This window comes from Typha angustifolia, chromosome 7 (genome assembly GCF_048772165.1).
Source record: "Typha angustifolia cultivar Huaian chromosome 7, ASM4877216v1, whole genome shotgun sequence".
In the NCBI taxonomy this organism is placed as follows: domain Eukaryota; kingdom Viridiplantae; phylum Streptophyta; class Magnoliopsida; order Poales; family Typhaceae; genus Typha; species Typha angustifolia.
In genome coordinates, this window is record NC_133245.1 from 3,864,699 (window position 1) to 4,007,187 (window position 142,489).

General features: G+C 37.2%; 13 protein-coding genes, 2 long non-coding RNA genes and 1 pseudogene across 19 annotated transcripts; 7 read left to right on the forward strand and 9 right to left on the reverse strand.

Annotated features, from left to right (window-relative positions):
* Window positions 1-2,270: 2,270 nt before the first annotated feature.
* On the reverse strand, window positions 2,271-8,318 carry LOC140762695 (ubiquitin carboxyl-terminal hydrolase 25). 3 transcript variants are annotated; one of them, XM_073100596.1, is made up of 10 exons: window positions 7,865-8,318; window positions 7,270-7,768; window positions 7,111-7,186; window positions 6,917-7,009; window positions 5,538-5,624; window positions 4,584-5,422; window positions 4,180-4,308; window positions 2,885-3,132; window positions 2,652-2,763; window positions 2,271-2,545 (listed from the first exon to the last, which is right to left on the reverse strand). In XM_073100596.1, the coding sequence occupies exons 1-8, from the start codon at window positions 8,025-8,027 to the stop codon at window positions 3,012-3,014; spliced, it is 2,007 nt and encodes a 668-aa protein (XP_072956697.1). In that variant the 5' UTR covers window positions 8,028-8,318; the 3' UTR covers window positions 2,271-2,545; window positions 2,652-2,763; window positions 2,885-3,011. The 3 variants fall into 3 exon arrangements, with proteins under 3 accessions (XP_072956697.1, XP_072956698.1, XP_072956696.1); XM_073100597.1 differs by having other exon boundaries at window positions 2,272-2,509; XM_073100595.1 differs by having other exon boundaries at window positions 2,522-2,763.
* Window positions 8,319-9,392: 1,074 nt separating this feature from the next.
* On the forward strand, window positions 9,393-14,659 carry LOC140762899 (glycolate oxidase 1). The gene is made up of 12 exons (XM_073100878.1): window positions 9,393-9,552; window positions 9,889-10,064; window positions 10,858-10,982; window positions 11,166-11,212; window positions 11,347-11,424; window positions 11,517-11,641; window positions 12,158-12,224; window positions 12,294-12,356; window positions 13,434-13,503; window positions 13,589-13,689; window positions 13,998-14,102; window positions 14,259-14,659. The coding sequence occupies exons 2-12, from the start codon at window positions 9,928-9,930 to the stop codon at window positions 14,442-14,444; spliced, it is 1,104 nt and encodes a 367-aa protein (XP_072956979.1). The 5' UTR covers window positions 9,393-9,552; window positions 9,889-9,927; the 3' UTR covers window positions 14,445-14,659.
* A 3,411-nt stretch (window positions 14,660-18,070) lies between these two features.
* On the reverse strand, window positions 18,071-19,581 carry LOC140763275 (uncharacterized). The gene is made up of 2 exons (XR_012104811.1): window positions 19,292-19,581; window positions 18,071-18,410 (listed from the first exon to the last, which is right to left on the reverse strand). It is a non-coding gene; the product is annotated as an uncharacterized lncRNA (long non-coding RNA).
* A 2,021-nt stretch (window positions 19,582-21,602) lies between these two features.
* Window positions 21,603-24,577, forward strand: LOC140763272 (pyruvate dehydrogenase E1 component subunit beta-like; annotated as a pseudogene).
* Window positions 24,578-25,244: 667 nt separating this feature from the next.
* LOC140763884 (F-box/kelch-repeat protein At1g30090) lies at window positions 25,245-27,413 on the reverse strand. The gene has a single exon (XM_073102259.1). It carries the CDS (start codon window positions 26,857-26,859, stop codon window positions 25,633-25,635), a length of 1,227 nt encoding a protein of 408 aa, XP_072958360.1. The 5' UTR covers window positions 26,860-27,413; the 3' UTR covers window positions 25,245-25,632.
* Window positions 27,414-35,097: 7,684 nt separating this feature from the next.
* LOC140762140 (uncharacterized) lies at window positions 35,098-35,649 on the reverse strand. Its single transcript, XM_073099760.1, has one exon. It carries the CDS (start codon window positions 35,647-35,649, stop codon window positions 35,098-35,100), a length of 552 nt encoding a protein of 183 aa, XP_072955861.1.
* An 11,916-nt stretch (window positions 35,650-47,565) lies between these two features.
* LOC140762649 (uncharacterized) lies at window positions 47,566-54,619 on the reverse strand. Of its 2 annotated transcripts, none has more exons than XM_073100523.1 (7): window positions 54,163-54,619; window positions 52,578-52,706; window positions 51,644-52,014; window positions 50,140-50,884; window positions 49,940-50,036; window positions 49,782-49,836; window positions 47,566-47,793 (listed from the first exon to the last, which is right to left on the reverse strand). In XM_073100523.1, the coding sequence occupies exons 1-7, from the start codon at window positions 54,557-54,559 to the stop codon at window positions 47,731-47,733; spliced, it is 1,857 nt and encodes a 618-aa protein (XP_072956624.1). In that variant the 5' UTR covers window positions 54,560-54,619; the 3' UTR covers window positions 47,566-47,730. The 2 variants fall into 2 exon arrangements, with proteins under 2 accessions (XP_072956624.1, XP_072956625.1); XM_073100524.1 differs by lacking the exon at window positions 54,163-54,619 and adding an exon at window positions 53,873-54,027.
* On the reverse strand, window positions 54,455-63,084 carry LOC140762650 (uncharacterized). The gene is made up of 3 exons (XM_073100526.1): window positions 62,523-63,084; window positions 62,192-62,392; window positions 54,455-55,485 (listed from the first exon to the last, which is right to left on the reverse strand). Exons 1-3 carry the CDS (start codon window positions 63,024-63,026, stop codon window positions 55,114-55,116), a joined length of 1,077 nt encoding a protein of 358 aa, XP_072956627.1. The 5' UTR covers window positions 63,027-63,084; the 3' UTR covers window positions 54,455-55,113.
* Window positions 63,085-74,157: 11,073 nt separating this feature from the next.
* LOC140763513 (9-cis-epoxycarotenoid dioxygenase, chloroplastic) lies at window positions 74,158-76,617 on the forward strand. Its single transcript, XM_073101734.1, has one exon. It carries the CDS (start codon window positions 74,286-74,288, stop codon window positions 76,089-76,091), a length of 1,806 nt encoding a protein of 601 aa, XP_072957835.1. The 5' UTR covers window positions 74,158-74,285; the 3' UTR covers window positions 76,092-76,617.
* Window positions 76,618-86,221: 9,604 nt separating this feature from the next.
* On the reverse strand, window positions 86,222-90,092 carry LOC140763956 (uncharacterized). The gene is made up of 2 exons (XR_012104931.1): window positions 89,874-90,092; window positions 86,222-86,606 (listed from the first exon to the last, which is right to left on the reverse strand). It is a non-coding gene; the product is annotated as an uncharacterized lncRNA (long non-coding RNA).
* A 1,604-nt stretch (window positions 90,093-91,696) lies between these two features.
* Window positions 91,697-97,930, forward strand: LOC140763662 (tRNA (guanine(26)-N(2))-dimethyltransferase 1-like). Its single transcript, XM_073101946.1, has 12 exons — window positions 91,697-91,919; window positions 93,368-93,661; window positions 93,842-93,929; window positions 94,019-94,140; window positions 94,969-95,108; window positions 95,196-95,268; window positions 95,338-95,426; window positions 95,585-95,690; window positions 95,806-96,018; window positions 96,126-96,320; window positions 96,499-96,576; window positions 97,136-97,930. Exons 1-12 carry the CDS (start codon window positions 91,815-91,817, stop codon window positions 97,442-97,444), a joined length of 1,812 nt encoding a protein of 603 aa, XP_072958047.1. The 5' UTR covers window positions 91,697-91,814; the 3' UTR covers window positions 97,445-97,930.
* A 3,253-nt stretch (window positions 97,931-101,183) lies between these two features.
* LOC140763895 (protein ETHYLENE-INSENSITIVE 2) lies at window positions 101,184-117,069 on the forward strand. 2 transcript variants are annotated; one of them, XM_073102271.1, is made up of 8 exons: window positions 101,184-101,598; window positions 101,695-102,411; window positions 103,255-103,341; window positions 103,509-103,616; window positions 103,702-103,920; window positions 105,067-105,246; window positions 112,962-115,601; window positions 116,494-117,069. In XM_073102271.1, the coding sequence occupies exons 2-8, from the start codon at window positions 102,178-102,180 to the stop codon at window positions 116,869-116,871; spliced, it is 3,846 nt and encodes a 1,281-aa protein (XP_072958372.1). In that variant the 5' UTR covers window positions 101,184-101,598; window positions 101,695-102,177; the 3' UTR covers window positions 116,872-117,069. The 2 variants fall into 2 exon arrangements, with proteins under 2 accessions (XP_072958372.1, XP_072958373.1); XM_073102272.1 differs by having other exon boundaries at window positions 101,184-102,411; window positions 105,070-105,246.
* A 2,594-nt stretch (window positions 117,070-119,663) lies between these two features.
* Window positions 119,664-122,024, forward strand: LOC140764000 (syntaxin-121-like). The gene is made up of 2 exons (XM_073102405.1): window positions 119,664-120,361; window positions 121,321-122,024. Exons 1-2 carry the CDS (start codon window positions 119,892-119,894, stop codon window positions 121,736-121,738), a joined length of 888 nt encoding a protein of 295 aa, XP_072958506.1. The 5' UTR covers window positions 119,664-119,891; the 3' UTR covers window positions 121,739-122,024.
* A 5,528-nt stretch (window positions 122,025-127,552) lies between these two features.
* Window positions 127,553-131,920, reverse strand: LOC140763412 (GTPase LSG1-1). The gene is made up of 7 exons (XM_073101594.1): window positions 131,586-131,920; window positions 131,395-131,496; window positions 131,227-131,313; window positions 130,962-131,055; window positions 129,756-129,812; window positions 129,007-129,086; window positions 127,553-128,923 (listed from the first exon to the last, which is right to left on the reverse strand). Exons 1-7 carry the CDS (start codon window positions 131,816-131,818, stop codon window positions 127,747-127,749), a joined length of 1,830 nt encoding a protein of 609 aa, XP_072957695.1. The 5' UTR covers window positions 131,819-131,920; the 3' UTR covers window positions 127,553-127,746.
* A 1,272-nt stretch (window positions 131,921-133,192) lies between these two features.
* On the reverse strand, window positions 133,193-138,018 carry LOC140763955 (glycosyltransferase BC10-like). Its single transcript, XM_073102347.1, has 3 exons — window positions 137,850-138,018; window positions 137,172-137,757; window positions 133,193-134,307 (listed from the first exon to the last, which is right to left on the reverse strand). Exons 2-3 carry the CDS (start codon window positions 137,679-137,681, stop codon window positions 133,645-133,647), a joined length of 1,173 nt encoding a protein of 390 aa, XP_072958448.1. The 5' UTR covers window positions 137,682-137,757; window positions 137,850-138,018; the 3' UTR covers window positions 133,193-133,644.
* Window positions 138,019-141,187: 3,169 nt separating this feature from the next.
* On the forward strand, window positions 141,188-141,574 carry LOC140762144 (uncharacterized). Its single transcript, XM_073099769.1, has one exon. It carries the CDS (start codon window positions 141,188-141,190, stop codon window positions 141,572-141,574), a length of 387 nt encoding a protein of 128 aa, XP_072955870.1.
* Window positions 141,575-142,489: the final 915 nt, after the last annotated feature.

Consider the following 142,489-nt stretch of genomic DNA (forward strand, 5'->3'; position numbering starts at 1 on the left):
AAGCTCAACTTGAGCTCTAAATGAGCTGAGCCAAGTTAACCTTTTAAGCTCGAAAACATAATCGAGCCGAGCTGAGCTAGCATTGGCTCGATACGATATATCAAGACAGATGCATTATAATATATCCACATGAGTAATTATAATTTTTATGTTAATTATTTACTATTTGTATTACTCTATGTGCTAATTTTATATTTTAGGATATATATTTTTAAAATTGTTTAGCTTTCAAAACTTGTTTTATTATGTATATTAGGCTCAGCCCGGTAAACTTATTAAGCCCATTGAGCTGAGCTCGAGCCTCATCGAATTAGAGATGAGCCGAGCCGAGCTTTTCCAGCTCAAATTGAGCTCGAACTGGAAAAATTCAGCTCTCAAACCGTGCCAAGTTGAGCCCAGCGCGCTCAAGCTCAACTCGTTTACACCCCCTACTCCACGGACTCATGCACTGGAAGTGCCCATTTATTGTTAACAATAAGAAGCTACTGAAAAAAAAGAAAGCAAGAAGTCTAAAAAGAGCCAGTCATATTGAGTGCACTATCATGGTGACATCATTGTTAAAAAAAAGTTCATTGTGGACTAAGTTTATGCAAGATGTTCAAATATCGACATATAAACAACTGGATGAAAACCTCCAGTCTCAAATGCCTACTTCAGATAAATCAGAACGACTGTATCCCTTTTCCAGTTTTTCTAAATGAATCAATTCATCCCAAGTAAGATCAGCATGATATGATATGTCAAACTTGGGACAACCAGATCTATCACCACAGAAGCCTTACTATATTAAGTTTTAGACCATGTAGAATTCTACTCCAAGAGGCAAAAGTCCATAAATTGCCCAGATTTGTAAAATATTTTGAGTCATTTTCAAACTTCTGTCGACAAATACCTCAGATAGTTACATAGATGAACATCAAATCATGCAAGTCAAGAATTATGCAATTTAATTTAGTGTACCTTTATTTATTTATTTTTAATTCAGGATATCATAGAAAACTGAAAGTAGAAAGAAAAGTCAACAATGTGTAATGTGTACTAGGTTGTTTTGGCCATGTCTTTTATTTGTTCTCTATCACATGTTAATTTAAATGTCAGGACTATAAAAATCCTACAATTCCATGTGATTGAATCCTCTTGAACATATGGAATTTAAAGGTTTACACTGGACTAGGATTACTGAAATGAAGGAATAGAATTTCACCAAAAGAATGATGGAATAGAAGACTTGGTGGCTGGATGATAAAATAATAATTGAGTTTTATCCAAAATCTAACAATGTATCCAGAACAAGTTCTACTTTCACATGAAATTGTGATGTTAAAACTTAAACATAGCATGTGTCACTGGAACGAGCCTACATAAGCAGGCACATGCTGACAAACATAGTGGTTTCTTATTGTAGCATGACAGCATGATGCTAAGCAGTAATACAGTGAGTGCAACTACCATCGGTCCACACAATAGGTGTCTTTATGCAGGTTGGGCACAGGGGGGTATGAGGTTAAAAGCATGGAATGCTTAGGTCATAGGATCTGTTTTGCTGACTACAGAAGAGATAAAATTTAAGAAGTTTTACTTTAAAAGGCAGCATAATAATTTGATCTTTCTTGTTAGCATCAGGTGACCAATTATGAATGGTATCCAAATTAAATTAATACTCTAGAACATAACCAGGTAAGATCTGTTCAATCAGCAGAGGAGAGTGATTCAAGAAACAGAGGAAAAAAACCAAAACCAAGCCACCTGCTGCAATCATAAAAAAGTTATGCATAGGTTGTGCTAGAAAAAAAGAGAAAAGAAATGCAGTACAATGACAAAAGACAGAAGAAAAGAAAAGGGCAAAAGATCAAACATGCGTGCACTCTTTTTAAGGGGCTTCATACCCACTTGCCTCCCAAGCTTCACATGGAGAAGATAAGAGAAGAGTCCTAATAAGTTAAAACCATCCCTCACAAAGAGATGGCCAACCCTGATTTCCCATCTAATGGCCACAAGCAAATTAACCAAAACTATGATCTGGTGTATAAAAACATGATACTAAGTCACCCCTCATACCAATGTAAGATTCCTATAGGGAAGGAATATGCAATCTTACCCTCATTTCTAAGGAGACTGTTTTCAAGCCTTAAACTCGTGACCTCAGTTGCAAAGGACAAGCTTACACTTACACCAAGTCATATTCCAAACTACTTCCATGAAGTACTATAGAGGATGGTTTACACATTGCATTCATTAGATAAACAGCTAGAAGAGAGATGATGGTCAGAAGAACCAACAAGATGAATTATCTTAATTGTGAAATACATGAATAATAAAATAGACATGGACCATATAGAATCAACAAGAATATGCAATACAAATATTGCATTCATACCTCAATTATCAGAAATGTTGAAAAAAAAAGAAGCAAAATTGCTGTTAGAACAGGAACCTTTATAACTCACAATTCCTGTCAACTCAAAGTCATCAGAATTCCCTACCGGCAACAAGCAACGAGGATTCTAAGCTGGGGCAAGAAAAACTCATCAAATATGTACTCAATCTGTTAATAAGTTCAAGATATAATATTCCATCATCTTTTCGTTCAATAAACAGGAAATGAAACTGCTACGAACTGACAGACAGTATCATCAAAAAGGATATCTTACAAAGGAATGTTTCTTCGTACTCAACCTCTGCTAGCAAAGAAATTTCAGCCTCAAAAATGTAACAGCCACTGAAAGAGATTGTTGGTCAATCAACAAAGATTCTTGCGGGCACCTAAAAAAGGAGAAAAGAAATATGTACATCAACGAATAAATTTTAAGGGCAAATCCTGACAATGGAAGTCTTTAGCATTTTTGAAATGTAATATGTAGGATATTGCTGAATGAACACATACCAGGAGCTTTGCCTTGCAAAATTCATAAGAATCATCAATTTCCAGATACAGCTATGAGTTATATTTTACACCAATTCCAGCAGCGACAACAAAGTAAGTAGTGCAAGGATTACTCCTGAATTACTACTTAAGCATCCAAAAAAGGTTTCCCTTGGCTAAATGATCTAAGGCGGTCAACAAGGTGTTCCTTTAATGACTCAGGAATTTGTGAGAGAAAGGTCCTTCTAGCATCATCTTTCAACTGCTTCCTGCATGGCAGTGAAAAGCATAGTACGCTAGACACATTCAGAACTACATCATTTTGCTTGCTAGAAAAAATACTAAGAAATCATACTTCACATGCATCACAAGAATTCAGCATATAGTATAATGTATAAGTTCTAACATCAATGCAGTTCAAATTGTTTAACTTCTTAGCTCAGTAGGAAGAAGTCTACATTTTCAGTTGATCATGAAACTTATCTACTGCAATTTTTCACCTTACATGATAAAAAAAATTATGCATGTGACCAACCATGAAGAAGAGAGGATAATCAAGTAACTTGATTTAGCCAAATTTTAATGGGGAGATTTTCTTGACAGAAGAAACCATATGTATAATCAGTATGCCGACCATGAGCAGCAAACTACCTCCCATTGTACCTTGGTAGTGGTCCTGGCTGATAGGAGGGTCCTTCAGGCAGAAATAATGGTCTGCCTCACAGTGACAGGCAGACATATGATGATGAAGGCGCTTGAATCGTATGATATGCTTACGTATTTGGTTGAGATAAGTTGTGGTCTGCAGGCATGGCCGTGATGTTGGAGTTCACTAGGTATGCATCCCTAAATGGTTCCTTTTCAACTATGAGTCCTATATTTGATCTATTCATAACAAAGCTACAGTAAAAGCTTATGTCAGCGCGTCAGTGGCATGCAGTTCAAAAGAGTGAAACTAAATTGGCTTTGGAAGAGAGAGAGAGAGAGAGAGAGAGAGAGAGAGAGAGAGAGAGAGAGAGATGTAAAATGTATTGATGATAAGGTATATTTTCTTCAAGGGAATCAGGCGAAAATGTCATGTTTATTTCTAAGTTCAAATGTAACAAATACCTTGGCCACTTGCGTCAATATACTCCTTCTAGTTCATTAGATGATATAAATTAGCCATCAAATTGTATTGTTGATATACCAAATGAATCAGATGAGTTGATACTGTCTAGTTACAGACTTACAGTATGAAAAAGTGTCTAGAAAAGATCTTTCCATAAAAAATATAAAACGAAAAGAAAGAAAGTTAAGCTGAATATGAAGTTTACCTTAATAAACTACTATCTGGGCAACTGCCAGCGGCCTGTACACATAGTCTCTTTCTAGTGCGCATGAAACTATGCACATTATCCACCCAACCACATGCCAGCAACTTCGAAGAGGCCTCTCCAGCAAGCCTAATAAAATAGAGTCATGATGTAAGAAATTGGTGAAATTGTAGCAGGAGGTAGAGCTGGAAGAATAAGATAAAAATTAAACAAAAAACTTAATTATACTTTAAAGAAGTATAGACTATGTATACTAATGATGATTTAAACAGACAATTAGAGGTGAATGGACAGTAATATCAAGAAAGAAAATGAAACAGAAATAAAGATGAACTGCATAAGCAGCAGCAGCTAGTTTTCCAAAAAGGAAAGAATATATTAAAGCAGAAAACAAAGAGACTTACACTTCTTTCAAATTTTCAAGTTCCTTTATATTGTGGTTTCGATATGTTATCTGAGTCTTGCATGAAATATCTTCGGTAGACAAACTTTTTGCCTCTTCAGAGCATAGTATTGAAGCTTCAGTGCTTCCACAGCCTTGTGTTTTTCTCTTAATTGATGGGAGATCAGAGTGATCATCTCTAGTAGTGCTGCTAGATGAATGTTCAGGATCTCTCTCTAGACGAGCAAGAATTTTAGTTTCAATACTCTTGTGTACTTTTACTTGCAGTAGATTAGCGCATCCGGTTCCATTTGGCATTGCCATTTTATTCCCTGTATTCAGCTCAACCAACTCAGAAGAAATATTCCCGTTAACAGTCATTCCATTAGGAGCTGCTAATGCCTCGCCCTCATACACAGTCTCAGATTTTCCTGAAGTGCTCAGTCCAGACAATTTATTATCTTTTCCTATTGAAACATTATTATTAACCTCAAGGTTACTTTTACCATTTGAGATCACTTTTTTCATTTCAAAGTTCTTCAGGCTAATCTGCTTGATCTGCGGGTTTGGTGTTATTCTACCATTCTTCAACATGGTTGAAGCACCGGTTTTAGAAGAAACTCCATTTGATTTTACTAGCGGTGTTTTCAAAAGCTCACTGGACTTTAGCTTTGGCAATACAGCACTTCCATTGGAATCTGAAGATTTTGTTGTATTGCATGGATGACCAGTTTTACCAGATCTGGGAGTCTGGTTACTGAGTAAATAGAAGAGGATATAGACCTTCTCAGACAAAACCTCCTGACTGCTTGAAAGTGAAACATGGGCATCATTACAGCAATACCAACGACCAGAAGCATCCTACAGAAAATAATGGGAGAAATATTAGTCAGCAATCATGCAGATGCAGCCTAGGAAAAGCAAGTCACTCTCAACAAGTATCAACACTTAAAGATGAAGTGAGAGCTGGTGAAACCTTAATGTATGCATAATAGTGGCCGGACTCGGGGGAAAAACCTGAATGAACAACACTGCCAAAGAGATTATACTCCGGCTGTGAATCCTGCATTGCCATCAAATATATCAATTAAATCGTGAATTACCTCCAAAACAAGCATGATATATCCCTCAAGCAAGGTACTAACATATTAAATAAATAAAGCCGAAAACATCTCTGTTTAGTAGAGTGGATTTAAGAAAACCGCATATGCTGGTCTTTGTACTTTTTTTAGTCATATTTTTATGCAACCTGCCTGTGTATTCAAAATGTTGGCACCCTAACCAGTGAACTTCAGTACATCTCACCTGCTCAACCAAATATTATGCTAAATATCTAGGCTATCAACATAATATAAGAATTCTTAATCTTTATTCTATTTCATATTTGTATAATCCTCCTATTGACAAATCATTTCTGTAAGGTTTTTGTCCTCAAGGGGTAGTGAAAATAATTATAGAAATCCTATATCTTAAGGTCTCGTTTGGTTTGAAGCTAAGCTCCGAACTCAATTAGTTAATCTCATTTCTTATTTTTAATTTTTTTAAGAGTAAACTTAATTATATATGAAAGGATAAAAAAATATTTAATTACTAACCAGTTTAGGAGTTCCTGAATCAGTTCAATTCAAAGAGGGTCCTTAAACTCAAGGCAAACAAGCCCTAAATAAATAGAAGCGCCAATAGTAAGGCTTCTTCAATGGCAGCCAATAACTTACTTTCACAATTCCAACTCTCCAAGATAAAAATGAATTTATCTATCAAAAGGAGGGTGGAATTTGAGTTCTCCCTAGTATTACAAGAAGGGGCATGATTTGGAAATGGCTACTAGTTCCAATATAATGTTGGCCTAAATACTATAATCACCGGACAAATTGTAGACTTCATTTGTAACCCATGAAATTTGAGATATGAAATGTTTCTGACCAACAAACAGAGAACTGAACATTAGGAAAACATCAAGTTTCCCATAAACCATCCAATATGATGCCAAGATGCAAACACGTAAGCTGAAGATGCTGGTGCCGCAACAATTTGGATACAAGGATAATACTTTACACAAATATAATGACTGTATGCTATTGCTGTCCCAATCACCCTTCCAAACTTTTCTTTTGTATAAGTGGCATTTAGTAAACTCAAATCTCAGTTTCTATCATACCATATTGTTCAGGTAAATGCAAAAGAATAAACAAGTTATATCTATCAAATCAAATATGATAAAATCCTATAACATCACAACACTACCACAGTTTGATAAACTGAAGTGCTCCACTGGCAGCTTATGTCTCTCATTTTCTACTGATATCGTTGTCTATAACTACATCAACTTGTTTATATGAGAAATGAAAAACAAACCTGACTTGTGTTATGCATGAACCTTGAAAGCACTAGAACCTCCTCAAATTCAATATTCCGATTTATCTTCCCTCCATGTATGCCCTCAAATCTCTAAAAGTACAAAAGTTAACCAGACAGTAAGTTCTTGAGTATCCAAAATAACAAAGCAACACACCCACACAAAGAAGGAAGAAAAAGCCTCCCAATAACACCTTGAGCTGTATGACAAGAACATTCGGCGCTCTAAGTATGAACATCTGCTTTCTGGCAACAGAAAGCTTCTCACACCTGGCAAACGAAAAGGATACCAATAATCAGACATAAAAGTGAGCAAGAAATTGATACAAATGTTAACTTGCTTATTTTCTTACTTTCCGCAGCTGTACTTATTGTTGCCATCCAAGACCTCGGGCTGGAAGAACCGGGCAAGCGCGTCCTTCAAAGAATTACTCTGAAATAGGTCAAGGCTGATGTCCATGATCTCATCCGTCTTATTAGACTCCCCCTTGCACGATAAACACTTCACTTGGCTAAGCAGCGCCCCTCCAAATATCTCCTTCATGACCGTGCTACGCGTCCCTGACTCCCCCTTCGCAGCTCCATTACAATTCCCATTCCCGTTGGCCGAGGCAGCAGAGAGGCGCTTGAGGAGGCGGAGGCAGGCGTTGTGGCAGGCATCGATGACATACCGAAGGAATTCGTGCGAGTCCTCCTGACGCCCCCACCGGAAGTGATCGGCGAAGAGCGGGAGGCATTTGTGGATCTTGGAGGGCGCGTCGAGCGGCCCGTCGATGCTTAAAGACCGCGCGATCTGCCGCTCCAGGATACAAAAGGGGCACTCTTTCTCCCTGTTTGCGAACAAGGACTTGCCTGGATAAAGAAATTAAGAATCCAAAACGAAAACTTTTAGGGTTGATCTGCAAAACAACGGAAAATCAAAACAACTAGGGGATTAGGGTTACATACAGAGAGAGGAGTGTTGAGAGGAGAGACAGAATTGGGCGAGGGGTGGGGTATAGGTGAGGCACTGGAGGACGCTGTTGAGGTAGCAGGTGTTGCCGAGGTTCTTGAGGCCAAGAGGGGGCCCGGCCTTGCGACGGCGATTCTGCCACGTCATCTGGAGATCCATCAACGGCGGAGGAGGACGGATCCGCCGACGGTTCCGATAGCTTCTCCAATTGCCGTGAGATCGCCGGGCGACTCCTCCGATTCCTCCTCCTGTGCCGCCGCCGCCGCCTCATCCGATCGCATCGCCGCCTCCAATCTCGTGGATCCGCGTCGTCGTCTTCCTCGTCCGCTGGTTTCTAGGGGTAATGGAGGTGCAGAGAGATTGGGAAACAAAAACCCACGAACGAGGAAAGGGGGTGAAAGGAGAAGGCGGCGAAGCGAAGTCGGATGTTTAGGAATAGGGGAATAGGAATGCCTATTCAAGGCCGAAGTTTCGACCCATATTTCGGTATACTTGTGGGCTTTGGGCCGCCTACTTTTCTTTCTCTCACATGTTATCTGGTCAATCTTATATGTTAGTCAGTCTAGAGTCAAATTAAAATTATCGTACATACATAATTTATATGTTGCTGTGTATTTAAAATCAAAATCAAAATCAAACTCATATGATAAAATTTTCCTCGCCTAACCTCAAGAACGATATTTATATAATTAGAATTGCCACCGCAAATACCAAAAACCCATCCGATCCTATGCTTTATCTTAGTATTACTATTCACATTCGATTAAATTAATATTTATCATTTAATTCTTGCATTTGACATTTAATGCCTGAAAAGCATCCTTTTTGTTAATTTTCTTGACGAGCAGTTACCATATAAATGAATTAAATTAACTAAAACTATTAAAATGATCTTGATAATTGTGAGTATGTATTTTAAGATTAAGATAAAAGTAGAAGGCAACTGGATCTTAAGATCAAATTATAATTTTTTTAAAAGTAATATAATATTCTCTATTCCATTATTAGCTATTATCAGGTGAAAATAAACTCTAAGTTATTTTTAGGCACTAAAGATAAATATAGGGTTAAATTGATAAATATTACGATGTGAACGATAATAAAAATAAAATATAGAGTACTTTTTATAAATTTCCCTTCCAATGGTAGTACTAACCAGTACCAATATAAGGGCAGAGGAGTAGTGGTTTTGTACTTATCTATGTAGATCACTAAATTAGTATGGCAAAAGGCGATTTGATACCTTCCTTCTGTGGTTCTTTTTGTCGGTATCCCTGTCCTCTGATATATTGGTTCCAACCTTGCAGGTACTTGTTGGCATTATAATTAGTAGTATTATTCTAATTGCTAGAGAGAAATGTAGAATTTTTGGTATGTGGAATGGGGAGGTGACACTTGCGGATGAGAAAGTAGTGTTGGAGGAGCCATTTTTAATTCCCACCTCGAAAAGCTGATCCAAAACCAATAAGTTTCTACTCCTATTCCCCCATCCAGCAACAAATAATTCTACATCCCCATCTGACCATCTCCCAATTTTGTCTTCATGCATGAACCTCTCTATCCCATTCTCCAACTCTTTAGCCAACAAACCACCATCACAGGTCTTCATTCTCCAATCCATATATCACTTTACCTCCTCTTCTGGTTCCACTTCATTTCCCTTCTCCTGCCTGCAGGAACTAAGGTGCCATCCTCTTCCATCCTTTGTCTTTTGCTTTGTTTCTTGCATCTTTGTTCTTATTTTTGTGAGTTGGGTTATGTTTTCCAATTAAGTATTTGTAGATTGTTCCTTTTCATTTGCAAAATTTCAAGCTTTTAGAGAAGATTGAGAGTTGTCATGATATAAGAACATAATATACTGAGTCTGAACTGTACCAGACTTATCTGTTGAAATATAGCACCCTCCATCTGTTTGCAATCAGCCTAAGCTTTTAGAAAAGATAGTAAAGTTCTTAATTGGTTGTAAATCTTTTGATTTTTTTCTGTACTAGTGTCTAAATTCGCCATTTTACGGTTGTAGAAATTGGGTTTTGAAGTGGTGTGACCTTTAGACAAGAACATGGAGATAACCAATGTTATGGAGTATGAAGCCATTGCGAAGCAGAAGTTACCAAAGATGGTGTATGACTACTATGCTTCAGGTGCAGAAGATCAGTGGACTCTTAAGGAGAACAGGGAGGCATTCTCAAGAATTCTGTAAGAGCTCATCTCTCAATTATTATGCTCATTTTCAGGTATTATAGACAAAATTAAGTTACTTCTAATATGTCCCAATGACCCTGATGTTTGACTTCAGTGGTTCTTCTATTCCTTAATTTTAAGTTCTGATCAACAATTGCTTATATGTTTCAAATGGAGTGACATAAATATTTTGATAAATTCAAGGTGAAAAGAGGGATGATTTAAATCTATAGCATCTCATGTATGTGTAACCAAAATATTGTGACAGCATCTTCTGTTGTGGGGTGAGACATTTTTATCTTCATGTCCTCAAGAATTCAAGTTGTCATTGAGAAGGTTAATTGTTGGTTGTTGCAGAGCATTTCTTTGCTGTTAGGATGAGTGATATCCAAGTTTTGCTAATTTTCCTTTACTTTTTATGTTGGCAGTAGCCTTAATGAAAACCTTCATGGGGTTATAGTTTCATTAAGAAGAACATAAGCATGGATTGTTATAAAACTACCTCTAATGTACAATTCATACCTCTTTCTATGTCATGACGATAAATGTTTCATCTTTCTGAATAGCTGCTTAAATGTCATCCTTCAGCTTTTATTTTAAGATTTTCTGGTCTAGGTTTAGTGGGAATTTTCATCTGCCCTTCTTTTGTCTTCGCAATAAGATTAAGGCAGTAATCCAAATAATTATGGGATGTTTCAGCTGTTGCTCTTATTGTTCCTGAGATGATATGATAAATTTTAATTGAGGGATCTGAAGAACCAAAGCACTTGAAAATTTCTTGGGACCTTACTCATTGATCTTTTACTAGGTTCCGCCCCCGCATACTCATTGATGTCTCCAGAATTGACATGACCACAACTGTGCTTGGATTCAATATATCAATGCCAATTATGATTGCTCCTACTGCCATGCAAAAGATGGCGCACCCAGATGGTATGTCAATTACACAAGTTGATATCTCTCTGCCATTTTATTACTTTGAATAAGCAAGTCTTCTAAGTATTTTATAAATCTCTTATCTTCTGCAAAATAAAATTAAGGACCACATTAATTTGATTGTATTTATTTATTGCTATGAAGGAAAAGCTCTAACTTGATTGTAATGCTATGTCTCAGGAGAGTATGCAACCGCGAGAGCAGCATCAGCAGCAGGCACTATTATGGTTTGTCATTATTGTCTTAGGCTATTTTGTTTTGTAAATAATTCTTATGACAACATGATTTATGAAAATCCATTATTTCAGTTTTATTACTTACACAAATTCAAAATATTTGAAGTCGCGTCTTTCTTTCTTAGACATTATCATCATGGGCTACTTCCAGCGTTGAAGAGGTTGCCTCCACAGGGCCAGGAATTCGGTTCTTCCAGCTTTATGTAAATACTTCCTGTTGTCTTATCAATTGTCCTACTTTTAGCTTCTTAGTGCATATATTTCCATTATGTTTTGTTATTCCCGTTTTTGTTAGGTCTACAAAGACAGGAATGTAGTTTCTCAGCTTGTTAGAAGAGCTGAAAGGGCTGGATTCAAGGCAATAGCCCTTACGGTGGATACTCCAAGACTTGGCCGTAGGGAATCAGACATAAAAAACAGGTATGTATTGATTTTCCACTTCTTACTTCCACCAATATCTACATTAGTTTTATTTATAATATCAGCAGTGGCGTCACTTATGCACAACGTTTCAATGCCTATGACTAGAAGCTTTTTCGAAGACTCTTGAAATGATCTTCTTATCTTATTATTTTTTTCTCAGTAATTTCTACTTTAACATGGTTTCATTTGGTCGAAAGTGGCTCATGTTTTTGGAAAAGCACAATCTGTAAATCCAGCATGGGGTGCAGAAGGTTTTGCGTCAGCAAAGTCTAATGAATTCATCAATTGCTTATACTCGACTTGCTTGCTTATCCAATCCACACTAATAATCTAACAAATACATCATGCATAACTTGAGTCATAAGATAGCCACAAATTCTGAAAGATTTGCACGAATGCTTTTGAGATAACATAACTTGAATCACAAGATAGTCACAAATTCTGAAAGATTTGCATAAATGTTTTCAAGATACTCTTCTAAGACACTGACTCTAGGTTTGTGTTTCATTACAGATTTACTTTACCACCATTTTTGACGCTCAAAAACTTTGAGGGTTTGGACCTTGGCAAAATGGACGAAGTGAGTATTTGATTATCTTTGGGTCTATCTTTATGTGTGTTTTTCATTATGTACTTGTGGCATCTGCAGAGTAATGACTCTGGGCTTGCATCGTATGTTGCTGGACAAATTGACCGTACATTGAGCTGGAAGGTTTGTTATGTCATCTGTTGCTTTGCATGCATGATGTTCATAGATTAGCATAAAAAAAATTCAAATTCTATGTGGAACATCTTATCACATTCAGCTTATGGCGAACCATAAAAAAAAATGTGCCGGTCGGCACAGGTCAATACGTATTATGCTAGGGAATTATTAGCACGAATGCAGGGGGAGTATATCAAAACTCCTTCACGGCGACTGGTGCTGATAGGTGTCATTAGGGAATGAGCATATACTATTTTAAACGAACCTATTTGTGTCCTTTTTCATCACTTTTCATACCTTTTTTATATTTTGGTGCTTGATCTATATAGATTATACTTCTAATTTTTGAAATCCGATGAAACTTTTAATTTTTTTTCTAAAATTATTTGCTTCAACAAAGAAGATATGAGAAAATTCATGAGATTATATTTTAATTTCATATGTTACACTAATATCAAGTGTTGAAGGACTTTAATTTAGCCTCTAAAACATATTTTTAAGGCCCTAAAATGTTTTACGAATATTTTTAGCATGTCAGAACTATTCATTGTGTCAACGACACAATCTAGCCAAGGTCGACATCAATACATACCATGTCTAGCCAAGGTCGACATGCTTCGCGCCATTGGCATGATAATACTTGCCATAACATACTTCATATTTTTAACACTCACTCAAAAAGTACACATAAGGCAAACCTAATCCATTTTGTGGTTTTCATTTGTAGAAAGTTAACTGCTTATCATTTATTATTGATACCAAGTCACCAAAACATTCAAAAAAGTGAAAAACCAAATATCCTCTTTAAAAGCTTTTAAGTTGTCTATCTTATTAAAGTTACTAGTTGTTGGTGAATACATAGTATCAAAGTACTACATTAGAGAGTTTTGAGATTGAATCTTGTTCCTAGATAATAGTTAAGTTGAACTAGTTAAACAATAGTTTGGCTTAGGAAATCTCATTTATTTAGTTTTTAAAAGGATGTCAGTTTTACATTGTCTAGAAAGAATCTTTCTGTTAGCATATTCTTACAGGTTTCTTGGTTAGTAACAATCAGAGTATACTTGTTTTCGATTTGAACAGGATGTTAAGTGGTTACAGACTATCACTTCTATGCCGATATTAGTTAAAGGGGTTCTGACTGCAGAGGACAGTAAGCATTCAGTGTTTTTCCATCTTTCCTCAATTTGGATGAATTGCTTCATATTTTACTTTGTTTCTGCAATCATAAAATGCAGCAAGGCTGGCTATACAAGCTGGTGCAGCTGGTATTATTGTGTCCAACCATGGAGCTCGTCAGCTAGATTATGTTCCAGCTACCATCTCTGCTCTGGAAGAGGTAATTCACTTGTAATGACGATCTTTTCTAGTTACATTGCGAGGAGTTAGAGCGACAACCAGCATCGAGAATTTCAGTTAAATGTAAAATGATTCCTTTCCCTTCGGACCATGCAATTATACATATCAAATGCAGTAGCCTATCTTAGTCCTGGTCCTCGCAACTTTTCAGCATACATGAGTGTAGCAGTACCCGTTGGCATCACTTGAATTTTTTTTTTTTTTCATCTTGGACATTCTTAATAACTACGCAGCTAGGAATACACACATGACTTGCATGAATACTTAACAATACGTGTGTAAATTCAGGTTGTCAAAGCTGCACAAGGACGAGTTCCTGTGTTTCTAGATGGAGGTGTTCGTCGAGGAACTGATGTCTTCAAGGCTCTGGCTTTGGGAGCTTCTGGTGTATTTGTAAGTAAAAGCAGCTAAATTTTTAGACATATAAGATACCGGTATGCTACTTGCATACCTCACGCAATCCTTTCTGACTAGATTTTTAACTCCAAGCTTACTCATTTCACATAGTAAGGATGAAACTTAAATACTAATATCTCACACTCATCTCAGATTGGTAGGCCTGTGGTGTTCTCTTTGGCTGCTGAAGGTGAGGCTGGCATAAGAAAGGTTCTTCAGATGCTTCGCGAGGAGTTTGAGTTGACGATGGCGTTAAGCGGATGCACCTCTCTCAAAGATATCACTCGCAACCACATAGTGACTGAGGGAGACATGAATCGCACCATATCGAGGTTATAGATCAGCAAGATGATCAGAATTTCTCCTCCATAACCAGGAAAGCTACATTCCTGGAGGAAGACTATTTTCAGAAGTCTATTTTGTCCAGAGAAAAAATTGTAATGGTTCTCAGAATCCCTGATACTTGAGAAATTTCAAGTTTCTATGCTGATGACATATAATATTTCTAGACTACTATCACTTCCACATCAACTATGTATTCAATATTCATCTTATCTTTTACTCTTCGAATGATTTCCTAAATTTTCAGTCTAGAATAGAGAACTCACCACATGCAAGTGACAACTAGTAGTCTCTTAAAAATTATTCTTATAATCCTGTTTGCAGTACTTCTGTTCTGTTCTTGTAATTATTGGAACATAAACGACACAATTTTCTATCTCAAAGTTCTTCTTCCAATCATGAAATCCATTAGAATGATTTTATCGTCTAAGGAACTAATTTATTCTTCCTTCATAGTCAGAAAAATAAATATTAAGCATCCAATCTTATGAGTGCATTCTACAGCACATCTGAGAAGTGCCACTTTGCCACAAATTATTATATGGCTTAATCATTTTATTTACACTTTGATTACCTCAATTATTTAATAGTATCCTCTGATTGCATTAATGCAAAATATCAAATGATTATCTTATCTTCGACTTCTCTCTCTTTTTTCTCTCTAAAATAAAGTATAAAAAAATTCCTAGAGAGCCTAAAATAGATCAGGCACAGAACAAACATTTTAGAGATTTTATATAATTAAAAAGATCAATATGTTACTCAGCATCTTCTACTTTAAAAACTAATATGTTACCCCACTCTGCCTATGTTACGAAACGGCCTAATATGATCCGCAACGGTTTCGAAACTTAGATCTTAGCTTAATAACTTTTCAATGGCTATATGGATGCTAGGATTAGTTTGTGATGTGAAGGGGGAAAAGTTGTTGTGGAAGAGGGAGGTTAGAGGCTGGAAGAAGTCGACCAAAGAATTGGACGATGGAAGAAGGGGGGAGGGAGAATGTGCTAATTAAAAACACTTCAAACAACCCTAACATTTCCTAACTTAACTCACACTTTCGTCGCGGTGCGTTCGAACGCGCCCAATTACGTTCGAACGCAGAACTTTTATTCTCTGTCAATGTAAACGTGGTCCTTGCGTTTGAACGTATACTGGCAAAAATTGATTTTATTGCTTCTACATACTCAATTAGATAAATAGACTCATTCTCATGAACCCAATGTAACGCGTGGAGTCAAAATGGATAGAATCGTATCAGCCTATCTCCCCTGCTTTTATTCTCTATAATTCTTATACTCGCTTTTTGTTATATATTCTTTCTCTTAATATAAATGGGTATAACTCTTTTCTTTTCTTTTTTTAGAAAAAAAGAGATGGTTTTTATAAAAATGGACAATAATTCAAACCTTTAATTAGTCTAGGTATAATTATTTCTTATTACATTTTTGAAGGGAAAATAAAACGTGATCATGGATATACTCGGAATGCGTGTCAAATTCTAACAACCCCTTTGATATATGCTTGGCAGTGGCACAAAGCCACAAACTATATAATCAGTATTATTCCTCTAATTCTTTGCGATATTCCAGTCTTAGGTGCCTGTCAACTTAATCTTCGTACCTCTCAATGAAAGAAATATATTAACTTTAGTTGTTCCATTTTGTGCAACACATGTCAGAAAATGACTAACTCGTAATTAAAGATATTAAAAATCTTGCCAACTTGTCCTTGGGAAAAAAATAATTATATTTAGATCCTTAAACTATTATTTTTCTTACATATCTTTTATAAAGAATTTTATGACACAGACTTCCTATAACATGTTTATTCTTATATTTTAGAGAAAAATATATATAATTCTTTTTTAGTTTATCAATGTATTATAATCTTCTTATGGGTGAGACATTTATAATAGTTTATGAGAAACATAATAAAAAATTAGAAAAAGAAGATTAAAAAACAATAATTCAATAGTCTAAATATAATTTAAAAATATTCTTCTGTGACCATGACCATGAAAATGGCGTCTGACCTCAATTAATGTATGGATACAAAGTTAAAGACGTGGCTTCTTCTCTTTTTCCTCGCCGGCAAATATTCTTGAGCTAATTAGCTAATTAGAAATGGACGCATGCTATATATATATGTATATATATATATATATGTGAGTGTGTATTATTCTTTCCCCAATGAAGACTTGGACTTTGGATTCTTTTATTATATTACATTCGTGATTCGATCATAGTGTTTGGCATAGAATCACTTTTATCTCCCACAACTTTATTTTATATGACTTGTCTCTCCTTGAAATTTCGATTTACTATAATTAGTTATGAATGCCATCAACAGAGATGATAAAATTGTTAAATTTTGTGATTAATGATTTCTTTAGATTTAATTGCAAAGATTAGCAACACAACATCTACTTTTAGCTTGAAAAAGAGCATTGCATGATTTGTTCAAATAATTCAGATTCCATTCAAACAAATTTTTTTATGAGAACAAAATCATGGATGCATATCAAATGAATATTTTCCGAGAGCGAAATCTATCCAGCATTGGAATGTGATGGCTTACAACACTCAACGTTCGAAAAAGATTAGATCCGTTTGAAAGTTAAGTATCAGATATGAAAATAAGTGTATTAAAGGGAGAGTCCAGCGAATCATTTCAGAGATAGTTATAAGTAACAACAGTAAGTATTTTATAACCGCTAATTATTATAGTACTTAAGTTGATCTCCGAGAGATGATCTTTGATTTTTTTAACCCTTATTTGATAATAGGTAATCACATAAATATTATTGTATTGACATGTGCTATTGCATATCGGACTTTGGTTATTGCTTATCGTTTTATTTGAGATTATCTTATAGTAAGTAATTTAATATTTTTTTTAAAAATAATTAAAATAACTCTTCTTCTATTAAATAAAAAAATTTAAGGGAGTACAATGATTTTCCTCCAAAATTCAAGAATATAAAATATATTTTAACCTATCCTGGTTGATGCAGCTGGGGACTGGAGGGCTGCTTAGGGAAGGCAATATATATATATATATATATATATATATTGACTAGTGTATAAAAATATCAAAAAAGAAATAGGAAAAAAAAACTAATTCATCTGAATGGCAAGAGCCGTACTCGTACTAATCAAGTGGCCAATTTTTGTATAAGGTCACTCTCAGGCAGATATAAATATAACATTTAAAGAAAGAAGAAGATATAAATAGGACATGGATGTAGGTAGTTGTACACCAACCTTTTATTAAACGAGCTAAACAAAGTTACCCATATAACATGCATGTATAACAAATATATCGTGTTAAGCGGTTAGGCTAACCCAAATCCGACAACACAGACCCGTTTAACTTGAACGGATTAATTCTAGACTCATTTAAGCCTTCAAATTCATGCTGACAAGGGGTCTTTTTTATTTTTAAACCTTTTTCTTTATGTTATATTAGCTAGGTAACAATGCATTTCAACTTAAGGAATAGAGATATTTTCCAAGGCTTTGATATTATTAACTCATACATTTATCTATATGCCATTCGATAATAATTAATTATTTGCTACTCCAAGTAGCAAGAGAGAGAGAGAGAGAGAGAGAGTGGGGAAAAAAAAAACAAAGGATATAAAGAAAGAGGCTGTAAAAATAAACACTAAATAATACAAATTACAAGTCATCTAAACGACGCGGATGAGGATAACATCTGGCGTCTATTCTCATAAGGGTGGATAGAAGTGGTTATTCTCGTTTTCCTCTTCTGAAGGAATCGCTGCAGTGATCGCTTCATCGAGAGGCCCGAGTTGAGTAGCTGAGGAGACGAAGGCAAAGCCTGTGACACGACTCGTTGCTTATATTGACGTCCTCTGAGTTGGTGATCGGTAGTATCATTCTTCTTAGCATCTCTATCCTCCATCGCTCGCTTTGCCGTGGTGATGATGGCTCTAGCCTGTGGCAATTACATATATATATATATATATATATAAGCGATGAGAATGAATAGTTATAATAGTTAATGATAACACGCAGTATATAAAACGGCTCGGAAATGCATACTCTCACTTTCCACTCAAATAGTAGAGTTTTTTAAAGCTATTGGGAAGTGGGTGAGTTGGTGAGAAGTTAATCTATCCGTTTTAAAAAGAAAGAAAGACTAGTTGTCATAAGGAACGTGGACGCGTCTCCGTTAAGTTGGCCACCAATCCTTCCCACCTACTTTAATTTGATTCATTTCCCGGATGTTGCTTGTTCTTTGACCTGCCATCCTGTCGGCAAGATCAAGGACAAGATTCCAAAGTTATAAATAAGTAGAACATTTATATCTAATTATTACGCCCTTTCTTTTGTGTTTAATTATTATTATTTACATCCCATGCTCTCGACGTGCTCTGTTGACTGTTGTTCTCATTTTCTTTACACTATTTTTAAGGCAAATCATAATAATAATAAATGTAAAATAGAACGCGTAAAATATCTTTTTTTTTTCTTTCTAAATAGCCAGTTAATAATTATACTAACTTTTATTACATGCATTAGAGTTACTGGAAGAGTAGGATTGATGCGTTGTTGTAGCGCATCCATATATCAACCCCCTACCGAATCCCAATTCTTTCTTAATAGGAGCTTATGCGCGCTTTGTTATTTTTCTCTTAAACCTCAATCTAGATCTCACATACCATCATCTATCTCTCTCTAAAAGCTAAAGCTTCTTAATCCCAAGGCGTCTCTACACCTTTATATCTTTCACAAAAGGCAATATTGGACCTAGAAAAAGAAAAGTAGAGAACTTGGTACATGGCAAACTGAAGAAGATAGAATGAGATGACAAACCTGCAACTCTGTAACGTCACACACGCAGATCTGGCCGTTGTAGAAGATGGTGATCGTTTGCTTCTGCTGCTCAGCTTTGCCGGAGCCGGCGTTGGTGTTGGTCGGAGGGATATCTTGGGCTTGCCCAAGTCGAAGACTTAGCTCCGGATCGTAATCCATTTCTAAGCAAACAACCAACTCGATCACGAGATCTTTAAACTTTAGTAATGGTGGAGATGAGAAAAAAATAGATAGATAGATAGATAGCGAGAGAGAGAGGGAGAGGAACAGTTTTGGGTTGGTATATATACTCCTCTATGTCGACGAGCTCTTTAGGTCTATTTCTTGGATAGTTGGAAAGTGGTGGTGGTGGGGGTGGGATAAGCACGTGCAGCGTGTGCTCCTCGTGGGGGGTGGCGGTGAGACACGTTTCTTTGATCTCTTCTTCCTCCTTTTGATGCCTTTAACCCTAATTAATTAATTAATTTCCTTGGCCGTATTCTTCTTCTGAGTTGATTGATTGCGATGGACCATAGACAAAGGATTCGTATTATTATCAATGTGCAACATTTATGATCTTATAATACTTGTAACGTGTAAGCGAAGCGCTAAATTTTGTGACTGTGTGGCCCTTAAGTTTGTTGGGGTTTTCCTTTTGTTTTCTTTTTATAAGATAAATAAATTTGTGACATCTCTTCCATCTTCTAAGAAAGAATCATGTGTGACAATTTTAGGAAGCAGCATGGAAGTTTAATAAGAGTATACAAAGCCTTTTTTCCATAACCACTAGATCAAAACTTGCATGGATTTATCAGCTAATTATAATTATATATATATATATATATATTCTTTTTGGGTGGAAAATCTGGCCAAAGAATATCAAAATACTAAAAAGCCCCTAAAACCAAAAAGCATATTCTTAATCCAGTCCACCATGATCATATATGCTATATAATAATGCTAAGTTGAATAATTCTCTCTTAATCACGCCGAGAAAAAAAAAAGAAAAATTTTTTCATCGAAGTTGTAATCGCAGCGTCCAAAAGCCACAGCTCATTAGCACCAACTTCAGATTAATTAACTATTTAGTTTACAGATTTGAGTAATTAGGTGGATTTAAAGGTAGAAATCACTGCAAATCTGGGAGGTGTGTCGTCGAAGTTACGGTTCCAAAAAGGACGTACTACTTTTCTATCTTTGATTTCTTAAAACAAGTAGCTTTAAAACTTTAAAATCGCGTGTTCTTTCTGCCCATCTACTTATCTAACTCCAATATATGTTTGCAAATATTGTTTGAATTTTATAATCCCCATAAATTATTCTTTTAGTACGACCAGAATCATAAAAATTTATCCATTTCCATACTCGAATTGTTATTATTTTTCTAGATAAAATTTTAAATAATACTCTATTTTTTTTTAATTAACATCTCATCTGTTTGAGAATTTTATAATCAGATCCTCATTCCTTTTTATACAGAATTTTATATAACACTATAGTGTTACTTTGACTAACCACTATTAACCCTTGCCTATAGTTTATATAACTCTACTAATTGAATTACTAAAATATACATAAAAAGTTTATAATTCTGACTTGCGCTAATCAAATAATTTTTAAGCCATATCCCACTTTAATTTTTCTCACCAATTTAAAAAAAAAATTTCATTGTATCTTACCTACAAGGTAATTTTGATATTTTAGAAATTCACTCAAGTCTTCTAACATAGTAATTATATATTGATAACCTTTTATTTGAAAGTGGTTAGAAGTTAATTCATACAGAAACTATAGGGAAAAAAAGAGAGGAGTTGAGTTATAAATTCTCAAAGGCAGAGTGGTTAATGTAATGTGTTTAAAAGAAAATAAAATCCTAATTTATTAAGAGAAATAAAATTATTAGCTGGTGGCGGTAGAAATTATCCCTGTCGTGAACGTTATCCAATTATCTTCTAGATACATTTTACCTCGTGGAGGAAGTACGTGGAAGCTTGTGACCTAGAAGGAAGACGGCGGCTATGACTCGAGAGTTAGCGGTAATCGGCGCTAACTTCCTTTACTCCCCCGCACATAGATCCGTCGATTCCACGTCATGCCAGCTGTCAGCACCCCCCTTTGAGTTTAAAGAAGATGGTCGAAAATTCCAGACACTCATCCCATATCTATTATAACATCTTCTGCCAATCTCAATTTTCTACCATTTATTCTGAACAAAAACGAACCTAGTTTCATTTATTGGCCGTATGATTTTGCTATCTTACTGAATATTTTCTTCTTCTTTGTTTTTTTTGGCAAATTTATTATCTCAAAAAAGAGAAAGAAAAACTTTAGACAGTAGATATCCAAAGTATTCCTATACAGAAAGCTATTAAGAGCATCAGGAGCAATGAAGTCATTTCTAGCTCCGGTTGCAGGGTAGTAGAAAGGGATTAGTCCTCAACCCGAGCTTTATAGTGGAACTAAGTTGCTTTTGCCAAAGAGCAACTGAGAAGGAGACGATCAACAGTGTCAGGTTCGCTTAGACAGAGGGGGGAGCAAACGGGATCGGTCGAGTGGATACACTATAGCTAATTCAACATAGTTTTGACTGGTAGTGCACCAACTACCGCTTTTCAAATATAAGTCTTACTCTACGTCTAGGGTCATATTAGCAATAGAATTTCATACAGTCGAGAAGAAGAGTCGAGGCAATAAGGAATAATTACTGGAGGGTGGGGCTTCCGTATCAGACACGATCGTCTCAATCTTAAAGCCGCTCGAGACTCCCGCTCATATTATTCGATTCCTTCTCTCCGCCCAAACCCAACTATTCTCCAGAATGATTCGCATCATCCGTTCCCTCTCCTCTCCTCCTCTCTGCAAATGGCGGCGCTTATTGCGTCTCCCTCGAATCCCCTCAATCCCGACAAGAATCGAGGCGGATCTCTGCTGCGATCTCCATCAGATTTTCTCTCTTTTTTTCCCCAATTATTATCTTTCGAGTACAATCTATATCCCCTTTTGGATTAGCCATTCTTACAAATGCTTCGAATGCAATTTAGCTGGTGTTGAGTTTCTTTCTTCTTCTTCTTTATTTAGTCTCAGGAAGAAAAGGAAATATTTTGGTTGTCGAATCCGATGGAATGAGCTCTAATGGTTTTTCCGCGAGATTTATTGGTAGAAGCTTGATTACAAAGGCGGTCGCAGTAAGTATTGGAGTTGAATTCACTTCGACCAGTTAGTTTGCTGATACTAGGCTGGAATTTACTTTGATCGATATATATATTTGTGTAGGAAAAGGTTGATGCTTCTGTAAGTTCCACAACCTCAAAACCTGGGTAAGCTTTGTTGCAATTGTTTCATGCTTGTGGATTGGCTCTTCTTTTGTCTATTTTGTTGTAACATTTGCTTTTCCTTGTGACGGGCATGAATTCTTTCTCTTCAATTGCTGTATAATGGGATTGTCAGGGTCTTTACAAATGTCCTCCTGATGTTTGCTTAACTATGAGAGCCACCTTATTATTTGTGGCATTTAAAGAATAGAAGTAACTAAAATGCTCAAGACTAAGGATCCTGGTACGATGTTGCCCTATTTACGTGTATATGATTATAGTCTGATTTTTCCTATTTGTTGACAACGTGAAACATTATCTTGATGCACTGTCCATTGCGTGTATATTGAACTTGAATCTATTGAAGCCTCCTGCTTAGTTATCAAATACCGATTGAAGTTTTTCTTTGATATAAGAGAAGTATTTAAGATAAGGAAACAGATTGAATGAAGATTTGTTAGTTATGCAAAAAAGGAAGTTGCCTTGCTTGCTGTGCATTTTCGTGACAAGTTAAATTAGTTGTTCACATTCTGTTATAGTTTTTACCAGTGGATCCTTTCCCCCCTCTTTTTACCTGTTTGTGACCCAAAATATCAGTAGATGTAATTCTAGTAGTAATTTAAGTTCCCCAATATTTATGCTTGCCAACTTGTAATCTCTCTCGCGCCCGTGGTTGTAGTCAAACTTTCTTGAAATTCTATTGCATAATGCTACTCTAATGGTGGACATCTTGGTTATTATGTTGTTTAATTATTCAAGCTCGTCCATTACACTGCTATTTTTTCCTCTTCTTAATTCCATCCTCATCTTGTAATATTCAGTCACGAACTCTTATTGTTTGAGGCTCTACTTGAGGGCCTAGAAGAAGAGGTGGACCGAGATCCTCGGGTGTGTGTCATGGGTGAAGATGTTGGTCACTGGTGGCCCCTACAAAGTGACAAAGGGTTTGGCCACAAATATGGAGATCCGAGGGTTCTTGATACTGCCATTGCTCAGAAATCCTTCACTGGTATGGGAATTGGAGCTGCAATGACGGGATTAAGGCCGGTTGGCTAAGGTTTATGAACATGGGTTTCCTCTTGTTGGCCTTCAATCAGATATCAAACAACTGTGGCATGCTTCACTACACATCTGGGGGTCAATCCACCATTCCCATAATGATTCAAGGGCTTGGAGGAGTAGGTCGGCAGCTGGAGGCAGAGCACTCGCAACTTCTAGAAATCATATTTCCAATCGATCCCAGGTCTGCAAATGGTTGCCTGCTTAACCCCTGGCAATGTCAAAGGACTGATGAAAGCTGCCATAAGGAGTGAGAACCTGTGGTGCATATTCTCTTGTACAATCTGAAGGGGAGATTCCTGATGAGGAATATGTACTATGTCTGGAGGAAGCAGAGATGGTTCGACCTGGGGAGCATGTAACCATCCTCACATACTCGCGTATGAGAACCATGTAATGCAGGCTGCGAAGACATTGATGAACAAAGGTTATGATCCTGAGGTAATCGATATAATGTCGCTGAAGCCATTTGATCTCCACACGATAAGAAAATCAATCAAGAAGACGCACCGAGTACTGATAGTGGAGGAGTGTATGCGGGCAGGTGGTATTGGTGCCAGCCTGAGGGCAGCTATTATCGACAATTTATGGGACTACTTGGATGCTCCGATCATGTGTTTGTCATCACAGGATGTGACGACGCCGTATGAAGGTACTCTGGAGGAATGGACTGTGGTGCAGCCAGCACTGATTGTGGTCGCAGTTGAGCAACTCTGCAAATAGAATATATATTTTGCGCTTTCTTTTCCTCTCGTGGAATCAAATGCGAAGCCTTATTTCCTCTTAAAATTGCTGTCGTGTAGGAAGATATCACACAAAATGTTGTATCCATTATTCTCATTATATTATCTGTTCTTTTCTTATAGGATATAGTGTCTGTTGTCTTCTAGCAATCCATTTACTTTATTATGGCAAATAAAAAGTCAGAGTTACAGTATTTTGAGAGTTTGAATGATCAGTGCAATTTTAAGTACCTTGAATAGTTTTGAACTTTGATGGCTGAGAATATATGACGTTTCTCTGGTATAACTAGATGGAGATGTTGTAATTTCTACTAGGTTTTCTTATTTGGTGCTTGTTGTTCACTCTGGGTTATTTTCAGCAGAATATTTATGCTGAATTAGAGAATGTCATTGAAGTATAGTAAATATAGCATAAAGAATTACTATAAATATGTTAGATTAGAAATTATTGGTTTTAAATAATTTAATAAATGTTTACTCATTAATTCGTGCACAAGTTGGATGATTTTGTTTTCTTTTTTTAATTTTCAGGAATTTTACTTGAAATCGCAACGGATGGGAAGAAACGGTTGAGAAGAAGATAGGAAAAGTTAAAAGCATGGAAGTCTTCAATGATGAACATAACGTCGTAAATCTTCAATAATGAACATGACATATCGTATCGTTTGATAGAGTTTATCTGTCTACAAATACAATAAGGATCAGCTCTTTTCTGGACATTTTACTACAATTGTTAAATCAACGGAGGTCCTTTTGACTTCACAGGTGCTGCTACGAAAACATGGAGAAATACCTGGTAGGTAAATGATAAGGAAACCATGTTGCTGATATACAAAACCACTCCAGGAAATGAAGTCTCATGTGCACGATTTAGGTTGTACGAATCAATGCTTGTGCTACATAAAATTTGATCAGAATTCCACCTTGGAAAAATTCTAAGGACTGAAAAAATTTAAAAAAAAAAAACTAAACCAGCGAGCAATTTGCAAGTCATTCAGCATGTTCATTAGTCAAAACTCAAAACTATACAATGCCATCAGTCTAGTCTTTCCTCTCTTAATACAACATGGCCAGCACTAGGCTGTTAAGGACGACAGATCATTCAGGATAAAGATTATAATGCTAGCTGCAGCTATATGATGGTAGATGAACAGATGATCAAGCATACAGATTACCGCAACATCTTCTAACACTTTCTTTGTCTTTCGATACAATGCAAGTATTGATAGGCTGGTAAATATAACTTAGTTTAAGCATACAGAACCTGAGAACTGGAAGGTGTCAAGTCAGCAAACTCTCTGGGCACATTGATCTCTTGCCATCGAACAGAAAAGATCTGTTTCCTTGTTTCCCTGTCAGAAGAGCTACAAGCCATCCTCGCAACATGCCCAACAGCAGCATGGAGGCCTCGGCCGACAACAAAGATTCTATTACTAATACAACTCACAGAGAAAGGCTTGCGGATCCTCTCAGGCAAAGGGGAGCCCTCAACAGTGTCCCATGAATCGCATTCCATATCATAGACCTTCACCTTCATCCTGTTGTATTCGGAAATCACAAACAAGTGATCATAGATGACCACACTTGAACCAGTCCATCCTTCTCGCATCCCAAGAGCCATGGTCTCCCAACGATTGGTTTTGGGATCATACACCTGTCCTCTTGGTGAAGACAAGAATGGCCAAACACAGCCCTCAGTCACATAGAGCCTTTCCTTGAGGACTGCTGAATCAGAGCAGACCATGTTCATGCCCATGCTCGCGATAGGCTGCCAATTACCCTTAATGGGATCAAGAACCTCTGCGGAGTTGAGCTCATATTGGTTGGTGCTGTACCCACCAGCAACATAAACGGAGCCATTAATTACCCCACTGGCAAAGAATGACCTGGCGGTGAGCATCCTACTCATGACAGTCCACCGGTTCTTATAAATTTCATACTTCAATACCAAGTGGAGAGGACAATCCATGTCCGACACCAACCCTCCGCAAACAAGGAGGGTGCCATCAGGGGGGATTGCAATGCAGCCGAACCCACGAGGACATGCCCGATCCCTGCAGGGCATCGCTGGAATAGTATGCCAAGAGAAATGAATGAGGTCCAGGACTTGCCATTGGATCTTCCCAGTGCATCTATGGAAGGCTAAAGTGAAGAGCCATGGGTCGCGGAAGCCCAAAGCCCTCCTTTGCATGAAAAAGCACTCTTTGTTGGCCAACAGGTGATGCCACCGCCGGCAGACAAGTCGGCAGGTCACGTGGGTCTCGACAGGCAGCCGGAGGAGGCAATTCAGGGCGACATCGTCAGGAAGGCCGGGGATAAGAGGGCATAACCCTACTATTGGTTCTGACTCGGATGACAACAAAGATGGTGGAGATGAAGGGGTCATGGCAAATCTGAATTTGGGGGTTAGTTTCATTTGGGAATCACCAAGCTTGTGCACTGGAGATTGGTGAGAGGAGACTCGAACTCGTCGCATATTTTCTTCAATCCAGAACAGAATAGAGGGCCCAAAAGGACGACTTGAACAATCGACGACTCAGAACAATCAAAGTCAAGGAATTCTCCCCCTTCTACACCATCTACCCTCTGGGATTCTAAATTTTGCGCTAATCTCAATATCTTGAGCCCTATTCCTCAAAACCTCAGTTCTTCTCTACCCATTTCTCTAGAGCAAGAACCCAAAAACCCAAAACCCAACAATTATTCTGCTGATGATTATGAGACCACATGCAAGAATGAAGACATAGACTATTTAACATCCAACATGAAACAAATATAGAACCTTTATCAGAAAGCAATCTCAGATGACTTTAAACAGACCGAAACCTTGTACAACTTTTCCAAACTCAAAGCCAGCAAAGGAACTAAAGATTACAAGTCAAGAACCTTACAAGCTTTGGGTGGTTCGAGAATATCAAAGAAGCTTCGCATGGGATTGGATTTAGCGGCTATTACCGGAAGAAGAGCGAAGAAGAGGAAAGTAACAGGAGAGAGGGGGAGAGAGAGGGACAAGGAAGCTATCTACTACAGCGACCAGGAACAAGTTCCAGTGGGCCCTCTCTTTACTGTTTGCTGTTTTTCTGGTGTTGCAAATTTTGCAGTTGACTAGTTATTTCTTATGTTAATTACAATCTACAACCTCAGCTATATCCGGTCTTCATGGTCGCCTCAGAAAATTTTTCCGTTACAATACCCGTGAAAAACTTCGAATTTACTTCAACCCTACATTTTGGTTAGTCTACTATCTGACTTATTGATAGACTTAGCATATGTGGCATTTATGTCAGATAAAATAAATGACTGAAATGCTCTAAACATAGTGTAGTCACAGAGAGGCCAAAATAATACCAACAGATTCTCAAGCTACTCCTTCCCTTCCACAGATTCACCGTCGGTACCCTTGTCACCGCAAGTGTTGCTAGCATTATTTGCCGGAATTTCATATGGAAATATTTGATTGCTTGTCTTTATCGATACTATATTCCTACACTGCCTCCTTACCGCATTGACCACTAGTTTTGACGCCGACGACACCAACCTCCTGCCATATCTCTCACCTAGGTCTCGCCGAATGTCGTTCCTACCATTCACTATCAATGTGCCGCTCCTTGCAAGTTCCTCAGCTTTCTTGAGGGATATGCCTTCTTGTCGTGCCCTCAACCATTCTCCTTGAGGGTGAAAGCAATGATCTATCGCTTCAGTATCCTACACTGTAGACAACAATAATACAGTCCCTCTATCTGATGAGCTTGTTGGAGAAAAAGTGTTTGCGCTCGATCTTGCCCGAAGACCTCCTCTTCTTTCACCTCATCTCTATTTACTCTTGATCTCCATCCTTTTCCTTTTCTCCTCAGATATCTCATCGTATTGTTGATCACGCTAAATTCTATGTCTTCATTCTCTATTCCACTTACTTTTTTTTTTTCTCTTCGATCTTCGATTCTTCCTTTGTAGGGGAGCTCCCTGACCGTCAACGAAGGATATGGTGGTCACAAGGAGCCTAAGATTAGAAAAGACTAGAGGAGGAAATGTAGCTTGATTTTCTTTTAAGTAGCTTGCGGCTAAGAAAGATGGAGGAGAAAGGAGCATAATAGTTATTAGGTGTATTTTATTATGATGGTTTGTTGTTTTACTTAAAGCCAAAATTTAGGGAAGAAATTGTAAAGAAAAAAGGACCAGGTTGACTATGAAAACTTAGTAGAATTTAGGAAGCCTAGGTTTTGTTATTTATTTATTTATTAAATACCATATATTGAACCCATGACTTGTTCATAGACTAGCGTCCCACCAACCAACTAATATACCAATGGTTGGTACGGAATTCATGAAACTCGGCTTGTAGAGGATCTCTTTTTTGCACGGAAGTTTGGCGGATGATTGGGTTGAATGGTTGGATGGTTGGTGGAATAGAGTTATATCCCGGTACCTAATAAATACTATTCATTTTGAGAGACAGAACCTAATAAATCCTATTCATTTTGAGAGAGAACCTAATAAATACTATTCAAAGAGCTGCATGATTTTTTCATAGTTATCCTCAATTTCAAACACTCTTACTAGAAAAGTGATAAACTCTTTCTGGGAGATTGCAGCATTCTAGCTCTCTAATTCAGATGATTAGGGAATTAGCTTTCAAATTGGATGGTAATACTAATATATATATACATAATCTAACTCTTACTTTGGTGAGAACAACTATCTTATTTTAGGGATAGCAAATGTTGATCCAATCCTGATCGATAGTTCAATATGATAATTTAATTTTAAATATATTTAAATTTAGTCTATTCAAATTTGAATCGTAAATAGATCAATCTGTTTAACTTTATCATTGAACCAGTTGTGCTTTGATTTATTACCTCAGATTGTTTAATATATTTATGGACGACTTATCAATTCATTTATAATACGATAACCTAGTTTTGACCGAATAATGAAACTATAATACAAACATAAAATATATATTTATAATGTACACAAAATTATTAATTTATAAATTCTGATCTATTTAATAAACGAGTCATGTGTTCATGTTTCGATGATGACAGGAATATTAGTGTCTGAATTATGTCATGTATTTTGTTTCCAATATGGAGGAGTTGACTAAGATTAATTTGGATGGAGGAGCCACAACAATAAGCCATAGGCCAGCTCTGGCTTAGAACTATATATATATATATATATATATATATATATATATTGCATTGGCTAAGAAAAATAAAAAATAATAAAAATCGTTGGAATAAAAGTATATGTTTTAGTCTGAACACAGTTGAGACTTATGGTCTTGGGCTGAAGCACACTAACTTTATCAGCCCATTTATGAAATTGGGCTGGGCCTTCATCTAATATTGCAGTATTTGGACCCAAGGACCTAGATGTAAAAACTAAATGGGATTTTTAAATAATTGCCCCTGAAATCTTTCAAAATATTATAATTGTGACTACGTTTCTTTAAAATATTACAATTATCACTTAAATCACTGTGCTCTATCAAAATATTGTTCTGCTGGTTGTTGAATCAAACTAATCGTGATTAAAAGGGAACTTAGATTTTAAATAAAAAAATATTTTGCAATTACATAAATTTTTTGAAATAATTTATAAATTGTCTAAAATTTATCTAATGTTATAATACAATAAAAAGTCCATTCATTTCACTGGAGACACAAATCGTTGATATATATTGAACACACCTACAGTTTGTTTATCTAAAATTATAAAAACGTACTAACTTTTTATTTGAGTACGTTTAAAGTTACACTTTAAATATTATAAAGAATAATTTATACGCTTTCATAATTAAGGAAGATAAAATGATATCAGAATTGAGTAAAAGTTCAAAGAAGCAAAGTGTAACTAAACCTAAACATTTCACGTCCTAAAATTTGAAAAATAAAACCGAGAGAAAGAGAGTATTTTAGTTATTTACATATGTTTGTTAGCTTCAATAATAATTTATGAAAAATATTTTATTATAAAAACTAATTATAATTAAGCAAAAGATTTTAGCGACAATTATATATATACACCCGAAATGAACAAGGTTGAAAGATGTGCCAAATGGGTTTGGATCCTGTCCAAGATCTGAGCCACGACATTGATATGTGGGTCCTCTCTGTGGCTCGTGACATCGAGTGCGGTCGAAATAGTTGTAGTTGGATGAGCAGTGGATAATATTAAAAAAGAGAGGGAGCGAGAGAAAAAAGAAAAGATACTATATAAAATATTGGACAAGTCGCAACTAAAAACAGTGTGTTTATAGGACAAATATACTATTACGACTGGATCTTTGGACAAAAGAAAGGGTAGATCATGGCGACAAAGAAAGGAAAAGAAAAGAAAAAAGAAAGGAAAGGTGGGAACTAAAGTCCAAACGGAGGAGTATCAAAACGGCCGCACGATGCTCGCTAGGAGGACAATAATTTAGAGGAGGAGGAGGAGGAGGAGGAGGAGGAGGAGGTAGGTAAAGATTTCGATGCCAATTTTTAGCTTAGAAAAAAGAAAAAAGAAAAAAGAAAAGAAAAGGCTGCAGCCATGATGATTCCACAAAAAGCTCAAACAGGAGAGCTATTCCTTTTATCGTATCTTTGATGCCTCTTTTAGGTAAGGCAATTGGGTCAAGGATGGATCATGGATTGAGATAAGTCCTACGTCTAGGCCACAGAGCTTATAACTACCACTAAAGAGGACTAGGAACTTTTTAAGCTCCACAACTCTTTCCCATTGGATCTGAGGAGGTTCTTCTTCTTATTTTATTTATTTACTTTTATTTTTTTAACCAAATCTGCTCACTCTCAGATAGAGCATATATTTACTATAGCTGTCAGTAAAACGCTAACATCTTCAGCGTCTTCTTCTTCTTCTTACATTTAAGACATTTATCTGATTAGTATTTTATATGCGTCAGGACTTAATTGAATCTATCCTGGTTTTATATGAAAATGTCTAGAAAAAAAGAAGAAGAAGTTAAGGCTAGTTTTATAAAAACTCAATTGGATCTCTCAACACATTTTTGTTCACACACACACACACTATATATATATATATAGATAGATAGATAGATAGAGGATGATGCCATGTCTATGCCATTTATAGAAAAGTTTATAGAAACTTGGTAACAGGTGACAAGATTTCCCTGTTTTATTTATGTTGGCTTCGATTCTGGAGTTGTAGAGTTTATTATTTTTCTAATCTATAGCAGGATTGTCGTTTTCCAATTCTAAGGATAAGCATGGCAAGAGAGTTGAACAACTCTGTATGTACACCCAAAGTGGAAGACAACAAGGTTCCATATATAGGATGATGCCACACATCTGTACCATTTATAGAATGTTTGTAGAAACTTGGGGACAAGATTTACTTGTGTTCTTTATATATATGTTGTTTTGAATGAGGAAGAGAGAAGAGTTCTGAAGTTTATTATTTTATAATCTATAACAATGTTGTCCGTTTTCATTTCACGGATAAGTATCCCAATAGAGTAAACCAACCCCTACCCTAGTGGCAGAAGAATAATTAAAGTTCTAACCCTCATGCATTAGATTAAGGTGTAGTGTGGGTATAAGTACAAGTAATATGGTTTTAACTTTTATTTACGTGCTGACATCTAATAGGACCATAACTAACCAAATATATATATATAACTTTTAATATATATAGGATAGAAAGCTTTTTTTTTTTGGTTTGTCGTTGTTGCTATTAAAATTAGAAAATTTATTAGCCTTCAAACATTCTGAGATTCTCAAATCACGAGAAAAAGATAAATAAATAAGTAGATAAATATAGAGTACAATGGTCACTCCATGGTGGGGCCCTCGCCTCCCCTTCCCTTCCATGGGAATGCAGCAGTCAAAGACACAATGATCCTTATGATCCACATTCCTACCTTTAATCGGAACTGATACTTTGATAGTGTTGTGGCCATTAGAAGCAACTGTCCAAGGAGATCCCAGAGAGGGGATCGGAAGAGCGAGAGGCGAATTAATAGCAACAACGGGGCAGGCTGGGAGATTCGGATCGCGTGTCGAAATCTGGACCACTGGAACCCAAAGCTACGCACAAAGTAAAGGAGAGATGCTCTCCTTGACACAGTTGCTCAGAAGGACAACCAACACAACACAACACAACACAACACAATGAGATAGAGAGAGAAAGAGAGAGAGAGTGGCAAAATCTAGAGGAAGGGCAGATCTGGGCAACGTCACCCGAATCCACGGGCCTAAGTAAGTGTAATTATCTTTCCCACTTCCGGCCCCCAACTCGATGGATGGATGTGACTCGTGGCAGATACGTCAAATCCCCCTCCATTCAACAGGAGTCCAACAACAACCAGAAAGTCATCACTTCCATTCTCTTTTGAAAAAATATATTTACGATTAATCTCGCTCGCGCTCTCTCTCTCTCTCTCTCTCAGAAACTTTGAAAACTTTTCCAGATGCAGTGAACTTGATGAGTGGTGTAAGGGGGGGTTAATGGCAATTGTAGAGCAGCAGTCGGGAAAGAGGGGTGGGGGATTGTAGTAGTAGAAGTAGAAGAAGTAGTAGGAACTGTAGAGTTAGGGCCGAGCCGCATGCAGGTGTGTGCCCAAGAAAGTCCACGTGACGTTGATGGCTCTTGGAAGGGAACACCCTTTCCAAGTACAATTGTTTGCATTTCATTAATAAAATAAAAGAAAAAGAGAGTACAATCGTGTGCAAAGTGGGACGAGAGAGAGAGAGAGAGAGAGAGAGAGAGAGAGAGAGAGAGAGAGAGAGAGAGAGAGAGTTGGTAGTCATTCTTTCATTCTGACAACAAAAGGTCATTTGATTAACTTCAATTAAATAATTATTATAAAAAAAATTTATACAGAAGCAGTTCTGCCGACAGAAAGCTCCAAGTAATATTTCAGTAATATTTAGTTTGAAGGCAAAGCATTTAATTTAAAATTTAGATAATTTAGTATATTGACTAAAATTTAATAGAGCCTAGATAATTATATCTAAAATAATTTATTTTTTTAATTAACTTTTTTAAAGGCCTAACTATTAACAAGAGCAACTTATTTCTTAAAAAGGTTGGCTCAGCTCTATCTATTTTGTCTAGTTTATGATTAGCAGTTTGATCTATTTATCTACTCTATAATTAACATTTGACCTTATAATTTATTTTTCAAAAAGAGAGTATAATTGTTTGCAAAGTGGGATGATAGAGATAAGAAAGTTTGTTTCTTTTCATTTAATTAATAATTATCCATAGTTTCTATTATACAGTGACAATTACTCTCTTTTAGGTCCCGCCACCGAGTCTTAGGTTAGGCTTAACTATAAAACCTATATATGATGGAGAGAGTTAACCTAATTTACCCTTCAAGCTCATAAATTTAAAAAAGAAAAGAAAAGAAAAAACACTTTATTTTCTTCACTGTACTGAAATAAAATTATTTCTCTCTCTCTCTCTCTCTATAAATAAATAAGGGCTGGATAGATAGAACTTAGAACAACTTGCTGGGTGGGGAATTTAGCTAGTCACAATCTACTTCATAGAAAGTGGATACGTATCCCATCGAGGTATATTTATAAAGTTCACTATCGGATGTGGAAGCATCTCAGTTACCTTGTGGTTGCAACCACGCTTGGAACCAATGGCTCTCATAAATTTCCTCAACTAAAACATCTGGGACCGCATGATTAATCTCAGATTTTTAGTACAGTATTGCCATTAACGTTACAATACTAAGCATTAATCTTTTACAGCGATCGACCTAACATGGCAAATGACGTGTGATAAACTTTTTATTCAGATAATTAAAAGAAAGTTCATGTTCTCTGAATATATCGGTTACATGAACAGTAAACAATCGTAAAAATATAATTATTATACATCTAATCTTAGGCCTCAAGAAAAACCTTGATAGGGTTTTGAATTCCTGCTTATGAAAACGACTTTGCCTGTTTAAAACAAAGAGTTTGTAGATCAATTATTTAACCCAAAATTACCAGGAGAGAGAGAGAGAGAGAGAGAGAGAGAGAGAGAGAGAGAGAGAGAGAGAGAGAGCAAGAGAGAGAGTGAGACAGCTGAGGATCTACTATCCAACCAGGTAATGTCAATTAAGAAAAAGAGAGAGAGAGAGAGAGACCAAATCTAATATTCTTATATTCACCTTGAGCTTAATTTTATTCGATATTTAGGGAAGAAAAGAACTGTGAGAGAGAGTTGACAGTTTACCATCTACGTCCATGAGTGATAGTAGATAGATAGATAGAGAGTTGTTAGTCTCCCATAGGAATGAAATGTGTGAAGAGTAAAAATATAATTGAGGGATGGAAGTGAAGAAGGCACCACAGGGCACAGGGCACAGGGCACCGGGCACAGGCACAGGGCACAGGGGGTGGGGAGAGGGGGGAGGGGAACATTGATGTAACAACCTCCCAGAGAAACGTACACCCACTCCATAACACCAACCGCCCCCACCCAGCAAACACAAAGCTACCTCTATCACATGCTCATGTCTCTTCTTAATTCTGGGCCTCCTCTCTATCGCCGTGAGAACCCCAAACGCCAACGCCAACTCCGAACGATCCAAATCCAATAAACACCACCAACAAACATTACTAACACATGGATCAGATAAAAAGGAAAGGAAAAGAAAAGATAAGAGGAAAAAAAGAAAAGATAAAAAAAAAAACTTAAAAAGATAAGCAAAGGAGCTACAAGGATATATTTTAATTCTTTTTCAGAGCCTAAGGGAGAGGTCGAGGTGGCTGTCGTCGGCGGCGGGGGAGTTGGTGAATTCGTCGACGACTACGGACCGAGGGTGGGACCCGCGTTGCCAATTGAGCAAGTCGATCAGCTCGTCGTGGGAGGAGGTGTCGGTGGTGGGCAAGAGGGGGAGGTGGGAGTTGAAGCGTGGGACTCCGTAGGAGGCGAAGGCATCCGATTGGTCGAGAGCGCGGCAAGCGTGGGAGGAGATGGGGAAGGGGGGAGGAGTTGGGCTCTGGGTGGGGATTGGGGTCGGCTGCATGTAGAGGTGGGCGTTCCACCCCACGCTCCGCTCCTTCTTGTGGGCGTTTTGGTGGCCGCCGAGAGCTTGGGATTTCAGGAACTTTTTGTTGCAGAAGAGGCACGGGAAGAGGCGCACGTCCTTGCCGTCGCGGCAAGGAGAGAGAGACGAGGACGAAGTCGGCGACGAGGAGGAGGAGGAGGAGAGGGTGAGGGCGAGGTCTACTGGAGAAGAAGTTGCCGGTGCCGGTGTCGTTACTGGTGGTAGTAGTGGAGAAGGTTCCATGTCTTACTTTCTCTCTTCCCTTTTTTGAGTTGGGGTTTCTTTTGTAGGAGGGGAGTGGACTTTGGCTAGCTAAAAGAGGGGGAGCGGCAGAGGGGGGAGGGATTGAGGTTATTATTGTTGGTGTTGTTATTTATTTATTTATTTATTTATGTGACACATAGATGGACATAGTTGGTGTGCTCATGATTGTGAAAAAAATGACCATCGACTGCTCGCTGAAGGGATTTCATAGACAGCGAGGAGTTTAGTGATTGGGTGGGGAGGGAGGGGAAAGCCAAAGGACACATGCAGGTCCCAAAAATAGGCAGGAATAGGGGCACAACTATTACCAAACATGAGTTCGAAAGAGAATTCCTTGATTCTTCGAGTAAAGAAAGCAATTATTTATTTATTTATGGCATATGCACTTCCCCACCCCCACCCCCCCCCCCTTCCTCTATTACTCTATTAGCAGAGGTCCCTACTGGTGGGCCAGGGGTTGAGTAGGAGGTAATTGGCTACGGAACAGTTGTGGGTCCTTTGTTTAATCCATTTCTTTTTCTTTGGTATTATTATTATTATTATTTGTTAATAAATAAGGTGAGCCTGAGCCCGGGAAACAGTGGTTACCGTACAATCGAGCAAATATAAGTCGATTATTTAACCAGATGGGAGATGGATGCTATACCACCGCCAGGAAGAGTCGAAACTTGTATTCCGCCCTGCCCACCGGGACCCTCCAACATAGGCATGTGACGTCTGGTTACTCCCAAAGAGTTGGTAGTCGTAAATATGGATCAACACCTTTGTGCCACATTTTTATTTTTATTTTTTATTTTTGTTTTGGGCATCTCCAAAGGAAAGTCGCACAGCAATCATTTTGTTCTATGATAATTAAAGAAGAAGAAAAAAAAAGAAAGAAAGAAAGAAAGAAAGGAACAATTCTATGGTCAAATCATATCAGAATCAGAAATGCGGCTAGTTAAAGCCAGAAAACTCTTAGAAAAACTAGAGTAAGATATTATACCAATATTTGCTGACAACAAATAATACCAAATCAGTAGATTTCCTACGTGAATTTACTGCAACATCTTGTATATCATAACACAGTTAGTATATCATGTGATAGAACTGTTAGGCAAAACATAAGATCAACAAGGACTAGTTTTTTGTTGTATCAAATAATCAAGTGGCTTTGATGACACTAAATACACTGAAAAGCTTCTTCAGCTGTTTGGGCTAAAGTAGCTGATACAGAGACTTCTGCTAATCTTCAATGCTACTACAGTGACGGGTGGTCCTGCTTGTACAATAATGACAAAGGCAGTTCTCTGTTCTTGAGTCAAGTGCTTTACATGACAAACTCTGTTTGTTCTGTAAAGATGGACTGACCCATCAGAGATGCCAACCAGATTGAGACCATATTTTCGTTACTCTTCTTAATGTTCAACAGAAAAAAAAAAAAGACAACACAAATCACATGATTAGGATGGAAATCAGTGCATATATTCTTAGGTTTCTACAGAAGTTGCACTAAATTTAGGAAAGCTCAAGCCAGACATAAAAGCATATGAGAGGAAAAGAATTTGAGCAATCATAGCTGTAGTTTTTAAGTCACAGAAAGAACTGCAAAGCTCAACAAAGTTTACTGCTAGTCAATTTCCCAGCTCCAAAAGATTGCCATGACTATAAATAGAATTTGACGAGGAGTTGTAAACTGTCAGACTACATGACAGTTTCATCACTGTTTACCATTGCTTTCTTGAGCATAAAGGACCAAATTATTGATGTGGGGAAACAGAATGCAAGTGGGGATGGCCAAGAAAGGCAAGCTAATATTCTCAAGGAACAGAATGCAATTTGCATAGTTGGACTTCACTGCTTTATTCTTTTCATATACAACTATACCACATGCAGCAACTTATGTGTAAACATGTGGACCTTAACAAACGGGCACAAGCCTTATCCACAAACAACAGGAAACATCTTATCTTAAAACAAATTGATCCACAAAGATATAAACTAAGGCCAGAGGATCCCCAAGGCAGCAACAAGATTTCAAAGTACTGCTTAAACGATTAGCAGATAAAATTATGAAACATAGGGAACTGATCTAGATTTACAGTGAGCACCAACAAAAAGTATACGAAAACCACTAATCAGTGAATTGAAGGGGAAAAAAAAATAGACATGGTATGAATATACTATGTCTATAAAATTCAACCACTAACAATAAAAATAGGTTAGCTATATTATTCAATTATTATGAGTATACAACAAAAAAATTAAACCTTAGTGCCATCACAGCCTGGTGCCTTCTATCTTGTATGCAGCAAATGTTGTTCTCAATTAGTTTCTGGTATTTTATCTTTGGCTAACCTTTGTTTTCCATGTGGACAGCTATTCTGGTTTGACTGTTGCATCAACAGATCTTGTACTTCCTCAGGTTGACAATCAGTCAAAAAAAAAAAAAAAAAAAGTAAATTCTTTTGGAGTCTTCTCCTTGGCTTTCTCATCTAGCCAAAAGCCTATATTACTAGGAAGATAATTAGATGACAATGATGATGATCGATACATACTCACATGCACACATGCACTCTTCAATTATTTCTCCAAAATTGTAAGTGAGAGTCGTATATCAACAATGAGCTCTCTATATCATATATTGACACCATAGATTTCAATCTTCAAATATAGTAAGTTTAACGTCAAGAAAACCATAATTTTCAGGCATTAAAATGAAAAGAGCGATTTGTTAAGGGTACATAACTTGCTAAGAGCTAATATAATAATAGTAAATATATGAATTTCCAATTCTGTATGTATCATTCATCATGACACCTCTGATGTAAGGGTAGAAGGTAGGATATTTTCAGGCTATAGTATTTTCTTTTCTTATGCAACGAAGATGAAGAGTAATTAAGTATCTTTAATTTGGATGGTCTAACATTGACTTTGCACTGCTGACTCCAATAAACTAATAATTAATGGAAAAAGGCATGATAATACAAAGAACATGTAAGCTAGAGAATTTTGCACACTATTAAAGCACATATTGTAAACTAGAGAGTTTATGTAGCCTTCACTTCAAATATAGAGGTTGTAAATTCAAAATTGGCATACTTAGCTTGTTAAAAAGGGTCTAAAAGACTTACATTGTGAAATCATGAGCATTCATTCCTATCTATCATGCACTAAATCATCCTAACAATACAATATTATTAGAAATATAGTGCATAATGTTTTAATTACTTGATGCATAGGCAACAAAGCACTGGACTTATGGTTCTTTGGTATACAGATATTTTATATCAGATGCAAAGACTAGATTTTAATTTGCAATCTATAGTTTATACATGTACCTTAGCTTCTTCTGATCTCCTTACTTCACACCAAATGTGATAGGATCTTATCTGACTGATCTATCAAGTAATACCACAACAATTTTAATAGATAAAAAGAGAATAAACTAATAAACCTAGCCCCTTGGCTAGACTCGAGAGAGAAGAGCTAAATACTTTATGTATTTTCCTAACTCACATAAAGCAACCTATATATAGTCTTTTGATCAAACTAATCACTTAAGGAAAGAAAATAAATAAATAAATAAATCAAGACCTAATCAGATTCTTAAAATAAATTAACTTAACCAAAGATCTGGCCATCGGGCATCAAACGGCTTGGATGGGCGTTTGAACGTATTGGAATTTATTGCTCTTGGCCAAAGGTATCTTGAACTCGTTGACCCAAATCTGATCAGACTCTTAAAATAAGTTAACTTAATTAAAGATCTGGCCATCGGATGTTCGAACGCATTGGAATTTATTGCTCTTGGCCAAAAGTATTCTAGTATTCGAACGCTCGGCAAGTCTTCTGCTGGTTCGCCTGCTCCTCCACTAGCCGCTTGTTGTGTTTCCTCTGATTAGTGAATTGAAATGGAGCGATTAGACTTCAGTTCCTATAACTCCCCTTTCCTTGGAGATGAACTTTGTCCTCAAGGTTGAGATGTAGAACCGCTGCTTCAAATCTTCAAAATCCTTCCATGTAGCATCATTCAATGACAATCCTTCCCATCAATTGGTGGCACTCTGTGACATCCGAACTGCTTGACCCAAATCCCAAAGGTTCCTGCTATTGTTGGTGGTTTGATTTGATGCCATAGTTGCCATCATTATCAAGTATACTCCTGCTGTATGATTCCCCATTCATTGAGTTCACTTTTCTCATTTGTAGGCATGCCCCTATATTTCCTTGCAGCTGGTACTTCTTTCCCGCTATCTTAAAGTCCATTGTTAAACTTCCGTAATCAAAGGCAACCTTCCCAAACTTTGCAGCCATTGCACTCTCAAGAAAATATCAAAGCTTTATAATCCCAAGGGATACATATTGACAAGGAAGCAATAGTCCTATATTCTCTCCACGTCAAGATAAATCTCTAGCCTACTTTCGTGAGCCATTAATATGAAAACTGGGTAGAAGGCTCTATCTTACCTTGAAGCTTCCAGATGATCGACTTGCCCACAAAATTATTAGTACTCTTCATTGTCAATCAACACTGACTCTAGCCTTCCTTTCAAGGATCCTGCAATCGCAGAGTTCACAGCATCACACACTCAGATAAAACATACAAGGTCATCTCCAGTGATTCTGCCTCGTCTGTTAGGGTGGCTCTAGCCGCCTTCCAATCCACACAGTGCGAACGAAAGGACTTGTACAAAGTAAGTTGTCGAAGTCTGATTTGACCACGAGAATGACTAGTTGTTTTCCTTTACATTGATGTCCATAAACGAACTTGTCACAGATAAAGCATAAGCCTCTTTCTTGTCGCTCTCGCATCCACTCACAAGTTAAATGCTGAAAATAATTACCTAGAGGAGTCAAAGACTATACCGCGCCTACCAGCTGAGCCCCCATTGGACTCAGCCCAAGATCTTGCTGTTGTGAGTATCGTCGGACTCAACCTCGCAGTTAGCATGGGTAGAATCCCCGGTCATCAATCCTGCATCCGCCTTGTTCTTACTAGTAAATCCTTGTGCATCGATGCTAAGTCCATAGCATGAGCTATCGTCTAAAGTTTGAAAGGTTTCACTTTCAATTGTATCTCCTCTTGTAGCCCTCCTATAAAGCAAGCCAACAGCGTCGACTCCATCCATATGTAGACTCTCGAGGCTAGTTTATTAAAGTCATTCTTATACTCACTAATGGTCATGGTTTTTTCAAGGATTCATCAAAATTATCATATTTTGATGGCTTAAAACTCGACGCTAATCCCTAGTATACTCTGGCCAATTTGCTATAAAGCTCATTAAACCATTAAAACCATTACAATGCCTCATCTTGTAGGTGGAGCACAATAAGCGTCACCCTCTCTGCTGGTTGTGTTCCTTGGTAGACAAAAAATTGCTCTGCATTAAATATCCAACCTATAGGCTCGAGAACTTTAGAAATCCTTTGACAGATGACTCAAAACTGAATTCCTCCAATTTTGGGCGCGCTGTCAACCGCCCTAGTAGGAGCGGCCGCCAACCTCCCCTCCATCTTGATCCATGACCTGCCCCCTCTTCTCGCCCGTTACGCAATGAGGAGGTGGATGCAAAATTTTCGACCTATACCTGAATTCAAGTCGAACTCTTAATATAAATATAAAACCCTAACCCTAAACCAGCTCCTTTCTCCTCGTTCTCTTTTTCCTTTCTTTCTTGTCGGAGTTGCGTCGTCGGATCAAAGAGTCGAAGAACTGGTGGAGCAATTAGAGAGCATAACTCAACTCACCGGTGAGTTATTTCCCACCCCACACATTTAATTAGAGTCTAATAAAGTAGATTGTAAATACCTAATGTTGAATGACTTTCTGCGATAACTTTAATGTCTCTCAACAGTTAGTGAAAGATACATGATGAGTTTATTATATAATAACACCTTCTATTGACCATCAGGGAAAAAAATAAGATGTGTTTATCACATAGTAATACTTCCTAGTGATCTTAATTGGATCAATTATGAGGAAAATGTTCGAGTGCTATCTCAAAATAACTTCTGGATGATGTGGATTCACAGAGCATAACTCAATTGAGATATATGACATTATTAATATTAAGACACTTAACATAATGATAATAAGCATATTATGAGATATGACTTACACTATTACTCCTTGTATAGTTATTATTATTGTTGTTACAAGCATGCTTAGTGTATATATTTATATTATATATTGTTGCATTTAGAGATTTTTTTAAAATCATGTCTATGACTTTTGGATTTATTTAAATTTTAAGTGAATTCTACTCGCGGAGCTATAGTTGATGGCTCATAAGATCTCTCTACTAATATTTTAGGTAAGGTTCCCAGTATTGGGATGGAAATCGTAGTTAATGGCTCATGGGATCTCTCTTATAATATTTTAGGCAAGGTTTTCAATATTGGGATCGAAATCGGTAGTTGATGGCTCATAAGATCACTCTCCTAATATTTTAGGCAAGGTTTCCAGTATTGGGATTGAAATCGGCATCGACCGTCTAAAATAATGATACATATCGACCGTATCAGCAGTATCGACCGCTTGTATCGGATATGACTATTTTTTTAATTACGTAAAATTCTAAATATTATTTAAAAATATAGAAAAAATTCTAAAAATTTAGAAAAAATGAGAGAAAAATAAGAAAATAAAAATTACATATGAAGTCTAAAAACTTAAAAAATGTATTAACTTACTTAAAATTAAAAATTTTGATGAACATCGAACTCCTTTTTTCCTTCCCCAATCTCAAAATTCAAAACTTACTAAAAAATTACTCACATAGATAAGGTTTCCATTTTTTTTCTTTACTTCTTCCCCCCAATCTCTCTCCCTTGCCTTTCTCTCTCTCTCAAGCTTTCAACAATTGGTGCTTGCTGTCGCAGCAGCAACAGTAGAGGTTATCGAATCTACTCAGTGCAGGAAGAGAAAGAGAGAGGGAATGAGAGAAATTAAAATAATAAAAAAACTCATTTGAGGTCGCCGGAGGTTGAGATCGTCGGAGATCTACTCGATCACCGGTGGAAGAAGTGAGAAAGAAGAGAAAAAGAAAAAGAGAGAAAAGAGAGAAAGAGAGGCAAGTGGAGGGGTGGGGTCCGGGTCGGATCCTACCCGTTTTTGCCAGATTCAGGCCCTAGTAGAAACCAACAAAACGGCTGGTTTCGACCAGAATCGAGATTGGCCAAAACTGAAAATTATGATTTCAGATACTGATTAGTATGACAACTGAGTGAGATGCACCGGGACTCTACTTCTACTTGAGAATTTTCTTTTTCCCTTTCAGTTATATTAGTTATTATATTCTAAATTATTTGATACTTTAATTTGGTTGGAGACACATTAGTGGTGATATTTAGTTATTTTCATTATTGTTGGAGTATATTTATTTGGAGCTAGTTATTCATATTAAATTTCTAATTATTGTGGATTTAGAAAATTAGTTGTTAAAGCTTTGTGTAAGGTACATGGCTAATTATAATTCCAACTATTTTTTTGCTTGTTGATGAAGAGTCAACTCCAGTGCACCTAGACGGTTCTCAAACAATGTTACCCGTGTCATTGACATTCTCCCAGCCTTGCGATGAGTTAAAGAACAAACTTTTCTCAATCGGGCACAAATGCTCTTATACCAATTGATAGGATTTGACCCGATAGATCTATTAGTAATACCACATCAGTTTTATTGGATAAAAAGAGAAGAAATATATAAACTCTAACTCCTTGGCTAGACTTCAAAGAGAAGATAATACTTTATTTCTTACCCTAACTCACATAAAGCAACATATATTTCCAATCAAACTAATCACTTAAGAAAAGAAAAGAAACCCAAACATAATCAGACTCTTAATAAATTAACTTAACCAAAGATCTAGTTGTCGGGCGTTAGACCAGCTTGGATGGACGTTTGAACGCATCGAAATCTATTGATCTCAACTAAGAGTGTCTTGAACACATTCAAACGAGTGAAGTAACCAATGTTCAGATGCCAGTCCAGGTATTCAAACGCTCGACTAGTCTTCGGCTGGTTCGCGTCCTCCTTCTCCGCTTGCCGCTTGCTGTGTTTCCTCAGATTAGTGAATTGAAATGGAGCTGTTAGACCTCCATTCCTATTAAAGTTCTATTATCAGATACAAAGATACAAACAGTAAAGAAAAGATTTAACTAAATAACAAACTGATTAGATATATGGCATGCACCCTTTAGTCAAAAGATTGACGCCCTTTTGTTACAAATGTGGCAGGTTCAAGGTTTGAATTTGCCAATTCATATCAGTACAACAAAAAACACCCTTTTGCTATCTTGGTATTAGTATTAGATAATCAAAAGAGAGGTGACACAGTTCTCATGACACTAATAAAATGGAAAGCTTAAATGGCTGTGGTGCCTAAGATTTATCATTCATTGCATTTATCTAGCAAATTTCAGATAAACTAGCAATCAAGATATCTACTTGTGGAGCCAAATTCACATCAACTCATCAAGTATACTTTTCTTAGCAGGAATGAGAAAATATCTGCATTCTGCAACCAGTTCTCAAAGCTGGTTTCTTTGTCACAGGGCAACAAGGGGATTAGGATGATTAAAAAACAACAGAATAAGAACATTATCACTATTGTCACAGTAAATCTATTTACATGTCAGTAGCAATAAATTGAATAATGACAACAGCCTGAAAATTAATGTAGCATGAACTGCAACCACATACTTTTTGGTGCACTATCATTTAAACAACAGAAACCAACCACAGGATTTTTTTTTAAAGAATACAAATTAGACCGCAGCGAAGAAACTACAAATCATATCTATGGAAGTCAGAGATCATGCATAATAGATAACTTATTTGAATTAAGGAACTAAAACCTACGAAGCGGACCTCATTATATGATCTGCTATAAATAACAAATTGATTGCTGAAAGAAATATGACCTCAATTTAATTTATAACAGCGGACTTAAATATTGACTTCATTCCACCAAGAGTTGCCTTACTCATTATGTATTATTAATATGCCAAAAGAACCTATTTTCACAACTTCAGCATTTGCAAATTCCAGTAGGCTCAAGTGAACAGCACATTTTACTTTTGCAAGTCCTAGAAGACACTAAGTAAAGACAACTCTAGAGTCTAGACTTCCTCCAATAGATAACTTAGGTTTGGGACTTTCAAACCAGTAACATTGAAGTAGATGAAAATGATTGAAAGTGGCGTATATAGATTATTTTAAAGCCTGAACTGCATCCACCCTTGAAACAAAAATTATGTTCTCATAGGTTATTTATATTTTCCTGACTCAAAGTGATGTAGTTTGGCTTCCAACTATGGCTTCATAGTTGGGTCCTAGTATTGCTTCTTGCATAGAAACATCAACAAATAATACAACCAAGGAGAACTAGTATAAAATGTGATTTAGATATTGAACATGTAGATAAGTATTTACAGTTTACACCCCTAAATTATACCCTATTTTCACAGAGACCTCTAAATTATTTTTATTACAATGTCCCCTCTAAACTTTAGATCTAAATGAAACGATAAACAAATATGACCGAATGTGCCAAATGACTAGTATACCCCTTATAAATATACCATGTAAAAAGGAGGGAAGGGAGTTAACAAAAAAGAGACCCCACTGCATGAGTTAGAAAAAAACTGCTCTCTCTTCTCTGTACTCATCTTCTACCATCGGCCAAGAGGAAAGATTCTTTCATGGAATCCTCCTCTTTCCTTCCCAGCACTCCTTCCTCCTGCAAGCTCCTCCTACATTTCTTGTCCATCTTCCTTAACCTGGTGGAACCACTTAAGTCAATTTGATACCATTATTTTAATCCACTTAAGCCAATTTGATGCAATAGAGGGAATGATGCTTATAAGGGCATAAGAATCCTATAAATTTTTGATATGGGACTAAAGACTAAAAATTCCTTATCGAAAAAAATAGCAAAAATAAATGGAGTATGCTAGGATTCGGCCGTTAGGTTGCTTAAAACAAATCACGTTAACCAACTGTGCTGGACAGAATCTATAATATTTATATGTATACACACACACAAACACATATATATAGTTGTTTCATATATTATATATCAAGCCTACTTGAGCCAAGCTCAAGCAAGTTGACTCTAATTCGACTCGATTAGAATTTCGACCCTATAAACTTAAGCTCGGCTAGGCTCATTTAGAGTTCAAACTGAGCTCACGAGCCTACGAGTTTTTTTTGACGGCCCTACTTGCATCACATTAGCTAAGTTCTTCGGTGCATGTCATCAGCAAAAGAAAATGTGCTGATTTAATCAAATGAATAAACATATTTTTTGAAGCATACATTAAAATTGTAGCCAATAACATTAATAGAATAAAGATCGGGTTGGACAATCGTAGGTGTAATTTTCTGTCAACGCCATAATCATCCAAGCTTCTCCTTGGCTTATATACTAGCACCATGTCAAACCGGCCAAACCCCACAACAACGTCGCTTCATAGGAAACTCGACACCATTCTAGCAGCCAGAGTGCCAACTTTGCCCAACGGTGCTGAAGGGACCGAATACTTGGTGAAATGGAAGAATCTTCAAATATCTGAAGTTAGTTGCGAACTTGAAGAAACTCTGTGGCATAAAGGAGAAAAAGTCCAAGAGTACCTAAATAACTTGACAAGCAAATCGAGATGAACTCAAGCGTCGATTAATAGTAGTCATCAGAAGACCTTGATGAGGACGTCAAGGTTATAAGTATTGGAGTCTAATAGGGCTTTTTTTGTTCAAATTGTCGGCTTTATTGTATTTTCTTGCTTTTGAATATAATGGTTTGTCAACCCTATCTTTTGGTCATTCTTAGTGTCTTTTATTTCCTTCAAAAGCTCCATGTGAAGTTGTCTTGTAATCGCAACATTCGTGTCGTCGCAACGCTAGTTTGGGGATTGCCCATGTGAATACTATGCCATAAGTATTTGAATAATGGGCCAAAACTCAAACATAGCTTACTTTAAAAACATAACGCACCACAACTTTGAAACTCTCGAGTCGCAGATCTAGGGATGCTCATATCTGGTTGTATAGGAAAATTATCTTGACATATTAAGTGACTCGGCTTCGCAAAATCAAAATGTCATTGGTTTAACGATATTCATTTTGCCGTTGATAGCTATCATGCACTTTAATTTTCTTGTCGTTGAGATACCTTATAACTTCTTTTTCAATAAATAAAGAATTGAAATCGTCCTGTTAACTGCGTATTTTCCTTATCGATTATTTTGTCGTTATTCGACAAGAATTGCATTTGCGACTGTTTGACTTGACTTCGCAAATCGAAAGTCGAGTGTCGCTCGTGGTCTTTGTCTATCTCAAAGACTTACTCCGTCCTCCCAGTGAATTAGCCGGACTAAACTAAGACATGGGCTAGTTGAAAGCTCCAGCAACACCAGACTGGAAGTCAAAAGCAACCAAAGTTAAAATAAATTGCATACCAGAGCAAAGGAAGCTTGGTCAGCAAAACTAAAGAAATTTTTAACTCATTAAGAGTCTGCAATATAGGGATGGGCCCTACAAGTAGTTCGAAGAAACTAGCATCCTAGAATATACCCAGAGATACAAACTATGTGACTAGTGTCCTAGAATATATCCTAGAATATACCCAGAGATACAAACTATGTAAAGCAAATAAAAAACGAGTTCCTTTCAGCACAAAAAATTTAGAATCTAAAGCAAAGACACAAAAGGTAGAACTAGGACAGAAGAATATCAAGAGATGCTATCAGCCTATCAGTATCAAGATTGCCCACAAGAACCAAAAGTATTGCATTACAGTAAAGAATCAGCATCTTCAAAAGTACCCGGAGAGACAGAGTATAGCACACTTCACAAACTTATGTTAGGAAAAATTATATCACCAATTAAATATAATGAAGACAGACAAGTTCCAGAAAAACGAAACCAATAAAGTAAGAAAACTTCATTAGAAAATGATCAGAATAATTGACTCAGTTAAAACCAAGACCAAGACATAAGTTCAATCGTACTCCATTAGCAGTCATACTGCAAATTAAGGAGATGCCAAATCTTTGATTAGTAACTGAAAATGAAGCCTCTATATCCACAACTGTTCTCTGCTGTATTCTCGAACAATTACTGGCACACTTGTTGGTGGAAGCTGCACAAACAAGATTGATGGTTGTTAAAGATTGAGACGACAAACAATTTCATATTTAACCAGCCTGACAACTTTTGGGTTTGTTGATTGCATCTAATAGATAAGATAATGAGCAGGCTGACATTTAAACAGATTCTCCATGCACAGAACCAAATTAGCGTTCACAATATTGAAAATCTGGTATCAAGTATCAACAACTACAAATAATCTGAATGAATAGACTGATCATAGTTGTTTTTAGTTCTACTCAAGAAGATTGCGCTACCACCCTTTTCAAGACCAATATGTTAACACCACTAGAGGATATAGGTTACAAGGATAATGACTGACTTCAAATATAAGCAGCAGCACAGCTTAAACTTGCAAACATAAGAGAACCATGAAGAATAAATTTTATATGCACCTTAAGATCCCCAATAGATCTCAATCTAGATATGAATAACATTATTCAGACACATAATTACAAGGCTAAGTCATAACCACCACTGCATAAAATGGACTATTAGTTACAAAGAAAATAAATTCTCAAAGTTTGCAAAGTTTGCATAACAAGCATCACAGAAATCTAAGATAATCCCCTACAGAATAATTTATTACCAAAAGACTAAAAGAATCAATAACTACTAAGAGTCAAGGCGGGGGGGGGGGGGGGGGGGGGGTGGAAAACCTTCTGTCTGACAATTTTCTTACTGCTAAAGATCATGAAATGATCCCAGAGCTATATATAAGTTCATTTAAGTCAGAAGTTCATGAATAAGATCACTTGAAGAGGACATATATATAACATTTTCTGTACATATCATAAAACTGTGAAAGCTTCTATATACTTTCTTTAAAGGGTATATTATTTAGTTTCTCACCGAACTATTGAATTTAGGTAAAGATGAGATTCAGTTCCTAAATTTGTCGTTCTCCAAAGGCATGCTTAGTGATTTAACTTATGGCAGTTGATCCCCGATATAGGAGAATGGCGATGTTTGATAGCTTAATTGCTTAGAACTTTTGTAAAGCACCAAGTACATAGATCCATAGAGAATACAACTCAAATTACACTTCAATTGATAATGCATTGCAAACCAACTACCCAAACATAGTGGTTGACAAAAGAACTTGTGGCCAGCTGTGTCAAGATATAAGCATGTATTCTTTGATATTGCAGGGAAGCATGGGTCAAGAAGCTAGTTCTGCAAAACTTAAACTCAAGAGATTTAGAGAAAATGATACTTTACAGAGAAATAAATAGCTATGAGGTGAATAAGAATATTTTTCTTCCAAGAAAGAAAGTATGAAGGAAACCACATGGGTGAAACAATAGGACAAGGTGACTCAATTCAAGTGCACGGTTCCAAAAAGGAGAGAGGAAGGACTAAACATTTAGTTTCAAGGAAAAGAATAATAGCCTCAATCTTGACAGAGAATTATTCCCTAAAATATAATTGAATGGAGAAAACCAAAAGGACTTCCCTACTTGATTAGGACAATATACAGTTTGCTGTCAGACTATTGTGTTTGCATCTTTGTTATACAAACTCAAATGAAATGGATTAATTTCACAAGTAGAAATGATCTACTATAGAATATTCTGCAAGCTAGTGAACACATCCTTATCACAACTAGATACTAGAGACGAAAAAGAATGAATTTTAATTAGACAGATTACACGATTCAAACAAATATGAAAGAAGTTTGTCCCACAAGAAGTAGAGAAAACACCCCATTTAGTACAAGTCTAAGGTATCCCTCTCCCTAGTGGTATATGGGGAAATCTATTCCTGCTTATTGTAGGAAAATGCACATCGTGCACATCATGGTCCTGGTGCTCATCAAATGTCAGTCAGGTTTATAGGTTCATGAAGAAATGGCAGCTTGTAGCTCAATGGATTGGGGAAAGGTTGGACTAAGCTGCCCAGCCCAATAACCAAAATGCTCTAGTGACAAAAAGAAAAAGGAAGTATCTAGAAGAGATTCAGAGTTGGTGTCTAGCTCACCATTCCATAATCCGTGATGATTATCGAAACATAGTCAGCTGGGGTTGCATCGTACCTATTACGAGACCAACATAACAAAAAAAATAGTGGTTTAGTTAAAGCATCACAAGAAGAAAAAAATTTGTCTAAATATTCAATTATTTGTATTTAGTGCATACGTAAGATTAAGAAGTTGAAGATTCTCATTGCTGGCCCAATCCTTAAGATGATTCAGGTCTTTCCTTCCAGGAACTTTTGGAATTATGTCGGGATCACCTGAGGGGTCAAAAGTAGCTTCTCTATGAAACAGTTCTACAAAAGCTCCTGGCAATAAGCAATGGAATAGATCAAATCAATTATAAACAGCACTTAAGCATACCAAGTTCATTTGAGCATATAGAGTCGAGTTGCACCCTCTCATGAAATTTATATGCCTCACAGCATACTACAACAGGAACACGGAATGCATGTGCAACCATAGCCACACAAGCTGTTCCGACTCTGGAGTAAACTGTTCCATTTGATAAAACTGATGATGCTCCTAGAAAAACTCGTGTAGCCTCATGCATGATATATGAGATGGCATTTATATGTGTATATGTACAGTTAAGGCCCTTTGCCACTAACCTATGGAGTAACACCTGCCCTTCAAGCTTTGGACGAGAATCAACTATCACAACACGGAACTGCTTTCCAAGCTCATGGGCATATAACAAAACCATTTCAACTATAGAGGATGACCCATATGTCAGCAGCACATCACCATCTCTGATCTTTGTAACAGCATGCCTGACAATAACCTTATCAGCAATTACTATCTTCTCACTTATAAAACGAGCAATATCATATTGAAGACTAGATTTTGCTTCTGGCTCTGACAGGGTATGTGGTAGCTTTGCAATCGTATTCTTCAAAAACCTAATAGCATTTCCCATGCTGATTGAAAGAGGCCTACACTCAATCAGAAATGAGACATAACTACTTATTTTTGCAGTCAAATCTCGAACTAGAATTTTTTCAGGAGGCGTAGAGTAGTCTATAATTGCGTCTCGAAATGCAAGAAGCATTGCTATGCAACGAGCATTACCACCTGAAATATCACCTGACAAGTATTGAAGCCCAACCTGAAACAACAGGAAGAATCACATTAAATTTAATTAAATTCAATCTTAACTAGAATAATATCTTTAGTATAACTTTAATTATGACAAATTTAGAATAATATGCTTTAAAGTTTTAAATACCTTTTCACAAGTACAGTATTACTTTAATTATGACAAATTTGCAACCATCCCCATCAAATCTAGCATAAGAAAAAATAGAGAATGTATAGCTACAGTTGGTACACCATCAATGTATTTGTCCAGTTGTCCATAGTCATACTACTCGAGCTAGCATGTGATAAAAAATATATGCAGAAATACAACAAGTGAATGCATTTTGGTGCACAAATAAGCATATTGCATGTAGATGTTATCTAGCGTAAATCTATCATGGATCAAACATGGAACGCATCTGTAATAGTTCTCCCCATATTAGGATTACAGAGATACTTATTATATGGTTGAATGCGTATAGTACATTACATATGCCTGACTTCCTGAGTACGAAGATTAGCACCAATCATGTTACCATTGGAGGTTGTGAGAAAATAAAAATTGATACAGAACCATTTACAGTTCTAGTGGCATTAATCAAGAAACATTTAGGGAAATTTTGTAAGGAAACATACTGCAGAGTATTAAAGCCTATATGCAGTCATAATATTGATCACTCTTTGGCATCCTTCACCTATATTAATGCATGTAATTACATGAATGAACTATTGATGTTTGAATTGCTACAAAGTTCAAATAAAAAAATAAACAGAGCTAAAAGATAACCTTGTAGACAGAAGGATGAATAGAATCAAGTTGGAAAAATTTTGATTCAAGATCTGGAAGCTGAGTTCCATGCACATACTGAGGCAAATGACGGAACAATTCAACTCTGTTTTGAGCTTCAGATTGATTGACAACTGCACGCCTCTTTGCCTTTTCAACCCGATGTACATCATCAAACTGCATTCGGGGGTGAGGAACATCTTTCTTTCTATCCTTTTCAGGAAGGCGGTCAACCACTTTCTCAGAAGAAGCGGTGGGAATTGTAACCTGATATCCATCTTTCTTTTGCGAAGGAGTTTTCACTGCCCTAACTTGCCTTGAGGTCCCAGGGACATTAGTAGCAGAAGAAGACGCAGGCTTGATTCCATCACCTATAATCATCATAAATCATTATAATGGATGAGCTTGGAAAATTAGATGGTCATATATGTAAGAGGAATGACAAGATGAAGCCACTCATATATATGACATCATGACATGAGGAACTGCAAGGGAGCATGGTGATGATGTGCATTAAAAAATGCACAAATTCAGATGCTAACAAAAGAGAGGACTCAAAATACAAATGTAGTCAGATTAGCTAATAGCTAGATAATCAGCTTCCATGAACTGTCACAATTGAGACATGCTAATATACATACTGATGAGATCAATTTAATTAAGCTGTACAATGGTTCAGTAAAATACTAGAGCCCACATCCAGCCAAGAGAAAAGGTAGAACAAACATAAGGAAAGGGCAACATCTCTGTCAGGAGAAAGAATGAATTCTATAAGGCAGGCCTGTTAAACTTTAACGGAGAATTCAACTACACAAAATAAACAAGTCAAAATTTTTGCTTTTAACTGTGGTACGGTACTGAACAACAATATGAATGAACTCGCTCTATATGAAAGGAATATAAACATGCAACTAAGGAAAATCAAATTGATCACCAGCCTCCTTTGCAGCACGCTGAGCCTCTTGAATGGCACGCCTCTCGGCTTTTGAAGGTTTTGGTTTTTGTGACCTTGAAGACTCAACCCCTTCATTCTGCATTTCGAGCAAAGCTCCCTTTTTTGTTTCTGCAAGACATACTACTTGTCAGAAATCTGAAGTCTGAACAATTACAAATATCCAGAGACACATGGTAACACGACACACCCTCTAGAATAATTGAACAGGACACCTTTTGTGGAACAAAAACAAAAAAGAAACGTCTTCACGATCTTCTTTTCCAGAGTCTGCATTCTCATATGTCTTTAAGTAATAGCAACATCCTTACAGAATGTTCTTGAAAGGAAATAGATTCTCATACATTAGAATATTTTCCATATCCAACCAACCACCAACAAATAGATAGAAGAAGGCATTAGTTTACAATTCGGTAAAACCTAAATCAAATTAATGTATAAGCTAAAGAGAAGTTTATTGACTGTTAGCTAAACAAAAGTTAAAAATTGCTCTACTGTCCTATGTGATCACTGTATTCTCCTTAGGTCAAAGGAATATTCTATATTCATTAGTTAGGGAAAATCTCCTCTCTCCACTCAGGAAATGTCGTATTCACTAACCATTGGTTATTGACTCGAAAGTACTCCAAGAGAAATTGGCCAGCCTATGAGAAGCATCTTACATCAACAGAGTGATATGTCCTCACAAAAAGAACTAATGGTGAAATTTGCTGGAGCGTTGTACCTAACTCTATGCAATAGGTTCATGGCTTTACCAGGGATTTATATGTTTTAACTCTTGTTAAGTTGTAGACCACCTTTGCATCAAAATTTTAAATGTAGGGGCTGATTCCTTTAATCATCCGTTAGATAAATAATATTAAGCAGGGTCCAGATATTCTTATCGTTGAGGAAACCAAATATTTTGGTGATCAGAACCCAATCTCCCATATATTGCAGGTTGCAAATGGTGTACCAAATTGGATTAGTTACTGAAGAATTATCTTTTTCCTGCTTTTATCTAGAGCTTCTCAATACCTTCATAGCTATACTCCACACCCACACACCCACATAAAGGAAAAGGCAAAATGGACGGTAATATTCTGCAAGAACACCATGTGATCTATGACACCTGCTCTATCTCCAATAGAAAATCCCAAAAATTCACCGGAAATTCTCTCTTTAAACCTAGAAAAACTTAACCAGAGCCAAATCCAATTCATCCTCTTGCACAGAACCTGTTTGACATTTTTCCAAAACTACAAACATTGTTACACAATGGGAAGAGTCGTTTTTACCATTGATGCCATGGTCGTACTCCTCTTCGGCATACCCTTATGGTCATCAACTTTCCGCTGTTCCTTACAGTGAATGAGGACGAAGCAAAATCCCTTGCAACGTTCCCTACATCTCCAATAGGACATCCAGAAAATTCACCTAAAATTTTGAGAGATTCTCTCTCCAAACCTACGAATAGCCAGTAACTAGAACCCAAACCAAAATAAGAGAACTTTCCCAGAAAAACAAACGCTCATCCTCTTGCGAAAAACCTGTTTGACAATTTGCCAAAACCTACGTTTCTTCTTACCTGGCAAACCGGAAAGAGTCATCGTCGCATCCCTCTTCGGCGCATCCTTAACGGTGGACATCATCATCTCCCCGCTTCTCCTTCCTGGTAACGATGTCGCCACGACCTTACTCGGTCCGCCACCGCCTCCGTCCCTCCTAATCCGGTTCATCGTCGACGTACGCAACTCGTCGGAGAAGTCGGAGGGATCGTAGCTGCCGCGGGTGAGAGGGGAGAGGCCGGAATTGGGGTCGTGGCGAGGCGGCGGGATCATGACGGGGGAGAGGGAGGTGGTGGGAGGAGAGGAGGAGAAGGGGGTGGGAGGTGGGTTGGTAGCGTAGGAGGTTTCAGGGGTAATGAAGCCGACTTGGCGGACTTTGGGATCGATCACAGTGCGAGGAGCACGGCGGAGATCCATGGGGAGGAATGTTGAGGAGGAGAAGAGAATCAAAATGGGGCTCAGCTGGGTTCCTACTTCCTACAGACGCTTATAAATCTTTCTAGGAAATTTGCATAGAACACCCTATATTCAAATGGATTTACGGACAACGGTTTGGGACCTATGAAATACTATAGTTCCTTTACAACCCTTGAATCTTGATCATGGTTAATTTCTAATGAAAACTAAACGGCAAGATATCTCTGATGCAATTTGCAAACAACCTGATAAGTTCACTTGCAAAATATACTGGAGCAACAACAAGCAAAGGTAACAATTACGAAAACAAAAATTATTGATTTACTCGGAAAAGGAAATTGGGAAAGATATACCAAGTGCACGGCGAACTATAATATCATACATCAGAAATGAGTCCACAAGAGAGACTTCCCAGTGGTAAGCATGATTAAGATGTTAAACTAACTCAAAATCACCGCTGGGATACCAAAACAGACAAACATAGATGATGCCAGTTTGCGAGCTGTTCAAGTTTGCTGTACAGTCAGTGTATTTCGGTAAGTTTAAGAGTGCAATTAGCATCTGTAGTTATACTGAGAGCGAGAAGCATTTGACGCCTTTATATTGCCAGCAGCAGTGGCAGGGTTCTGTGCAGGGCAATCTCGAGACCAGTGACCAACCTTGCCACACTTGAAGCATGTACCTGAACCTGATGGAGAGATATGGGTATCACCCTTATCCGAACAGAGATCGGATGATTGATTTGGACATTCTTTTGCCCAATGCCCTTCTTGCCCACACTTGAAGCAAGACGACTTGCTCCTCTCACCAGACAGTTGGCTGCTTGCACTGCTATTGAGGCCATATTTTTGTGAAGCGACTGGAGGTTGAGTGCCTGGAGAATGCTGCTCATCGCACCATTTGAAAAAGCCACAAGAGCCATTAACCTGTTTGTTTGAGCAAGGGTATCAGAGGAAGTATCAGTATTCATCACGTAGCAACAGTGCAAAAGATCTTACTCATCCTGAACACAAGTGGATTCGTTAATAAAATATGGTGCAACAAAGTGTAAATAATCAAAAGCAATGACAATAAAAACCAAAATTGCCAAATTTGGCAGTTAGAAGATCAAGCATTCTTAATATGTTTCTGATATTCTCACAAGTACACAAGACCAGTCATCCAAGACAGTATACTCCAAATTAACAATGATTGTCAAGCAGAAAATATGGATGTTGTTACTTCCACAGCAGATGCCAAATTCTATCGTAGAGGTGCACAAATAGAGAATAAGAGGAAAGACATTATAAAATACAAGCATTTTTATGGTTTTGCAGAAAAGAACTCTATGGAGAGAACAAACACCATCACAAACTATTACCGTTTTTCACTTACACTTTCTAAACTTATTTATTACTTACATACATCCTATAAACTAAAAAATTATCACTATATGCTCCCTTGAATTAAGAAAAGAAAATTATAGAAACCTCTAAACCAAAAAATTTTTGGATCAGAGAATATATGCGTTAAAAAAAAAGGTTAGGAAGTGTATGTAGAAAATAGCAATAGTTCAGATGATCTAAATAGAATTATCCCAAATTAAAAAGCAGTTCTACATTTTAAAATTAATTATTCATTTGATTGCGACAGCATCACTTGAAGATTTAAAAGACGAAGAAGAAACTAAAACGAGGTTATCACAGCATATTGCAATCTTACAAATAAGAGATGTCTTCCTCCTACTGAGTACATAAATATCTGTCCCAGGCAGAGTAATAAAAGAATAGCTGAACAGCAGACAGGCATACATTAGCCCACAAATGAGTCAAAGAAACACAAGGTAGTAATATAGAAGTTCTTGTCACTTCGATCCTGCTGTGAACCCCACTGAATATTGCAACAATGGAATGTGCATTTCTATGAAATCAACAGCATGAGAATGAAACTTGCTTTAGCTTGAAAGTTCCTCTAACATGAATCAGACTAGTGTAGAATGTAGATGGAACAACAACAAACTTTCTATAATGTTCAGAATAACAAAACGATGTACATAGAGCATGATGTACAAACATGTATAGGGTGTATCTGTGTGAGAAGGCCTCCTTGAACTTCGGGTTTCTCAAGTTTGAATCACATAGTTGCACCACAAAAATCAATAGAAGCAAACATAGGGACAAATTGAAAAGGATAATATACAATAAATGTCATGCTACCACAACTTAAAAATTAGAGCAAATGATGAGTCTGACTCCACAATAAATAGGTGAAAAGGGTATAACACATGTGAAGACAAACCAAGCTACACAAATCCTAGAAAAACTTTATCTATTGAAAATGGAAATGGAATATCATAATATCAACAAAAAATATTTTAAAAAATATCAACAAAAATTTGCACAATGTTTATCCGACGGATCTGAAAAACAAAAGATCCCAATATATGTATATTATTGATGTTGAATGTTTGCATGTGATAAACCCTAAAAAAACAACATATTCCAACATATGTATGTTGTCACAAGATGCTAGAAGTAATCTGATGCAGCAAAACCATATATTCTAGAAGTGTGAGAAATATAATTAATAGGACAATAAAGCAAATATCAAGCCTGATTACATATACCATAGATCAAAAGCACCAAAACTGGACACTACTCAAAATGCTAGATGTGTATGTACTGTCTTTTCAGTGAACATATATGTAAGATTTATTTTATTTTCTCATTGGCTTATTTGTATCTTAAAGATGAATTGATCTGCTAAAACCAAAAGCTGTCATCCTTCTCCCTGTAAAGTTCTTTAAGAGGAACAAGGCTGCCACATGTAAGTTAAACCTTCTGAGATAGACAACTACAGAGGCCAACTTACCTTTGTTAGGAATATCTGTATGTCTATGTATAGTACAATTGAAGAGAATTCTTCTCCAATATTCATGGCCATTATATGGTAGGCTATCATAGGGTAATCATAGTTCACTTTCTATAGTAGGTACTGTATACTTGTGTTTGTGTGTGTATAACTCTTCAATGAACGCAATAGGATTGTCCCTTGCTTTTCCGAATCATTGTCATTATCATGGTATCAGAGCTCTAGGTTAAAAGAATCTACTCACCAATTGCCCATTGCCATTGTTTTCATAGCACATCACCCAACGTCCATTGTTATCACCTACATGCCGCCTACACGTCATCCACCAATCATCTACCCATTGTCTGGTGTCATCTGCACATCAATTAGGGTGGTAAAAATTAATCCGGCCCAGTAACCCGATACAATACTTCGACTCTAAATTGGGTTCAAATTTAATCTAATCGGGTTCAGATCATAAACGAGTCAACCTACCTTACCTATTTAATAATCGGGTCGTGTTCGAATTTATATCACTGACCTATTTTGACCCATTTGACCCATTTAAATATACGGGTCGAGTTAGGTATATATATATGACCCTAAGCCATACCCTAACGCGTTCACCCTTATTGTCACCCTTTTTCATTAGCCACCTCCCATTCCCACTCTTCGAAATCCTAAAAATGGAACCCTACTGTCTACCTCCGATATCAAAAGCCCGAAACCCTATCATCGGATCTCCTCACACTGTTGTTGGATCTTTTCTCAGAGAATTCAGCCACGGACTCGACTTGTTCAATGCATTGAGAACCCTAATCTCCTTCGCTGCCCTTAAAAAGGGATAGAAGAGATCCTTATCTCGATGTCTTATTGGGGTTCCGATGGGAATTTGTTGAAGCGTGCGGATCAAGGCTGAGAGCATCTCCGCTTCTAGTAGTAGTTGTTCTCTGATCTTTCTCTTACTTTGCTTTAGTAGTTGATTCATTTAGATTTAGCTAGAATATTCCAATTTCTTCCAGTTAATACTTATTCTCCGTAAATCCTAGTGTTTAGGTGAATGGAGAGTAGAATTTACAACATTATTGTGCGTCCATGGAGTTCGTGAGCCAATTAGGAATTGATTGTTGCCTTTTTATGTTAAAAAGTGAGAGTTTTGGAACTTTTGCAATTGTCAAATAAATTTTTATATTAGTTGGAGTTCCACTCCCTAGCTGTAGATATCCTTGTCTTTCGGATAGAAGCCCTTGTTTAACAATTGTTGCTGCAACTCTTTCTAATTGTTGAATAAGTTGATCAAGATTAAATTTTATTCAAGTAAATTTTGGGCTTGCTGGATTTATTATGAGTCTCTTTTAGCAAACATTTATTTGAGATGCTATGTTTCGATTTATAGGTGCGAGCTCTAGGAACCGTTGTAAAGATGGGATCCAACATAGTAGTTATAGCAATGGGCTTCACCATCTTCCTTGATTCATGTAGATGGTTAAAAATCATGATATAAGTTTGCTGCCTTCTCTTTCCATTCTTTAAAATATTTGTGGAACAAAAATACTTCTTAGAAGTATACATTTCTCTTTAACCTTGCATTATTTTTTCTTCTTTTTGGCAGGGTCATAATCTTTGGACAATAAAATAAAGGGCTAAATGTTATTATTTACTTATCTTAAATTATTTGTAGTTTGTAATGAATTATGAACTTAATGTTGGATGTTAATGGTTGAATTGTGAACTTGAAACTATGTTGTAATTGTCAAAGGAGTGTTAGAATTAAAAATTAAAACTTGGAACTAAAATTAGTACTTAAATTTATTAACTTAATGTTGATTGTTGGTGGCCGAATTGATGTATAAATTTGTATTGAATTGAATTTATGGTTGAATACTTAGGATTCTTATTTTTTTGTTGTATAAGTTTTGAGGTGGAAAGAGACCATTTTGTTTGTATAATAGACCATTTATATAGGGTAAATTAGTAAATATTAATTTTTATATAGGGTAAATATTAATGTATTATTCATGTCATGTTATTCTTATCGTGTAAAACAAGTTATCATGTCGTGTTAAATAGGTTATTATGTCATATTAAACAGGTTACCGTGTCATGTTAAATAGATTATTATGTCATATAACACGACATATTTATTAAACGAGTTACAAGAATTATGGCGTCTTCGTTTAATAAATGATATTGTGTTTGTGTCTACCAAGTGCAACCCGTTTAATAATTGAATCACGTTCCTCTTAGAATGAAGTTAACTCAACCCGAACCCGCTTAACGCAAACGGATTACCGCCCGTCGGTTACCCGTCACATGTGTGCTTCCTACGCCTCATCCAAACATCGGTTGTATGCTAATCACCTGTCATCTACAAGCAATCTGTGTTGCATGTCTATCGAGCGAACCTATAGTCTGCACGTAGCAGCATCATTTGCCTATTGGCTGCATCATGCGTTCATCGTGTCTATTGTACTACCCTACCATCATGTGCCCGTTTTCATCTGCCTATTGCTTTGTCAGCGTACGTCCTGCACCACCACCTATGCCCGTCATACTTGTTAACACCTGAACGCTCATTGTAATCTACCCTGAATTAGTAAGAAACAACACCAACTTTGAATACGAGTTCTGAATTGTTAATCTTCATACTAAAATAACTAGACCCACATTCTAAATTTGTTTCTTTGCACCTTCTATTTGATGCTCTTGATCCTACAAATCATTTATTTATTTTTCTCAAGAGTATGTCATTGACTATGAAGAGACATTTGCTCATGTTACTAAGATGACATATGTTCGTACTCTCATTGTTTTAACTTCTAGTTACCGGTCACCACTCTTTCAACTAGATGTAAAAAATGTCTTTCTCCATGGAGATTTATATGTAACCACCACTAGGACTTCCACATCCTCCTCATCATATTTATTGTCTACGACAAGTATTTTATGGTTTCAAATAGGCTCCTCGAAAATGTTTGAGAAGTTTAGCAATGTTGTTCTTTCAATGTGGTTCATTAGAAGTGAAGCAGGTCATGCTATGTTCATTCATACCTCTTATAGGAGTCGTATCATTCTTTTCTTATATATTGATGACATGATTATTACTGGGTCTGATATTGAATTCATAAAATCTGTAAAAGCCTATCTTCACAACCAGTTAGAGATTAAGGATCTTGAGCCTCTTGAGTATTTTTGGGCATTGAAGTTGCTTATTGACCCCCCAATGCTATTTGTTTTCTCAAGAAACATATTGTTGATTTATTATCTCATGCTGCTATGACAAAAAATACAGATGCCAACACCCCTATGCAACTTCATCACAAACTTAATCCTGACATGGTTGAACCACTGTCGAATCATATCCATTATCGAGAGAACTTGTTGGGGCTCTTGCATATCTCGTTGTTTTTCGCCCTGGTATTGCTTATGCATGCATGTGGTTAATCAATCTGTTCAAGCTCCTACATCAATTCACTATGCTGCTCTAATTTGCATCCTATGATAGTTTTGTGGCATCCTACGATCAATTTTATTTTCCTCCATCTATGCTCTTACTTGTCGAGCCTATTCATTCAGATGCTGATTGGGCATAGAATCCATATGATCAATGCTCTACTACTAGCTATTGTATCTTCCTTGGTGATTCTTCTGTCACTCTGTTCTAAGAAGCAAGATGTTGTCTCTATATCTAGAGTTGAAGCAGAATATCGTGCTATGTCTCATACTGCATCAGAATTTATTTGGCTTCGGCGGCTACTACAAGATCTTGCCGTGCGATGTTCATCCCCTACTCCCATTTATTGTGACAATCAAAGTGCTATCAAAATTGTTGGCAGTCCTATATTTCATGAACACACCGGACATATCGAGATTGACTACCATTTTGTGCGACATTATTATCTACATAAGACTGTTGGACTACCATTATGTTCTATTAAAACAGAACTAGTGGATTTCTTCACAAAAGTTCATAGTTTTGTATGACACAAATTCTTATAGTCCAAACTCTTAACTCTCAATGTTTGATCCATCTTAAGTTTGAAAAGGGTGTTATAAATATTTGTATATATATGTATAATTGTATATAGTTTGATTGAGGAGGAGTCTTGTCCTATAATCATGACCATTATATGGTAAACAATCATACAGTAAGTATAGTTTACTTTCCATAGTAGGAACCACATACTTGTATATATATCACTCTTCAATAAGGGCAATAGGATTGCTTCTTGTTCCTCAAAATATCATTGTCATTATCAACCATGTGGTAAGCCCCTCTCCTACCTGCTTTTGCTCCAGTCAAGACATCGCTACTACTTCTGTAGGGTCATACATGGGTAGAATCTGGGTGTAAGACTCATGAGTTCTTCCAAGAGTTTCCCCAAATTTAGTTATCCTCTAGAAGTTACCACACTGCTAGGAAAAAGCTTAGTTAATCTTGGACACAAGTACAGACAAGTATGAAAACAAAATGTAGGATCACAGCAAAAGAAGTAGGTCACTAGCAATCAATTGCAGTTACAATTTACCCTAATTGGTGTTAGGACCATTACTGTAACTCTTGATGAGTAACTTTTAATAGTTAAGATTGAATAAACAATTAAATCTCCAATTAATTTAGAGATATTGCAAACTAACACGAGTTACCTTAGATGAGTGCTTAATTGGTTTAATGCTTCATTAAATAGGGATCCTAGCACGTCAAAAGGTTCCTTACAACAATATCCTACATGACTTGTCACAAAGAGGCGACTGAAGAAGCACAACGGGATATAAGGAAATGCAAAGTATATTAGCTCATACCGCATCTGCGGGGCATCGATAATACTGCCTGCCTACATTCTTCCCTGTCTTCGTGGTGAGAACCAAGCAAAGCCCACTACCGCAAGGGCATGTAAGTTCTGCAACCGACGGATCAGATTGATAAGTTGCGGAACTTCGAGTAGCGCCAATGCTTGCTGATGGATTGTCACACCACTCAAAAAAGTTACAGCCACCATTTTCCTACACCACAATTTTCTCTTTAGGACAAAATTTCAAACATGTTAAGAACGATCTTAATAACAACAAATTCCCTGAGTCAAATATATATATACCAAACTACGAACAAATCCATAAGGAAATCTCATCATACCACTCTAAGCGGGCATCTGTAGAACTTTCGTCCGGGATTTTTTGCGGTGTTGGAGGTGAGAACCAAGCAAGTCCCCGACCCACAAGGACACGACTTTTCCGGCATTTCCTTCTCCTCCCCACCCTTGGAAGAAAAGCCAACAAGGCTTCCCCCTGCTGATCCTATACCAGTAGTGCAATCCTTCGCCCAGTGCCCGGAAACGCCGCACTTGAAGCAAGCGCCCCCATCGGAAGCGGAGGATGAGAGCAAGGAGGGGTTGCTCCAGTTGCTAGATTTGGAATCTTCTTTTTTGTTTTGATAGGGATTTGGAGCTCCTCGTCGCTGTTGTTGTTGTTGTTGCTGCTGCTGCTGCCATTGCGAGCTGTGCCTGCCCTTAAGCGCGGCCATGTAGGAGCCCTCTTCGGCCATGGCAGAGGACACTCTTGGCCGCTTCGCCTTTCCCGAGGCGAAGGCTTCGGCCTCGGCTTCTTCGATCAGAGAGAGGAAGACGGCGTCCTCGGCCATCTCGATCACCTCTCTCTCTCAAATCTCCTCTACCATTTTGGGGAACGGAAATACAAGTCCCGCCCTTTGGTTTAAGCGGGTTGGGGTCAAATTAGACCCGACCTGTTATTAGGTATAACACCATAACTAGCACATCTCAAAGATTCAAACAAATTTATCGGGTCGGAGTTGTATAAACGAATCCGACTGACGGAGCGAATGGATCGACTTAATAAGTCGATGCAGATCCGATTAGGGTAAGGGCAGGTGGATCATGTACGGCCGTTGGATTCCGTATGAAGGATCCCATCTGGCCGCCCACTGCTAGGCGGTGGCCCACTTCAGTTTGCAGGCCAAGTACAGAGGTAGGTTTAACTTGTACAGAGCCCGATAAGCCATCAGGCCCAGATAGAGGTAATAGTAATCGGCCCAATGTAGCCATGTTGAGATGGGTGGGGCCAATTAGAGACCCACAACTAAGCCCATAGTGGGACTAAATTTAGAGTAAAACATTAGTATGCATATAGCCAACCAATGATGTCCGTTATGAGTAGATAATACTCACACAGTGAGGTACACTGATGTGCTTATAAGTATTCAGCTTCACATTCATTAATAATTAGACGAATTATCACACTTGGCCCAGGACAAAGTGAAGAAAAAGGAAAAAAGTTAAGCAACATAGTAAAAATATAATTAATCATAATAATTCAAAAACTTTAACTATTTAATCCGATTGCTGTTGCTACTTGCATCGAGAGATTGAATGGATTTGCGAAAGTTTTCTTGCCACCTTGAATAATTAATTATAAAATAAAAGATGAATTTTCTCTTCTTTATTCAACTATCTTCTATTTAATATTTTTATTTCAGAATAACGGTGGACGCCTCACTTTGATATCCATACGTGGACGGTGGACCCATCCTCTCCTAAGAGAGCGATGAGAAGAGACGTTGGCAGGAGAGAAGAAAAAACTAAATAAAAAGAAATTTAAAAAAAAAAACTTAAAAAAAGCTAACGCGGTCCCGGAGCTTAAAGATATGTATATAATCCACCAATTAGCCCCAGGTGGCTCCGCGATGATATAATCCACGAGATAACAACAACACCGTTGCCTTTATTTACCGACAACTTGGTGAACACGTGTCGCCCCTACAACTAGTCCAGATACGCTCTACTGGATCCGTCACTTCAAGCGGCAATCACCACCTTAGTGCCTACGACGCGAATTGCTTACCGTGGCCATCGCCATCACGTTGGTCATTGGACTACTTCCTTTGAGAGATTAAATGGGCCACCGATGGGCCCGGTTGCGATCCAATCCGTCCACGTATGAGCGAATGGATCAGAAGAAGCGGCCGCATTGGTCTAAAAGATATGACGTCGACCTGGCCCATCTGGTGGACCACGTGGCGACTTCTACACTAGTGACACGTGTGTGCCTGTCAGCTGGCCACAGCTTGAGTTGACTGGGACGAACTCGTTTGTCGCCACGTGGAGCGAAGGGACGTAGAGAGTTGGGGGGAGACCATCCGTTTGGGATCCGGTGCAAGACCTGGATGAGTCAAATCACACAACATACGCGCGCACGCACGCACGCACGCCAAAAAGGCACTCCACGTGAATCCGCGGCATTTGTTTGATGGAGAAGGGCCATCACATGTTACCACCATTCCAAGTTTCAAACAAATTTAGAGTTATGGGTCTCCTCAACAAATCATGTAACGTTCTTGTCCTCTTAACAGTTTATATAAAAGAAAAATAAATCCAACAGTGCCACTGTTCATAAAAGTGCTAAATAAAACGTCAAACTCTGCTTAACTAACTGACTGAGATAGATAGTTTCAGATTCTTTTTTGCCTTCAGACTGTCTAAATAGACTTCTTTTAATATACGTTTGTTAATAATAGGTTAAACGGATTTAAAAATAAATTTAAAAAAAAAAAAAAAAAAGTTGATCGGGAGTACCACCAGTTTGGTCAATAATAACACACATTAATTCCCACTACTTTCTAGTACTTCAAAAATGGGGGCTGTAGCATTTGTGGTACATGCAAGTAATGGCCAAGGTAGCCAATGGAAGCAAGAGAAGTTTTAGTTTTTGGCATTCATCATCAATAATGGTGTCATGTACCGTGAAGGCATGCAGTTGGGCAGGTGGTACTCAGTGCGATGCCAACCACAAAAGGGCTTGGCAATTATCATGTGCCCCTTCAATTAGTGACAGGAGAAGGGCATGTCATGATCCATGTTAGGTTATACAAACAGAAGCCATCTGCTCCTTGACTCCTGTTGTGTTCCATTCTGAGTGCCTACAATAAGTGTTGCTCTAGTCCATCACGTTCCCTTGTTGCAAATTATGTTCCGATAAAGGTTAGCCCTAGATAACTTATTAACTACTCTAAAAAGCTTAATCTGATAGACAACGGTAATTTTTATAGTTTGATTTTCTAAAGTTCTCCTACTTTTAGACTCGACGCATTTTAGTAGGCACAAAAATTAAATTTAAATTAATATTTTAACTAAACTCGTTGTCATTTTAACTCGATACATTTTAATGGCCCTAGAAAGTAGGTTTAAACTAATTGGGTGAAAGTTTTGTAATTTTAAGTAATAGATAGATATCATATTAGCTTGTCAATTACTCTAGTTTAAATTTTTGGAGAATGGTGGTTTCATTGTCCTATACGTTAACTATTTGCTTGGTGGGTTCTTAGTCCAAGTACATAAGAAGTTATTTCCTTAATTAATCTTAGGCCCACACATCAGATTAATGTACCCTATTTTGCCCAATTCAAATAAATATTCCTTAAAAACTCTTTCGTAGCTTTATAGGACAAACTAATATTAGAATATAAGACTTTGAAGATCTTCTATGAGCTTAATCTTAAAGGGAAAATCAAACATGAAATCTTCATGGTTGGTCTCAAAGAAGAAAAAAGAAACAGATCTTCATGGACCTAATTAAGTGAATTAGTGCTTTGAAAAAAAAGTGTTAATTAATATATATTTTGTTGCTAACTTTTCCTATAAGACTAGTCAAGGATTTAATTAGTTACTCTTTACTTACTAAAATAATATATTAACATGTATGCAATCCTAGACCAATCAAAGGGTTGCCAAAGTTCTCAATTGAAGTGGGTCAAATATTGACCGATAACAAGGAATCTAAGGAAGAAGATCGAGCCAATAAACAATCGAAAGCATGCACATTTCATTTTCCTAGGAACAAACGTGTATAAGCAATCCAAGTGACTACTGGATAACTTTGTTGGATAAGTTATTGACCCACTTGTACTAACCCATAGAAAACTACACTTTGAGACCATACGCGTTAATTGGTCTCTTTTGTTCATATCATCCATACATTTTTTAGTGCCTTGTTTTTTTAAATCACGCATGACATCAGATTCGAATGTTAGGCTTTTGAAAGATAAGTCTACATCCACCTAACACCCACTATCAAAGATAAAGAGAGCAAAGCATAGAGGACTTACCAGCATAGACGCATAAATCTTGGAAATTTCTATGTAAGAAAAATAGGCAATGCTTCCATTTTTCTATGGCTAACATAAAATAATCTTGAGTTAGTCTGCATGGGAAAGGAACGAGATGCCTAACTTTAGGACTTGAAACGGATCAAGGTGTAGTAGTTATCTTTGCTAAGCAATGTGTTTAGGAATGCTAACCTGATTAGGATAAGCTGAAGCATATCCACGTGTATAAATAGGTTATGTAATGTTTTTTTAAATGTACATTCTACAGTCCGTTGAAACGTCTGCATGCCGACATAGCATGCATGTTATATGCATCTCGTTTTCTTTGCGATCAAAAGAGAGATCTAGAGAGAGAGAGAGAGAGAGAGAGAGAGAGAGAGAGAGAGAGAGAGAGAAAAGTTAAGTAAAGAAAGGAGAAGATAATTAATTAGGTTAAGTTAATAAGATACTAGAGAAAGAGAGTAAGACCAGCCGACTGGAGAGAGGGAAGGAGAGCCGGAGAGGCAGTTAATATTTGAAGGCATGCAACCAAAAGGCCCACGAAGGTGTCTTTATCGTAACTAACGAGTCAAAACCCACCGCCCAAAACGGCCAGACCGACAAAATTCCGACAAAATATGGGAGGTGGGACCCGTCGGCCGGTACTAGCCGTTGAGGACCCCGTCGACGTCGCCCTTTGTTCCACCACCGTCCATTCTTCCCTCGCCGCCAATATATCGATCATTATCCGTAATCATCGTCGTATTTATGATGCAATTAATGATGTTAATAATTAGAGGAGAAGCAACACGTATCCTTTTTATCTCAAGTTAAAATAAGAGAATTGTGATAAAAAGTTAAGGGATAACTATTTTATGTATTTAGACCGTTTTACCTTTTTTTTTTTAAAGGAAAGAAAGAGAAAAAAAAAATTTAAGAGTAAAATTATCCTTTTAACATTCTCCATTAATATCGTCAAAGAGTGAGAGATAATAGATAAGTGGGTGTCAGAATGTCATAGAAACTAAGTAAAATTGTATATATTTTAAATGTGCTGGAATACTGACTTGATAGAAGCAAAGTTATAATAAACGCAACTCTGATGTTAATTAATATAGGGTTAGAACATTTTTATTGTTCAAGGCAGCTGCAGGGGATTGGTTATAATGAATGTGAACTATTTTTTAATATCATCTTCAATCAATCATAGTCCTTTTTTTTTCCTCTCGAGCATTACTAGGGTTAGCCATTGTAGCTTGAGTTTTTCCTCCCCCACTCCTTGAGTGTCATCGGCGCCTTTACCTCCCTCTCCTCCCTTAGTCGACTTTGCTAGGTCTAGGAGAGGAACCTCTGCTCCTCTTTTGTCGGATTCTCTCTCCGTATTTCCTCCTCCCCTCAAGGTAGGCCATAGCACTCTTGCTAGTCGGTGAGGTGTGTTGCAAAGGCAAGACAAGGGTTGCTTTCTCCTCGTCACTTTGTTGGCTTTGAAAATAGGGAGTTTTGCTTGTTCCTTGGGGGTTATCAAATTAGGTAGCTCGAGGGTCTAGGGTTTTTTTGGTTGGTTGTTCTCTCCTTCTTGTCTGATTGCAACATGGGAGGCCCTTCCTCCTCCCTCTTGTTAGGTTCCAACGGGAAAGAGATTGTGTTATTGTCATCGATTCCTCTAGTGCAGTCGCTTTTGCTTTTTTTATTCTTTTTTTTTTCTTGTTAAATTGCTCTTTCATGGTGTTTCGATTGCATTATTAAATCCTCATTTCAACTTTCTTTGGATTCACTTAGGGTTGTGGTGTTTTGGTCACCCAAGGTCGCATAAGATAATATGAGCATCAAAGCCTTTAGGCTTGTGTTTCTACTAGGCTATGTCTTTTGTTAATAATTTGTATACTCTTAATTAAGACTTGATTCTTTTTTTTTTTGACAACTTATGTAGCCAAGTTTTTGGAGTTTGTTCGGGGATAGAAGCCTATTTTTCTCTTCTTCTTTTTTTGTATCAGACTGTATTATATATCTTTATTACGAGATTAATGAAATTATGCTTATATAGATTTTTCTCTTTAAAAATTAGGAAAATTTATATTTTACCCTGTGTAATTAGGTGCAAAATTCACCTCATTCCATATAATTTCATTTGTATCTCTGGTACCCTTATGGATATATTCATATTGAAAGTATTATTGTCTCTACCAATTTATAAGTCGAATACAAAGTTATAGATTTTTGGATAAGTTTTCTAATACATCTAAAATAATAACAATCAAATTTTAGATCACAAGACATAATAAATATATTGACAAGTGTATATTATTGTCATCTAAAATCTGATCGATAGTATTTTAGATGCGTTAAAAAACTTATCAAATTATTCATAACTTTGTATTTAAAAAATATCTTCAAATTTAATTTGTAAATTAATTAAAAATGATAAAAAAAATAACAATTTTAATTTAAATATAACTACAGGAGTATAAAATGACGCAAATGAAATTATAATAGATTGAAAGAGAATTAAAGCCTAACTATGAGAGATAAAAAAAAGAAAAGAAATTAATATGAACTATTTCACATTGAAATAGTAGTAGCTAGCTTTCATACATACTTGCACGCAATTTCTCTCAATCTATTATAATTTACATATGTTCGCCACGTTGTCATATTCATATTCAAAGTTCAAAGTTCAAACCATAAATAGAGGTATATTTGTCATACATTGGCATGCAAGAGTAGGGGTCACATCAGAGGGAATTTTTGCAAAGTGATGCCATAAGGAACTCATGAGTGGCATGCCATGTGGTGGAGTCCATCACGTCTCTCTCACCAACTTCATGCACCAAAATTTCTATCCTAATGGAGTCACTGCAATATATGCATGGAATGGGTAGTGTCATCTACAAGACTAAAGCATATCTTCTAAGACAGCAAAAAGTGCTTCAGAGAGATATATATATTACTTTCCTTTTGAAATGACATGACGTTGAGTAATTACCTAGTAGTATATCTTTAGCTATTAGATAGATAGATAGATAGATAGATAGATAGATTCATAGAGAGTATCATCAACACAAGGAACCCTAAGCTCATCACTTAAAAGGTGACGTTTGGTTGCAAAATAATTTCAAACTAATTTCACCTCATTTATTTTTTAAAGTTAGATTAAAAAAAAAGTTTATATCAGTTTAGACTATTTTATTGTTTGGTTATAAAATAGCATAGTGGTATAATATATTATAGAAAAATAATAAATTTAAAAAATATGAGGTGATGAATAAGGAGAAAAGATGATATACAGTTGATTGGAGTGATGTTTTTTCATGGCTAAAATAATAATTAGATTTTGTTTGTAAATATAAAATATTGGATGGAAGTGGAAAGAAGGATTACGAGCTTAAACATCTAAATATATCAATTAGAGTCTGTGCTATTTGTTTGTATTATTATTATTTTTTTATCACAAAATTAGGAGAAAGGCACAAGGGGGAAAAAGAATTGGAAGTTGCTTCATTGGAATAACATTTATCAATATATTCTTTATTAATCATCCTCGCATCTAGCATTTTAGTGTGACATGGGACATCATTGATCAGGTCATGAGTCATCACTTATGGGACATCTGGTCCATAGATGTGGAGAGGATTGACCAAGTCAACAAGCTATAGCTTAGTGCATAAATACTGGTTCGAGAGATTCCCCACTCTCTTTTGCGTAACAGAAAGATCAGATGCTTTCCACCAATTATTCTTTTCTAGCGAACTCCTCCTCCTCCTACTACAAAACTCATCACTTTCTAGCCCTACAAAAGCTCGTATCATTTAGTTCCCTCTCAAAGTTGGAGAAAAAGAAACTCCCAAATGGGCATTCCACTAAAGAGTGGAGTAGCGTGCAAAACTCTAATTTCCAAAATTTCCAATGAGTGTGTCCCTCCCAAACTTATTTACCCAAGTGTCTCTGTGTGTGTGTGTGTGTGTATATATATATATATATATATATATATATATATATATATAAGAAAGGAGAAATTGCCATGGCTCATGTACTACTAAATATAACTCATCTTTAATTTGCCCACTGTTTATATCCTCATACCACGTTCCTAACTCAGAGCTTGTTCTCTCTCGTACATGAGATGGCCATATGATAAGACCCCACCATGATGCAATGCTCACATTGCATGGCTTATCAACCATGTGCATGCATGTCCAACTCTCTCTTTTTAGTCTTGCATGGTTTAGTATTAATCCTTCAAAATTAATCATTGGACTCCCCAGGTCTTAACTAACGACTTGTGCTAGCTTATTTGGATGCTTCTCATGTGACACAGTTTCCAAGGGAGGGGATCGAATGCCATTATATATACATATATATATTGCACCATGGCCATCCTTGTCATGTTGTTATATGCCATTGACGATTGAAGCCTCCCATGTTGGCATGTTCCAATGGTGGGTTTCATGAAATAAAAATATGGGATCAGATGCACTTTTGCAATAAATATAAGAACAAAATGGTGGGTATTGGCAGTTATAGTAGTTTTTTCTGGTGATGTAGGTTGGATGTTAGGGGATTCCAAAGATGTATGCTGGATGGGCCACATGATCATGGGGACACATAATGCCACTGTACTACTAACCATCAATATAGTGGACAGTAGATGACGAGCACCCACATGATTTGCACCCCTTATTCTCATAGATTATTCCCACTGGTTAAATTTTGCAGTTGAGCATTGATTTAGAGACCACCGCATTCAAAAGTGTAGGACTTACTCAAGCATATATCTTTGCAATCATATAACTGTGATCACACTCCCCTTATGATTAGATGATTAGAAAGAGAAGCTCCTCATTTGAATAATAGATCGCTCAAATCTACTCTGAGAGCTATGCATGAGAAACTAATCATGCATGGAGGTTATGACACATGTGCCACCATGTGCATGCATGCAGTTTCAAGTTGCAACACATGGGTGCATGGTGATCATCACCAACAACTGCTGAGTTTCTTGCATCTCAATCTTGGCTCCATTAGTTTTATTTTATTAGTGTTATAAGAAGAGGTAGTTATACAGTTGATACATGTTTCAAAACTGTAAGTAACTAAACTGAATTATTATAATTAAAAAAAAAAAAAGTAGTTGGATTATATTCCTCTGCCAACTGACACAGGCAACAAAAAGAAGCCTTCACTGGTTGAGATCCATACATCAATCTTGGTCTCTAATAATTTACCATTTATTCCAAGTGGGGCCTTAGGTCAAGATCCATGCTTGACCATATATACTAGCAGTTAATTAATCATGGCCATGTTATGGCTTTTTATTGTTCTGAGGACCCATATGTATGCCCTAGATCATGACATACCACCCCTATATCGGCGCACACCGGAGGTCGGTCCCGGTCGGTCGGTCTTCGTAAACCGGCATGGCCCCTTGGACATATATTCAAACTCAAACCGGCTAGGGAAGAAAGATAACGTGACAAAATACTTAGCATTTCTGTGTGTCTCACCTTAAAGTGATATCTTAGTCCTTTCAATCCACTGTCATTAGTCATTAATAACTTCTAGTACAGGTGTGACCATCAGAAGACTCCAATTTGGATAGGCAAGAAGATAATGGGGAATATCTATAGTAGCTATATTAATCCAGACATGATAGAGAGACTAACCAAGTGTCTCATGGTCCCCCAGTTAATCCCAATGGCTAGAAGAAAACCACAAATTTAAAATACATTTAGTTTGGGCAATGAAATCAACTGGTAGTGGTCAGCCATGACACCATATGCTAGTGCCTAAAAATTTTTAACCTAGTCCCACATTTTATAAGTAGCATATGCTCTCTTGCTTGCTACTTATCAATATATCACAAGTGTGTGATAAATAATTAAGATACGTCTGTTAGCTAATGATTGGAAGTTTAAACCCATTAATTAAACTTAATACTACTACTTCTCTCTCTCTCTCTCTCTCTCTCTCTCTCTCACTATCTGTGTGTGTGTGTGCAGGCCACGCGAGAATAAAGCTCTAATTTATAAAGAGGAACGTGGATGGCTTATGTAATATAATAATATCAATTAGTGGCTCTAATTGGTGATTAATATCAACAGTAATTTGTTATCACCGCCCAAAATCGGTATTGACAAAGTTGCATCATCTCAACAGACAAAAGTCACCACCAATTGAGTTGCACAAATACATGACTTGCTAGCCAAATTATAAGTAACGATGGATCAAAGCTGACGTACACATACATAATTCGTTTAAGTTTCTTTCGAAAAAAATAAACTTTATTTTGTAAACTCGTGCTGCTGCGATGGTCTCCTCACTTTTAGATCAGAATATTAAAAAGAATTAAAAACTAATCACACCAAACGCGAGAAGTAATAAAAGAAAAGCATCAAGATTAGAGGCCAATGTGATCGATCCACGTATAGGCTTGCGCCCTCTATGGAATCGAAAGGTGGCAAGCCTTGTCATGCTTCCTTTAACCCCTAATTTTGATAGCTTAATATTTAATTAACTCGAGGCCACCAATTTGCTCAAGCTTAGTTACGAAACGAGCCCTTAATTCTTGCGTAATTAATTCACCTATTTAGAAGAATTGGACTTCTCTGATTTCCGCGTTGGAATACTACTTTGGAGCTGACTTGCTTTAGTTTCTCTCTCTCTCTCTCTCTTTTTCTTTTTTTTCCTCCTTCTTTCTCCAAGACGTGGGCGGTGCTCTAAGTGGTAATCTCTCTGTTAATCACCATACGTTTTGGGGGAGGGTGGGGGTGTTCTGTGGGGTACGTTGCCCATGAGGGGGGGGGGGGGGTGAAAGCTACGCCAAATCACGAACAATAAACACGTCCCCAGAATTGATACGGTTGGGATGTGGATGCGATGATTCACAACTTTACTGATTCAGTCAACGCGGAAAGATTACAAGAACTTTCCGATCTTAATCACTGTTACTTTTCTCTGATGATTCACGATCGATAAAACTGGACAAATCGAAGGGAACTATTTGTCGGCGGCACACAGTCCGAAAAGTTACCAATTACGACTTAGAATTTAATCAAAATTTTGCAACATAAAAGAAAAGGGGGAAAAAAAAGAAAGAGAACTCTACTGAACTATGGGGTTATTATATCAGTATTTGAGTATTTTGATAATATGAGAAGTATAGAGTATGGTGATATTAGGTAGGGTGTTAATTGAATATTTATTATTAAAAGTCTATAACATCGAGAGCATTTTTTTTTTGGGGGACAAATTTCCCCTGAGAATTTAACTAGGGGGTGCTAGAGTTTCTACATCGAGGTAGTAGGTAGGGGGTGAAATGATAACTACGTGCGGGCATGTGGAACGTCAATAAGAAATTAGAATGGAGGGAGGGAGAGAGAGAGAGAGAGATGGGAGTTAGGGAGGGACCATCGGAGGAAGCACAGAAGACACACCTGAGCCCACCGTTATTAATTACTCCCAAACAAAATAAATTTAAAAGAGAAATTTAAAAAAGAAAAAAGAAAAGAGAGAGAGAGAGAGAGTCTATATTAGCTTAAAGAAGGAATTATTTAGGACCCAATTTACCCTTTCCTTCACAATCCACCACGTGGTCTTCTCCAATGTCTCAAGGAGAGCCCCGTTCAAACTTCTCCCCCATCCCCAAGCTCTATAAATACCTCCCGAATTCCCAATCCCATCTTCCAAATTCAAAGCGAAAGCCACTTAAACCTCCCCTCCCCTCCTCCCAAGCAAGAAAAGAAAACTCACTTCCTATTTCCAAATTCCAATCTCTCGCTCACTCTTGCTCTTGCTCTTGGATTTCTAATGGCTTCTACTACTTCCACTGCCGCTAATCCAACGCTACTAAGAAATCGTCAATCAACTCTGCTATACAAACACCAATCCAAATCCGTCAAACTCCCCAAGAAGCCAATCCATTCCCTCCTCAACCTTCCTACTACACAATCCTCCACTTTATACCCAGCTCCTTCCATCAAACACAATGAGAAGGTGACCAACCCAGAACCCAATTCGTCGAGTCCAGTGCGAGTCAGGGAGGACTCAAACTCGCAAACTAAATGGAACCCAATCCAGCGCATGGCAGCCGTGTTCTTGAACACAGTGGAGGAAGTCATTATATCGAACACCTTGGAGCGCAACCACCCCTTGCCGAAGACCGCCGACCCGGCGGTCCAGATCGCCGGCAATTTCGCTCCCGTCGGCGAGCAGCCGCCGCGGCATGACCTGCCGACCGTCGGCCGCATCCCGCCGTTCATCAACGGCGTCTACGTCCGGAACGGGGCAAACCCACTCTTCGAGCCGGTGGCGGGGCACCACTTCTTCGACGGCGACGGCATGGTTCACGCCGTGCACCTCCGCAATGGCGCCGCCTCCTATGCTTGCCGGTTCACCGAGACGGCGCGGCTCCGGCAGGAACGCGCTATCGGGCGGCCGGTGTTCCCGAAGGCGATCGGCGAGCTCCACGGGCATTCCGGCATCGCACGGCTGATGCTATTCTACGCCCGGGGGCTCTTCGGGCTTGTCGACCACTCGAACGGCACCGGCGTGGCCAACGCCGGCCTTGTCTACTTCAACGACCGCCTCCTGGCGATGTCAGAGGACGACCTCCCTTACCACGTTCGGCTCTCCGACTCCGGCGACCTCGAGACCGTCGAGAGGTACGACTTCCGCGGGCAGCTCAAGTGCTCGATGATCGCGCACCCGAAGGTCGATCCGGTGACGAAGGAGCTCTTCGCCCTCAGCTATGACGTCATCCAGAAGCCGTACTTGAAGTACTTTTACGTCTCCCCAGACGGCGCCAAGTCGCCGGACGTCGAGATCCCCCTCGAGCAGCCGACCATGATGCACGACTTCGCAATCACCGAGAACTACGTCATTGTGCCGGACCAGCAAGTTGTCTTCAAACTCCAAGAAATGGTCCGCGGCGGCTCGCCGGTTGTCTACGACAAGGAGAAGACCTCCCGATTCGGGATCCTCCCCAAGTACGCCGCCGACGCGTCGGAGATGCGGTGGGTCGACGTGCCGGATTGCTTCTGCTTCCACCTCTGGAATGCGTGGGAGGAGCCGGCGACGGGAGAGGTCGTGGTAATCGGGTCCTGCATGACGCCGGCCGACTCGGTCTTCAACGAATGCGACGAGAGCCTCAAGAGCGTCCTCTCGGAGATCCGGCTCAACCCGTCCACCGGCGAGTCCACCCGCCGCGCCATTCTCGCCCCGGCCGATCAATTGAACCTCGAAGCTGGTATGGTGAACCGCAACAAGCTCGGCCGGAAGACCCGGTACGCCTACCTGGCCATCGCCGAGCCGTGGCCCAAGGTGTCGGGCTTCGCAAAGGTCGACCTTTTCACCGGGCAAATCCAAAAGTTCTCCTACGGCGACAACCGGTACGGCGGCGAGCCCTACTTCGTCCCGAGGGACCCATCCTCGCCCCAGGAGGACGACGGCTACGTGCTCTCCTTCATGCACGACGAGCAGACATCGGAGTCGCAGCTCCTCATCGTCAACGCCCGCGACATGCAGCTCGAGGCGGCCGTGAAGCTGCCGTCAAGAGTGCCATATGGATTCCACGGCACTTTTATTAGCTCAAAGGACTTGGAGACGCAGGCTTAGCCAGAGAGGGGATCTTCTTGTTAATCTCCAACCTTTTTGGAGGAGGAGGGAGGGAGATTTACCAGAGGGAGCTTAGCCAGAGGTCCCCGGAGTCCTTCCCCCAAGATTTGGATTTCTTTTCTTGGGTTATTTTTATTTTTATTTTTTTAAAGTTACAGCAGTTACAGTAGGAGGGAGAGCAGGGGAGAGAGACCAGCTTGTAGCTTTTCTTTAGGGAGGCTGTAGGTAGTTAGGTGGGCATGCAGAGCTCAGCTGGTTTCTGTTCTTTTCTTTTCTTTTTCTTTTCTTTTTTCTTTTCTCTTTCTCTTTCTCTTCCTCAGGCTGGAGACAGTGATACTGGTGACCCATCATAGGTTTTAGTGTAATAATTTGCCCCCATCTATGTCTCTTGGGGATTAGAAGGGGTTGTTCTGTTTCTCCTGTGTATTCATGTGCAGGGAAGTGCAGGGGACTCTCCCTCTGGCTTCTTTTCTTGTGAATATTTTGTTCCAGTACATAGTATATATATATATATATATTATCCTTTAACACAATCTCTGTCTCACTCTTTTTTTTTCTTGAATTTTTTTTTTTAATTTTTAATTTTTTATATCTCAGTAAATTAATTGTTTGCAACTTTCTGGACCACTACTAAACAGGGGGTTAGAAATTATGACTGGTGAGAAAGAAGGTAGCTCAGAGGTGAATGGAATTTGGGAAGGGGCGGCTATTGCTTCACATGCACTAAAGATGTTGGAATAGAGTAGAGAGAGAATGGGTCAGAGAGTCGAAACTTCTTTGAGATGCTCTTTCTCCAGAAGAAGTAGGAAGGCAGGTGGTAGAGGAGGAGAGAGAGAGAGAGAGAGAGGGAGAAGAGATTGAGACATCTCTTACACTAAATGGGAGGGGGAGAGAGAGAGAGAGAGGTAGAGTTAAAAGGGTGGGCTTCTTTTTTTTTTTTTTAACAACACCCACCTGAAAATTACTTGAAACAACACAACATGGTACTTCACGATTAAAGAAAACGAAAATTAAAAAAAGATGCGGCTAGATATGGAAGTCTCTTTTTGGGCAGTTAGGTAGTATTTGGTAGGTCGAACAGGACACCATGATTGGATCGCTGGGTGCATCGTGATTCATCCGTGATTGGACCGACTGATTCAAAAATTCAGCTGATCCATTCAATCCAAAGCGATGGGCGAATAGGAAGAGAGTTTTTATTTTTATTTTTCTTCTATGAAAAAAATAAAATACGAGTGTATTAATTAACCTCATCCTGGGGATAATAAATAAACCACTGACATCAGGGAATAAATGAAGTACCAACGGAACGGAAGAGGAAATGATCTTTCTAAAACCGCAGTCCATTGTTCTTCCTGCCTGAGTTAGCTAGTATGATTGACTTCTTTGAAGTTATAAGAGATAATAAAATCAAAGAAAGAGGAGGAGACGAATGCAATATCTTTCCACATCAAAATGAGATACGCCGAGACAGCGATCAGAGAGAAAAGCTTTCTGTTAGACAAAGTTAATGTCTCAAGATGTTGCATTTGGTATCTGTTCAATGTACATAGAGCAGAGATTGTGATATGGAGTAGGAAATAACTGAGCAGAGAGTGTGACGTGGAGAAAGATATAGGAAATAACTCTCTTTTTTGCCTTGGAATTGCAAATAGAAAGTCTTGACGTTTTTGTTGTTGAGTTGGCCAACGACAAATAAAGCCCGACCTCTACTTTATCAGAAGGTCCTCCTGAACCGTTTCCTCGCACATCTCTCTCTCTCTCTCTCTCTCTCTCTCTCTCTCTCTCTCACTCCCCCCATCTTCCTCTCAGGTCTCTTCAACCGCACCTCTCTCACATTTCAATGTAGTAAGAAGAAAGTTTAACCATCAGCCGTGATACATCTATATCAATCGCAAATTATTCAACCATAATTTCTCAATAAAATCTACAAAAAAAGAGTTGAAAAAAATACTTATAAAAACACCAATTAGTGATAGATAGGTCGCTTTATGAATTTATTTCTTGGCTCCTCGAAAACACCACACATTCTTTTCCCACATGGCTGCCTTCCACGCAAATCCACCGACCGCCATTAATTATTTGTGCCCACCTCGACTATTCTATTTTGGGCTACTGTTCACAATACATTTCTCAGTCCACTAATACTCTCCTCCATCTCTAGATTTTTTTTTTTTTAAATTGGAGAGAGAAAGTATAGATTTAATAGTATTGCAATTAAATCAATGCGATATATATATATATATATATATTTTATTTTTCCTCTTTAGAATAAGACAAAGATGGTAGTGTAACTATATGGAGAATAAAAGGGTACACTTTTGAAGCCACTTTGTCCCTACTTATTCACAAGTAGCTATCAGAGCTTGCAAGGTAGCGAAGCTCACATGGCTGCAATTAATACCAAAAGGTATTCTTCAAGAACCGCAACAAGGTGTGATAGTGAAACAAGCCATGTATCATCTCTATCTTTGTTGAGGAGAAACATGCAATATAATTGAAGCATGGATAGATATATTATTTCCTAGCATCTCATCCCATCTTACGTTTCTTTTAATCCTTGTTGTTCATGGCAAGACCATTGATAAATAAAATATTAGAATTGATATTTCTACACCAAATAAGTAGATCTAGCATCAATACTTTTCATCCGCCACATTAAAATGTAAATATGTGCAGGCAACAAGAATTCTGGGTTTTCCCCATTTCGCAAAAAAATGGAAACTAATCGCTCACAAGGAAAGTAATATTTAAGAAGACGATGAATATAAATCTAAGGTAATACACTACAGGGAAGAGTTTGAACTTTGAAGACAAGAGGAAAAACTATAACTATCAAAATCTCCTTGTTGTTCAATGATATCATCGATAGATACCATAGTTCAGTAGATGTCATTTCTTTCGCATACATGCATGCCAGTTCTAACACAAGTTTCTCCCAGATCATTGTAATTCAATAAAGTAATTGAGATGATTACCACATGCACATGTAAGAAGCTACTAACACAAGTAAATTAAAAGAAAGAAAGAAAGAGATAGATAGATAGATCAAAACAGCTTTCCATTCCTTACAGATATAAAATGAAAACTATGTCACCAAAGGGTGTTACTTAATGTGACGGCTATCCGACGTATGATTACATGTTTGAGTCAAGGAAACAATCTCTTCAGCACAAGGTTACACAGTGCGTATACTTTATTTTGTCTTTTATTGGAAAAAAAAAAAGGAAACTGAAAAGACTAGAGAAAATATACTGTCACCTTGACGGACTGCAAGCATAAAATAAGAGTGTTTCATGATACACTAAAGCACTATTCTATATATCTATTTAGGATTAGATGCTGGCTATCACTTTCCGCAGAGAAAGCATCAAGATAAGAATCACTCAATTCAGTATTCCTATGTAATTTACTGTGGGCCATGCTTCACGTGGAAACCACATGAATCATATGTCCCTGATGTTTAGATAGGGGCAGTAAATTTAGATGCATCTTGAAAGTTAGATTTAGAGAGTCCATTCCTCCTCAGATATTGGATATAGCTATAGGTTGGATATTCTTCTTTTATTACTTGGGTCAAGTGAAGTAAACTAAGAGTAACCCATCCACCATCCACCTCCCAATATTCTAAAGAGAGAGCGCAACTCTCCAGGAAAAATAGCAGCATGGAATTCAATGATGAAAAAGAGAATAAGGGTAAAAGTATTTGCCCTTTGGCTCTCTGAAATCCATAGAGGTGATGACGAACTGAGTGATGTGTTCGGTCTACTTGTATTTATTACAGCTTGAGCTCATTTAAAACAACACCACATGTTCAAAGGAAAGGAAAGGAAAAGAAAAGAAAAGAAAAGAAAAGGTCACCAACTAAAAATCAACTTCCATGACTCAATTAGCCAATAGTTAACTAACCCCACTTCTTTCACTATAAGATTTATTATAACCTTCGTTCTATTTTTTCTGTTTAATTACAAGGTTGCTATCACACTTTTCTCTAACTCATGGATGAGAGTGGCCAACTCTCAATCCTCCACTACTATTGGGTTTAGTGAAGCTGCTTACCACTAAGGCTCAAGTCCATCCTAGATTAATAAGCAAACTACCACAATAACAATTCCTACAATCCAAACCGCCCCCATAACTGGGCGGCGTTGACAAAAGAGATAAGTCAATTGATTAACAAACAAATACTAAAGGAATTGGATAAAAGGTAGGTCAAATGTCAAACGCTAGCATATTTTTGGCTCCACTACCACTCAGTGCAGATGGTATGAGTGGCCACAGCCTTGCATAGCAAGGCTTCTTTACAAAGTGATTTCACCACTAACACAATCTCATCTGCAATTAAGCCATCATAAGTTCTATCATAAAAGTTATCACACATTACATTAAATGGTGATGTAGTATGCTATCAAACGTTCATCTCACCATTATCAACAGGGCTGGGTGGGGCTCAGCCCATAATTTTCAACAGGGGTGGAAAGGAACAACTACTGGTAGGGTGGGATGCACTCATGCATCTACATGAGCAGCCCATTAGGGACTTCTAATACGTGGTGCATGGTTTGAACTCATTTATACGGCACTTGAGGTAGTTGATCAGACTGATAGAGACACAATAGATTGCAAAACTTTGTCCAAATACTATCTAGTAGCCTAAATAAGGGGACTCAAGCCCTGAAAAAAGAAAAAAAAAACTATTTGCTTAAGCAGAAACCACACACCTTAAAACAGTAAAACATCGCATCAATTCCGTTACAAAATCTAGCATCACTTTCTCCCACGCATCAACACTCCACATCCAAGCGGTTATTAAAAATTCCCTTCGTACAGTCAAAAGAAAGTTCACCTCTAAAGAAGACCTACCCAGATGCTAAGTTTTTTCTTTTCTCTGACCAAACTAGCCCTCCTACAAGTTTATTTTACTTATAGAGAAAGTTTAAATCTTGTAAAAGAAATTGCAAAGTGAAATGCAAAAGATAAATTTCTATGTAAACCGTTCAATAAACTTATATTTAAAAATCGTTAAACTAAAAACCGATTTATATTATAAAATAAAAACTCTCCTTAAAACTTGATAATTTTTCCGCTAATCGAAATACACTCGTCTTATCTTTATGTTTCCAGATCAAAATAAATTACATGTGTAAGAAAACTAGGGGAAATTGAAAAGAAAAACTCTCCAACCTCCCAACATTGGTGGAGTTTTCAGGTCAGAGAGGTGCTAGATTGCAGCTGATAGGTAGATCGATCACAACAAACTTTTTTTTGTTTGTTTTTTTTGAGCGACAACACAACAAACCACTCGCTACATCCTTTCATGTAAAAAAAAATAAAAAATAAAAATAAAAATCTTGCAAACTTAGCATGAGTCCACTAAACAAGACTAAAGGGGGCGTAGGCAATGATGCCATCAAGAAGACAAAAGCCACCTGAAGGATGAGTAGACCTAGATGCGGTTCATTCAGCAGTTGACGCGTACACTTTGTTTCCTTTCAGCAACAAGACAACTGTTACCATCACTTCAAAAAAAAAAGAAAAGAAGAGAGCAAGCCAAAGAACAAAACAAGAGAAAAGGAAAAAGGAAATGAGCATAGCTTCAATTACCAATCATAGTTTTGGCATTTGGAGTAGACCCGTTTAAACAAAAGGCCACCTATTAGCTCCTCGTAACCTCATGGGAGTGCCCCTTAGAGCTCAGGAAGGAGTGTGCTAATATAATATAATTTATATCCCTAGTCTCATGCACCTCTAGAGTAGAAACTAGAAATAGTTGCATGTCCTAAAATTCTGCATGCACACCACTATGGTGTGGTATGTTATCCACAACAGAACATGTCTAAAATAAACAATTAAGTAACATATCTGATTCCCATTCCCAAGAAACTTGGGCTACTCATGGGTGATTGATTAGAACGTCTAAATTCCACGTCATGCTGTTCCTACTGTCAGTGTTTCCTTGGGAAGAAGCAGAGTCCCGGGTCACCTGCTTTTAACGTCAGGACGTTGCCCACACAGTTGAGCAGTGGCACGAGTTAATAACAAAGTGTAACGGTGGTCATCGCCACCTCGTATTTCTCTTCCCTGCCGGTGTCTCCGGGAGCTCCCACCACCAGTACAGATACGTGGCCACCCACGAATCGAGTTGGGCATTCCACTGCCCCAGACATAGACACTACGTGGCTCTACGAGAGTTGGGACTTGTTGACCAAACTACACTTACCTTTTAATTTGTTTACCAAAATAGATCATGGCAAATTTAAATGCCAAACTAAGTCTATTTTTACTATTGACTTTTAAGTAAAAAGGCTTAACTATTAAAGATTTTATTTAAAAAAACTGATGAGAGCAATGTTTTCTTATGTAAGCGCTAATTTGTCTGTCGGCGTTTTTATTGAAATACTTTAGATGATACTTCATATTTTTCAGCTTAGGAAGTTCTTTACTTGAAAAAATATTTAACAGTTATACATTTTCATTAGGACTACAATCCCTTTTAGTATTGAAGGCGATCTATTTTAGTAAATTTTAAAATAAATCTAGTTCAGTCAAAAACTCTCGAGGATTGTTTGTGTTACTAAAAAAGTGAAAAAAAAATGCCAACTTTTAAACCTTTTTTTTTACATTTTAAAGTTTAATTGTAAAAAGTAAATTATGATTCTCTTACCTACTCAAAATAATTTTACTTTTTTTAATAAAAAAATTTCTTCTTTAAAAAGATATTATTTTATGTAATTTCACTTTCTAACAATCAAACACACCCGACACCCTCACCTCAATCTGTGACACTTTGTGTGATTGCCTTTTATGTGCTTAACACAATGTGGCCTATTACTTAGGCCTGTTTTGGTTTTGAGTTCAAAGATGGTCCCCGACCGAGGGACCTCTAACCTAGTTTAGTAAATAGACATCTTTTTATCATTTTTATACCTAACCAAGTTCGCTCTTCAAAAAATCAAAATTAGGAAATGAGACCAACTAACTAAAAATTTGGAGCTTAGCCTCAAACCAAACAAGCATTATAGGTTGTCAAATCTATATATTTATATATTGAGAAATGACTGACAGTTTTATCTAACCTAACAAAAATTTAAGACATACTATATCTATCAAAAGAGAAAAAGCAAAACTACAACTATATACAATCAAATCTGGTTTCAAATCTCATCGGAATGTTAAATCTCAAATTTAGTTTTCCGAATGTGGACTAGGAGCCAAGCAATTTGTAAATCTGAAACATCCTCTTTTTCGCTTATAATGTTTAGGACACCCTCATTGGGTGTTAATCACAGAGATATTAAAATGTTATGTTACTTAAAAGTTTCCTTTATTTCTTCTATCTATTTCTCAAGTCTTGAGTAATGAATGACACATTAAACGTCAGGAAGAAACTTTTGATCCTAAAATCCATAGTGAGCAAAATAATTTGCTAGCAATTTATTCTCAGAAAGTTGGACCTGGATTTTAAAAAACAAAAAAACTCCCCATCTAAGACCATATCTGATCCCGTTTTCACCTTGACGCAACTGTTTGTTTCATGTTTATTCTCAAAATTCTTGTTGAAGTCCTTGCCTATTTTGGGAGTCAAAAGATTATCTTTACATAAACTTATTCTTAACACCTTTAAGATCATCTTGCTCAACAATCCATGCAAGTAAATGGTGCCCATTTACTAATTAAACCAAAGTACGAATATTCATCTAAGATCATTGAGGAGTTAAAGTGAAAGCAAAAGGATCCTGATAAGCTGACACATACCTACTCAGAATATCTTGCCTCCTAAAGCAAGATGATAAACATGAGACTCACATGGCCTGGAAGACTGAAAAAATTACAAATCTAATAGCGACAATCACCGCGCCAGTAATACAACAAATAGGGCAACCAATTTTTGGGTCAACATGATTACGATTTTTTGTCACAATTCGTCAACTACCAACAGAAGATGCTATGAACACAGAGGAAGAAGCCAAAGAGAAGAATTGAGGTCCAAATGGAAAAAAAAAATCCACCAACTGCAAATATCTCATGCCAGCCTACAAGATCCGTACTATGTTTAAATTTAACATGTGTGCCACATGAAAATGCCCACGAGAACTTGGGAGTTAGAAACAGACAGAAAGATTCAGTCATCTTACCTGAAACAGAGGAAGCACAGTTGCTTCACTCGGAACAGAAACAATGCTCATCAGGAGCAATGAAACATAGTACTCAGCAAATATGCCCCATCACAATGGGTATCAACAGTGCTCGAAAATCTTTTGTCATACTCTCGCTACAGTAAAAGCTGCACTGCTCTTGAGTTGGGTTAGGCAGATGGACTTCTGCCCTTCTTTAGAGCATAAGTGCACCATTTTCTTACTGTACTCATGACAAAATTTGGAAATGGAGCACAATAACATCCTACCCAACCTAGCGGACAGTGACTGTGTATAAGTGTAAATGCATATCCAATGACCTAAAACCGCTACTTACATGGTCCGACTAATAGGAACAGCACCCAAAAAAAAAAAAAAGAAGAAGAGAAATTCACAAGGTGCAGCAGTGGTCTCCTCAAATAGTAGTAAGGCAGCAAGGCTTCATGAATGGCCTTGTTGATGTTCAAAAATAGGAGCAACCTGCTGTGTTGTTGCACAAAAGGTTTCCAACACGACAAACATTAGAAAAATAAAACACCAAAGGTCTGTTGATCTAAAGATTCAAAACAGTTTAGCTTATCAACTATATTTTTGTTAAGGTGACCATCATTTTATAGGCTGGAAACTGAAAAAAAAAAAAAAAAAAAAAACAAACAAACTAGAAGACACGTAAAATAGGAACAAATGAGGGAGGAAAAAAAACTTTTTAGCTGCTATCCTGCTAACGTTTTCAAATGTCATCACAGTGATAAAGACCACAATTTGATGTGCACAATGGAGCATGATGACAAGAGATGATGAGTTGTGATTCTTTAAGTGGGAAACATATAAAAACACATGTTCAAACTGGTACCACACAACAAAGCAGGATAAATAAAGTAAAATATACCTCATTGGTGTTTGGTTATCTATCTCTTCAAGCTGGTAGAAGCACATAATCTTGGGTTGGGTCAAGACAAGGTGGGCAAAAATGTATGTACGAGAATGCTGCAAAAATGGAAGTCCGTGAAAGAAAAACAAACTGTTAGAGTTAACCAGGGTATCTTCGTAGATTTTTTTATCTCTGGCAGAATATACACCAATGGCAGTTTCAACAGGTAAATTACTGACTGACCACCTGACAGCTAAAAGATTTGGATAATACACTTTCAGCTGTTAAAAAAAAAAAACTTCAGAAGTATGTTCAGGCTGTAAGGAAAAATAACAATTATTCAGGCAACAAAAGAATGGGTGTACCTATGACAACATACTTGACGTTAAATGATTCATTCACCAACCATGACGGTGTCAAATAAAACATCACTGAAGTCATATGGAAGTGATTTTATTTAACATATATTTCTGATGGTTAGAACAAATCTTAACAGCTATATTTGGATACATCTTAGAGTGTATTTTTATTGATATTCAGGGATTTCACCAATACAATGCATGATTGGTGAATGTTTATGTGTAGTCAAATGATGATTCAATATTAGCACAGACAAATTACTGTAGGTTAAGGGTTCTGATATCTACTAGCTTCAACATATGATCCATCAAGTCATAAGATCTTGCATGCACCCAACATGGGCAGAAAATGACAACCAAACTGATGCAGAAGGACCACAACCAGCTATCAATAAGGATATCTGTGTGTACGTTTAGCTTGAACAAACATATGATACCATATGAGAAATGCAATTGCTTCCAAGCATGCGAGTAAACCAATTTATCACAAATTGTTGTTGCTTTGCATACCATCACAAACCAAAAAGTATAAGCCACCCCACCACCCAACAGCCCACATGATGTTGTGGGGTTATTGAAAATTTTTGGAGTGTCAAATTGGCAGTTGAGCTGCTCTTGCATGTCCAATCAACCACATGCCACATAAGGCACCAGATGCCATTCAAATGCCCACGACCAATCTATCCCAAAAGTCCGATATATCTTACAGTGTGAACAGCACAAAAAAATTTAGTCAATACTAGTGCCAATGAATCACCAGAATGGTAGAGGTGAAAAGCATATAGATGAATTGCCATTAGAATGAAAACTGAAAAGTGCATTGGAAGCCCATCAAACATGAATACTAGTTGATCAGAGTGAACTGATTCATTAGCCGCTATGATACAATAATTTCGTTCTCCCAAGATACAATTGACATAATAGTTTTTATAAAGCAAATCCAAAAAATGAAATGACTAATGGTACTCTAAAGGAAGAGGAACATGCCAATTCAAGTTGGTTGACGTCGGAAAAAGAAAAAACAATCTGAGACCAAGACCAGCAGTTACATGCATGAGAAGGGACAATACAAACTTGAGCAGAGTCAGGTATTACCATATTGCACATCAAGCTTGAACTGGTCCAAAGCCCCACCGCTTCCAACCAATTTCTGACATCAGTATAAGGAATTAATGCATGAGATTATGGAAACTAAATCAGGAAATGATAAATCTAATCAATAATGAAAGCAAGCTCTTAGATGAGTATCGCACATAATTTTGAGAAACAAGGAAAAAACTAAAATCCATAGAAATAACATAAAAAGATCACAACTTTAGGTCTTTGGCTCAGCTGGGAAGAGAACTATCCCTTATGAAAGAAAAGCTTAGATTTTTCACTCCTCTTTATTATTATTATTCTGCAATTCGTAATCTGTACTGTACTAGTCTTTAATTAACTGATGAATGTCTAATTGGGGTTCCAATTCTCCATTTCCTCTCCCAAAAAAAAGCATGGAAAAAAAAATCAACTGGAAGAATTTTTATTATTTCCCACCATTCACCATTCAATGAGCATTAATGTGAATCTTGGAACATTCATCTAGACATAAGAATTAACAAAGTTGCCATGGAATCCATCTCAACCATTTAACTATTGGAATTCTTGAATCATCCTAGAAACAAAAAAAAAATGCAACCGAGCTGAATTTGACAAAGCCCAAAATGAATTCTATTATCTGACTAAACTCTGAAGAGATTGCAAACCAACCTAAAGAGTAAAGAGCATAACTGAATCACAAAAATTTCAGCTTTCTTGCATGTGGAATCTTAGGTTCATGAGACTACATACTCAGAAAAGGTAAACAAGGACAAACCTTCTTAACTTGCCATTCCCGGGGGGCAAGATTATCAACAAATATAAGGACCAAAAGTGTGATAAAACAGAGAGTATCCCATTGATGGACAGGCATGTTGGGTTCCAATTAGGATCAACTAAACTTGGCCATGCCATGAACTATGAACCTAGGAACCTTTGGAAAGAAATATGATGCATTGGAAATATAGTTTAGCTGGTGGGTTGTCGACATTACATCAAGGCTTCGAAACTCGATATTAGGATAGGGATAGAAAAAATGATACGTATCAGCCGTATCGGCTGTATCGGTCATATTGGTCGCTCGTGTTGAATCAGATTATTTTTAATTACGTAAATTCTAAATATTATTTAAAATGCAGAAATATTTCTAAAAATTTATAAAAAATAACAGAAAAATAAAAAATAAAAATTAGTCATATATGAACTTTAAAAACTAAAGAAAAACTCACTCAAAACTATCATAAATTTCAACTTGAATTAGACAAATTTATATACTCGTAAATTATTACTGCCGAACAACATGAAGAGAGAAATATCTTCACTGTTGTTCTATAGCAGTAAGATAAGATAAATTAAAAAGTGAGTGAGAAAAATGAAAAAAAGAACTTATCCGAGTTCACCAAAGTTTGGACTAAACTAAAAAGCTTCGTCGGAACGACCACCAAATGAACTCGGTGAAGTGTGAGAGTAAGATGAGAGTGTGTGTGAGAGATAGAGAGTAAAAATTTAAAATTTAAAAAGAAAGCAGTTGATAACATCAATTATTAATATCTCCTAGGTTAGATATATTTTAGATTCAACCTAAATCTTAAAAAGAATTAATTTTGCCCAATATTATTGTTTTCAGTTGATACGACCAAAACCGATCTAATCAAGATCAATTATGACCAATCCCGATCCGTATCAGCCGATTTTGGGATCTATGGATTACATAACTAATATTCAATCGAAGTGAAGACTAAGTTGATTTATTTTTATTTTTATATATTTGTTGGCATTTTTATCTTTTTCTTTATTATATTGTTATGTATACCATTATTTCTTTCTTCATTTTCTTTTGCTACATAATTTCTTCCACCGTAATTTTTAATCTTTTGTTCTTATAAAATCTCAAAGTTGTTTAGAGTTTATCATTCAATTCTAACATGCATATGTCTATGTATATACCTTTCATTTAGTACATGAGTTGGACTATATTATTGTAGTCTCACCAACTTGTTTACATTGTCCATGGAGGAACGATTTCTTATGCATAAGATAGAATTTACAAATTTATCTTCAAATAAAAAAAAACTACTAGTGTTCTCTAATGTATGATAAAATTAAGGGAAAATTTTATTTCGCACCCTTCTTTTTGCATTATTTTTGTTTCAACTTCTCTTTTTTCACTCATCTAAATTAAGGGAAAATTTTACATTTATTATCTACTAAATCCCTATCATTAATTTGCATCATAGAGACTAACCAGCAATTCAAGTTAAATTAACCCATGATACTCAAATTACTAGCATAACCTTAGATATCCATACCCGTTGTAAAACCCTACTCACTCAGTAAAAGATAAGAGATCTTCCCCTAACCTTTCTTCGCCAAGTTTTTTTTTATAAGATGGAAATGATCATCTTTTTATTTCCCAATGGGCTCTCTTCCTTGTCCTAAGGAGAGAAAATGGTGACGGTGAGCCATGAAAGAAAGCCAATAAATAAGTAAAATGTTAGAGCAATTTTGGCATTTTAGAAGTTATATTTTAAAACAAAAATTATTGATTAAAAAATGTCATTCTGTCATGTTCCATTTGGTGAAAGTTAGTCTGAGGTTTCTTTAAAGATTTATAGTAAAATGCAGGGATCAATTTAGATAGGTCAAAAAGGGAGGAGTTTAAGTGGAAATAAGGTAAATTTTCCATAGAATTAAAAACAAAGTTCTGCAATAAGTGTATTATTTGAAAGCAATGCATTATGCTGTCAAATCTGTGAGCTTCTTTTTATCATTATCAATGAACTAAGCAACCAAATTTGTATACTTTTTCTTTTCAGGTTGATGCACAGGTTGGAGACATGCAGATAAAGAAATTGTTTTATTAGATTTTAATCTGGATAAATATTGTTGATTAATTCTGTCGCTTGGACTTTGAGCCAGATGGGCCTCTAATCCTATTGACAGGATTGTAGCTAGATCCATTGGACACAGGTTTGGAACCTCAACTAAAACCTCATCGTCTGGCTGGGATACACAATACAACTGCCTTTATGCACATGAAAGTAAAAGTAAGGGATTTTTTTTTTAAATAAAGTTACATAGAAAATAGTCATATCTGTGCCAGTCTTCCAAACCTACGTTCTTCGATATACCTAATATACTTATAGTTGTATAGATTGTGCACATAATCCAGAATAAAGGGAAAGGCACGATCCACTCCAGAAACAAGCAAAAGATGACAATCAGAGAGAACATCAAAATAACAACTGGGTTTCCTCATAACAATCCACAAAACCACTCAAACAGTCTTCTAAACCTACCAGGCACTAGAAATCAACTGGAATCCTGGAAAAAGGAGTACCTGGGCCTTGTTAAAGAAGACGGTGTTGCTTGGGTGCATGAGGATTTCGGCCTCCCCTTCCTTGACTATAGTATAACCCTTGAGCTTGTCTCCGAGGTCTCCTACGTCGTCAGACTGGCGACGGATGCTCCAAATTCGAAGAAGCTATGAATAATTAGAAGAGATTGGGGAGGCATCGGATGGTTTGGACAACACGGATGGGAACTGGGGAGGCATCGGATCGGATTGCGGATTCCTACGACCCGACCCGATCCGTTGTTTGGGGGTTGCCCGTTGAGCGGTATTCTTCGATTCCATTGGTGGGTCCACATTGGTTAATTTCAGAAATATCTCCATTAAAAAAAAAGAAGTAAATAGCTCATTTCGTCAACTGCCATTGTCATAAAAAGCACCGTTGAGATCTCAGGCGAGCTAATACGAAAGAAAATAGGGAGGGTAGGCACCAGTTCAAGTACAACAAAAATCCTGAGATTTGCCCCAAAGTCGCAAACCGTGAATATCTCTATAATCTAATATATTTTATAAGTAAACATGAATATCAATAATTACTGATTCCAAAACCAGGGGTTTTGGATGGTGAAGTTGTATATAATGTTGGCCAGAGTTTGAGAGTTGACTTGATCCGCAAAGGATCTATAATTTATATCTCATATCTTTTATAATCTTTAATAATTCACATAATCTTAGTAAAATATTTTATCGGTTCACACGTCAATGTCCCCGTTCAACTATAGACTAATTGTATCCTCTAGGAGAAATCCTTAGCGAATTATAAGTATTAGATAGTAACCAAAACAATCATAAATTTACAAGCTTTTAATCACAACTTACGGTGTGATAAAGGAAAGAGGATAGATGTCTCCCGTCAACATGGATATGATAACCTTCTAAACAAGCAGTTAGACTTAAAACGAATAGATTGTCTTTCTCAAATGGGTAAGGTCAATTAATAGAAATCTTCTTTGTTCGCTGAATTAAGAGATTCAACCACCAAGTCATATGTGATTCCTCTAACTAGTCACCGTCGTCGTGAATCCATTTTTCGCACTTTGTTTGCCCATCAATTGAAATATCGATGCAGAAAATTTGAATTAGAACACTAGAATTAAGTTAGAATTTTGATGATATTTTGATGATGGCATTGCCAATCTCCTTATCGCATTTTGTAGAAAGTATTATGCTCAATCATTGGCTATGCTCCAATCTCCCTTCAACCGAGGATTAAAGTGGAGAATTCTCAATGAATCTTTGCCGGCCACTGTCTTGAGTCCTAATAACTCCATCATAAATTGCAACATCATTATTGATGTTTTCCCTTCCTTTAAATTGGCAATCTTTAGATCATACTCGAGATGTGCAACCCTTGACGTCACCATCACTGTGATGTATAACCCCAAACTGAGAGAACCATCACCTTCCCTTGATCCTTAATTTTTTTGGGTTGCTCATGAAAAACTTTATAATCTAGTAATTTGTAAGTAACAGGTTTTGCAGACTTTGGGGGCAATCTCAGGGTTTTACTTGTAGCTGAACTGATGCACACCCTCCCTATTTTTTGTGGTTGCTCACCTAAGATCTCAAAGGGGGATTTTTGTAACAGTGGCGGTTAACGAAATAAACTATTTATTTATTTCTATTTTTTAAGTTTAGATAGAGATAGTTTTGAAATTAACCATTGTGTTGTGGGGGCAACCAATGGCACCGAAGAATACCGCTCGACCGGCAACGCCAAAACAACGGATCGGGTTAGGTTGTAGGAATCCGCAATCCGATCCGATGCTTCCCCATCCGTGTTGTCCAAACACAACGCCCTAAGATTCACTCGACCAGGTCCGGAGAGCAAACCATATCGAAGGAAACTTTCGTCAGTGTCGTCCCCAATCTCTTTCTAACTATTCGTAGTTTCTTCGAATTTGGAGCAGCCGTCGCCAGTCTGACGACATGGGAGACCTCGGAGACAAGCTTAAGGGTTATACTATAATCAAGGAAGGGGAGGCTGAAATCCTCATGCACTCAAGCAACACCGTCTTCTTTAACAAGGCCCAGGTACTCCTTTTTCCAGGGTTTTAGTTGATTTCTAGTGTCTGGTAGGTTTAGAAGACTGTTTGAATGGTTTTGTGGACTGCTATGAGGAACCCAGTTGTTATTTTGATGTTTTCTCTGATGTGTGGCACTAAAGTTGCGATCTTTTGCTTGTTTATGGAGTGGCTTCGCTTGCAACAGATTTAATCGTACCTTTCCCTTTATTCTGGATTATGTGCACAATCTATAGAAATATAAGTATATAAGGTATATCGAAGAACGTAGGAATGGAACAGGGAGTTTGACTATGGTGAAAACAAATCTTATTATACAAATTGCAGCTGTTAGATTGTGGCTCAATAGTGTGTATCGGAGCTGTTATCGTATGTATCATTCTTTGTGATATAGATGACTATGCTGAGGGTTTTTCCATGAATCCGAATATCACCTGAGGTACTCCAAATATATACTAGTTTAAGTCCATTGCATTGTTCTCTAGATCATTATAGATAAATAAACATGATTTAAAGTAGGGCTGAGAGCTATACTGATGTTATAACATATCTTACCATACTATTCCAGATATATCTCTTCTAAGTTCCAGCTTTCATCGTTATCAGAAGAGTAATATACAAATACCTCTGTTGTAGTCACATAAGGTTTGTTGTTTTATTCACATTCTATGGATTGGTTCAAGGTGTTTGTGTTGCCACATGATTGTTTCCGTGGGTTCTATAAGAGATTATTTGAACCTCTTTCTATTTTCCTCGTGAATGACACTCTAATATATCCAAGGCAATAAGTTACTAAATATGTTATGAACTAAGGTAGAAATTAGATAACATTCACAGTAATGCTTGCCTCTTGCCTCTTGCGTTTAAGAGGTCATATGTACAAGTTTTGTAGATAACCTCTACTCATATATGAGGGTAAGGCTGCATATATCTTTCTTTCCCAAATCTTGCATAGGCAGAAGCTTTGTGAATTGAGACGTTGTTTCCTTAATAAGGCAAAGTTTTATCAAGATAAATAGTTAACTCGACTAATTATCTTATGATTTCTTTATCATCTGCATCTGCTTATGACATTACATTGCCCATTAGGTCACTGCAGAACATTGACTCTTGGGATAAGTGGACCCTATTAGTTTCATTTTTCTTGCTAACATAACTGAAAATTATTGAAGAGTCTCTACAAGAGTCTGTTAAATAACCAAGATGATCCATTTAAATAAATGAAAGCCTTAATCGATGCATTACAAGAGATCATGACATTATAGTATTTTGTCATAATACCTGCTACCTATGATGACCTTTGTAATTGTCCCCTCTCCCCTCTCCCCTCTCCAATCGATTTGAAGATTTATTTTCTCAATTCTTTGGTTGCTTATAATCATGCTTCTCTATTTTATATAGTTTTTCTACCTTCAATAAATATCAGCTTTGACTAGCAGCAGTTCCTTCTGTCATTAGGTTAACAATAGAGATATGTCGATTGCGGTTTTAAGAGGCTTCATTGCAAAGCGCAAGGAAGAGCATGCTACACTGTTGAACAAAAAAGGGAAATTAGAAGAAGTGGTACTTGAGGCCCCTCCTTCCAGATCTGCTCCAGAGGAGGAAACTACCACACAGGATCAGAAAATAAATGATGAGTCTGACATACAGAGGCATCAATCTGTAGATGAAATGGAAAGTACTTTAAAAGAACCAATGAAGAATGGTTCATGGAAAGGGCTGGGAGAACTCAAGGCACCTAAGGTTCTTGAGGTGATACTAAATCAGAATTCTTATTAAATTCCAATTTCAGTGAGAATTAAAATTAAGGCATGTTCACCAAATGTATAGTTTTGTTAAGAAACTAGTGTAACTTCAATACAACTAAAGATGATTGTATTCTGCTTTTATTACACCCACTTTTCAGGTTTAAATTTCATTATAAATTTGCAGGCTTTGGCTGCCTCTGGATTAAGAGCTATACGGTATGCTCGAGAAGTTGAGGGGATTGGACAAGTGATTGCTCTAGACAATGACAAAGGTATCTTTGTGTTGTTTGCAGAATATATTTTCCTTGATGTTCTCTCATTTGCGATAGTATTTGTAATTGAAGCACATTTGTTTTTGCAGCATCCATTGAAGCATGCAAGAAAAATATACAATTCAATGGTTCTGTAGCTTCCTCAAAAGTGGAAGCTCATCTTGCTGATGCTCGAGTTTACATGCTCAGCCATTCAAAAGAATTTGATGTGGTATTTCCATTATCTGTGATGAGTAGATATATGCTTATTTCCTATGATATGCACACATTATATTCATATTTTTTTACTGGCTTCTAGTGATTCTTTGCTACTTCAGAAATGTAAGAGCCTTTACCATTGGCAGTGGCACTTTTGCATCATTTTACTTTTTGGTTATTGATCTGGTAAAATGAATTCTGTCTCTTTTAACTAAAATTGTTAAACATGTATATTGGTGTACATATGCATGCGTTATATGCTTTCTGTGCTTCTCCCTTTGCTTCTTAGACACTTCTCTTTAATTTTCATTGGGCATGCCAGTGACATTTTTGTACCATATTTATTGTAAATTTATTCTATTTGTGTTCTTCCACTGTATGTTGGGAGATCATTCGCTTCATTTCCTATTGACTTATTAGCTAACTTCGATATGCCAATAATTCTCAATGGGCTGGGCCACTGGGAGAAGACCAACCCAGAATTGTTGGCTTGATCTTAAGGTTTTACCTTTGCACTCAATGCTAGAGTGGAGCAATAAAATTTAAAGAGATCAGTTCTGAATATTTGCTCAGGGTTGCTCAAAAATGAATAATAGTCTGTTTGTGACTTGCCAAGCCTGAAACATGGTGTAGAGCTGCTGGGTTTTGGCTTTGTGTTAGTGAGGTGGGTTCTGGAAAGACTGGGTTTAGGCCTCTAAGCTTAGAATCCCAAGGTGAAACCTTTCATAGGCTTAATAAACCCTGCCCTGATGTTCTTGAGTAGGATCAAAGTTCTTTTCCTTATTAACTCTTTGAAAGATATCTGATGTTAATTGACTGGAAGATAACGTGGATTTTGCAGGTTGATCTTGATCCATATGGTTCACCTTCCGTGTTCTTGGACTCGGCAGTTCAGTCGGTTGCTGATGGGGGTATTTTAATGTGTACAGCCACTGATATGGCAGTTCTATGTGGGGGTAATGGGGAGGTCTGCTATTCCAAGTGAGGTTTCAAACAAAACTTTTCAAACAGAGAAATGTTATTTTTTTGGTTCTCCTTAGCATCTTAGAATCCTTGTGTGGACACCAGGTATGGTTCGTACCCTGTGAAAGGCAAGTATTGCCATGAGATGGCTTTGAGAATCCTCCTTGCAAGCATTGAGGTATTTACTTGACCAACTAAGCCTGCTTTTCTTATCTCTCAGTTTCACTGATTCTTTCTTCTCATTCAGAGCCATGCAAATCGTTATAAGCGCTACATTGTTCCCATCCTGTCTGTACATATGGATTTCTATATTCGGGTTTTTGTGCGAATATACACGTAAGTAGTTTATTCCCTTACATCTGATCTAAATAAGTTATTTTACATGCAGAAGCTACATTTTATTTACTGGGCGTTTCTTATGACTTTCACACAGTCATTTTATTAATTTGCTTCGTACTTTGTTCAATTGTGTTGCACAATTATGAATTATGCAGTTCTGCAAGTGAAATAAAGAATACTCCTCTCAAACTCTCATATGTATATCAATGTGTTGGCTGTGATTCTTTTCATCTTCAGAGTCTTGGAAGGATTGTTACTAAGGTATGCTTGTAATGAAGTGGTTTCATCTCCATCTTAGATATGGCATTACTTGTAATGTTCAATTCTTTAACTGCCTAAAGCTTTTCTTTTCTTTTCTTGTGATTGCCTTTTCTAGAATAATAGTGTCAAATCTGCACCGGGTTTTGGTCCTGTGGTTCCTCAAGAGTGTAGTGACTGCGGGAAGAAGTTCAATATGGGTGGTCCAATATGGTCTGCTCCTATGCATGATCAAGAATGGGTTCTTTCCATATTAGCTAATGTCAAAGCAATGAAAGAACGGTATCCTGCATATGAGAAGATAACTTCTGTACTGACAACTATATCTGAGGTACTGACTTCACTCTCCCAAAAGTAGTCATAGCACATTCTCTTGATATTCCTCTTGATTTTCTATGTGTATTAGCTCGCCTAACATGGAAATGTATTGAAATGCAGGAGTTACATGATGTCCCTCTTTTTGTTAGTCTCCACAACTTATGCGCAACTCTCAAATGTACCTCCCCTTCTGCAGTTATGTTCCGCTCTGCAGTGATAAATGCAGGTTATTGCATCTCGGGGAGCCATGTCAACCCACTCGGGCTGAAGACTGATGCCCCAATGAACGTCATTTGGGATATAATGCGCTGCTGGGTAGTTATTGACTCTTTCTATCTAGACTGTTAGGTCTTCTTTGATCATGATGTTGGTAATGCTGAGAATAGCTTCTTGAGAATTCAAGTCTTATATCTGTTGAAAGATCATATGCTGGTATGAAGTTAGTAGCTAATTTCATTTTCCTAATGTTAGTATGTTATTATTTCGTATGCAGGTCAAGAATCATCCAATTAAACCACAACCACCAAATCATTCAGGAACAGTGATCCTCGCCAAAGAACCAGAGCTGCAAGTATGTTCCAAACAAAGATCTTCAATCATGCTCTTTCTTTGGGCAATCTAAGACCGCTTTAGATAATTTATGTATATGGTATTTCCACATGAATTGTGAAGGGAAAAAGAATGTGATCCTGCAGTGCTGGGATTTCCTGAGCACATGTCAAGTAGAATTTTTAGAGTATTTCTGCTTTAAGAAGTCTCCCTCCATTTCTTATTTTTCTATTATGCATCTTCTATCAGTCTGGATGTTCTTTCACAAATATTCGAGCTGAGTGGTGCAACAACAATATTATGTTCTTATTCTTTTTCCTTAGTTGTTCTGATTTGCCGTAATGGGATAACATGATCTAGTATGTAGTTATTAATAGTGTAAGGCTAGAAAATCTTCCTCAAAGGTTGCAAGAATAATTTTCCAATTCGATGTTGGATACTACAAGATCAAAAGGAGAGCAAGAAATATGATGTTGGAATTCTGATAATCTGATTGAGTTGTTTCATTGTCTTCACAAAGCTATACTAGGGCACAATGCATTGGGCTTGCATTCTTACTGCTTTTTTCTTTCACTCTACAGGCAAACTTTGCCCGAGCAGTTGCTTCTCTCAGTAAAGCACAAGCCAAGAAGGTGAAGCGATTCCTCCCAAATCCTGAGAGGCATTGGGGGCCGAAGGTTAGGGCTGGCAGGCATATAACCAGCAAGCACGTGTCTCTCTTAGGACCAGAGTTGCTCAATGGATCTCTTAACCATGAAGGGAATGGAACAGCACCAGATCTGTCAGCTCAGGAAACCAACGAACATATCATGTATGAAGGAGAGGAAGAACAGGACAGAAATGCTAGAAAGCGCCAGAAGACTGATGATGGGTCTGCGTGTGAGTCGTGATTAATAAAAAGCAACTAATATATATAGATCAATGGTGTTCTTCAACTCTGTGTTCCTCTATAACTTATCTGTTTGAGCCATGTTTGAACTAATATTTATGTTTGGGGTGTGCTGCTTCTGGTGTACTTAAATGTCCAATGGGATTCCGTAGAATTCGGATGACCATGTAAAGAAAGTGCAAAGCTCATTGACGGCACACCAGAGCATGAAGGATTTGATGCAGCAGGATCTTGCTGAAGGAGACGCTGGAAAAGGCAGTTTTAAAGCATTTCACAAGCCAGTTGACTGAAAAGAGCACTACTAACTAGTTTCTGCATCCTGGTTCATTTTTCTTTTGTCCTAGAGAGCACTCTGTTGAATTTTGATTCTTCTCTTGCCATGTATTTTGTTCTTTTTCCCTGAAATCACGTGTTCTTGGAGAAAACGTGAGTGGACAACACTACCTCGTTCTTGCAGATGAATTAAGACTTGAAAATTGCTGCAAAATGCTAAGCTTTGTTGTACTTTGTTTGGTGAAATCATTGTGAAAAATCATATGATTGGTACAATGATCATTATTTTTTTTCCTCTATCCATCTTACAGTTGAACAAATATATCTTCTGACGATTATTACATCAAAATAAGTCAAGAATCCCCAGATGAGGACTTGGTCAAATGAATGACGAGCATGTGTTGATCAGTGGCATGTCTAGATTAATTCCATGAAGCCATTTTCTTCCTTTCAAAATGATGAGAGTCAACGGTTCGATGTCTCCAATGGAGATATTTATTACTCTCGATGCTTTCTTATAAAGGCAAAGCCAACATGCCACCCCCTTTATCTAAAAGACATCCAAGTAACGCGGCCAGAGCCATATCTTAAGCATGAGTTAGCATGTCTAATTCACGTGAAAAGATTCTAACTAGATCTCCTCCAGGTTGGTGATTTGGGTTATGTTCAACGTTCACATCTCTCTCTCTCTCTTTTTCAATGAAAAGGGGGGAAAAAAGCATTGGTTTATGTAGTAGTGGTTGGATCCATCCAAGTAAAACTTCTTGTTGACTTCACACACACACACACACACACACACACACACACACACACACACACACACACACACACACACACACACACACACACACACACACACACACACACACACACACAGTAATCTTTATAACGATTGAAACAGGCCAATTAATAATTGCCTCATGATATGAGTTAACATTGACCTACTTTAGCATGCATCTTAGGTAATTCATAATTCATGACAAGATGCCTGCACATTAACACTAATTCTGCTATATTTTGGAAACTTTATCTTTTTTTTCTTCAATATATCATGAGCTTCGAGACTAATCATAGGTTAGATAAAAGAGTTATCTATCTGAGCATACCATTCCAAGTAATAAAGTTACAATAAGTTCAAAACATATGCATATAATATCTTAGTAAAAAATTCACTAACACTAATCCTAACATTCATTGGAGAATCAGATCAAATCTATCGCTTTTGTTATGAGATGGGGGACTAAATTATTAGACTTTAATAAATAGCTTATATTTTTTAGAAATTTTATTTTCAATTCATCATAAGAAATGCTCAATGAGATAGTGCTAAGATTATTAAAAAGACTTGTACTGTATAAGTGCTTTCATATTTAAATGCTACCGGCACTAATTAAATTAGGACATCATTAAATTTTCATGTCATCTAGTTAGGGATGTTTTATTATATTCGGGGCATTTAAGCATCTCTAAAGATATTATTAGACGATTATAAAATAAGATTAAGTTAAACCATCAATCACAACTTATTACCATGGTCGGTAGCATTCAAATCTACCACCTGCCCATCTCTCTCTCTCTCTCTCTCTCTCTCTCTCTCCCTCCCTCCCTTGATTATTAAATTAGTCACAATCTAATAAGGACTTTGTTTATGTTATAATATCCCCCTTTTCTTAATAGTATAAACACCAAAGCATGAACTACATCTGTGAGTGGGCAAAACCTCGGACTTAGAGGACAACCGGTGCTAGGATTGAGGAATCCCTTGGTTTAAGTGCCTAATGATATATAATTAAATTTTAAAATGCCTAATGATATTAATTAGACCTTAAATTGCAAAAGATTTGGGAACTCAATTAGCAAATTATTAGGCAAAGCTGCCAATTTGCTCATCAAAGTTCCCCCCCAACCTCCCCTAGTTGAAGCCACCAATAGGTAATAACCAAAGGCTCCAATTTCCTAAATTAATATTTCTCTCTCTCTCTCTCTCTCTCTCTATCATTTAATACTAACCTCCCACCTGCTTGTTATAAAATTCAGATCTTTTTCTTTGCATTATTACATGTAGACTATTCTAAGGTTTCCTATTTTACCCATACGCTACCTGCAGATTTAATATTAGCCAGTGTAACCCTTTTTTTTTTTTTATAGTGACTATAAAGGCTAATCACTAATGATATTTATTAAACAAAGAGCATAATATTTCTAATATATAATTTGGACACCTAAACAATCCTATCACAAATACATATAATAATTTTAATGTTTGTGGGGAAAATCAAATCCAGACTAATAAAACTTAATCCTTGAGCTCCTACGATAGATTTAGCTTATGTATCTTTAAAATTGCCGGATAACTTAACCTTATAAATTATCTCTTATCTAAGCCAACCCATCTAACTTAAATTTTGGCCACCAATAAATAAGACATACTTCTATCATTTTGAAAAAAAGAAAAAATGGGACACTATTTAGATGTTATTGGATGAGAAAAGAAAACCGAATTGGGGAGATGATGAAAATGATAAAGTGATATTTTTCATCTCTAGTTAAGTTAATTAATCAGGTGAGTTAGCTTCAATTGGCCTAGTTGAGAGGCAGGATGCTATCAGCATATCAAAATTAGAATAAGTGGGTCGTTTTGGCCATGGAATATAATAATCCGTATAAAAACAAGTAGTCAAATAAAATAAAATAAAAATATAATTCTTACATTTTCCGTGGAAATAAAATATGAATAGTTACAGCTAGACGTAATGACCTCCTCATTATTTTAACATGTTGACCCCCTTAATTATGTTAATCATCATCTAATTCTTATATTTTCCGTGGAATTATTTTATTCTTATTTTAGAGAGAAGAAAGAGGGACAATATGAGGGTAAAATGATATTTAAATATTTTTGGTCAACACTGTCAGGAGGATTAAGAGTTTTTTCTCTAGTTTAATAAAATGATTTGCGATATAGATCGAGGGTGTTTGTGGAATTATATAAGAAGAAAGAAGAAGAAAACTAAGAAGAAAAAGAGAGAGAGAAATATAAAACGATCGGCACCGTCCATGGACTCGAGATACGCGATCACGGGAGCAGCTTCGTCGTTTCCCTTTCCCTTTCGCTTTCCCAACCCCAACCCCAACCCCAACCCCAAACCCAAACCCAAACCCAAACCCCATACCTCACACCCCATATATTGGAACTATTTATTTAATACACCCAACCATCTAAAAGAATTAGATAAATACACACATGATCTCTCCCTGTCACGCTTCCACACCTCAACCCTTAACTCTGTAGCAACCCCCTCTGCTCGAAGATCTTCAAGGAATCAGCGGCCATCTGTTGCCCAAGCACTGGATCACGATGGCCCAGGTCGCGCCACGTGGCTCCTCTCATGGCGTCCTCCGAATCTTCCCGAAAATAGCATAAAAAGGGCGTAGAAAAGGAAAGGAAAATTAAAAAGGAGGTAGTTCTTCGGTTCTCTTCTTCTCTTTTTCTCTCTCCTCTCTCTCGAGCTGATACTCGTTTCCCCTACTGTTGTTGTTAGGTGTTCTTCTTTCGATCTTTTGGGCGTGGTTTGAGTTGATTGACGAGCAAAGTGGAGTCCAATCTAGCGTTTTTTGTTTTTTTTTTTAATATCTGGTGTTGAGATTTAATGGCGTTGTTGAGCTAGAGTTGGAGTTGACGGGATTTGGAGAAGCATTTGGATTTGGTGGGTGAGAGATTGGAAGGGGGATTTGTAAGAGTGGTGTGGTTTGACTTCCAGATCCTTTTCTATTTTGTTTTCATTTGATCCGAATAAGGTTGTTGTTGCCTTTCCTTTCTTTCTACTATCCCCCCTGTTCCTAGTCTCGAGTGGCCTTAGGTCAATAAGGCGATTTCGGATGGTAGCGCTTTCAGATTTAGTGATGGTGTTCTTATGTTTTATGCTTTGGGTTTTTGCTCAATTAGTCACTTGTTGCTGTCTTTTGATGTTATTGCAGGTGGATTAGTTTAGGGTCCGAGATCCAATTCGACAGGGTTCGAAAGCTAGCTCCGGATATTGTGGGTTTGTTCTGATAGAAGTTTTTGGGATAGCTGGGCAAGCTGTTCTAGTAGAAGAAGAGCAAGGTGGCTTATTTATTATATTTGTGGAAGTTTGACAGGTTGTTGCCATGTGAAGAATCTTATGTGAAGCTGTTCGGATTTGGGTTTCTTTTGATCGGGAGGTGTCCGGTGGTTGATTTTGGCTACTGCAGTATGTGAATTTGCGAGATATGGTTCTGTTTTTGCCATCTGCTGAAGAAAGTGGATTGTTAACCTTGAAATGCTTGAGTCCTTTAATTCTTTTGCAATTTGAGTAATTGATACGTCTTAGTATCTTTGCAAGACTACTCAAACTTCTAGAATAAGTATTTTGCTAGAAGGATCTCTGAGAATTTACTGGTGCAATCCCTAGTGATATTTTTAGTGGTGTCAGCTCAAAGATGGAGACTATGTCTTCCAAAGGTTCAAAGCATCATCTTTTCCCTTCCCTCGGACCTGCACTTATGGTATCTATGGGATACATCGACCTTGGGAAGTGGTTGGCAGCTGTTGATGGTGGAGCAAGGTTTGGATACGATCTTGTGTTACTTGTGCTTTTTTTCAACTTCACCGCCATTTTCTGTCAGTACCTTGCAACTTGTATCGGCATGGTTGCTGAAAGGAGTCTTGCAGAGGTATACTCATGGCTCTTTTTTTTTTTCTTTACTCCTTAGAGTATGCATTGTTGTGGTAGCTTCTAAACAAAAAGCCCTGCTCTCTATTGAAAGATCATGGGTGAAATCATTGGTTTGTGCTGAAGAAGGAAGCTTCGCATTCTGTAGATTGAACAACAAAAGCTTGAAACTAATGCAGAAAATGATGTACTATGAAAATCTTGCAATCTATTGGATCACATCTTTTTGAGTTGAAAAGGAAAGAGAAGAAACAGTAGAAAAGATTGGTTTATAATTGTTCTGTCCTACTGCTTCCCAATATCCTTAGCTCAAGAATCCTTGTAGAGATCCATCAATAATCAGTGTTACTTGGTACTGGTTTTGGCCAAGTTTGGACAACACAGGTGTCAATAAGAACCTGACTGGAACCCTTGAGAATCTGAAACATGGAGGAAGCAGTTATATGTATAGACATACTTATAGATAACTATGGATAAAAGTATAATGTGTCTACATATTCTATAGCAAAGAAGTATGAGAAGAAAGACACTTAATTATGGTAGGAATGGATTTGAATATTTGATAGTTGGTGTGTTTGGAGCATCTTCAAGTGTCCAAAGTGTAATCTGTTGTGTCGAAAAATTGAGAGTTTGGATAATGCTGGCATGAATTCGTAAAGTACTGCCATTAGCTTAATTAGTTTGTGCCACTTCTATATTGTATATGTATATACATGGACAACTAAGATGTGTACTATTTGTGAACAGAGTCCTCTGTCTCATAGCATGGTCTTAATTTTAATTCGTGGAACTTTTACCTTGTTGTACAAAATTTTCTAACATTTCTTTTTCGTTTGTGCAAAAGATTTGCAGTGAAGAGTATGGCAGGGCAGCGTGTATATTTTTGGGAGTTCAAGCAGAGTTGTCCATGATAACCTCGGATCTGACAATGGTACGACATGTGCTCTGTTGAGGACACTTACTTTCATGACAACTTTTTTCCCCTGTTACACGACCTATTCACCGTTAGTCAAAATCTAGTGGAAACCGCAAGGTTCTTATTATCTTTCCATGGTTGATGATACTAAAGTATCTTTTTTTTTTCTGTTGAGATTTCAGATTTTGGGTGTTGCACAAGGATTGAATCTTCTCATTGGTGTTGACCTCTTCACATGTCTCTGTTTTGCTACAGTTGTTTCTATTTTCTTTCCCTTCTTTATTACTCTGGTAAGCTAATTGATATTTTATCACTATCAATATATATATACAGCACCTGGATAAAAAATTTAATTGCTTGCTGGTGGTGATCCAGCTGGAGGACAATCGGTTGACAGAAGCACTGCATATTGGTATAGCAGGTTTTGCTCTGCTCTTTTATGTGCTCGGAGTACTAGTCAGCCAGCCAGAGATTCCCCTTGCAATGAATGTAATTTTCCCTAAGTTGAGCATGGAGAGCACATGTTCTCTGATGGCTCTTCTCGGTGCAAATATAATGGCACACAACTTCTACATCCAGTCTTCAGTTGTACAGGTGAGAATCAATACTTGTTCTTTGTTATCTTGTTATTAAACTGCTTACAAGACCCATCACAAATCCTATCTGTTAATTTGTCATATTAATTGCTCTGTCATTAATTGGGTCGTTAAATCCACGTTGGCATTTATGGCTTAACTATGTCTACTTAGATCTGATTGAACCTAAGGATAATCACCTGCTTGTCACTATTTATGGATAAGAAATTAACATATTTAGTTTTTCATGTCTGGTTCATGTTATAATATACTGCTCTTGATCAGAAATTACAAATAACTGGGTCATCAAATCAACATTGGCATATCCATTAAATGTCTGTAAAATAGAACATCATAAGATTCTAACTACCAATTTGCCATAAAAGCTGGAAGTCTGTGAAATATAACTAAAGATATATTGGCAGTAGAAGGCATAATCCTCAAGATGGAATAGTAGCTAAAGCTTGGAGACTGCAATGTGGGAGCATAATATGCTTTACAATAAGTTGCATAAGTCAAGACGTAAAAGGACTCATATGTGCATGTGTAATGAGTTGACTTCTGAGTTCTAAAAGGTGACACTAGGAATGTTTGTCAAATGCATATTGTGGGACAATAAAGAGAAGGAACTTGGATAATTTATGTGTACAACCCCTACAAGGCTACAACATGTGGTGAAAGCTTTATACATAGTTCCACACTAAAGAGGAAAATCTGTTGCAATTAGTGCCAAGTAGAGCCAGAGACGCCAGTGTTTGTCCATATCCAAAATTTATTGAAACCTTTCTGGCAGCCAAACCACTAGCCTCTGTGTCCTGGGTAGTCTCCATCATGTGGGAGATGGATGATTTACAATCAATGTGGGTAACCATATTTCCAGATTATTAATATGGCTAGATTATGTTTTCCTTTATGCTAAGAGTGAACTTTCAGTTTTACTAAACAAGTTGGAACAGCTAGGTTATGTGAACATGAATAATAAATTAGTATATGACCCCAGAAAATACAATATGTTCATTAGTTTTTTTTTTCATTCTGTATCATGTTTGATCCATGAAAAGATTACTTTTCTTATTCATCATACTGTTCACTGGCACATCTTTTGCTAGTTGATAATGCTTCAAATTTTCTTCTATTCTTTTAATAGGAATTTCTCTTTGTGCAGCAGCAGAGAAGACACACCAGTGCTTCTATTGGTGCCTTGTCTCATGACCACTTTTTTGCAATCTTGTTTGTATTTACTGGTATTTTTTTAGTGAATCATGTTCTGATGAACTCAGCAGCAGTTTCCAGCAATCCAGAAGTTCTTCTCAGTTTTGAAGATGCATTTTTGCTGATGGACCAGGTTTATAATCTTTCCTTATTTCTAGTAGCTTCTTGGAACATAATTTTCACTTTGGATGCTTGCTTATTAGTTTTGCTATTCTACCACTTTGATGTTGCAAATGAAAGGTCCAAAGCATATCTAAAACATAGCCTTGATTTTCAGCCATTCTGATCGAGATCGTCCATAACCAATCTTGATCCATGCCCAAAACCAGTAATATTACTGGTTTCTAAGCAGGAATTGAGCAAATCAGGTTGAAATGGGTGTGTTTTCGGCCCAAGGATTACCTTGTCGTCGGCATGTGCTGCGGCACGTGTCGACGCATGGCGTGCACAACACGGATTGTACGACTAGCACAACCAAAAAGAAAGAGAGGAAAAAGAAAAGATAAGAAAATAGAGAGAGAAACAAGAGAGGAGAACGAAGAGAAAGAAGAGGAGAAATAAAGGAGAGAGGAACTTAATGGATCCTCACCGCTACTTCTCTATCGCAACATCTGTTGCCACCGCCGTAACCGCAAAAGAGAGGGTGAAGAAGAAGATGGTAGGGTTTATTTACTTATGATAATGAATCATAAAATATTTAACATATCCTAACTTGAGTGCTAATGGATCTGAGCCATTTAACTTATCTTAATGGATCCAAATATAAGTGATAATGGATAGATAGTAACTTATAATAATGAATTACATCCACTATCCACCATTTTTAAAACCTTTCCATTTTCACCTGATTTAAAAGAAAAAAAAAATCCTAACAATGGCAATGATGACTCCTCTACGCGGTAATGGAACTCGTCGGCTCCTCCATGATGTCGCGAAACTCTTACATGAGGATTTTTTCTTTCATAGGAAGGTTTTTAAGCCATTTCGAGTATGGGTGGCAATCGGAATGTGTTAGCCAAGTTCAGGTCGTGTCAGGTCGTGGCAATGCAAACAACCAAACATGAACACGATCCATTTATTAAACGAGTTACACGGATCATAAATGAGTCATCTAGTGGCAAAAACCATTTATTGTTTTGTAAGTTATTTAGGTTGTAAACGTGTTTTCGTGTTATAAGCGGATTAAACCGGTCATAAATGAGTTAGGTAGTTAATTAAGTCATAAATAGGTTAGTTGGGTTATAAACTGCTTATTGTGTCATAAACAGATTGACGAGTCATAAACAAGTTAGCGGGTCAGGATATAAACGGTTTAATTGGGTTGAGATAATAAATACGAACATAACCCGTTTAATAATCGGGTTAGACGGGTTGACCCGTTTATGACCCGAATCCGATTAGACTAAGCTCAAACCTGTTTAAAAGCTGGGTTATCATGTCAAGTTATTGGATTGGGTCAATTTTTGTCATCCCTAACTTCGAGAGTGCCATCGGCACACTTTGTGCCATGTGCCAACTTTACATCGGCATGGTAAGTGCCGGTTGGCACAACAATCCCTTCTTTCCAACGTTTCGGCTAAAACTCACAATATCGGTTTGGAATTGACCATGATTTGAAACCCTAACCATATTGATTTCTCTTCATCTTTCTCATGCTCTCTTCTCCCTTCAGTCTCCAACATTCTTCCAACTCATCCCATCTCCTCTGATAGGGAACAATGATAACCAACGGCAAGCAACAAGTATTCTTCCAGTGATTTCAACCTCTGACAAGTATTATTTCAATGAGATGTCTTTTTCCCCTCTTTGTTTGGTTAGAGTTTTCTTTTTCTATTCCTCTCCTCTCTCTCCCCCGCCCCCCTCTCTCTCCTCACTGCAGCAGCAAAGATATGGTGGCTGCTGCAGCTACAAGAAGGCTTGCTATTGCAGCAAGGGGAAAGGGAGAGAGAGGGAAAGGAGGAAATTAGAAAAAGAAAAAGATACCTTTGCTGCTGCAGCAACAAGAAGGCCTGATATTTGTTTCTCTGGGCGACTGATCCTGATCTTGATGCTTGGAATCTTAACATAAAGGCCAGATAGAGGGTTGTACTTGCAATGTAATTTTCAGGGCATCTTATGTTTATTGGGCTATCTTGTAATTATAAGGATATTTTCTTTCAAGCTGCCCGTGATTATAATCTTTTTATTCTTATGTCATTTCAAAGTTTATTCATATCAATTCTTGTTTTTAAATATAGTAGTGAGGCTAGTTACTTATTTATCTTTGCCTTTATAACAATAAGTTTTATGTTCTTCTAGCTAGTTGCTATGGTCTATGCTGCCTAACTGTAGTTCTTAGAATTGCCTTTAACTATATATCTAAGCTTGCATATTCTCAATTGAAACAACAAAAAATTGCTTTCCCACCAAATATTTCTCTTTAACCTTGGTTTCCCTTATATATTTTTGCTGATTCTTTTTTCCTAAATTTATGAGAATTTCTATATGTCAACTCTGAACTAATGTTCAAAATTCCATATCGGGATCAAGATTGGCCATTAGGAAAAATTCGATATCAGAATCAAGATTGTCTTTCTATCTCATCTCTATTACTGCAGTAGATTTTCTACTCTAGCAAATTAGACAAAGAGAAAAGAGAGAGTGGGAGGAAGAGAGCTGAGGAAAGAAAGAGAGAGTAGAGAGGGGCTCGTCAGCGTCGGAGAGTAGAGAGAGAAAGAGAGATGGGGTGTTAGAGAGAGAGAAAAAAGAAAAAACAAATACTAACCCAAGGTCATCGAAGGTCAAGCTTGCTGGATCTTGGTCAGAGGATGTCGTCAAGATTTGTTTCGAGTGCCGTTGGTGTGGGAGAGAGTAGAGAACGAGAGAGAGAGAGAGAGATGATACAGGTCAGGTACGGGTTGGATCCTTCTCGAATCTGACCTGTATTAGTAGAAAAAACCCTAATCAGGCAGATCAACCGATCTGGCCAATCCGCCCAATACCGAACTGAAACTAGTCATCTTGGATAGGGATCAACTATGGTTGATTCGACTCTAGATCGATGAAAACTTGAAACTATGCCTTGAACCCTCATAATAGCAATACTTTTGAGTAGACATTTTCTAACCTATCGTTAATTTGTCCAACAAACTATGATCACTCCAAGTTAAGAAGTCCATGCATACGAAAATACTTCATCAAATCTGTTTGGAGTTTGACATGACCGAAATTTACATCATCAAATCTGGCCCAACTTAATAACACTTCAGTCTATTATTCAATTTAACCTTAATGACACTGTCAAATAAAGTTTCTATAAACGAATAGTACAAGTTCCAACAGGCTTGCCTCAGCTCCATTGTAGCTTCTCTTCTGCTGACACATCCAACTGCACTTGAGAGGTCTTTTTCAAGCAAGTATTTATAATCTGCAGCCTCTTCGGCATCATCTTTGCTGCCACACTATTCTTACGCTGGAGGACTACTATTCACCAACACCTTCCCCCGATGGATTGTTGTTGATCAGGTTTCACTACATCAGTGACATTCTCTTCCGACTTCTTCCGGTGTTTGGTGGGTCCATCACTTAATTCACCATGTAGAGGATGATCAGGTTAGTGCACCATCAGGTATCACGACTTGGTGGGGTGGATACATTGAAACTTATGGTGTGGCTCTTAAGGACATTAAAAAAAATGATTGTTGTAAAACAAAAGGGTTAAACTATGGGAAGTTCAGGGTAGCACTAATTAAGGACATGTAAATAAATGGTTTGATATTGTTAGACGTATCTAGGGCAATATAATTAGGAGGAAAAACTTTGACAGTGGTGTAGTAGAAGTAAAGAAAATATGTCCTATATTAGATAGAAACAATAGAATATTCGCAACACTTAGCTAATGGAGGATATTACTTGAGAGTGAGCTGAATAAAGAAGAGTTCAGACCATAGAAATAGCACTAAGATCTTCTGCAATGTTCTAATTACTTATTTTACCATGATTGTCTTTTGTGCTATGTTTTGTTAATATGATTCATCTACGTGGGGTTGAGTCAGTCGACTCGTGTTTAGTTAGTTAGTTGAAATTGCCTATTATTTTTAATTTCAAACAAAGCGGATGTAAGCCGAATAGGCAAATTGTATCTGACCCGCATGATTCTACTCTTATAGATATGAGAGTTCATGGGTTAATTATCATCGTGGAATGATAATTAAGTTTACCCAATTTTATTATATGTCTTTATCTATTATCGTAGTCATTAGATCGTCTTTCGTATAAGTAAATTTTAATCAAAGAACTTTACTGAGCTTCCTAAACCTAGCCATCTTCTTCAATGAGCCACCTTATCTTACGGTTGTTCACTACTGCCCTTTGTTCAGTTCTGACCTTTCTCCACTATTTCGATTTTATTTTTTCACCCGACCCTCAAATTCATATAAAGTCAAAACCAAAAGATCCCTAACTCATGAGGTACAACTCATAAAAATATCATAATTTTTATACGAACAAATCGGTTCAGATTTGTTTCGTATCAATGATATTAGAGCCACTGTTCCTCGGTCAATGGTTGACATGAGATCGACGAAGACGAATGTGGAAGGAGCAACTATGTTGGACCAGGATGTCACAACCTAAAATATGAGTCATGCTCGGCCATGTATCCTAGTAGGCTTGAGATACACAAAGCTTTAACTAATTGTCTCTAATATAATGAAACTCAAATTAATAACTCCAATTCAAAACCCTATAAGACAGAAATACCTCAATTGTACAATCAATACAAGTTCAAACTGTCAAGCTTAATTTCTCAAAATTTTCTAGAGGAGACTCGTTAGAGTGACCTATTTAGCGGAGCAATTTTTCAAGTACCATGGCACGCACGACCACTAGAAGGTTTAGCTCATATCATTCCACCTAGAGAGCGTGTCGATCAGGTGGTACCAATCAGCAGAGTGAACTCGATCATTAGAGTTTTGACAAGACTTTGCTGAAGCAATCTATGCTCAGTTCAGTCTGACTCAATACAAAGACTTCCAGGTTATGTTGACTAAGTAACTCGATCAATAGTAATTCAAGCTTACCTGGAGGAGTTCGAATAGATATGCAACTGGATCACCAACTGGTCGGATTCGGCCCTGAAGAGTACCTTTATTGGTGGGCTTAGGCCTGGCATTCAGGCTGAGGTCAAGGCTTTGAGGCCCACTGCTTCTAATGAGGCTTTCTCTCTAGCTGTATTGATAGATATGAAGTTGGACCTACTGAACCAGCTTCGTAAAGAGGAAAGGAGGAAGATGACTTACACCTATGACCCACTTAAGTTGACACCTATTTCAGCTTAACCTACGCAAATAGCTTAACCTAATTGCCAGCAAATCACACACCGCTTCATGTCCAATAACTTAGAGGACCGCAGAAAGAAAGACTTGTGTTTTCACTGTGATTACCATTTTACCCTCGATCATAAATACAAGTGCCAGCCAACCCACATCATGTTCCTAGGTGGTCTTGAAGATGATGAACTCGAGTCCACTGAGTGGCACGATCGGTTTTACAAGTACAAGGACGTTAGAGATTAGTCACCTTGAGGGCAAAACGTGAGAAGCGTGGTGGATTGATACGATTCGATTATGTGGGGTTGAGTCAGTCGGTCGGCTTGCCATGATGGACCACACTGGGGAATACAAGTTCAAACTGTCAAGCTTGATTTCTCAAAATTTTCTAGAGGAGACTTGTTGGAGTGACCTACCTAGCGGAGCAATTTTTAGGTACCACGGCATGCTCGACCACTAGAAGGTCTAGTTCGCATCATTTCACTTAGAGGGCATGTCGATCAGGTGGTACTAGTCAGCAGAGTGAACTCGATTATTAGAGTTTTGACAAGACTTCGTTGAAGCGATCTGTGCTCAATTTAGTCTGACTCAATACAAGGATTTCCAGGTTATGTTGACTAAGCTGACTTAGTCAATAATAATTCGAGCTTAACTGGAGAAGTTCGAATAGATATGCAACCGGGTCACCAACTGGTCGAATTCGGCCCTGAAGAGTACCTTTATTAGTGGGCTCAGGCCTGACATTCAGGCTGAGGTCAAGGTTTTGAGGCCCACTGCTTCTAATGAGGCTTTCTCTCTAGCTGTACCGATAGTGTCGAAGTTGGACCAGCTACCAGCCTCGTAAAGAGGAAAGGAGGAATACAACTCACACCCATGACCCACTTAAGTTGACACCTATTCTAGCTCAGCTTGCACAAATAGCTTAACCCAATTATCAGTAAATCACACGCTGCTTTGTACCCAATGACTTGGAGGATCGCAGAAAGAAAGACTTGTGTTTTCACTCTGATTACCATTTTACCCTCGATCATAAGTGCAAGCGCTAGCCGGCCCACATCATGTTCCTAGGTGGTCTTGAAGATGATGAACTCGAGTCCGCTGAGTGGCACGGTCGGCTCTATGAGTACAAGGACGTTAGAGGTTAGTCATCTTGAGGACAAGATGTGACAAGCGTGGTGGATTGATACGATCCGATCACGTGGAGTTGAGTCAGTCGAGTCGGGTTAGTTTGTTGAATTTACTTATTGCTTTTAATTTCAAATAAAGTGGATGTAAGCCTAATATGACGAACTGGGTTTGATTAGTTATGATTTTACTTCTATAAATAGGAGAAGTCATGGGTTAATTATCATTGTGGAATGACAATTGAGTTTAGCCAATTTTGTTCGTTGCTTTTATTTATTATCGTAGTCGTTAGATCGTATTTAGTTTCGTAGAAGTAGATCTTAATCATAGAATCCTACTAAGCTTCTTAACTCTAACCATCATCTTTTTTCATGAGCTACCGTACCTTACTGCTGTCCACCACTATCTTTAGTTGTCCGGCACTCTCTGACAATCGCCGCAACGTCGGATAATTACCAATCTGTTCAGTTCTGACCTCTCTCCACTATTTCAATTATATCCTTCACTTTGATCTCAGATTTACGTGAAATCAAAGTCAAAAGATCCCTAACTCATGAAGCTACGACCCATAAAAATATCATAATTTTTATACGAACAAATCAGTCCAGATTTGGTTCATATCATTTGTTGTGGTCCATATCGATAATTAAAGACTTGCCACTAAGCTTGCCCATAGAGCAGTTGACCAAATCCTCTCCATAATCGCATCACCTAGGATTGCATCATCGGGATAGCAAATCTTTATATAGTGATCTTGAAAAGGAGAAATGATACCAATGATAAGATTTCATGTAGTGACATTCATACCTTGTTTCTTATTTCTTTGTCTCTGAAATGGTTCTAAATAATGGTATACTCCAGCTAGCAAAGAGGATAATCGAATCAACATATTAAGAAGTTAAGGCCTCGCTTTATATATATTAAGTTTAAGTGATGTAAAGCTCTTGTATATATATGTATATACTTATGTCGTTAGGTTTTCCAGGGTGACTGCAAACCAAATATACTGATTAGTTCCTCAAATGAAGCGGTCACTGGATTAGTATCAGTTTGTTTCATTTAGCCTCATGTTTGGTGGTTTGTGACAGATACATTTACATCTTGATTATTGAGCTACTGCATTGTTAAGTATGACTTAAATACTTTCCTTTTACTCCTGTAATTGTCTGCCTGGACAGGTAGAAACAATTATCTTGATCTTGTACTACGCTTTTGCAGGATTAGAGAATCTGAATCATGCTTGCTAGTGACTTCTGTTTCTGTTTGCTACCATTCTTTTCCCTCATTTTACAGCAATATATTTAACATTTATCATTTCCAAATTTTAAGTAGTTGCAGTTTGAAATAAAAATTCATTGTAATGTGCTGAACTGATTCTTTAATATAACTTATATGCAAACATTCTCCCTTGCAGATATTTAAGAATCCTGTGGCACCAATGGTGTTTTTTCTTGTCCTTCTCTTCTCTAGTCAGATAAATGCTTTAATATGTAATAGCAGTGGGCAGTTGATCCTGCGACATTTCATTGGCATAAATCTGTCTCTTTCAGTTCATCATCTGTTAGTTAAAGCTCTCACCATCATCCCTGCTCTCTACTGTGCAAAGATATTAGGTGCTGAAGGGACATTTCAGCTATTTCTTTTCTGTCAGATTATACAGGCTATGCTTCTTCCGTCTTCTTTTATTCCCCTTTTTCGTGTTGCTTCATCGAGACTGATAATGGGTAGCTTCAGATTGCCTCGATACCTGGAAATCTTTGCTTTGTTTGCATTTGTTGCGATGCTAGGTCCAAACATTATATTTAGCATAGAAATGTCATTTGGAAATAGTAGTTGGGCAAATAGCCTAAGAGGAAATACAGGAGGTAACGTGGTGGTCCCATATACTGTTCTTCTGCTCATTTCTTGTGCATCTATTGCTTTTACACTATACTTGGCAGTTACACCACTAAAATCTGCAAGTAATGAGCCAGAAACTCAGTTATGGGCCTGGCACTGTCAGAAGGATGTGTTGGAGCCCTCTGGATGTGGAGATCCTCATCTAGAGAACATATCATTTGATGAAGATCAGGACCCTGCAGTAGAACCTACCATGGAAGATCCTTTCGAATGTCGTCCCAGCAAATTAACTGTTGAATTTCCTGATCTTTCTGAAGCAGCTGTTGAATCTGGTTATGATTCTCAACCATCTTCTTATGGTGCCAGTATTACTGTAACCCGTCTCGACCCAACATATCCTCCTGAGGAACCAAAGTCACTTGTTGAAATGGATTTGCCTGTAAACGAGATATCAGGTGGTGAAATATCAGATTCCAGCACTGTGCTGACTGCTGAGTCAAAGGGGTTAGTTGAAAAGGATGTGGAAGGTGAAGCAGATGTTCACATGGACAAAGATAATGAGAAAGAAGATTCTGAAAAGCCCCTTGGAGGAGCTTTCCCCCCTTCTGCATTTGAAGATCCAAGATCTTTTACTGGCTTAAAGGAAAAAGGTTATGACACGAATAATGACAGCGGGAGTCTGTCAAAGCTCTCTGGATTAGGCCGTGCAGCAAGACGTCAATTGGCTGCTATTTTGGATGAGTTTTGGGGTCATTTGTTCGACTTTCATGGTAAGCTCACTCAAGAAGCAAGCATGAAAAAGTTAGATGTTTTGCTGGGATTAGATTTGAGAATAGTTGGTTCTTCAGTAAAAGTGGATACTTCAAGCAATGAATCGTCCAAGAATCCCTTTAAAGAAGCAGAGAAGGGAGTTAAACTGTCAGCAAACTCGGGAAGCTTCATATCTCCTAGTCAAAAAAGATTTTCTGATTTAGATTTATCTTATGGGCTTCAGATGGGATCCCCATCTTGGTCTCAAAATATGCAATTATTGAACACACACGTGCAAAATTCAAGCAGCAGCATACTTGAGTCTAGTGAAAAACTTAATTCAAACTATAATATGCCCCCTCAATGTGATGCCCGGGATTATCAACCAGCTACTATACATGGGTATCAGATTGCAAGCTATCTGAAAGGGATTAATGCAGGTCGGACACCCTACTCAAACATTTCACTGGACCAGCAACCGTCTTCTAACTCTTCATTCATTCCAAGTCTTGGAGATTCAGTTATGTATGCTCCTGGGCAAAACAGATTAGTTTCTTTTGGGACATCTGGTCCAGATAGCCCAACAGCTTCTCAAGTTAGCAGATTGCAGACAGAAAGACCTTATTATGACCCTTCTTTAATTGAATCTAGTGAAAATATTGGCTCTTCAGTTTACGCAAAGAAGTACCATAGTTCACCTGATATATCTGCTCTAATTGCGGCTAGTAGGAGTTCCTTTTTAAATGACGGGCAGTGGGGTGGTCCTATTGGTCCGCGGCCTTCTTTAGGTAGGATGACATCTGAAAGGTCACATTATGTGAACCTTACATCTAGGGCTGGAGTTCCAATAGCATTTGATGAGCTTTCTCCACCCAAACTCCATGCGAATGTTTTTAGTTCACAGTCAAATCTCAATCCTGATGCCAAATCTCTTTGGTCTAGGCAACCGTTTGAGCAATTATTTGGTGTGACTACTATGAGACAAAACAGTAGAGATGCAGGAGTTGATCATAATTTAAGCATTCCTGCCAAGGAGACCTTCTCTTATGCAGAGTCTGAAACCAAGCTTCTTCAGTCTCTTAGGTTTTGCATCATGAAACTCTTAAAATTGGAAGGATCAGAATGGCTCTTTAGACAAAATGGTGGGTATGATGAAGGGCTAATTGATCGTGTTGCTGCAACTGAGAGATACTTACAAGGAGATGCTACTGAAATAAATCAGGTATGCATGATGGAGATTCAGCACCTATCTTCTGATCAGAAGTTAAGTTCACTCCAGAGGAATGGTGAAGCAGATGCTCCTTTCCTTCGGTCATTGCCGAATTGTGGAGATAATTGCATATGGCGGGCAGCTCTGGTAGTGAGTTTTGGTGTGTGGTGCATTCGTCGGACCCTGGAGTTGTCACTCGTGGAGAGTCGGCCAGAGCTTTGGGGCAAATACACATATGTTCTCAACCGCCTTCAGGTAAATTTTCAAAACATTATCCATACATTATCATGAACATTTGCGAGAAATGGAACAATTAAGTGTTGGATGCTTCGGAAGGCTTTCTAGCTGTTAATTACATTTCAAATGTTCTATTGCTGGCTACTGAAATAAGAGTAATGTGAGTCATTATCTCTAGCTTAAATATTCTGATGCTGTTGATGTACCGACCTCTATGTGCACTCAAGGAGTCTAATCTCCCCCAACATTCCCCCAACCCACCCGCCCACCCAAAGTTTACATACAGTAGCCAGATAACCTTAAATAAGCATCAACTTCTCAAATTTACTGATTGATCGCACATGTCGGCACCAGCGGGCAAGAATATTCTCTCTATACTCTTGAACACTGTTTTTGTAGATGTTATATTTACATGAGGTCCACTCTTTTCACATTTTTTTTTTAAAAAAGAATTCAAGTAAGATGTTTTTCATTTTCCTCTTCCAATTTCCTGCACCTAAGTTCTTGAGGGGTGTTATTTCTTTCCTTCCTCTTTGTTGACTAGAATCTAGTTTGTCTTAGGTAAAACATATGATAGTGGAGATGAGATCACTGTAGGGAAAATTAGGAAATATCGGACTGAATTCCTTTTTGGGTATGCTTTTCCTGTGACTGGTATAAGCATTGTGGTATACTTTTACAACCGCATCTCTTTTCTTCATTAGTCTTGGTGCCCATCTCATGCAGGTTAAGGACCACCTAGTTCAAGTTTGTTCTGTTAATTTCAGAATGTCATCACTATTATTTTACATCTGAGCTTTTCAATGTGCCTTTTTCTTTTAGCTTTTACATGAGTAACCAATATTTTCTTTTGACTTTTTTTTTTTGTCTCTTTTCTACCACAAAATGTTTAACTTTGTATTAAATACAGGGAATCCTGGAACCTGCATTTTCGAAGCCCCGGCAACCTCTCACCCTGTGCTCATGTCTTGAAGCCTTGGCAAAGGACGTGAAAAATCTTGACAACCTATCACCAACTGGGCTGTTATGTACCATCGGGAAACCAATCAAGGGAACCCTCACGACTGCCAGTATGGTCCTTGATATCATCAAGGATGTTGAAGTTTCTGTTTCTGGTCGCAAGGGTAGAACAGGCACTGCAGCTGGTGATGTTGCATTTCCCAAAGGGAAAGAGAACTTGTCATCTGTTCTGAAGCGGTACAAACGTCGGCTCTCCAGCAAGTCCCCTAATACCAATGAAATTACATCATCTCGAAAGATCCCTTCACCCACTCCCTCTGTTTTATAGTTGTTGTGGAATTATTTATTTTGTTTCCACATGAAATCATGGATTTTTTTTTTCGTTGCAAAACGTTCTTGGGGATGAAGATCCGCTGGCCTTTTTCCCTTTTTAGTCCTTTTTTTTCCATGCATGTTGTATAACAGTCAAAGGAACTCTGTTGCTAGTACTGACAACGTCGAAAGAAACTCGAGTACGATTCTTCTGCCTTTTGATGTCTGTCACCCTAACATTTTTTCCTTTCCTGGTTTGTAATTCATATGGAAAGATACTATTCTCATCATACCAAGGTAATGAAGGTTCCTTTGTTTTTTTCTTTCCAACTACATTATCCATAGTGCTTCTACAGTTTGATTGTGGTCTGTAGTGGTGTCGAGGTAGCAGAATCTGGTAGCTGTTGCTATCCTTATGAGTTGAGCTTGTCTGGGCGTTTTCATATCCGTTTGGTTCTCTCCCACCCACATTGTCCGGTTGAAGCTTTACAAAACAATACTGGGATGGCATTGGCACGTAACCATTTCCTGGGGAGAACTGAGAGCTTTGAAGCATCTTTCTAGTGGCATCTACGCAGATGGCCCTTTTATTCCCGGCAACACTTGTGGAAGCTAAACAATCCAGGCCATATAGAGGAAAATACGCTGCCGGAGTAACAAGAAAGTCCTGCAAGAAGAACTGCTCGCTTTTATTCTTTTCCGGTTTCTATCATTTGCCGGTGCAAGTTTTTCCTACGGCAGCTGGAATTTGGATTCACGAGACAAAAGACGAGTCAATATTATCAAAGAGAATCCAATCTACTCAACCAAATTTGAAAGGAACTAATTCCCGTATATAAAGATTAACTATTTTATGTCTGTACGAGTTTGTCACGAAGTAGGACAATTTGGTTTCCAGAAGCACACATTTATTAGCGAAGACTTGTATGCCCGGTCTATCACATGATGCAGAGAGATGTACTCTATGGCAATAACGCCTCAAACAATTCACATAATATATTGAGATCTCGTGAATTTAATGACAAGTACGAAAGCGATTGCTCTTAACGTAATCGCTGTTGGGAAAAAGAAAGGATAGGAAGTTGCTGGGAGAAAGAGAGTTTTTGACCAATTCAGCATTTTTTTTTTGTTAATCACCGAATAATTAAGTTAAAGAGATTTATAAATATATATAACGTTAATCAGTTTAGTATTTTAAAATCAAACAAAAATATTAGACTGATTAATATTTTTGCTTAGGGATAAAAAACTTATTAGTTCAGTATTTTCTTATGGTTACAATGTTACAATAAATTAGTTCAGTAATTTATTTTGATAAAAATAATTTAGAATAGAGTTTCTTAAAAACTCTGGAAAAAGAGACTCTGTCTGATGTGGAAGAATGAAATGGAAAAAGAACTATCTCCCTCTCCTTGATTTTTTGGACGATCTCCTACTCTTGAGAAAAGCTATTGTTGCTCTCTATATACAACTTTCCCCAAGGTGATTCTGGGAAATCCTAAATTAATAGTTAAGTTGTCGATGGAGAGTGACTTTATAAACTACTTTTCCTTAAGCCCTTTTCCTTAATAGAGTGGTTCACTCAAAGATATATACATAGAACACCTACACGAGGGTTATATTTGTTAGGTTATAAATCTAGTTCTAAACATTCTGCATTTAGGAAATTATTGCCTTAAAAGAGTGGGAGGCATCCAATTTAAGTATTCTACGATAAATGGTAATAAGATTACATTATCTATTAAGTATAATAGATTATCCTCATACCAATGGAAAATAAATAAAAATTATATATAAGTACATGACATTACTATCCTTAAAATCAACATCCCTATTTGTGAAAGTCATGAAAATGGTCTTCTAATCCTTCAGTAGAGAGCTTGTAGATAAATATCTGAGATTATGGATTAGCTATATATTCACGGGATAAAATTGATATCTTAATCCATCAAGGAATTATATAAGAGTTAAAATTTTTATCAGATTAGATCTGTTTCTAATCCTATCCGTAGAGGGTAAACGAATTTAATGGTTATAATTAACTTAGATCACCTAACATAAAGTCTAACAATCTAACCAAGAGGAGTCAAATAAATTATTTGAGAATCTACAAGGAGTAACATACTCGCACTACTTTTGCCAGAGGAAGTAACTTAACAATAAGATCTCCTTTATAAGAATGAGATACGAGACCTAATCCAGATGAAACTAGCATATGATTTTGTTAGATAGCAGAGAAGAAACACAAAGAAAATAATTACCAAAACTTGCATAAAAATAATGATGAGCCGCTATCATATTGTGAAGTTCTTTCTGGACCAAGTCTAGACTTTACTAACATACTAGTTTCCATTGAATTTTGGGCCTTTAAATTATTGAATGAGATTATCCAAACGTGGGATTCACCTCCATTTAATTAATTAAAACTTGAGATAATTACAAATAATAACTAATTTACCTCTTTTCATATTATTTTTTTCCCTAATGTCAAAGCGTGTAATTGAGATAATAAAAAGTGAGGGTTTTATTTATAATTTGGTTTGAAAACTTAAAAAATAATATCCTCGTCTCCTCGGATCCAAAATATATCGTAGTTTAGACGATTAAAAGCGAGGGTGAGAATAACACAACCACGTAATAATAACCACCAAGAAAACGCTTTCTTTCTTCTTATTCTTTTTCCGTCTTTCGGGTTGGAAATTATTATTTTATTTTATTCTATTTTATTTTTTCCAATCTACCCCTTTTCTCGATAGGAGTTGTTATAATTTCTAAACTGCCCCTTGACGAGTCGCACCTGCGTCCCTTCTTTCCACTCGCCACCATTGACGACGGAAGTGGTAAAAGAGGAGTATGCCATCGACCAAGCCGTCCCCAAACCTATTCAAAGCCGCGTTTCGTCGAACACCTCATCTCCATCTCCTCCTTATTTCTTCTCTAACCAATACGACGACGCCACCAACTACCCATCTTAGCCCTCCTCGAACGAGACTAAATCCCTAAGAAAAATTGGAAGAGAGATAGAGGGGAGGAAAGATGCACAACCTCTTCTCCGGGTCATGGAGGCGCGACGAGGAATCGGCCGACGTCGAGATGGGGATTCCGACGTCCGGCGGCGAGAATCTCGACGGCTTCTTCGCCGACGTGGAGGCGATCAAGGAGGAGTTGAAGGAGGTGGAGCAGCTCCACCGGAGCCTCCACGAAGCCAACGAGACGGGGAAGACGCTCCACAACGCGAACGCGATCCGATCCCTCCGATCGAAGATGGACGCCGACGTCGCCCTCACTCTCGGCAAGGCTAAGATTATCAAGGTGCGGCTCGAATCGCTCGATCGCGCCAACGAGGCCAATCGGTCGATCCCCGGGTGCGGGCCCGGCTCGTCGACCGACCGCACGCGGACGTCGATTGTGGCCGGCCTCCGGAAGAAGCTGAAGGATCTCATGGACGCCTTCGCGGAATTACGTGGCCGGCTCGCGGCGGAGTACAAGGAGACGGTGGAGCGTCGGTAAGCAGCTAAACTCTTATTATTATTATTATTATTATGTTGAGGTATTTTTTAGGGATAATTACACTTTAAATTATTGTCTATTTGCACAGATTTTTTTATTTTATGTATTAGCTCATTAATTGTGAAAAAAACTCTAAGATATCTCTTATATAAATTATTCATTTAATTGTCTTGTGAAAAATTGAAGTGTAAGTGTCACAGTATTGATTTTAAGTTATTTAGGGAGTAATTTACTTTTAATTTATAAGAAAATAGTGAAAAAGTAAAGGGGTAACATAGTTATTTAATATTTTTATTAACACCATCCTGAAAGTCAACAATTTTCGGTAGCCTAGGAGATTTATGCGTAGAACGCATGTAATTATCCTTTTCTTTTACAAACTTAAAAATACACTTAAACCGTCAAAAAATATACTAGAAAGAGACTTACTTAGCATACCTTTGAGTGTATTTAAAAATACTAATAGTGAATTGGAGCTAATGCATAATACGGTTAAGTGTAATTAATCTGTTGTAAAATGAGACTTTGCTGAGAGTTAAAAGGGCTTATATATAAGTATTTTAAAATATATGAAAAAAATAAATGTTAATTACAATATATCTTTAAATTTTAAGTTATTTCTCAAAGTCGGATTTTGATGCAGGCCGATCTATCCAAGTCGGTCTACATGTCAACACATATTTAACGATTTTGAATGTATTTTAAAATAAATATAAATGATCATAGAATTTGATCGAATCATCGAATAAATGTGATCATTGACCAATGAGTTGGCGTGGTTAAATGCATAAATAAGAAATAGTCCAATCTTCTAGCAGAATAATACTTAAATGATTCATATTGTATGAGTGTCCGGGTTTGAATTCTACCGACAACCGTTTAAATTTGAAGTTTGAAAAAAAAAAATCTCTACAGTCTCGTGCATGGGAACACTCATAATTATTTCACGGAACAGATACTACACGGTGACCGGCGAGAAGCCCGACGATGCGACGGTGGAGGCATTAGTGGCCACAGGGGAAGGAGAGAAGTTCTTGCAAAGGGCAATCCAGGAGCAGGGGAGAGGGAGAGTGGTAGAAGTGATCGCCGAGATCCAGGAGCGGCACGGGGCGGTGTCGGAGTTGGAGAAGAGCCTTCTGGAGCTACAACAGGTGTTCTTGGACATGGCGGTGCTGGTGACGACGCAGGGGGAGCAGTTGAACAACATCGAGAACCAGGTGGGGAAGGCGAGGTCGTTCGTCGAGCGGGGACGACAGCAGCTCGAGGTTGCGAAGAAGCACCAGAGGAACTCGCGGAAGTGGACTTGCTATGCCATCATCCTGCTCCTAATTATAATCCTCATCATCGTTCTGCCCATCGTCCTCAAAAAGTAATTATATATATTTTTTAATTAAGAGCGACATTACGACCATTATGCTCGTTTGGCATGCCTATATGCGTATATATATATATATATATATATATATATATATATATATATATATATACAATTCTGTTGGTTTAATTACTGTGGATAGATGGATTGAGAGGGAGAAGGAAATTTTTTTTATTTATAATTTTTACTGTTCGAAGATAGAGGATTGTGATGTTTACGGTTGGCAGACAGTATTTATTTTTCTTTATATATATATATATATATTTGTTTGTTTGCTTCATTGGATAAATACATATTGCAAACTTAAATGTTGGTATTGAGATTGCTAGAATCTTTTATAAACAGCTCTTTGCAGGATATTATGAGATTTGCAAATAAGATGAAATATTTTACTGAGACATCAAAGAATTTGGGCTAGTTTGCAAAAATAAATATAACAGAGAATGTTAGATATATACTTTGCCAACAAAAGTATATATCTATTATTTATAGATAACTTTGTATAAATCTATAAATAATAGAGTTATTTTTATAAAAAAATTTAAGAAGATACTCTGAATTTTAAGTTAAAAAGAAAGAAAGTAAGAGTAATATCTAAGTATTAACTGATTTATCAATTAATTTTTTTTAATTTTTGGATAATTACATCTAAACACTATGAACAGTTGCCCATTTTAATATAGACCTATCATTTATTTTTGGTGATGTATTAACTCCTTAACTACTAAAACCTCTTAAATGCTTATTTTTTTAGTTATCTATTCTCATTAAGAAATAATATGTCCAGATGATTGCCACGTGATCAATTTTAAACCCCAAAGAGATTATTGTATTTTTATTTTAGAGTAAAGAAAGAGAGAATAATTAAGTGTAAAATAAAATTCTATGTTTTTCATTAATAATGTTGGGGACGAGTACTTTTTATATATATAAAAAGAAAGTAAATATTAAATTAATTAATCTCAATAGTTACAAAATGCTCTAGAAACATCTAAGGCCAAAATATATATAAACTTGGCTAGGAGGTTATTAATCCAAGTATGGTCCTAATCCACGATACAAGCAGTGTTAGCGAGCCAATTCGTAGATTTATTGATTTCGCGATGGACATGGAAACTGGAATTAAGAGGGAAAGAGGGTGAGGGGCAGAAGGTCAGAGCGAAGTAGGTGTCAAGTTTGATCACATCAGTCAACGGCGGTTGTTGTTGGATGAATCTAGAAGGGTTGATGGATGGGTAGGGGGATGGGGGATAGTCATTAGTCAATCTGTAGTAATGAGGGAGAGTATCTGAAAATGAACAGCAATTTAGTGTGTAATTATCATTATTATGCTACTATTTTAAGATTGCAGTGACAAGTGGACTGTGGACGTCCAAAGGTTCGAACCAATACCGACTCAAGGGTTTAGGGTTGCCGAACCTGGAGCTCGGTGGGGTCTCTTCTTCTTCTTTCCCCGCTCCTAAGAATCTCTGGAACCATCCATGGCAACCGCAAACCCTCCTCCTCCTCCTCCTCCTCCTCCTCCTCCTCCTCATCCTTCTCCTACTCCTCTTGATTCCACCTCCAATCCAGAACCCGATACCCTAACCCCGTCGGATCCATCGATCTCTTCCACAGAGGAAACGGCGGTGGAAGAAGAAGCAGTAGAAGGAGAAGGAGAGGAAGAGGAAGAGGAATGCGGCTTCTGCTTGTTTATGAAGGGAGGTGGGTGCAAGGAGCCGTTTATAGCGTGGGAGAAGTGCGTCGAGGAGGCGGAGAAGACCGGGGAGGACGTGGTGGAGAAGTGCTTCGAGGTCACCTCCCTCCTCAAGAAGTGCATGGACGCGCACGCGGACTATTACGAGCCTATTCTTAGGGCGGAGCAAGCCATGGCGGACTCCATCGCCAACACGGAGAGCGATTCGGGCGTGGAAGTGGAGAAGGAGAAGTCTCAGGATGGCGATCCCGGAGAGGAGGAGAAGGTTTCTTCTGCGAGTTGAATCTGATTGGTTCCATACGGTATACCTCTTTGTCTTTGGATTTTGGATCATTTAGGAGTAATTGAGGAGATGTTGAGCTTCCTTTTTTGTCCTAATTTACTGTTATTGTTCTCGGAATAAGTAGATGCTGAGGGAGGTATTTATTTTCTGTTTGAGGATTTGAGAGGTCGATTCATATCGATGAAAGTTGACATTTTTGAAATGATACATACTTGTTCAGCTCCCTGTCATATTTTTAGGATTGGTTCTTGATCTTGCTTGATGGGCTTTTCTATTCTTATTATTATTTGATGCAGCATGTAATAATCCAAAACAATTCGATGCCACGGTTATCTAACACATGTTATAAATAATGTAGATTGTTGAATTTAAAAGTGTTCTTTTCATGATTTAACAAAATCAGGAAGGATGGTGATTGGTGATATTTCCGCAGCAAGTATCATCAATGCTATTTGTGGAGTTGTCGGATCAAAGGACAGATACTACAAAATGCGATGAGAGAAACATTAAACCCCTAGGCTAAATTATTAGAGGTTTATAAACTAACTTGTACCCGACAAATCGGATTTTTCTTTTCAAAATTTCAGTTAATTATCTTCATGTAACTTTTATTGTGCATATCAGTGTCCCATTTTTAAAAGTAGGCATGAAATGTTTAGGTGTACAACAGGTTATTAAAGTTCTAAACATTGGTGTACAATAGATACAATAGAGTAGGTTTTAAAAAATTTAACATATCTTTTATGAAGGTCTTAGGATTCCAAATTTTCCTTTCAGTAAAAAAGGAACCTTTTGTTTTCCTCTCCCTCTCCCTCTCCTTACCTCTTTCCTTTCTTTGTAGTTTGCTGTGATATATTGTTACTTGCTCTTTTAATTTAAATTCTGAATTGAAATTATTATGAGTTTTCCAAATTTTGCTGAGGCCTAACTTTAACTTATCATAACTATGCGGCATATGTGGAACCGTAAGCAAAATTGTTGCATCATATATTGATATGATCGAGCTCATTAATTTGCGACATAGGTATTTCACATTGTAAGAGAAGTCCTTTTGAACTGCTATCATGGAACCCCATTGTAGGGTTGCATAGAATTTTTTTAGAAAAAAAGCTTCCTGTTCTTATTATCTCCTCATAAGAAATATCTGGTTTTCATCTCTTATAAGTAAAGCAACAAACCTGGAGAGGAAAAAGACCATCTTATCATGGATGCTGAATTGAGATATCTTGCTATTTTGATAAGTATAACGCTTCAATCCATTGTTGAAGTTCAAGATATTCTGTTAGAAAGTTGCCTTGCACCAGCATATCAATCCCAGCACCATATACGAACCAAATGATCCAACTCCATCAATTAATTTATGACATTCATATAAGGTAACTGAGAAGCAGATTGTTAGTGATACAAAAAAGAAGAAAAAGAAATGAGAGATTGTATCCTTCTACACAGTTGCATATGCCGGAACTGTGGATGTATGAACCAATTTAGAGCATTGATCTAAGCTGCAGTTTAGCAATAGAAAAGGCATATTGGAATCTTTGTTCAGTTTTTGAGTTCTGAAAACCTAAAAAGCAGAGGTGCATTTCATCATACTTGGACCATTTAGCTTGTAGCTTCTCTCTCTGCATGTATGCATGTATGCGTGTGCATCTAATGTCTGTAGAACACTATGCTTTTTTTGAAAAAATTTGTCTCAAGTTATTACAGAAATCTGAATGCAAAAACTCTCCTGCACTTTGGAAGTTCTATCTGAGATCTAACTCCAATAGTACTTTAATTGATGATTAGTCTTTGAATCGTCATATTCATTATTTCTGCAACATCGACTTAACCTAGTGCAAATACCAAATTTAATATGGGAACATCCCCTATTGTTTTTCAACCTTATGGCTGTTTTGTGCATGTCAGTCTTCCATATAGAGAGAGGTTTTGATGTGATGATTCAAATTTTATTGTCTACAACTAATTCATTGGATATAAATGATTGCCTTGGTAAGAGCTTTTGGGAGGCCTAAATGCAACAGGTCTGGTATAGCAAGTTCTGTCAAAAAAATCAGAAAAGAAGTTTAAATTTAATTGCTTTTCCTGAACAAAATGTTAAAGTGTTATGTTCAGTATTAAAACTCAGAAGAATGTTATATCCTTGTGCACCACAATAAATATTTATCTTTTGGACTCATGAGGCAGTTGGTTTTAAGTTAAACCAACAATTCTTGGAACATGATAAATGTTTTGATTAAGAGTCCAGTCTATTGTTCATAATCTCTCTCATTGCTGAATGGCTTGCAATACTAATATACTATGGTGTACCTGGCTTATGCAATCAGCTGCATTCATGCTCTTACCTCTTCTTCTTCTTCTTTTTCTTTCTTTTTTTTTTCTTTTTTTTTGTATATTCTTATGTTCTGCACAGAGAATGGCATATACCTTTTTATACTGGCTATCTTTGATCAAGAAAGCATATGTACTGTTTCCAATGTGAAATTATTATCGTTAGCTTTTTGTCATTACATTCCTTCACTTCACTGATCATTCAGAAAATCCTATTCTTAGCTATTCCCTTCGGTCTCTCTTTCACTTTGCTGCGAGCTTAGGCCTTCAAGAGAAAAGATATACTTTGGTTCTTTTCTGGCATACTGGCATTGGTATAACCAATCATTGAAGGGAGGTACTTCACGGGATTGTGTGTTAGAACTCAGAAAGCTAAAGAGAGCAATTTGTTGGCTTTCAATTTTGTTTGTTACCTTTTTATTCTTCCCTGGGAATGTCACTTTTGGCTAAATTTGTGTTTGATTGATAAGAAGTGGAAGGCAGAGGTTAAAGTTTTTAGCCGTCATTTCTAGTGGGTAATCATAATTTGTTAGTGCTTAGTAAAATTAGAATGTTTTATAAAAATAGATAATTATGATGATTAATGATGATATTTAGTAGAGGAAGTCAGGAAGTGAAATAAGCTAAAATTAGAGAAGTCGGATGGTTTTCAGAAAGTGGAAGAACTTATAGTTATTACTTTACCTTCTTGTCTAAACATCATAAAATAAGCTTTCAAAAATATCATTTTATCTACTTATATGTTATCAAACACACCCTAATATGAGTGAAAATCAGTGCAATCAGTTGAATATGGTTACTTGGAAATCTGCTATGATGTCTTTCTAGGTTTACCACTGTACTTGCTAATCTGCTATGATGTCTATCCCAACTTTTTGTCTATGATCCTGTTAGCCCTGTTTCTCTTGCTTTCAATCCATTGTTTTGCTAAATGTCAATTATCAAATGAAAAGACTACTTAAAAATACGCTGATGCCATCCACCTTTATGATGCTTTTGACATAGTTTTTTCTCTCTCAAAGCATGCAGTAAAGATTCCAAGTAGCATTAGATCAGGCTAAAATAAGTCAGAATGCCAGAGTTCATTGCCATACTGCTTAACGCCAGTCATGTGAAGCAGAGCAGTGCCCTTGTTGCAACAAAATAAAGTAGAGAACAATAGCATGAAAATCCATTTTGCCATTTAATTATTAAAAAAAATGCCAAAGCAATCTTAGACGTCATTTGCCATTTAATTGTAAAAAAGAAGTCCACTTTGCCGTAGGCAAAGATCTATGAACGCTCTTAAGAATCCTTGAAGCAACGAATGGCTTCTTTTAGCCTACATTGACTTCATTTCGTTACTACACTGTTACAACTGCACGTCTGCACGCAGTGACACACAAGGAATTTCGAGCATTATAACCAAATCGGAAGCAAAGAAAAAAAGATATATTCCCTTTTCAACATATAAGCAGAATACTGAAGGACTTATATGACTAATAGAGTGTCATCTGCAAATATAACCTCAAAATTGGCAACTTCAGATCAAAGTGGCTCAAAGGTTTACCAAAGAAAAATTGGTAGTGAATATCAGGCCATCCAAGATAAATACAAGTTATACAAGGGCACAGTATATCATGTGAAGCAAGGTTACAAATCTTTGACATTAGTATTACTGGCCTAGTACACAAGAGGGAAAGTTCCGGAGCTTTTCCTATTCAGAAGAGCTGACTGCCTTTAAACTTACAGCTGGCTTTTGGAAAACCCTTACAACCGGCATTCCGTCGCCATTATCATTTCCAACCCTCCATGAACGGTCTTTCTTTTTCTGGGGCTTCTTATGATGCTTATGAGATGTGGCTTTGCTTTTCTTCTTAGTGGCAGCAGCATTCGTAGAGATCTCATTAGTCAAGTCAAAAGACTCAAGTTCATCCAATGCATCCTCTAGATTTAGGTTGGCAGCGTCAGCCGTAGCAGAGCTGGAAGATGGTTCCTCCTGGCCATCTGAATCGGAAGAGTCGGACTCAATAGATGTTAAGGATATAGGACCTTCCAATCTCTGTGCCTCACCTACTTCCATGTCCCCATCGGTTGTTCCAGGAGGCATTTCGAAGTGTGGGAGTTTCCCATCAATGTAATCTTTCAAGATTTGTCGAGCAGCTCTAGTCTCATCTGGCAGGCCACTTGAGCTAACATGCCCACGAGATGAGCAGTAAGCTCGCAACAACTCTGCTGCCAAAGGTGGTCTTGATTGTGGTTCATAGGGCTTTGGTTTTGGCAAAGTGATATTATATATAATCGAGAGGATATGCCTAGGAACCCGATTTGCCACAATCTGCACTGCTGCCCTGTGATCCATCATCCTATCAATTGGCAAGACACCAGATGCAACCATTTCATGCCTTGAGCTGGAAAAAGAAGGGAACACCAATCCCGGACAATCACAAAGAACTAGCTCATCTGAGATTATCAATGTCTGGAAATGCTTCGTCTTGCCAGGGGTAGAAGTGACCCCAGTCCGCTTCTGGCCCACCAAAGCATTTATAGTAGAGCTCTTCCCGACATTTGGATAACCAACAAATCCAACTACGACATGCTTAGCAGTTGAATGTACTGAACAAGAATCTGATGAATCCGCTCCATCAGTTTCCTCTGCGCTCACAGGACGTCTTTTTGCTACAATAGCCTCTGCCTCAGTCTGCAAACGTGCCAACAGTTCTTCCCTGCCATATATCTTGGTCTCAAGATCTGATGAGTCAGATTCTTTTGCTAGTTGATCCTCCATCAGATTATTACTCAACTTTTTGCCCTCCAGAGCAGCAGAAGCAGCTTTTGCAGACCAAAATACATAGAGGATCTCATGATGGCAGAAATATTCCGCCCAACTCTTTCTGCAAGTGACAAATTAGGAATTATTGATGATCAAGTGAAAAAAAAACTGGAAGGTACTTCAACAAAATTTATTACTCCAAACCTGATGCTCAATGGTAACAGATCTGCCTTATTGACAAGAAGCAATGTTCTCCTGTGTTCATCAATTTCCAGTGCATATTCCTGTAAATTAGAAATGCAGTTGTCATCAGAGCTGAAATGTAGAAAATATAGATAACTTTCTATTATACAATTGGTGCAACAGTAAACAATGGCTGATGAGGAATTGCTTCTGTAGCAGCAGAGTCTGCAGCATTCTATTACCACAAATTAGACAAAAAAAACAAGGAAATAAGAAATAATTCATCTTCCTGAGATGGTTAAAGCTCAAGGATGATCACAGATATGTCAAGTCAAATGATGTTAAATTCTAAGAAATACTGAGTAATCACAAGAAATATAAAAAACAGGCCTTGTTGGTGAGCCCCAACAGTACATTAAGAAGTTATTACACAAGGGCTCAGCTACTTTTACATGAAAACAAACCTTAAGATACGCAAATAAATCATGAAAAGTGATTGTTTCTTTCATATGAACTTGCGTCAGTCACACAACAAGCCTGCCTCTTATAAGGGCCTTAGCTAAAGTTCCATTGCCAGTTAGTTTTACAGGTTACTGTTGAAATCAATTCATTCTCCTTTACTAGGTCATGTTAAGGCTGTTTGACTAAGGGAATGAATATGTTCAATCAGATGTTAGACAGGAATCTTTTATTCTACAGTTAGATACTATGATAGGGGGAAAAATAGATAAAAGATGACCGAAGAGCAATGGACATAAACAGATACATACCTCAAGATCAGGGCAACGGTAGAACAAAGGATCCCGAGCATCAACAACCATGACCAGCTTCACAATGAAAAGCGAGAAAAAAATAAGGAACTATAATTGTAGTAGGATGTAACATAATATTATCTTATGTTCAATCAGAATAAATAGGAGAATACAGTCTAATGAAGTTAAATCTGCCAGAACATGAAAGAGGACCAATTATTTATGCTATCTCAAGTATTAAATGTCTGCTTCAACCAAGTTTTGAAAGAGTCTGGTTATTTTATACTGCTCTTTCTAGCACCATTTCTTAGCATGAGTACACGTAGGTAATATATGCAGCTTGAAAGAGTGAGAAATAATAGATATGGAGAAAAGTAAAGAATTAAAGACAATTTATTTTGCTTGCACGTTAGCGATGAAGCACAAGCTTAGAACTGAAATCAACTCTCTAAAAGGAAAGAGGGATAGCATTTTACTCGAGACAAATGTGTTGATTGTTTCTATCTTGCAAAGTCTTAAATAAGGATATAAATCAAATGTATACATGTATGCATGCACCTATGTATATTTGCATATATGTATATACTCCTTTAGACCGTTGGAGACTTAGCTTTCAAGTTGTGTAGAAGAATAATTTGAATTGGGACGTCAATCTGAGAGTCTATTTGAAGCATTCCAACCTTCCAAGAGGTTCCACAATTTCCAACAAAGAAAAGTATAAAAAGAAACAATAACTCTTTTTACTTGGTATATATATGATTAGTGCATGATAAATGAATATGGCATTCATGTTCATCTATCACAATGACTTCTTTTGCCAAAGTATAACGAACTGTCCTACAAAGAAGAGAATCTATGGTTCTAATGTGGAAAAGAAGGGTGTACTCATATTTATAGGCGGAACATAATGTCATATGGTAAGTACTAAGTACAAAATTATGATTAGAAACTTAGGAGAACACAAAGAATGAGGCACTTGTCAACAAATTACGAAGGATATCTATATATTGGCTCTAAGTGGCACTATCTCATATCCATGCAATAGACAAAACTCAAAAGACATACCAGTTAGAATAAATTATTTAAGAAATATCTCATCCGTAGCACGTGGCATGCTAAGCTAAACATAAAAGATCAATAATAGGAATTTCCTCAGCCAAAGATCAACGAGGGGAAATGAGAATATAATTAAATTACTATGAACAAAGTTGTATATATCCTTACCAGGTCACTTCTTTCAAGCACCCTCCATAGCTGTCTCCAGATATCAAGGTTCTTCTCAAACGGTGTGAGGACAAGCCTCTCGTTTTCCTCCAGTCTACGAGAATCACTTATTATCAGATAAAATCTAAAGCTTATTGCATTTTAACTTTCAACCAGTATAAAGTAATAAAATCATTGCAAAGTTATATACATATATCATAATATTTCTAAACATCCAGGCTAAAAATGGGCAGGGTGATTAAAGAACAAATAAACTAACACATACCTAGCAAGATTTCTGCGCCATTCCAAGAATGCTCTTCTCTCATTAACATCCAGTTCTTCCACAGACATCTGAGCATTCCACGGTGGTCTACAAAGCATATAAAGCACTATTATTTTAACACCATATCGTTCCCTGAAAAGCTTAAACTTCAACATTTAACCAACATACCTTCGTGGAACCCTTAGGCTTCCAGCATGCAAGGCCTCCTCCTCCTTCTGCATCCTCTGCCTCTCGTTCACCGTCATTTCGCCCATCTCCGAGCTCGAATCCCTGAAACAAAAACACCAATTTATGAACCCAAAATCGAAAAAGCAACCACAAATCCAATCAAAATTCGATCTTTCTTGTTCCCCGCGTACAGATTGATGAGGACATCAGAAGAGGCTGCGTTCCCGATGGAGTAGTTGCGGTCGGCCTCCTCGGCCTTCTCGAGGACGGCGTCGATGTCGCTGACGTCGATGACGGATTCGAGGAACTTTTTCTGCTGGCGATGGATGGCGCGGCCCTTCTCCTTGGATTCTTGAACCATCTTGTTGTGCTGCCGCATCAGGGCGCGACCGAGACCCTCCGATCTGTCCTTTTTGCCTCCCATGTCTTCCTCGACGGCAGTGAAACCCTAGAGGCGGTGAATTAGCAGAGGCGGCGTCAGCAGAGAAGCAAATACTTCAATAACCCCTTTAAAATTATAATTTTAATCTAACGGTATAGTCGGCTTTCATACCCTTACGTATATATATATATATATATATATATATATATATATTAGTCAAGAAAATTTAATTTCACTAAATTTTTTTTCTTAAATATAATTATAATAAATATAATTATGTCTTAATTATATAAGATATTATTTAATACTAAATAATTTAAATTTAATTCTCTGAAGATAGATTTTTATTTAAATAATTCTCTATCTCTATTTGTCATTAAATTTAATTTAAATCAATCTTAAACTAATGAGAGATATATGTAAATAATCAAAGAGATAAAATTTAATTAAATTTTTATCAAGTTAATTATAAAAAGATATTAATACTCTTATTATGATATATATACATTACTCTTAATTAAGAATATATATATGTTTTTTACTTAATAAAATATTTAAATAGTATAATTATTAAAAAATAATGTGCAAGATAATATATTTTAAAAATAATAATTATGTATTAAACTGATAATATCTTTAAATTTTTTATATTTTTATTATACATTTAAAGATCTTAAAAGTCTTTGTTAAACCGATTAATAAATTATATAAAAAAACCCACTATGTAGGTGGTAAGAGGTAACTACAAAATATTATTTTCCTATAATTTATAGCTCAGCCTAAAATTTGAACATGTTATGAATTTTTCATTTATAATAATTAATCCTTTTATAGTTCTAAGATATGTGTAACTAATGAATACTAGGTCTTAAGGATATTTATACTGACCAGTTAAAAATATTTATATGTTTTCAAATCTAAAAGCTTTACATTGTTTATTTTTAAACATGTCTTTTCTAAGGTTAGAAAATTACAAATATCTTAAAAACAGAGAAAATAAAGACAAAAATATCAAGTATTTAATAGTTTTAATTAAAATTAATGGCTACGGATTAGGAAAAATTATATAGAGGTTTGTTGTCACTTGTCACAAAACTGAAGTTTATGGTGGGCATAAAAAATTACAGAGGTGGTAAACTATGTCTTTTTCTTTATATCGTTTATATATTATCTTATAAATACTCTTTAAAAATTCTATATTCTAATTTATCTAAAAAGTGAACATAATTATACTTTGGAATGATATGAGAATAGGTGCATCCATATGTATTAACCACACCCTACGTATCATAGAAAAGAAAAAAAATGTAGAACATTTCTATAGAAATAGAATCCACCAGACAATAAAATTAATGGTATTAGGTTATCATTTTCAACATAATTGAATTGGCACTCGTCAAACTTCTATATCAATGAACAACTAATTAGTATCACAATTTTATTGCACCAAATATAAACAGTCATGATCTCCATGTACAAAGGTGGTAAAAATAAAAATAAAAAAATTCTGCTAACAAAGGTAATGTATAGCCAGTGTAATCTCTTTTTTCACTATCAAATTTACTGTTAAACTCTACTAAACCCGAGGGGTGTTATTCTGTGCTAAGACCTGCCTGCTCTCCTCCTGTCCATAAAATGTTCGAGCTAATTTGGTTGCTAGAAAATGAAGCTCAAGAAAATGATCAGTTCCAGTGAAGTAATTCTTTTCTTCTAAAAGCAAAAGAGAAAGTGAAGTTATTTTTGATAGGTATGAAAATCACTTCTTTAATTTATTTTTTGTAACTAAGTATGAAAAGTAAAAAAGTTTTCTAAAATGAGTATTTTTTTTCTTCACTTTCTAGCAACCAAATATTCCGTTGATAAGAGTCTCATGCACTGTGTTGCCGTATTTCACCAAATCCAAGTAAACTAGGGGCAAATTGCTTCAGAGGCTCCAAAGCACTGGGAGAAAACTTCCTCGCAAAGAGGAAACAAACCGAAGACTCCTGGCCATTGTACAAGCATTTCTTCTCTTCAACAATCCTCTTAATAAATGCTTCATTGATATCATCCTTCCCAAAAGTAGCAGGATGAGGGCCACCTCTGGACCAATCCACCCAAGTGAGACTTCTGTTAGCTATAAGATTTGATGACTCAATTGTGAGCATTGTGGGGAAGTAGTGCTCATCCACATAGCAAGCAGGCTTGCAGAACTCTTTGAACTTTGGGTAGTACTTGGTGTCTGCAATGATATCAACTGCAAGTTTTCGGTTCACTTCAAACCACTGAGACCCTTTTCGCCACTGAGAGATATCTACCTCAGGAACCATCTTGGGGTTATACCTTCCTCTTCCATAACGGCCAGGGTCATCGAATGCACCAACATAACTGTATCTAGACCTTATTAAGTACTGATAAATAATGCTGAAACTGTATAGAGGGATGCATGACTCAGAGAGAAGGATGAAGCGTTCGTTGGATATGTCAAGCAAGGCGTTCGCTAGGAGACGCCTCTCGGCATCACACATGCTCATCTTGCCCCACTCGGCTACCTGTTCATTTGGAAAGCAAGTCATTGTTATGAAAGTAGGTACTGGTAGCAAACATGATCTATGTCCTATAGATGAAGAGTTCTGTGATATTCTGTGCTAACCCATGTGCAACAGGGTGTGATTTTGACTAATAATTAAGTACTAGAACTTACTTTTGCTTGTGTTTCATCACTCATAAATACATGAACCTACAACAAGCATAGCCCAAGATAGTCATGTGAATGTGCAATGTCTGAAGTCTATCAGGCTGTCATATATCTGATAAGTTTGAATAATTAACTTTACTACGGACGACTTTTGAGGAAATCAGCTCAGTTGAATTATCCAACCTCCTATTCTTGCTTGTAACAGGGTGCTTTGTCCTTGTCTCTATCCAAATTGTGATAAATGAAAATTTGGTTGAACTGCAATGTTTATGACAAGTTCACCATCAACTATCAAGTTTTACATTTGAATAGATCCTGAGGTGGATTAGGACACCCATACTTTTCAGGAAACTTTTTTTTGATGGCCAGAAGATTCTGAAGTGCTCCACTAACCAGTTGAAAATTAGTAAGGCCAGCATAGTCCAAGTTCTCTACCTTATCGACAGATGTTCATTTAAACACGGGAAAAAGGAGCGCATCCTGTAGATATTTTTACTATTTCCTATTTAACAGAAATTGCTACCATGCTAGATCTTTATGCTTATAAAAGTGCAAAAAACACAGGATAAAAAAGCAAAACAGAGTTAGGTGGGTAGTATGCCTTGCAAGCTATTTGTCGAAGCCTAAAAGAACAGAATTCAAGATGAGTTTATGAGCTTACTAGGTGAACCTTGATTCAGTTTTACATTCCAAAGCAAACCCATTTTACTTATGCTTCCTTTTATTGCATCACATGGCCCATACTATGTGCTGAAGCACTCTCATGCAGGAATTACCGACAAACATACTTCTGGAACTAAACTTTGCTATCCAACCATATCAAATTAAGTAATATGTGAATGTCAGTCTCTTTCTACACATGATATCCAATCATTCCTTGTATACTTTTACAATTCCAAATTACATTGATGAACATATAAGAGCAGTGACTCCGATAGTCAAGAGGAAATTCTCCTATACTCTGGTTGGTGACACCCCTTTTCCTAATAGTGAAGCATCTTATTTCTGCTCCATAGTTGATAACTGATGCTCAAAAATTTCTTCAAGCCAATCCTACATACAAGATTATGATCATGTGACCATCTATCTTTTTCTGCAAAAACTGATGGTCATGGTTCCCATAATGAATAACTTGTCGCATCTCCTAGTATGTCTTGATGCACCACGGAAACCAATAACCTAATCCTAACTGTCAACAAAAATCTACAAAATAATAGAAACAGAAATCTCTACATAACTAGAAATGTTTGGGAGTAAGTTCATAGCTATTACCTAATCATAGCTAGTTCCGATACCAACTAATCTTTGTATAAATACATAGCTTAACCATTCAAATAAAATAGGTATTCGTGATTAATCAGAAGTTGTTCGGATGAAAATTTGAAGAATTAGTTCTTCACAAGGACGGAGTTAGGCTGATCAAAGCATCCATTAAACTTACTACGAAATGGACTAAATGAAGTAGATATCTTCTGGACTATAAAATTGGCTTTCTCACTCCATGTCAATCACAAGGCAGAGGTAGGTCATAGGAATTTCTCTTTCCAGATCCCTTATTCTTCCTTTAAGGATACAATTCGATAAAGACCTATGAGTATTTAGTTTGTGAAATCTCAAAAGGCACCTACTCAGTAACCATCATAACATTTCAGAGACAAATTGTGCATTAATTGATATCATATTATCATACTTCCCATGTTACCTCTTTGCTTGCAATGTTATAAGGTCAAAGCTAAAATCACCATCACATCTAAACATGTTATGCATGATTCCAAACTCTGGTTTCTGTAAACAATAGGAGAGCTACGGCATACACAAATAATCTTCCCAGTATTCAGAACAACTCTTGTGGAAAGCAGCTTCAGTTAGAGATTCGACTTATCCAATAATATGAACAACATTTTTATTGACTTTATGACAGAAACTCACAGATCTAAACATGTTATGCATGATTCCAAACTCTGGTTTCTGTAAACAATAGGAGAGCTACGGCATACACAAATAATCTTCCCAGTATTCAGAACAACTCTTGTGGAAAGCAGCTTCAGTTAGAGATTCGACTTATCCAATAATATGAACAACATTTTTACTGACTTTATGACAGAAACTCACAGATCTTATAGGAAGCAGAGTTACTTTTTAATACATACAAGATGGCTGCATTATAAGCATTATCGGCTCAATAATTAGTTGGCATGGGATTTCTATCCTTGTCAGTGCATATCTCTGTTCTTTGGGGTCTTCATAAAACTATCAGTGAATACTCTTCACCAAAAGCAAAATATGAAAAAACCACACTATCTCTATTACATAGTATCCCAAGTATTATTTTGATATGTAGTACCAGTACTATCCAATGTTCTAGACACAGCCAGCAGAAAATGGAGAAAATTATCTTCAAAATGCACATTGAACGGAAGAAAGGAAGATGAGAAATTATGAGGAACAGCATTGCCTTCATTAGTTGATCTTGATATAGTGTAATCACTTCCCAATTCTTATAATCAAGAAGTCAAACACCTTGAGTTTGCGATAGGAATGATCCAAAGAATGCATCTAATTAGACTTTTTCGCATTATACAATGGAAATCAATGCGAAAAATGTATGAAAGGATTTTTTTTTTCTTCTTTAATCAGATAATAAATTCCAAAGCAGCTAGAAGAATTAGCAATAATAAAGTAGAAGTGAAGAATAAAAATAAAAATAAAAGATGTTACCTGGCTTGGGATTCGTCTCCCATAAAATACCGATGTTGTCGGGAAGTCAGACTGGTAGTTCGGCAAGGAATGGATGTAAATAGAGTAAAGCCCTTCATGACCTTTAAAGAACTCCTCCCAAAGCGGAGAAAGTGGCAAAGGCCCCTTTGTCAAGAACATGAATGCAATTTTGGGAAGCCTCTTAAATGGATACTTCTTCACCCGAGGAGCATAAGATGCAACCCAAAAGAGCTCTTCCTCGCTCATATTATGCATCAAATTCGAAGGAGGTTTAATCCATCGCCCCAGACCACTCCGTTTATAGACGCAAGGATTCAAACTATCACGAGCTTGCAACAAAGTAGTCTCAAAGTCGATATACCGTGTCCTATACAAACTAAATACGAAGAACCCAACGCCCAAAACGACGAATAGAACAAGAAACTTTAAAATCTTCGACGGGAAAACTCTCGATTGGGTCCTCTGCGACGAATCCTTCCCATCCTCCAATGCCAAAACCCTAACTTGCATCGTAATCAAACCCAAAACCCAATAAAGCAGACGGTTCCAACTTGTGGGTCTTTCGATTCGAGGCGTATTCTTCAATCTAACAGCAGTTTCGCATCAAAAACCCGGGAAAAAGATTAAAAAAAAAAACAAAAAGACACCAATTTCCAAAAGGAAAGCCAAAGATTGCACCTTTAAAACGAAGTCGTGTGACCGACGCAGACCCTTGTGCGAATCCTAGACCTTCAACTACCGTTCAAAGAAGAGAGTCAGAGATCTTTCTCGAGAAAAAAGCCCAGGTAGGGGGGGATTCCAGAGGAAGAAGAAATATTATTTTTTTAATGGCTTAGTCATGTCGTCTTGTGAGTTCTTTTCTATTAGCTACAGTGAGTGATTAATGTGCACAACTGCCTGCCCCAGAGGAGGGTTCACGTCTCCCATTTGTTCACGAATACTAGGTTCGGTGGTCCCCCCGGAGGAGGACACGTGCAGCTTCGATTTGGTAAGTTGACTATTAATAGAACGGAATAGAGAATAGTGCAGATAGTATTTGACGATATCTTCCAGGTGAAAATTTATATTTTACCGCCCTGTTTTTTTAGTTCTCTTTTTTTTACTAAACTAGCCCTTCCAAACCTTTTTTTTACAATTCAGTACACTTGTAGATACTTCAAAATTTAAATATAAAAAAAAAACCCACAAACCCTTATAGGGACTCCTATATACAGTAAAAATTATTAATTCTGAAGTAGAAATTTATATATGTCACTTTCCAATTCAGCGATTTATATTTGAAGATCGCCGAATCTAAAAATAGTTTATAAAACTAACCTAATTTTATTTTTATTATTAGATGTTTTATCTAAGACTAATAGTATGAATATTGGAATTATTGTTGTTCATTGGAGTTAATATTTTTCTCTATAAGCAATTTGCTAAATGACTAAACTATTTTTACCATCCTTCATTTATATTATATATTTTGTGAGGACAACGACATTTTTGTATGTGAACATAAGTGTCATAAATGATAATTCAGTAAACTATCAGCTACCCATAAAAGCAAGATATTTATATTTGTCCTATATATAGATATTAATAATTTAATCTAATTTTGGGCCAAAAGTCCTAATGTGGATCTTCATGCTATTTTAAAATAGATTAGAATGTCCAAGCTACTGTTACTACAATATGTACTTTCTGGATTCCATAATTCTTAAAAATAGAATTCTTTTCTTTTAAAGAATGAAATATATTAGAAATTAGGTTCCATGATTACTGAACACTCGTTAGAGTCGAAGCTAAATACTGTAGAAGTTCACTAGGAAAACTACTATCCCAGGTACAACCGTGAGCTATGGTTCTATCAAAATTAACAAGTCAATCATCGACATAATTAGCCTCTCTAAAATCATAAATAATTTTACAATTTTAATAATCATAAGTAAAATATTTAATATCAACAAATAAATTTTCCACGGCCCATGTTGATTTTGTGACACCATTCAATTCAATGCATTGACTAAGAGAAGTGAATCTCACTTAATAATGATATTTCAAATCTTTGTCCCTTCAAAATAACAGCAACGCATCAGAAAGGTAAAAGTCTTATTGGGCAGCCCATAGAAGGCGTCAACATCTTCTAGAATATATGGTATAATAAATGGCTACTACAGCTATGGAGCAAAAATAGGAAGAAAGAAGAAGAAATCCATCTATATTTGGTTAAAAAAAGGGCGAGTCTCTTATGTAATCATTAGGGTACACCCTTTTCTACCATCAAAGTTTATTATTAAACTTTTATACTTTAGTAATGAGATATAGGTTTAAGAAAAATGATTTAAATTAAAATCATAAATCATCGAAATACTAGTAAAGAGATCCTATTTAGATAGTTACAAATATACGTATCACTAGGGGTGGCAAAAGTTGGCATGATAGGGTAATTTACTTTCTAAATATGTTTGAGTTTAGTCTAATCAGATTTTGATTATCAACAGATCAATTTATTTATAATCTGATCCGACAACCCGTTTATGATACAATACTTCGCAAAGAGTTTAATAAATGGGTCATAATTATGTTTAAAAATTATGACCCATTTAATAAATAGGTCTTATTAATATTTACATTATCATGACATGATTCCAATCCAACTGATTGCTACTCCTAAGTTTCACTTGCCATGACCATGTTCATGATATACAATCGTTGAAGATCTTCTCTAGCAGCCTAACAAGAATATTAGATCGACTGACATGTACTCAACATTTGGACGTTGTATTCAATTGCAAGTCGTTCAAACAAGTAGACTAAAAACATATACCCATACGTGCTAAACAAGGATATGTTAATGCATCTCAAATTCTTTCACTAATAAATTATTCTTCCAGTCGAACACTTCTTATATGTCACGCAATATTTCTTCTAGAACCATGAACATGAATTTCCTTATTTGAAATTAAATTTTTAGCATGTATAAGTGTTGGCAATCATATGATCTTTAGGTAATTATGATCTATTAGAGTAATCGTCGATTTAAAAGACTAAAGTAGGCAAGTTAACACAAGAGATAATACAATTCTTTCTTTCAAAATTAAGCTGGCAAAAATACCATCCATGAGAGATTATTCTTCTCCTTCCTCCCTGCTCCAAAGTAGACTATAGAGATTCTCTTTAATTATAATAAAAGAGCATCACTACTTTATATTTAAATCTACCCTAAATATAGGACTAAATTACACGCTATGATCTTTGGAATCATTCAAATATTTGAAAATTTCTTTGAGCTTCTTTTCCCATCTAAAATTGGGATGCACATAACATATGGCCAATTTTTTTTACTTAGATTATGCTCATTTTTCTCCCAGAAAATATACTACGATATTTATATTCTCTCCCTTTCACTCTCTATTTGTCTCCGCCTTCTTCTCCTTTTCCTAATAGCAACCTCTAACGTGATATAATCTCTGACTATCTTTTACTCTTCTTCCTCTCAATCTCTCCACCTCTCTTTTCCTTTTCTCCATATTTATTCTTTCTTTAGTCGTAAGCTTTATCATAATATTGCTTACAATTTCACTTCTTTCACCTCCTCAAGTCAAAACTAACACAAGAATAGAGATGATGCGGTAAAATTAACTTTCTTTCAACTATATATTAGAATACTGTGGAAGAATTGAAAAAAATAAGTCCTGATACAAACAAAATGGTGGCAATAAATTAACAAGAATTTTTCTTCGTTTTTTATATTTTTAGTTTTGTCTCATCAGTTAGTAGTATGGTGGCGAGAAGTTGACGTCTTTCTTCTTGTATTAAAATATTTTAAAGTTTATGAGCCGTCAAAGTGGAGGACGTCATCGAAGCATATTCCTTTTGACCCTCACTTCCCGCGACACGTGTTCAACCGGAGTGTTGTAGCCGCCGTGAGGACAGCGACGTTCACATGTCCATCCGTCTATAAGATCTCGCCATGAGTAGCTTAACCAAATGGAAGAAACTAATTAATAGGGACTGAGAGCACCTTAGCAATGCAGAATACGGCGGAGAGTAAGTCACCGCCGCCGGATTTCCACGGCGCGCTGCACTCGGTGCAGAGACTGCCGACCAAGCCGTGGCGGAAGCCGGGTTTCCCGCCCCCGCCGAGAGTGTACCGAGTCGAGCCCAGGGGGTTCCGGCAACTCGTGCAGCGACTCACTGGTTCGACTCAGTCCTCGTGTCGGGCAAGGAAGGAGGCGGCGATTCCACCGCCGATCGAGCTGGCCCCGCGTGTCCCGTTACCGCCCCCGATAGCCCAACCGGGGAATCCGGAGGATGCGAGGCTATCCGAGTTCTCGTCGCCCTCGTTTTATTCGACTTGGTGCTCGTTCCCGCTTCTGAGCCCCGGGACCATGTCCGCCTTAGAGCTTGACAGATGAATTGTGTTAAGATAATTCTTGGATTTGATGCAAGTTCGATCGATCATATGAACAAGATTATTCACTTTCTATAATTATTCTTGCGTTTGAATTCATATCCGTATACTTTGGTAGCATATATGAAAGATAATTCTCCCACTATTCGTTTTATCTGATACTATTCCTATCATTATTTATTTATGACTCTTAAAACACTTGGTGGATACATTTCAAGCCCATCTAACAGTTAGAACTCCACCAATTTTGTCGTGAAATGGTTAATTGCACTTTGCTCTATCATGATTTATCTTAATTTTATAAAACTCATATGTACTTTTAATTTAAGCACTTTAAATCATTGTGATCTTAGCTAAAGTATAAATATATTTTTTTCTATCATATTTGATCAAGCATGTGTCGAATATAAAGATTCTTATTAGAGACGTAGTTACAAAGAATTGGATTAGATTTTTACCACATTCTAAAATAATACTAATCAAAATTTAACTTAAAAGGTATTCATACAGAAACCATTGGTTTTGAAGAGTATACGCATAAACATAAATTTTAGAAGATAATGCACCCAAAATAAGAAATTTTATAGGAGTATACATGTTAAGAAAGAACCCTTATATTAATGACTCCAACCATGGAATGAAAAATGATCTTTAATTTATCAACGTTTAGGGTCAGTTTGTTCTAGTTGAATCTTTCAATTTTAATTTGCTGATAACGAAGTGGGAAGACAAAAGGAGGAACTCTCTCAACTGGATCCTCTTGGTTGGCTTAAGGGAATTGTGCTAAGCCATCAAGGAGGGAGGATGAGATATTGAGCCCTTTGTTCTTAATGGAGTTAAGTGGGTAGGCAAAAAGAAGGAGATTTCTCAACTGGGTTTCTTGATTAAATTGAGGGAAATGTTCTCACCAGTGGAGAGG

Bases quoted from the DNA above. Each gene is read 5' to 3' on its own strand.
- LOC140762695 (XM_073100596.1), bottom strand. From the start codon at position 8,027: ATGGATCTCCAGATGACGTGGCAGAATCGCCGTCGCAAGGCCGGGCCC. The intron at 5,423-5,537 runs GTTTCACCAGCT...TATTTTCTGTAG, and splicing joins ACTATTATGCATACATTAAG to GATGCTTCTGGTCGTTGGTA. The intron at 4,309-4,583 runs GTAAGTCTCTTT...CTATTTTATTAG, and splicing joins CTTGAAAATTTGAAAGAAGT to GCTTGCTGGAGAGGCCTCTT.
- LOC140762899 (XM_073100878.1), top strand. From the start codon at position 9,928: ATGGAGATAACCAATGTTATGGAGTATGAAGCCATTGCGAAGCAGAAG. The intron at 13,504-13,588 runs GTAAGCATTCAG...CATAAAATGCAG, and splicing joins GGTTCTGACTGCAGAGGACA to CAAGGCTGGCTATACAAGCT. The intron at 14,103-14,258 runs GTAAGTAAAAGC...CACTCATCTCAG, and splicing joins TGGGAGCTTCTGGTGTATTT to ATTGGTAGGCCTGTGGTGTT.
- LOC140763884 (XM_073102259.1), bottom strand. From the start codon at position 26,859: ATGCGACGAGTTCGAGTCTCCTCTCACCAATCTCCAGTGCACAAGCTT.
- LOC140762140 (XM_073099760.1), bottom strand. From the start codon at position 35,649: ATGGAACCTTCTCCACTACTACCACCAGTAACGACACCGGCACCGGCA.
- LOC140762649 (XM_073100523.1), bottom strand. From the start codon at position 54,559: ATGGATCTCCGCCGTGCTCCTCGCACTGTGATCGATCCCAAAGTCCGC. The intron at 50,885-51,643 runs GTTATCTTTTAG...CTGTTGTTTCAG, and splicing joins TTCATCCTTCTGTCTACAAG to GTTGGGCTTCAATACTTGTC. The intron at 47,794-49,781 runs GTGAGCTAGACA...TTGTTTGTGCAG, and splicing joins TCATCACGGATTATGGAATG to CTTCCACCAACAAGTGTGCC.
- LOC140762650 (XM_073100526.1), bottom strand. From the start codon at position 63,026: ATGGCCGAGGACGCCGTCTTCCTCTCTCTGATCGAAGAAGCCGAGGCC. The intron at 62,393-62,522 runs GTATGATGAGAT...ATTGTGGTGTAG, and splicing joins ACAGATGCCCGCTTAGAGTG to GAAAATGGTGGCTGTAACTT. The intron at 55,486-62,191 runs GTATGAGCTAAT...TCAAACAAACAG, and splicing joins ATCGATGCCCCGCAGATGCG to GTTAATGGCTCTTGTGGCTT.
- LOC140763513 (XM_073101734.1), top strand. From the start codon at position 74,286: ATGGCTTCTACTACTTCCACTGCCGCTAATCCAACGCTACTAAGAAAT.
- LOC140763662 (XM_073101946.1), top strand. From the start codon at position 91,815: ATGGGAGACCTCGGAGACAAGCTTAAGGGTTATACTATAATCAAGGAA. The intron at 95,269-95,337 runs GTATTTACTTGA...CTTCTCATTCAG, and splicing joins TCCTCCTTGCAAGCATTGAG to AGCCATGCAAATCGTTATAA. The intron at 96,019-96,125 runs GTACTGACTTCA...ATTGAAATGCAG, and splicing joins TACTGACAACTATATCTGAG to GAGTTACATGATGTCCCTCT.
- LOC140763895 (XM_073102271.1), top strand. From the start codon at position 102,178: ATGGAGACTATGTCTTCCAAAGGTTCAAAGCATCATCTTTTCCCTTCC. The intron at 103,617-103,701 runs GTAAGCTAATTG...GTGGTGATCCAG, and splicing joins TTCCCTTCTTTATTACTCTG to CTGGAGGACAATCGGTTGAC. The intron at 103,921-105,066 runs GTGAGAATCAAT...CTCTTTGTGCAG, and splicing joins TCCAGTCTTCAGTTGTACAG to CAGCAGAGAAGACACACCAG.
- LOC140764000 (XM_073102405.1), top strand. From the start codon at position 119,892: ATGCACAACCTCTTCTCCGGGTCATGGAGGCGCGACGAGGAATCGGCC. The intron at 120,362-121,320 runs GTAAGCAGCTAA...TTCACGGAACAG, and splicing joins AAGGAGACGGTGGAGCGTCG to ATACTACACGGTGACCGGCG.
- LOC140763412 (XM_073101594.1), bottom strand. From the start codon at position 131,818: ATGGGAGGCAAAAAGGACAGATCGGAGGGTCTCGGTCGCGCCCTGATG. The intron at 129,813-130,961 runs GTAAGGATATAT...TTCATTGTGAAG, and splicing joins TGCTTGAAAGAAGTGACCTG to CTGGTCATGGTTGTTGATGC. The intron at 129,087-129,755 runs GTATGTATCTGT...TCTAATTTACAG, and splicing joins ACCGTTGCCCTGATCTTGAG to GAATATGCACTGGAAATTGA.
- LOC140763955 (XM_073102347.1), bottom strand. From the start codon at position 137,681: ATGCAAGTTAGGGTTTTGGCATTGGAGGATGGGAAGGATTCGTCGCAG. The intron at 134,308-137,171 runs GTAACATCTTTT...CCAAATGAACAG, and splicing joins GGAGACGAATCCCAAGCCAG to GTAGCCGAGTGGGGCAAGAT.
- LOC140762144 (XM_073099769.1), top strand. From the start codon at position 141,188: ATGCAGAATACGGCGGAGAGTAAGTCACCGCCGCCGGATTTCCACGGC.